This window comes from Rhamphochromis longiceps, linkage group LG7 (genome assembly GCF_057381845.1).
Source record: "Rhamphochromis longiceps isolate RC_006_pf linkage group LG7, R_longiceps_female_GT1.1, whole genome shotgun sequence".
Taxonomy (NCBI): domain Eukaryota; kingdom Metazoa; phylum Chordata; class Actinopteri; order Cichliformes; family Cichlidae; genus Rhamphochromis; species Rhamphochromis longiceps.
In genome coordinates, this window is record NC_140563.1 from 60570771 (window position 1) to 60705183 (window position 134413).

At 41.1% G+C, this 134413-nt stretch overlaps 4 protein-coding genes and 1 long non-coding RNA gene across 6 annotated transcripts; 3 read left to right on the forward strand and 2 right to left on the reverse strand.

The window, feature by feature from the left end:
- Positions 1–12862: 12862 nt before the first annotated feature.
- Positions 12863–23484, forward strand: klhdc4 (kelch domain containing 4). Its single transcript, XM_085414670.1, has 14 exons — positions 12863–13077; positions 13259–13350; positions 14396–14474; positions 15179–15277; positions 15658–15794; positions 15920–16012; positions 17429–17591; positions 17678–17756; positions 17855–18063; positions 20346–20565; positions 20675–20863; positions 21124–21240; positions 23004–23190; positions 23257–23484. The coding sequence occupies exons 1-13, from the start codon at positions 12979–12981 to the stop codon at positions 23174–23176; spliced, it is 1749 nt and encodes a 582-aa protein (XP_085270796.1). The 5' UTR covers positions 12863–12978; the 3' UTR covers positions 23177–23190; positions 23257–23484.
- Positions 23485–24771: 1287 nt separating this feature from the next.
- On the reverse strand, positions 24772–32936 carry LOC146666555 (uncharacterized). The gene is made up of 2 exons (XR_014912782.1): positions 25544–32936; positions 24772–25447 (listed from the first exon to the last, which is right to left on the reverse strand). It is a non-coding gene; the product is annotated as an uncharacterized LOC146666555 (long non-coding RNA).
- A 1302-nt stretch (positions 32937–34238) lies between these two features.
- jph3b (junctophilin 3b) lies at positions 34239–90253 on the forward strand. The gene is made up of 6 exons (XM_085414671.1): positions 34239–36235; positions 54122–54608; positions 55786–56151; positions 71232–71356; positions 73616–74592; positions 88026–90253. The coding sequence occupies exons 1-6, from the start codon at positions 35854–35856 to the stop codon at positions 88104–88106; spliced, it is 2418 nt and encodes an 805-aa protein (XP_085270797.1). The 5' UTR covers positions 34239–35853; the 3' UTR covers positions 88107–90253.
- A 1674-nt stretch (positions 90254–91927) lies between these two features.
- On the forward strand, positions 91928–119944 carry zcchc14 (zinc finger, CCHC domain containing 14). Of its 2 annotated transcripts, XM_085414672.1 has the most exons (14): positions 91928–93320; positions 95451–95675; positions 103823–104051; positions 108412–108482; positions 108624–108695; positions 109133–109197; positions 110956–111128; positions 112709–112745; positions 112855–113368; positions 113509–113606; positions 115013–115110; positions 115423–115575; positions 115809–117053; positions 117680–119944. In XM_085414672.1, exons 1-14 carry the CDS (start codon positions 92826–92828, stop codon positions 117733–117735), a joined length of 3531 nt encoding a protein of 1176 aa, XP_085270798.1. In that variant the 5' UTR covers positions 91928–92825; the 3' UTR covers positions 117736–119944. The 2 variants fall into 2 exon arrangements, with proteins under 2 accessions (XP_085270798.1, XP_085270799.1); XM_085414673.1 differs by lacking the exon at positions 115423–115575.
- Positions 119945–121543: 1599 nt separating this feature from the next.
- On the reverse strand, positions 121544–131733 carry map1lc3b (microtubule-associated protein 1 light chain 3 beta). The gene is made up of 4 exons (XM_085414674.1): positions 131474–131733; positions 128207–128262; positions 123534–123640; positions 121544–122892 (listed from the first exon to the last, which is right to left on the reverse strand). Exons 1-4 carry the CDS (start codon positions 131511–131513, stop codon positions 122715–122717), a joined length of 381 nt encoding a protein of 126 aa, XP_085270800.1. The 5' UTR covers positions 131514–131733; the 3' UTR covers positions 121544–122714.
- Positions 131734–134413: the final 2680 nt, after the last annotated feature.

Sequence of the window (134413 nt, forward strand, 5' to 3'; positions counted from 1 at the left end):
TTGGTAAAACCAAACAACTGGGGTACTTGGCACCACTCCGTTGTGATCATTCCCTTCGTTGACCAGCCTAGATGTTGTAGCCAACATAAGATGACATTTCTAGTTCTTTTGTGAGTCCAGCTCACTGTGTTTAACTGCTGTTTATGTATTTACTGAATGCTGTACTGCATGTGTGTGTTGTTGAGTGATATGAACCTTTTGATGATGAAAATATTTGGTATTATGAAGAAATTTGAATAAATGAAGGTTCTGCGTTGAAGTTGCCACGACAGCTGTGTAGTAACCTTTATTTTCACAGTTGCTTTTGATAAACAAATGTACAGTACATTGTGTAAAGCAACACACTTTTATTTAGAACTACAACAGTACATCAAGTCCACGGCGTCTGATAAAGGGTGTGAGAGGAAACCCAATAGAGCAGTGACTGCAGTTCAACAAACAGTCTGAGTCCACACAACAGGGGAACACTCACAGGTGTAAGCTCTGATTTTCAATTCCCCATATAAACAGTCACACACAAGCTGAAATGTCCGCAGACAGTGGATTACACACAGACACACCCACTGGGTGGAACACTGGGATCAAATACTCACTTGTGTTTGTCTTTCTCTATTGTTTCTGAAGTTTAAAGGAACAGAGGTGCAAGTGCAGAGTAAATGTATTTTTGACTACAGAATTCTTTTAACAAAAAAAAAAAATGTGGAAATGTAGATGAAATATAAAATTCCAAAGTTTTTGGTAGAAAAATGTGATTAAGATCAGCAGATGGGGAAAGATGTCAAATTAAAGCTGTTTATATAAAATGAGAAAAATATGTTTTATGTTGTAGAGAAAGACAGGAAGAAAGGCAGGGAAAGAGGAAATAAGCAGAGTAACATGTAAGACATATCAGTCATGTCAGGTTTTACATCTCACTAACTTGTCTGAAGGTACAATTTGGTCCTCAGAGAGCTCGATAATTTAAGGAATACATTGATAAATGGCACGAGACAGTGTGAAGCCACCGTACTTCTCACACCACTGATTAAACTTAAATATGTAACTGTACATTTCCTCATAAAAAAAAAAATTACAGAAAGTTACATAGTCACAAATAACTGAACACAACACATAGATACTTAAAACAACGGAGGAAATCTAGTGGGAAGGACAAAATTGGCACAAAGGGATATAAAATGACAGAAAAGAGCAAAATGGTTCAAGAATAGCTCAAACCAGTCTCTTTCATTCTGAGAATCCTGCCTCTACACCAGGGGTGTCCAACTCCAGGCCTCAAGGACAGGTGTCCTGCAGGTTTTAGATCTCACCCTGGGCCAACACACCTGAATCAAATGATTAGTTCATCACCATGTTGAGGAGGTAATTTAGCCATTTAAATCAGCTTGTTGGCTCAAGGACCAATATGTTCTCACTCTCCAAGTGTAACATATTAGGCTATGGGACAAATAGTCGGTATGTTACGCGTTCGGAAAAAGGAAGCAACATGAGAACTGTTTGGACTGAATCTACACATGTACATTTATTTTACTTTCTCATCATGAATTGCTTTGGAAAACACTATCTAACATGATTAAGGTTGTGGTTAAGGTTAGGGATAAGGTTACGGTTACGGTTAGGGTTAAGATTAAGGTTAGGGCTGGAATACACAGCTGAAATGTGTGTTACCGCCGGGAGCGTCATTCTACTGGATTTCATTCACAATCCAGCGCGTATCATAGGGATTCCTCGGGACGTGACAAATCGTCGGTATATTACGCATTGGGAATGAGAATGGCCTCCAAGGACACATCTAAAACCTGCAGGACGACGGCCCTTGAGGCGTAGAGTTGCACACCCCTGCTCTACGCAGAGGCAGACATCCTGCTATCAGCTGCTCTTCAGTCCTTGTATTCAAAGTGGCCACACTACATTATTTAAATCTATTTAAATCTTTCTTAGAGGAAAAAAAGAAAACAAACAAGATTAACAAAAATTAACAGCTGTGAGAATATTATTTCCACAGGTGAAGTTGAGGAATTTAAAATATGGACGTTGATGGAACCAACCTCAACTGGTCATTAGAGGAACTGCAGTTTAAAAAAAACAGCAACTATTGTTTAGTGTGCAGTTTGCTGCTTTCAGTTAAATTAGTCAAATCTAGTGTTGTGCTTGGTTTAAATGTTAACACCTGAACTGAGGCGTGAAACAACAACAACAAAGGAGACGATTTTTTTGCCGTCTCCAGTCGTGGAGCAATTCAGAGGTGCTGTCGGGTTAAAATAGCAAGTGAACAAATGTTTCATAGGGCAAACTGTGACAAACAGCCAGAACAAGGGGCTCAGAATAAAACTTGATTCTATTTGTGATTAGGTTAGGGTTAGAAACTGAGATATATGAGATGAATGCTTTGTTTGATTCGTTTTGTTTCAGGAGAATGATATCAGTTTTCCATGACGCGTCGTAAATCATGTTCGTGTGCGCGGCAGCGTCTATTTGAAGCCTCCTTTATAATCACAGCAGGGGTCATTTCCTATCTTTTCAGCTGTCAACATTTTGGATCATCTCATCACAGCTCTCCTTTATTACCTCCCTGCAGCTTCAGTCACGGCCAGACTCTCAGATTAACAGGCAAACAGTTCCATGCCGCTGGCAGTATTGACGCAATGATTCTGAGCCACAGCGGTGTTTGTTTGTTTGTGCATGTGTGTGCGAGGGACACAGGTGCAACCCAGCCATCTGTTCTTATCTGTTCATCAAAGAGAAGATGTCCATGTTCCCATGTGACTCATCGCCCAGAGCCTGGGCGATGAGTCACATGGGAACATGGACATGTGTTAAGAAGTTATGTTAAATCATCCCGAATCAAGCAGAATTAGATCCAGTGATTCTCAGAAAGGATGTGCCAATATATTAAATTAAATGAGTTTAAGAAGAAGGGTAAAAGTTCACAGTTGATGAAGTCCTATTGTGAAGTCTGTGCTCGCCATCTCGGTGTAGACGTGAATAAAGACTTAATGCTCTGATCAACATTATTTACTTATCCTGCAGCATTCTTGTCTTTATCTTTTTTGTTTGTTTGTTTGTTTTTTACTCTAATTGGAATCATAATTTACAAAATGAAGATTATGTTGTTTTAAACAAGGTGTGAAACTGGAGACTGAGACCATAAACCTCTCAGAAAAATTGTTTAATGATGTCACAGATCGAGTGAGGAGTAGGATCGTTTTCTCAGACAGTTCAATTTCGTTTTGCAACCAGAGGAGTCGCCCCCTGCTGGCCTTTTGAAAAAAGAATGCTGGTTTAAGGCATTTCCGATTGTCCATCTTTTCGATACAGTCTATGCCCAAGATCCGCTAAGACAGTCAGTGTTAGCTCAAATAAAACAAATTCAAACCGTGATAAGTCAAGTCAATGTATGTAAACTTGACCCAACAATAAAACATTACTTTTTCTGAATTGCTAAACCACTGTAAAACCTAAACTGTCAACTATGAGAACTCTTTCATCAAATCAATCCCACAGTTGCCAAAATCTTAAACACTATTCATCTGGTTAGCACACCATTTGCAAATCTGAATCGCTCATTTACCAAAACTCTAAACATATTTCTAACACAAAACACATTTAGCAGTGTGCTGCACTTGTACCCAGAATGTTGCACTGAGGATTATCCTCATCATCCTGATCACACCACCACTTATAGACCTCTAAGGCACATCTTTGGCTGCTGGGTGCTGAAATGCATCCTGCCTACAAAGGTCTGGAAGCCAGTACTGCTCAGAGGCCCAGTCTCGTGGAGCCTCACATGACTCCTGTGAAATGTTTCAGTAGTGAGTGTGTAGCGAGTGTGACGTAAAAACATCTTGAGTTTATGTTAATTAGCTGGTTGGAAACTGTGTGATATTATGTGTGATGCTCTCCTGCGATGGCCCGAGGTGGAGATAATTACAGTTTTTTCTGATTGCTTAAGCACATTTTTTGTAACTATTGGCTAATTTTGCAAAACTCTACACACAAATAAGAAAACCTGTCACCCAATAATCAAAACATTGTAGTTCTCTTGCAAAAGCAAACACAGCTAGATTAACTCTTCACACCTTCGTAAAAATGGTGTTTCCGTATCAAACAGTACACACAAGCCATCATCTACTAAGCACACAATGCGCCAACTGCACACTGATGGTATGAATACAAAACACATCTGGCTTTTGCTTTCTCTGTGCACAAGGTAGGCTATGTCAGTGTGAGCTCATACTTCTGTCATAGATCCATAAGCATAGAGGGATCCAAACTTCAAGTACTGGTGTACTTGAAACACATCAAAACAAACACAAGTGTTTATTTCCAAGTATAGGATTATTTGCAATCGCCATAATGACTATATGGGTTACTTGGTCTGCAGTGAACATGCTTCCTCTGCCCCCAGCATCTGGTCATCTAGCAATTCTGTAAAGTAACAATTTCAGAATTTTTACATCAATGGTATTGGTGTGTTTCTCATTGGCATATGGCAGTGTTACAAATCTTTGTGCAAAGTGACTGTACTAACCGATTCTCATTTCAAGATGTCCTTATGGTACTTGCTACAGTGTAGCGGCTCGAGTTAGGCTGGACCCGTTGGCCAGCTACCCTCAGGGTCATTCCACGGTTGATGACATGGTCCACTATTGTAGCTCTGATGTCATCAGCAATTCTATTTCTTACTCTTCCTACCCTTCCTCTCCCCCCTCCTTATGTTCCTCTCCCCCCTCCTCGTCTTCCTCTTGCTCCTCCTTGTCCTTGTCGTCCTCTTCATCCTACTTCTTCACCTCTACGTCCTCTTCCTCGGCCTCCTCTACTTCTCACTCTTTCTGCTCCCTCCATTGTACTCCGCACACACAGCTTACCTGTATTATAGTGCTTAGGCTGACTGCAAAGTGAACTAATTATCTAAAAAAGTTTTCACATGTGAAAGTGTGCCAGACAGTTGGCAAATTAGTGTTAATGATAGCCATACATGTGTATACTTTTGCTAGGAGTGTGTTGGAAATTTGGTAATTGAGTGTTGTGCAGTGAATTGTGCCTACAGTTTTGCAAAGTGTGTGTTACAAAATTGCAAACTGAGTGCAAAGCAGTTTTTGTGCTTTTAGTTTTGCAAACTCAGTGAGTGGTTTTGCTATAAGTCTGAATAGTTTTAGAGATTGTGCTACAGGAATCACAGTTAGGGTTTAAGCATTCAGAAAAAACTGTAAGCACATTTTTTGTAACTATTGGCTAATTTTGCAAAACTCTTCACACAAATAAGAAAACCTGTCACCCAATAATCAAAACATTGTAGTTCTCTTGCAAAAGCAAACACAGCTGGATTAACTCTTCACATCTTTGTAAAAATGGTGTTTCCGTATCAAACAGTACACACAAGCCATCATCTACTAACCACACAATGCGCCAACTGCACACTGATGGTATGAATACAAAACACATCTGACTTTTGCTTTCTCCGTGCACAAGGTAGGCTATGTCAGTGTGAGCTCATACTTCTGTCATAGATCCATAAGCATAGAGGGATCCAAACTTCAAGTACTGGTGTACTTGAAACACATCAAAACAAACACAAGTGTTTATTTCCAAGTATAGGATTATTTGCAATCGCCATAATGACTATATGGGTTACTTGGTCTGCAGTGAACATGCTTCCTCTGCCCCCAGCATCTGGTCATCTAGCAATTCTGTAAAGTAACAATTTCAGTATTTTTACATCAATGGTATTGGTGTGTTTCTCATTGGCATATGGCAGTGCTACAAATCTTTGTGCGAAGTGACTGTACTAACCGATTCTCATTTCAAGATGTCCTTATGGTACTTGCTACAGTGTAGCGGCTCGAGTTAGGCTGGACCCGTTAGCCAGCTACCCTCAGGGTCATTCCACGGTTGATTACACGGTCCACCATTGTAGCTCTGATGTCATCAGCAATTCTATTTCTTACTCTTCCTACCCTTCCTCTCCCCCCTCCTCATCCTCCTCTCCCCCCTCCTCATCTTCCTCTCCCCCCTCCTCGTCTTCCTCTCGCTCCTCCTTGTCCTTGTCGTCCTCTTCATCCTACTTCTTCACCTCTACGTCCTCTTCCTCGGCCTCCTCTACTTCTCACTCTTTCTGCTCCCTCCATTGTACTCCGCACACACAGCTTACCTGTATTATAGTGCTTAGGCTGATTGCAAAGTGAACTGATTATCTAAAAGAGTTTTCACATGTGAAAGTGTGCAAGACAGTTGGCAAATTAGTGTTAATGATAGCCGTACATGTGTATACTTTTGCTAGGAGTGTGTTGGAAATTTGGTAATTGAGTGTTGTGCAGTGAATTGTGCCTACAGTTTTGCAAAGTGTGTGTTACAAAATTGCAAACTGAGTGCAAAGCAGTTTTTGTGCTTTTAGTTTTGCAAACTCAGTGAGTGGTTTTGCTATAAGTCTGAATAGTTTTAGAGATTGTGCTACAGGAATCACAGTTAGGGTTTAAGCATTCAGAAAAAACTGTAAGACGTGGTCCCTCAGGTTGCCTACTAACCTTTCCTTATGAACAGACTGCTCTCTGTGTCTTTTACTATTTACAACAACGGCACACAAGAGAGATTGTATCCAGTGTTCCTGTTAGTGGCATCGTTTGTTCACATTTGAACCCCAGTAAAACACACACCCCGGCTGCTCACAAAAGTAACAAAGACTATCAGTCAGAGCGAGTGGTGGGCAGAGAAGTCATGTGCTGCGTCTTTGTAGTCAGCTGATACTAGTGAGTATATGTGTGTGTATGTGTGTGTCTAGGTGTGGGTGCAAATGAGCTTTTGTGAGTATAGATGCTGGGAAGGAAAATGAATATCATAATATGCCGGCAGATGGTTGGAAAGTGCTGATAGCTGCAGCAGAAACTGGCCTTGATAAATAAATATGTCGCTTCTATCAGTCGTGTCTTCTATGTTTAATCACAGTGAACGGATAGGAAATTATTAGAAGGGATGGAGATGAGAGATAAAACTTCCATTTAATCAGTGGTTGTGGAAGGTATACGTGGGAGCAAAGAAACACACAGCTGTCCCCTTCTGACAGTTTGCAGTGCTTTCCATTTTTAAATTGTCTCTGTCACAGTGTGATTTTTTTTAAAAAAATTACCTAATAAAAAATTATTATTTTTTACTTAAAATAGAAAAGTATTTACTTTTACTTTTTATGAAAAAAAAATCAATACGAATTTGGTTTTACATCTCTGTAATATTAAATAACGTTAAACTTGCCCCCCGCCCTTCCTACAGCTTTTGTTTTATATTACAGTTTTTTTCAGTCGCTAACAAGCGTTTGTCCAAACAGTTGTCACATTTGCAAAACTCTAAACACAATTAGCACAGCATTGGTCTGTTGTGGCCATACCATTCACACATTTCATGTCGTGTTCACCCAATATGCAGTCAGTGAACACATTTCCACAATGCTTACATTTTCTTAACAGACAAGCTATACCTCCCAACAAAATTATGGACTGTTTCTGTAGTATCTACGAATGTTAACACACAACATCCCACAATAGCAAAAACAATATTCCAAACCTTAGATACAGTATAAAAACCTCTGCTTCTGCAATGATATCAGTACAAAAACAATATCAATATCAAAAATAGATCTCAGCTGATAATAAACAAACAATTGAATAATTGACACACAGCTGATTTATGTTGGGTAAATTGGGCCAACCACAGCTTCTTCCATTCTGGCTTAGAGTCAGTGGGGTTTATAAGGCAAGACCTTGAGGAGTGATGTTTTTGGAAACAAAAAAAAGACAAACACTGTATTGTCTGGTCGAGGAAGAGTAGGAGCAAGGGGCCCAGGGAGAAGAGCAGGCCCAAGGAGAGGGCAAGGTAGAGGTGTAAGAATGCGTGGTGGTGGCATTCCAAGGGCTGCAAGAACAGTAGTCAGTGATGAAATTCGTGCCACTATCGTTGACCATGTAATCAACCATGGTCTTTCACTAAGAGAGGCTGGTGAAAGAGTGCAGCCCAATTTGAGGCGGTCAACGGTTGCCTCCATTATACGCATCTTTCAACAAACCAACAGGTAAGTATTGCATTTTACATGGATTGTTTCTATTCTCACTTGACATGTCAATATGGTCATACAGTAATGCATATGTTGAATTTTTTGTCTTTCTAAAGAATGCAACATCTTCCACCCTCTGGGGGAAGAGGAAAGCTCCTCAGTAATGATCAGGAGCTTGCCATTGTAGAAATGGTTACTGCAAATAATGCAATAAAACTGCGTGAAATTCAAACTAGAATTGTGGCGGACCATGAGATATTTGACAATATCGATAGAATCAGCCTCACAACCATTACGCGGACATTGTCCAAACACAGAGTGCGGATGAAGCAGCTCTACACTGTTCCCTTTGAGAGGAACAGTGAGAGGGTCAAGGAGCTACGACGACAATATGTCCAGGTATAGTGTATATTCAATCCAATGTCCAGTTCTATAAGCTTTGCACTTTGCAAGTAGGTAACCTACACAATACTAGGTTACAGTACAGTATGGTATACAGTAATAACATGACTTACATAAACTTTGTTTCAGAGAGTTATGGAATTGGAGGCCAACCATGCCCCTCATGAATTCATATACATCGATGAGGCAGGATTCAATCTGGCCAAAAGGCGTCGACGTGGACGAAATGTAATTGGAAAAAGGGCCACAGTTGATGTGCCAGGACAGAGAGGGGCAAACATCACCATGTGTGCAGCAATTGCAAATGCAGGATTACTCCTTCACAGATGTCAGGTTGGACCCTATAATACAGAGCGCTTGCTTGCCTTTCTCAATGATCTCCACCAGTGCCTGGTTCCAGAGCAGGGTCAGGAGGGTGAAAACATGAGGACCTTTGTAATTACCTGGGACAATGTGGCTTTCCATCACTCGCAAGCAATAACAACATGGTTTGAAGTCCACCCAAGACTGGTAAGTCTCTTCCTTCCACCCTATTCACCTTTCCTCAACCCCATAGAGGAGTTCTTTTCTGCATGGAGGTGGAAGGTTTATGACCATCAGCCATATGACCAGATGTCCCTCCTTGAAGCCATGGATGCTGGCTCCAGGGACATCACAGTTGACGATTGCCAAGGGTGGATCCGACATACCATGCGGTTTTATCCCAGGTGCATCGACTTGGATAACATCAGATGTGATGTTGATGAAAACATGTGGCCTAACCCTGAAGATCGCAGGGATTAGATGCAAATTTTTTGCCTTTTTTTAGCCCCCCTCCCCCTCCCCCCCTTTTTATCTTGGCTTTTTGCTGTTGTTTTTTTGTTCAGAATGCGCTTGTGTGTTTCATGGATATTTTGTTCACTGTAAGCAATACTGTAGAACTTTCTCTGTCCTATCATACCGTGTTTCTACTGTACCTCCTGTAGTAAACAGTAAAGAAACAGAAACTTGTTTGCTTTTTACTGGAATGCTTTTGAATGTGAACATTACTGTACATGTGGACATACAGTTACCAACCAAGACATTTCTGGTGTCAAAATGGTGGATTGCATGTTTCGCATGCAAATACCTGTAAAACTGAATCATAAGGTCAGTGGTTGCTGGAGTACTTTTCTATGCTGTGGTGTGCTGGGGGAGCAGCACAGCAAAGAGGGACTCATCCAGGCTGGAGAAACTGATCAGGAGGGCTAGCTCTGTGGTCGGCATGAAGCTGGACACTCTGGTGACAGTGGCAGAGAAAAGGACATTAAAGAAACTGATGGACATTATGGACAATGCTGGGCATCCTCTGCACACGGCCATAAACAACCAGAAGAGTCTGTTCAGTGACAGGTTGCTTCTCCCCAAGACAAGAACTAACAGACTTAAAAACTCCTTTGTCCCACACGCCATCAGACTGTTTAACTCCTCTCTGGAGGGGAGAGGGAGGGGAAACAGGAGGACAAAGGAGGGGGGAACAACTAAGCTGTAGTGCCTCTGCACCTCACTGTACAATACCTTGTGCAATACTTTTTGTAAATAGTCAACAGTGCAATAGACTCAATACTTGAAATGTGCAATTCACTTGTATTTTTATTTTTTATTCCTATTTATTCTATTTATCCCCTTTGTATATTTTATTTATATTTGTCTCTGTATTTATATATGTGTGTGTGTGTGTGTGTGTGTGTGTGTGTGTGTGTGTGTGTGTGTGTGTGTGTGTGTGTGTGTGTGTGTGTGTGTATATATATATATAACAGTTCTGTAACTGTAACTTCGGTCGTTGCTGTGCTTTTTTTGGAAGTCGAATTTCCCAGAGGAACCCACCCGAGGGATTAATAAAGTTCTATCTTATCTTATCTTATCTTATAAAGGTCTATGCAGTTTTTGTAATGTCAATAATAGCCAGTATTTTGAAACCTGGTGTACTTTGATTGACTGCATGTACCTTGTGAAGTGAAAACAAGTGTTATTCTTTGACAGACTAATTTCATTTTGAGTCAGATTTATAGTGTTTTTGTACAGTTAGTGTGTGCAGAGAAAGATGTGTTCTATTTTGAAATGAAGAGGTAGTATATATTTAACAAAATGTATTTTTGAGAAGAAAATTATCCATTTGGCCAATTGTGTTTTGTAGGTGTGAGTCTGTGTTAAGAGTTTAGAAAAAGTATCTGAAGTATGGGTAGGCGCTTGTTAGCGATTGAAAAAAACTGTAAATGAATAAATATCACATTAGAAACTGCAGCCAACATGTTGTTTCACTGCTGCCTGAGTCAAAGGCAGGTCAGAGGTGTTTAACTGACAAATAACTGGCCATTAGTTTCTCTCTGTGAGATTCCACACAAAGTAAAGACAAACAGACACGTGATGTTAAACAGGTGACTGTCTACACGTGTCCCTCAAAAGCTTTCTGCCACTGGTGCACATTTACTCTTAGTTTATTTTATATTTTATCTTTATCTAAACGTTTCTGAAGACTAACAGGACTGCGCAGGACAGTAAGGAGCATACAAGGAGTCCACAAAGGCATCAACCAAACCTACCTCAGGACTCCATGAGCGGTGCCCTGTCCAGACTTTGATGAAGACCTACACAATATTAGCCAGTAGAGCTTGGAGTAGAGAAGCTATCTGTCTTGAACCATCCATCGTATTAATTTACTTTGCTTCCAAGGAGCCAGACTTTTGAGGTGGTTTTGAATAATAGTTCTCCAGACTTTCTGATGATCTTTTAAAGTTTATATCTTTACATGATCATTTTCAGAAGTTTTTTTTGTTTCAAGCATAAAAAGACACCTGGCTAAAGGGATGAAGCAGTGTTGTGTCTACACATAACAGACAACTTTCCAAAGAAACAATTTTAAAGTGCATCTTCAGATGCTTTACTTTGTGCATATCACAAAAATGGGGCGACCGTGGCTCAGGGGGTTGGGAAGCGTATCTGTAACCGGAAGGTCGCCGGTTCGATCCCCGGGCTCTCTGTCCTGGTTGTTGTGTCCCCATGCCACTTTACCCTACCGCCTACTGGTGTTGGCCAGAAGGGCCGATGGCGTGATATGGCAGCCTCGCTTCTGTCAGTCTGCCCCAGGGCAGCTGTGGCTACAACTGTAGCTGCCTCCACCAGTGTGTGAATGTGAGAGTAAATGAATAGTGGCATTGTAAAGCGCTTTGGGTGCCTTGAAAAGCGCTATATAAATCCAATCCATTATAAATGCAAATTTCCATGTCTTTAGTTACACAAATTGTCAAAAATACCACAGTTTGACAAGCATTAAATAGTATTCCTGCACCAACTACATGATTCAGCTCTTAGCGAAACAAATTTGGCATACCTCAGCAATGTGTGTATTGTTTTATTTATTTATTTTGAGGAAACTAGATATTTGGAGAATAAAAGTAGTAACATGTCACTTAAAAAAATAGGAAAAGAAATCCGCAAAGACTGATCCAGGGCTTGAGACCTTTCGCTGAACAGTGACGGTCTCAGTGGAAGTGAAGTCATTCTTAAGAAAAGAAAACAGGGAGAAAGCTGAAGTATGTCAAACTGCACAAGAACTGGACTGAAAATGAATGGCACTTAGTCTTATGGAGTATGAATACAACTTTGAAATACAATGAGTGTCTACACTCACTGTAGAACATGATAGAGGGTCTGTCGTGGTTTTGGGCTTCATTTGGCAGTTCAGTCCTTTCAAAATTGATGGAGTAATAAATGCAGAAAAGTCAAAGGAGCTTGCAAAGAAAAGCGTCTGGACTTCTTTAAGTTGCTTGAAGACGTTTCACCTCTCATCCGAGAAGCTTCTTCAGTTCTAAGGTCAAATGGTGGAGAGTCCCAGATATAAACCTAGTGGGAGTATCCCCCCACAGAGGGACAAAAGGACCCCCTGATGATCCTCTAATCGCCTGAGCCAAGGTGTGAAGAAGCTTCTCGGATGAGAGGTGAAACGTCTTCAAGCAACTTAAAGAAGTCCAGACGCTTTTCTTTGCAAGCTCCTTTGACTACGATGACCTGGATGACTGAGAACCTTCACAGACAAAATGCAGAAAAGGATTTCTGGAGCTTTCTGGTGTAGTAAATAAATTAAATGTATACATCATTAAATAATTAATTAAATGTGTCTTTCATTCATTAAAATGGAGATAATTAATTAAATATACAAATAATTAATAAAATGTCAATTAATTTCATTGTAAGCGTTTGATATGTTACTTATTAATGACTTAATTAAACATTTAATAAATTAATTAGTGTCACATTTCATTATTTATTTAAGGACGCGTTTATTTGATTCATTTTGGCAGGGAATGAGCGCCTTATCGGTTATGTAGTCCTCCTCCGCGACTGAGGGCGCTGTTACATCCCAACAGCGTGCTGACGTCAGGTTTGTTGCCGGAAGTACCTCTCAGTTGTCAGAGGAAAAGCATCGAAATCCGGCGTGAGAGGCTGTTTTGGCTTCCATGTGGCACTGAAGTCAAAAGAACTGAAGATTTTACGAGTAACTGTCCGCTTATAGAGCAGCCATGGGGAAAAAAGGCAAGAAGGAGAAGAAGGTTAAGGGAGCCGAGAAGACAGCTGCCAAAATGGAGAAAAAGGTTTCAAAAAGGTCCAAACGAGAAGAGGTAACAATTAAATCAAAGTAAAATAGGATGAATCGGAAAGCCCTATCCTGTTGCAAACCTTTTACGTTTCGCAGATTATTTATTTATTCTATTTATTTATTGAATCAAATTATCTTTAATATGAGGTGAGCACATAAAGGCGTTTTTGATTTCTTCTCCGTTTAACCTTTTCTGCCTGCAGGATGATTTGGAGGCTCTGATCGCTGAGTTTCAGAGTCTGGACGCAAAGAAAACCCAGGTTGTCGAGACGACGTGTCCGCCTCCATCACCGAGGTGAAAAACATAGAGTCAGGCTCAATATTTGGAAAATATAAATAAAATTCAGTGTCATAAGCAACATCACAGTGACCCACAAACAAAGATGCAAAACAAGAGATGTAAATTAACATAAATTGCACATAAAAATCACCAAAATAAGGCAAAAAAAAAAAACAAAACAAACAAAAAACGTGCGTAAAGAGATGAATGAATCAAAGATACAGAGTGACTAAAGAGAGAAGCAAAACATCAACAAGGAATGCACAGTGACAGAAATTCACAAGAAATCACCAAAATAATGCAAAAGAAAGTGTGTAAGAGGGATAGAAAACAACCACAGATCCCAACCTTTGATTTTTTTAAAAGATATAATTTTCTATAATTTTGTATTTTTTATCGTGGTTTTGACGTAGTTTTGTGGTCAAAATTACAAAAAAACTTAGAGTTTTGGATTTTATATTATTCACTCAAATGACTTACAGTGTAGACAAGAGAAATGCCAACTCAATTTTTTGCTAGTCCCTGTCATGAATGAACAAATCCATTATTTATTAAATTAAATGCACTGAAATTAAAAGATTTAGTACATTATAACATTATTCCAATGTTATAAAAAGTACAGTTTGGGGGATTTGCTCCTGTTTAGCACCAGTGAGGACATTTTTCTGCCTCTTTCCACTTGTTTTCATTATTACCAGTGTTTTCTACACCATCACAAGTCTTCTGCACAGTACAAAGGATGTGCTAGTTAGCTGTGCACGTAGTCTGCAGTAAAAACACAAAAAGTTTAATTCATTCATTCATTCATTCATTCATTTTGATGCCGGTCCAAAAGTAGAACTTCAGGGATCAATAAAAAAGGATGTGAATCATCCTTTGACGGAGTCGTTAATGAGTGCACTGAGTGCAATTTCACCAGAGTCCATCCAGTATAAGTTCAGAGATTGTATTCAAAACAACACATTTCAGCCAGACTGTGGTGCTAAAGAAAAGACTCGGGGACTATTGAAGTGAACAGGAAGAAGAATCGCTTGATGATTTACCTCTTCATGCTTTTTAGATTGAATGGATCCCTCTCTGCACATCCTGAGAAAGATGAACTCATCCTGTTTGGAGGAGAATTCTTCAATGGAAAGAAGGTAGCAGATTAGTCCAATAAATGATATTGTGCATTAGTGCTCAGTCGTGTGTACCAACCTTCAGTATATGTCTCCTAGTGTGAATGAGCAGCTAATTACACAGCGAAACAGTTCATCTAACACTCTTTTCACTGATATTTGTTTTTCTTGCAGTGTTGGTTTGTTATTTATTTGGTATTTTTGGTAGTCCACTTTTGCACCTTTTTCTATGTATTTTTCTCCCTGTTGCATGGGCTGCACCTTATTATTTTTATTACAACAACATCAAATGTCATCACACCGACCTGTGTCACTAAAGAACGAGTATGGGCCATCTTGTGTTCAAAGGCTGCTGCACCTGTCAGGACAGCCAATGCTAGTTTGAACCTGCTGTGTGTTTCAACTGACCCTAGCAACCAATCAGAGTAGAGACTAAACATTTTCAACAGAAGTTACCAAGGTGATTTTCGCAGGTTAAGAGAGAGTGTCTTTGTGATGCTCAAAGACCTCACTCACCGGTTATTTTTACTTCATAGTACAACCCTCCGCTTTCTGATTGGATTTTTTTCACAGTGTGTTGATTTCGAATTAAAAATTTTATAATTATTTGCAAGCATCACATGCTTAAATCTCTCCAGCCTATGGTTAATATGAGCCTAAGGCTTCCGTGGCTGATTTTGTGTGGACAGTTTTAAAACCCCTGCTGTGGTTTTCTGTTTTTGCAGACGTATCTGTACAACGATCTGTTCTTCTACAACATCAGGAAGAATACCTGGGTTAAATCAGAAATCCCCAACCCTCCTCCACCACGCTGTTCTCATCAGGTACACAACATCCCAGATGAAGAGTCTTAAGTGTCTTTTGGTACACAGTTTACAACTAAACATCTCAGGGGTTTCTTAGCATTTGATAAACCAGCAAACACCACACTTTTTCACCACACAGCCAGTACCTGGGTCAAATTTGTGCTGTCATAGTGTTGTGATTTATCATTTCAGCCACAAGGGGGCAGTCTGCTGTAGCACAGATCAGAGGGCAACTTTAAAACTTATCAGCAATCGCACATCATCACAGCAAGACAGCCTTTTACAAGGGAACCAGTTAAATCTGAGGACATCAAACTGTCTTATCTCGTGCTGTTTTTGCAGCCGTCTTCTTCCCCCCCGCCTCACTCCTCCCCCTCTCCTTTCTTTCCTCCACTCAGGCGGTGGTAGTTCCTCAGGGCGGGGGACAGCTCTGGGTGTTTGGTGGAGAGTTTGCCTCTCCAAATGGGGAACAGTTCTATCACTACAAGGACCTTTGGGTACTGCACCTTGCTACACACACCTGGGAGAACATCAAGTGCGTACAAAGGCTGCTAAGCATAGATGCAGTAATTGGAAGTTGTTGCTGATAGATGGATTGTGTAAATACAGAGTCTCAAGTCCAGCTGCTGTACAGATGTTATGTTAGTTTTTACTTTTCAGGGCACCGGGCGGTCCATCGGGCCGCAGTGGACATCGGATGGTCCTCAGCAAGAAGCAGCTGCTGGTGTTTGGAGGTTTCCACGAGAGCACCAGGTAAACAGGCTCACTGAACAGGTGTCATGGTGGTCACGGTCTGCTTGATATCAGCAACGGATGAAGTGACAAAGAAACTGAATCCACTGAAAATCAATCATTTATTATTTGAAATTAAATGCAAAAAATCTAATTAATTTGTGAAGACGTGTGTAAGAGATTGCGTATATACCATTCACAGCAATCTGAGGACATCAAGCCTCCTTATCTCACTCTGTTTATGCAGACATCTTCCTTCCCCTGCTTATAATGGAAGTTTAATCAGGCTGCGAAATGTTGGCCGGCTCAAAACTGTGTCAGAATTTGACTCGTCGATCGTGGGGACTGGTAAATGAAAATCACTTCAAGCATGAATACAACTCAGAATATATTGCTCCTAAAGTTCTACTGCGTTCCTTTACTGTTAAATAAATAGATAAGGAGCATGACAGTAAATTAGAAGATTGCGTCGGCATTTGGACATTGCTCGGTGTTTGTTTCAGACTCTTCTTGTAACATATTAACACTTTTTGTGGACAGAAATTTTATGTTTTGGACATACAATCTTGTGAAAAACTAAGTACACCTTTACTCCTTCCAGTCAAATGCCTTTGATTAACTGATAATCAGCACCTCTATAAAAGCACAGGTTTTGTAGGTCTGGAGAATTCAGGTGTTTAACACATTGTCAAACTCTTCCCAGCAACTTAACCCCAATTTCAGTCTGCAATGACATGACAATAAGAATGGGAATGTACAAGAGTGGTTTGTTTGGAAGGGTTAGCAGGAGAAAGCTTCTTCTCCCCAAAAAGGGCATGACAGCAAATTGCATCTAAACAAATCACGAGATTTCTGGAATAATGTACTTTTGACCGACAAGACCAAAGTATAGAGCTATTTAGACTATGCTTAGCACCTTTTGGAGAAAACTAAAGATAGCATACCTGCGCAATTCGACCATGAACTACTCTGTGTACTAAAGTATTCTAGATTCAGATGTCAGGCCATCAGTCCGACAGCGAAAGCTTAGATGAAACTGGGTTGTGCAAAAGGACACTGATCCTGAGCACTGCAGCAAATCTGCTACTGAATAACTTCAATAGAAAAGAATCTAGGTGCTGCAATGACCCAGTCAAAGATGGGCATTAAGAGAGGACCTCTATCTATAAACACATTCCCACAAACCTCAAACTGAAGCAATGTTGCAGAGACGAGTGGGCCAGAATTCCTCCACAGTGATGTGAGAGATCGATAAAGTCATACAGAAAATAGTTCAAATTGTTGCTGCCCAGGGTGGCTCCACAAGCTATTTCATTAAACATCCACCGCTGCTGACGACAGTAGTGACACTAGCTGATGCATCTGTGGATCCCTACAGTTTTTCAGTGTAAAAGCCCAGTGTCCTTATGCTCCCGCCTCTGCCTCCTCACCCTGCAGGGATTTTATCTACTACAATGATGTCTACTCTTTCTCCCTGGACACCTTTTCTTGGTCACGCCTCTCTCCATCAGGCTCCGCCCCCTCCCCGCGCTCTGCCTGTCAGATGACCTCCACTCCAGACGGCATGGGCGTCATCATCTATGGGGGATACTCCAAAGTGGTGCGTGTGTCGTCTGACAGCCTCCCCCGTATTGTTGTCATTTTTTTGTTGTACAGCCTGATTAAACTGCGTGTGCGTTCATGCAGAGGGTCAAGAAGGATGTCGAGAAGGGGACCATCCACTCTGACATGTTCCTTTTGAAACGAGAGGGTAAAGATGGTCAAGGTACACAACACTCAGTTGTTAACGACAAAATCATTCAAGTCTAACGATGTTGCTCCTGTCCTCGTGGTATATGTTGTGACTTTTCCTCTGTCCTGCAGAGAAGTGGTCGTGGTCCAGACTGAACCCTTCTGGCAGTAAGCCCCCTCCTCGCTCTGGTTTCTCCTTGGCGGTGGGCCCAGCTGGGCGGGCGGTGCTGTTTGGTGGGGTTTGTGACGAGGAAGAGGAAGAGTCGCTGGAGGGCGACTTCTACAATGACCTGTACTTGTATGACACAGTGAAAAACCGCTGGTTCCCCGGTGTGCTCAGGGTAAGCTACGATCTATGTCTGTCCTGATGAGAGTGGTCCTTTCCAGGATGAAATTACCTCCACCTATAGATCTGAGTGGTTTGAGTGTGGAAACTGATACACTGTGGTGTCATTCATAATTGCTGTGTGTGCATAAAAGAAGGAGTAGTAAATTGAGATCTATAAAAGCAAAGGCTCTGAATTATAGCTCAGCATAAGCAATACGTCGAGCCACAGTTTCATACTTTCCTTCTAGATCCACTTTATCACAAACATTCAGCAGCTTTGAGCTCATCTGGTCCATAGTTTGTATCGCATATATGTAGCCCAGTGCAGAGGAGGGGGTCTGATGGCATGCTGCTGTGTGTTCAGTAGGGCTGCCACGATTAGTCGACTAGTCACGATTATGTCGACTATTAAAATCGTCGACGACTAATTTAATAGTCGACGCATCGTTTGAAGCTTTGTAAGATCACAAAGGACGCAGGAATGAGTAGTAGGATTTAAGAGTGTAATAACGGACTGAAACAGAAGATGGCAGCACTGCATGTACAAGGATGCCAGCTGCCGTTAAACCCCGAAGAAGAAGAAGCTGTGTCCCAGAATTCATAGCGCAGCCCAGCGCAGTTGTCAACAATGGCGGCAGCTAGTTAGTTTTAACTTTACTCTTATTATTCTTTCTGGGTCACAAAATAAACGTTTAACATATTTTCAGGCGAGAATGTAGCTGTGTAAACCTCAAATATCTGCTCAGTTTATCAAGACACCGCATATTTTCAAAAGCGCTCCGACGTTTTCGGAGACGTCTGTTACCCACTAGCTCGTTAGCTAGGCGGGGGCAAGGCTAACTAGAGCCGTGAGAACACCGGACTCCCGGCAAATCGTTTTCAAACCCACCGCCGTCTTTCGCTAGTCAGGTTAAACATATATATAAGTCACTTAGATAACTTAAAAATGTTATTGTTTGGCTTTCTTTAGTATTTTATTTGTTCCTGAGTAAATCGGTTTGGCTGAGATTAAAGTTATAGTTTTTGCACAGCTAAAACTGTCAAGCAGACAGCTGATCATCAGAAGTGTGAGACGCTGGAGAATATACTCCGGTGTCCTGTTATATTTTAGAAAGCAAGGAGTTTATTAAACTTCACCGAAACAATCTGCAAATTTCATTAAAAATTAATAAACTACCATCTTGTCTTTATTTTTAGTTAGCACAAACACTTAAAGCTGTAAGCTAATGATAGTTATATAAGAGCAGATGCTGCTGGTGCAATAAGCTGTACGCTGTACGTCCAATGGATGATGATCTGATTAGTCGACTAATCGCAAAAATAATCGGTGACTAGTCGACTATCAAAATAATCATTTGTGGCAGCCCTAGTGTTCAGTTATAAAGCATCGCTGCTGATGCAATGCAGAATTCAGAAGGTAGGAAAAAAGACAACATCAAAGAGGAATAAAGAAATGCAGACTGTATCGGGGCAGGATGACGGTGCAGTGTTCAGCTGTCACAGCAGGAAGCTCCTGAGTTCAAACCTGCCAGCCAGCTGCGATCTTTCTGTGTGGAGTTTGCATGTTCTCCCTCTCTGTGTGGGTTCTCTGTGGGTACTCTGTCTTCCTCCCACAGTCCACATGCATTCTTTACATGGCCATCAATTTAATTTAGTTTTATATATGTAGCTCAAAATCACAACAACATTTGCCTCAAGGCGGCCATCCACCGCAACCAGTTGGGGCTGAGGGGGGTGGAAGACGGGAGAAAAAGCAGCCTGTGGAAGAGAGCAGAGATTAGTAATAACTAATGACTCCCTGTGCATTGTTAGATCCAAACCCAACCCAACTCGGTGGATGAATTTGGCCTGATGTGTTAGTGTTCTTATCACTTCACCAGCTGTAGTACAGCATCTGTCTTCAATGGACATTTGGAGATTTTACAGGATTTACGTCACATCTGACACTTGCTGCTCTGATATACGTTATTTTGCACATCTCCATGAAACAGAAGTTTAAAACAAAGAGCATTGATATGATCAGAAGGTTGGTGGTTCGATCCCTGGCTCCTCCAGTCTCGATGTTGCTCTCCGATGCATCCATCGGAGTCTGATTGTCGTCAGGAAAAAGCACTCAGTTTAGAGACAGCGCTTGTGAGAATGGGTGTGATTGGGTGAATGTGGCATGTTGTATACAGCGCTTTGAGTACTCTGGGAGAGTAGAAAAACGCTGTATAAGAATCTGTCCATTTATCATTACCATTTACTTTCTGTGTGCTCAGTTTTATTTGATTTCTTCTTTGTGTGTCTGTCCAGGGAAACAAGACAGAGAAGAAGAAACGGCGGAGGGTGAAAAAGGATATGGCAGAGGGGGAGGAAGCGGAGAGGGAGGAAGAGGAGGCAGCGGCACCTCAAGGACCCACTGAGATCATCAAAGAGATCGTCACTGAGGACGGAACAGTGATGACCATTAAGGAAGTGATTCCTGGTCCTCAGGTGCAGGAGGAGGAGGAGGAGGAAGAGGAGGAAGAAGATGGCAAGATTACACACACTCGTGCTAAACTAAAGGAAAGAAGTTCTCAGCATCTTTGTCTACCTAACTTCAGGGTCTTTTTTTTGTTTTGTTTTGTTTTTATCGTCATTAGGCTCGGCCACGGCCCCGCTCATCGAGCCTTGCCCGAGGTCCAGCGCCATGGCAACAGTGCGACAAGGCAAGCTCTACCTGTACGGGGGGATGTTTGAGGTGGGCGACCGCCAGTTCACTCTGAACGACTTCTACTGTCTGGACCTGCACAAAATGGACCAGTGGGAGGTTCTGGTCGAAATGGACCCAAGTGAGTCAGCCGGACAATAAAAGTCCAAAAGCGACAACAAAGAGGCCTTAAACGAAATCCGTCAGCTCAGCGCACATAATTAAAGCAGCCAGTGTGTGCGTGTGTGTGTGTGTGTGTGTGTGTGTGTGTGTGCATGCGTGCGTGTGTGCGTGCGTGTGTGCGCTAACGTCTGAATATCCTCTGACGCAGGAGAGAGGTGCTGTTAAGATGGGAGTCAGGGGCGTGAGGTTTCATTTGGATTTATGATGGTCTCTCCACAGAGACACAGGAGTGGCTGGAAGAGTCTGAGTCAGAGGACGATGAAGAGGAAGAGGAGGAGGCGAAGGGAGCAGAGGGGGAGGAAGAGGAGTCCGAAGAGGAAAGCGAGGACGAGGAAGGCAAGAGATTATTCAGGTTCTTCGATGGCCGACACTTATGTGCTCTCTTTATTTATAATGAGCAACAAGTGCAGAGTCCCATTCAGGATGTGCATGACATCTGTTTATATTGTACACTGCCTGTTGCAGTCTAATACAGCAGCTTCATAAAGGTATTAATACTTCAGTGAAATGTTTTAATATTTTTCCCTGCTCATGTTTTCAAATGAGCATCGAGATCATGTTTCTTCATCTTGAACTTTACTTTGCATACGTTTGTTTTTTTCCTCATTTGTTTTAAGGACACACTGCACGCCGTGCTGAGAGATACCTCGTTTTCAGCTAATAGCTTTTTGTAAATCATGTTGTTGCGAAACTGTCAAACTGTTTTACAGACACAACTTGTGTGTTGTTTTTGAAAGGCCACGAGAACTGTTGCTTAAAAAATGACAAGAAAGTTCCTCCTGAGACATTTACACAATACCGTATTGTACGTTATTTCATAATCGAGTTTCTCACCCACCACATCTGTTTTTAATCTCATCATTCTTGGTCTGTCGCACACACACAGCAGCGTGTCACGACATTCATACTAACAGTGCAGTATCAGGCAGTTTAGAAAGTTTTTTGAACGTTTAAAATTCTCATGTGCATTTTTACTGGCCTAGGAAAAACAATGTCTGTTACTTTATATACTGTTAATCATATTGATTTATATGTATATTAATAATCTTAATCTATAAAATAATGAGCAGTGACCATTGTAGGATAAATATAGCGCAAAGAACAATAATTGCCTTAAAAATAAAATGTAGGTAGGAGCAGGAAGTAGGTATGGTTTCAGTGTTTGAGTCAATGGACATGTTTATATTCCATTATTGGTCCTACCTCTGCTCCCACGTGTGGGGCATTGAGAGCACACAAAGCCGATGGCGCTGGGCTGGAGTGTGTTCGTCACAATCTGAGAAGTTAACCTGCAGCCACGTTTACAGCAATGTCCCAGATTTGAAGAACCATGACTAGAGTCTCTAGTGTGCACGCCAGTTTTTAATTACTCACACGACTGCTGTTACGTTTTCAGCCTTGATGCTGAGATAATGTAACAGAAGCTGTTGGGCTGAATTTAATTGAAATGAGTTCAGAAGCCCAACTTCCCACATTCCCACGTTTGAATCAGGATTTCTGAGCTGATGCGGTGATTCCAGGAAGTTAGAGAGCTGTGTTTTAACCTCTGCTTCTTGCCATTTTTCGGTCTTTCCACAGCTATACTCAGCACGAAGATATTAACTCTGAGAGAGAGCATCTGAACACATGCAGCGTTAGTGTCTCCCTCTCTCTCTGTTATGGACAGGTTTCTTTTGCTTTGCTTTTGCAGTTGGCTGTTCTAAACAACTCAACAATGCAAGCATATGCATGTGTGCAAATGGGATATTTATTTTGGCACCCAGGTGTAAATAACTCTGGATTAGTTCAGATTTCAGCTTTGTCCCTACACCTGTTTAATTTTTAAATTCTCGAGTTATCAGTCTCACAGATTTGGCTTTGGTGGAGCAATAATCCTTGTACTACTCCCTAGCTCCAAAGACATCAGCTCTGACATTTCTGGTAATGCTACCAATGTTGTATTTACAGATGCTAAAGAGATTTTTGTTAATAAACTACAGCTCTGGCTACTTAAGAGGAGATGCAACTGTGTTGTGGCTGCATCTGCTCAGTAACGTTAGTGTCTCTATTATGCAGGGCGCTCCCTCGTCTAACATCTGCACCTGACTGTGTGTTTCCAGATGAAGAAAAGCACCCCGCAGTGCAGGAGGGGGAGACGGTAACGGATTACCAGAACCGTACAGAGCAGTACTGGATAGGACTGGCACGTGCCAACATGGGCTCCGACGCCAAGGACAAGAAAGTTGCCAAGGTCGCCCTCGCCATGGCTAAAGTCTTCTATGAAGACCAGTAGCAGGATACGCAGAAGTGTGTGTGTGTGTGTGTGTGTGTGTGTGTGTGTGTGTGTGTGTGTGTGTGTGTGTGTGTGTGTGTGTGTGTGTGTGTGTGTGTGTGTGTGTGTGTGTGTAAAACTTTTTTGTAATGGGTAAACTTTTATATAACATTCAAAAATGCCTTTTGAACAGTCTGGGGGAAAATAATTCAGTCATGAATCGATTACATTCACTTTTCACAACGAAAACAGTAACAAATACAAATGACTGATGGTTTGTAAAGGTCAAAATGTTCATTCATTTGAAATAAAATCACTTAATTCATTAATTTCACCAAAACATATTTAATGCTGACATGTTTCACACACTGCTGCCGACATGTTATCGTGTCTTTGAGTGTAGCTGAGCAAGTGAGCAAATGCAACCCACCTCCAACTCAGTTGTACTTGGAATTAGAATAACTTTATTTTCCACAGTAGAAAAGAAATTGTCTTTGGTTCACAAATCAATTCACAATAAAGATGCTGATAATAATCAGCGCACATTCATACATGCACACACATAAAGCCTCAATAAAACTATAGAAATATAACAAAGCATCTTGTTACTTGGTATGCTAATTACATTTGGCACAAATTACCCCTTTTACGCCTTTTTAGTAGCTAGAGGCATCCTATGACATCATCCTCAGGGTGTTAGTTCAGTATCAGAATAAAGATGGTGTTCTTGGTCAACAATGATAGACAGAGTTTTCCCTAAAACGGCAGTGTGATCCGACTCATCTAATGTGGTTTGTTGTTTACCAATGATTCTTCCAGCAGCTCCGACAATCCTGTCCATGTTGTTTCTATTTGCCAGAGTCAGGAAAATAGGAACAAACATAATCAGTGTCATAGCTGTTACTGATGACTTGTGTTTTCTGTGCTGGGTCTCTTTCCGCCTTACTGGCCATGCATGCGTGGAAAGGCAGGGAGGATGCAGAATAAAGCCACGCTGCAAAAATATGAAAATCAATATTCTGACTACACTCTAAAAACTATTGTTTAAGCTCAACAAAAAAAATTAACGCAACAGTTTCCATTAGTCTTTTTGAGTTATGATAACTTATGTTGAAATTAGATTGAACCAACAAACTATATTGAGTTACGGGAATTAAATTATCCTCCATAATCAAAGGTGATTTGAATTACCATTTACGTAATATTTGGTAGCTTAAAAACATATTTTTAAGTTGTTTACTCATAAAAATTATGTTCCTCCAATTACTTTTTCCACATTATTTGAAATGATTTTTAAGTGTTATGTAATTAATTACAGCAATTACAAAAACAATTTTTTAAAGTTCATTATTTAAAATATTAAGTTGCTGATTTTCATCATTATTATCATCATTTTAGCTTTCTCTTTTTTTTTTTTTTATTGTAATAGCTTTTAAGAAAGGAATTCATTCAACATTTTTTTTTATCAAATAACTTTTTTATTTTTTTAACAGTAGGCATTTCAACACTTTGTATTTAAAAAGTGAAAATAAACCAGAAATTTAGATTTATACCATCACAGCCAAGTTATAGAATATGCCTTTATGTATTTAACACCACAGAAACAAATGTGTTCAATTGGTAAAAAATCTACTTAGAAAACATTTTGTTGCAGTAATACTTCCATGCAAGTGTTCAGTAAATGTTAACTTTCAATGCCTACCAAACTTTACAAGATCTTGCATCTTTCTATTACACAATGTAGCAAACACCTTTAAGATCAATTTTACACATACAGGATTCAAAACAGTTAACAATTTTTGAAACAGAGTCAACATCTTTAACATAATGATGGTTCCATCAAGGTCAAGGAACAGCTTCTGAACAACTTCAAAAGTATATTTGCATTAGCTCAGATTGAGAGCATATATTATGCCCATGAGCAAAACACAGCACCTTGGGAAATTCTGGCCCTCCATTATTTTTGTTTCCTCCACCACAATGGTTGCAGTCTTATGGTTAGATCCAGGGGTGTACCGGTCACTGATGATGGCAGTTTTCATCACCTGCCTTAAGTTCTTTGGTGTCCCTGTAAAGCAAATTTTAAAAAATAGGTTAGTGAATTATAGATTAGACTTTTATACTTACTGAATCTTAATGAATTCAGATGATCAATGGAACACACACACACACACACACACACACTGCTGAATTACTTACACCAAACTCCATGAAAAGGTCCTCGTCCTTCTCTCCAAGGAAAGTGATAAGGCAGCAGATGGCTACTTCTCTGCGTGTTTCAATTGTATTGTGCTATTTAAGAAAAAATAAAGTGTGAGTATAAAATACATGGGTGACTGACAACAAAGTGCATTTCAAAGCTACCCAAAGTCTAAATAGTTGTCCTACCTCAAGAAGCATGTCCTTGATCTGCCTGATTCTCACTCCCTTAGCTCCTCCCCTTGATAAAATGACATCCATCAGTTTTGGGGTGCAATGGTCAAGTGTAGCCATTCAAGGCTTACAGTGGTTATTCTCTTGAACTCCTCCTTTATCTGTAGACCACACAAACAGAAGAATTAAACCTTGCAGACTATTAGCTATACTGCATTAATGAATGCTGTAATACATTATTTAAAGAGGATAGAAGTGATCTAAGGCTACCCCAAGTTTTGAGGGAACAAAAACAATCTTGGTGAAGACAAGGGAGACTTCCCCACCATAACCGTGGTGTAATCTCTAATGTTTTAGCAACCCTGTTTTTGCAGAGGTTTCGAATTTACACATTGTTCACTCCCAGCCCATTTTGTAAAAAATGTGTCCCAACTTAACAAAGCACTAATGACCCTAGATTATCACACTATACTAACTGCTTACATAAAGTCTTAATATTAAGTAGATTCACATTGTTAATGCCAGAATAATGCTATTTGAATGACATTAACAATATTTCACACAATCTGATTAAAAAAAAAAAAAAAAACCAAAAAAACAAAACAAAGATAGCTACAGCTCTTAAGATCAAGAACAATACTTACTTTAAGCTGTATCACAATACTAACCAAAATCATTTACAATGTAATATTACGTATAGGTCATGCAAGTTTTATAAAGACATAAAATAGGTGAGCCAGATGGAAAAAAGAAGCCTCTAGGTTATCCCTCTGACAAAACTATTCACAGTTTAAGGCTTCCAATTTTGGTAAAAAGAAAAACAAAATCAGCCTAAGATCGAAATTAGATTGCACTGTGTAGCAAAACTTTAACCACGCTTTTCCTAGCCACAGTTGCACTCTCTAGCTGAAGACTTTTGTCAAATGAAATTGTTTAGGTTTTTTTATTTAAGAAAAACAAAACCTAGAACATCAGGCTTGAGATATAAAGAGGCTTTTTGTGCCATTTCCATGGACTTTCACGCAGCATCATTCATTCCTTTTATTCCAAAGTCATAATTGGGTTGGTGTGCCCTCTGCAGATGGCTGTTGGCAACAAATTTTCTTTCTCTCGCTTTGACTGGGAAAAGCAAACAAGCTCAGCTGAGCCGGGGAATGACTGCATTTGAGGAGGAGGAGCAGAAGAGCAGGGAAAGGTGGAGAGAAAGCCGGAGTGTTTTACAGGAAGATGGCAAAAGGAAAGAGGAGTGAGGCATGCAGGGAAGGATGAGAGGGCAAGTGCACGATGTCAGGAAAGACATCAGTCACCGTGTGAGCACCAGCCTATCCCTGGGTGACCTATTTTATCCTCCGTCAGCATAGCAAACAAGGGATGAGAAGAGACTGATGAATAATAGAGGAGGAGATGGCTGCCTTCCTCTCGTTCACCCTCTCCCCTAGTGCGACCCCACCCGCCACCCACCCCTCTTTTTTTTTAATTTCAACTGCGGTACAAAAAAAGATTTTATAAATAACTTAAGAGATTTTTTTGGGGTGTGCTGCTGACGTGGGGGGCACGTAGCGTGCAGTCGTCAGAGATACGTCAGCCGTGAGTGTGCGCGAGAAAGACAGAAACTTGTAGAATGTGAGTGCATCAGTTCGAGGCAGAGGGATATTTCTGGATATTTCTGTTCTCGCTGTACATTAAATTGCAAAAATAGACGTGCAGGGTTTTCATTCAGTCGTTTCAAAAATGCACACTTGTGTAATGATTGACCACGCAGAGGAGCACTCTTATTGATTGCTTGGAGATATCACCCACTGTATGTACCGAGCAGATTGTGAGCAAACAGTGAGCTGCTGGATGAGGTTGCCTAACAGCGAGGAGAAACGGGTTTAGAGACAGATGTGGGTTTCTTTACTTTACCATCAATGTCTGAGCCAGTATGGAGGAACTGGCCTCTGACATTCCTAATGGCTGAAATTTATATCCCCGGAGCATTTAAGGAGTCATAATTCTCACTATAACGCTGACACACATGAGTGAAACCATGCTCGCCAAAGCCGTTTTCATACAGGCGCTGCAACTGCACACTGACTGCAATAGAAAGACTAAAATAGATTTTTTTAAAAACTGTAATTTGTTGTGCTTTGCTTCTTTTGAAGCTACAGATATCAGATATCCCTAATATGGCCATCTGAGCACAGAAGCTCCACCTACCTGCTATTAAACCCTTCTGATTGTGAGGAGCAGCCAATCACAACAAAGCTGGCTTAAATCTGGGGCGTTACGAGTCTTGCTAAGCTAGAATAAAAATAATGAGTTGGAAATAAATAAAATGAGAACTTTAAATGTGGCTGGAGCTAGAGTGACCAGATGTCCTCCTTTGTGTGGGACTCCACACCATTTGTGTTCCTTCTCCTCTGTCCCACATTATCCTGAGGTAATGTCCCACATTATGAATGGTTACGCAGCACAAGCTCTTTTCTAAAATCTGGCTTTTACCCAGTGAGTATGGAAGGAAGGCATTTATTATTAGGAAGAGGAAGGTTAACCTGTCTAATCACTAAACAAAGGTGTGACAGTCTGTGATACATTCCTGGATAAACTATTATTTAACATAAAAATTTAAGATTACCGCTCAGCATTGCTGACATTTCCCACTTTGTCCCACATTTTTTTAAATGAGTGAATTAGCTGGTGGGGCCTTGTGGACTTAGCTAAATTATCCTTACATCAACCTGCATATAAAGATAACAAAATATGAATATCTGCTGTCTTGCTTTGACTAATTAATTTGCAGTTAATGTGAACCCTGTTTGTACTCCAAGTTTGGAGTTGAAGTGGCCAATCTCCACCCCTCACCGTCTGAGTGCCACTTTTATTCAGGGCTCCTCTTCATTCACTCAGTCTTCCTCCTCTCCTCACCCCATGACATTATCCGTGATTAAGCCAGTGCTGTAATTGAATCTGTTCAAATGATGTCAAGGATTTGTGAACCTTCGTTACTCTTTTGCTTCCAACTTCTCTAAATCCTAATCCATTTGTTGTGGTCAGGAAATCACACCAACCCAGTCTCACTCTGTTGCCCGCTCACCTGCTCACCTTCAGCCTTCCCCCACCTTTGTCTCTCTGTCTGCTGTGTTTAGAGGTCTAAGCCTTAATCCCTACCCTCAGTGATTTTATTACCATAATCTGGGTCAGAATTGGCTTAGCTCTCATAGACACTGCCATGCGGAAGGACAAAGACAACAGCAAAAGGACAGCAGTGTGAAGAAAGTGAATGGGAAAGGAGGACGCGATAAGTCTTGTAGGAGAAAGTGAGAGACACAGGTGTGAATGTATTATGTTTTACATCACACATTGAAAATGAGCCACACTGGCATTAAACATTACATCCACTTGGAGGTGTTAAGTTCGCTGAGGTACACTTGAGGCAGAAATCACACAGAGAAGAAAGAACAGCGCTTCGAACCCCGGCCAGCATAGTGGACGAGTCAGCAAAAAGGTCAGCAAAGAACAATTTTGGTTTGTTAGAACTGAATCTAAAGTAGAAAAGGCTCTGTAGTGTCTGCCAGTGTTTTATGGTTTTCAAAGTTTTCGGGAGCAGCTCCTCTACCTGCAGCCTTTCAGATGTCAGCAGGTTCAGTGGTTCATACCTCTTGCCTCGTGAGCTGCTTATGCTCCATTGAAATCGCTTTCCTCACCCTGAGTGTGATGTTATGTAACAAGTGACACAAAGACATGGCCAAGTGGAGCGTAGCCCCAGCTGTCTTGGCTGCAATATCACAGAGAAGAAGTTGAATCCCGCTGGAACCAAACTCGGAGACGCAACTCTATGGCGTTATTTTTGTGACACTATTCTGAGCGCACGTAAAAAAAAAAAAAAATTGAGCGCATGTAAAAAGAAAATTTGCAGGTGCAAGTGTTGCATTTTGAGGAGAAATTTGTTTTGAGCTAAGAAAAGCTCAATTTGAGTGAACAAAATTCATTGCTGCGTGCAAAAAATGTATTTCAGTGTTTGCTATTATCCATACATACAATAGCACAATAGGATATTGCGTTTCGTCATTTCGAGCTGGTTGGAGACCAAAACAGCCAATCAGATTTTTTTGCAAGTCTGTGATTAGCTGGTTTTGTGGCACAAATATAATGGTGTACAGGAAGAGTTGAGCGCGCACAGGCAGAAATGTTGAGAGCGCAAGCAACACATAGCGAGCGAGCGCAAATGCAAAAACTGAGCGAGAGGGGCTGCTATTGTGTGTGTGTGTTTGTGGATAATAGCAAACACGGAAATACATTTTTTGCATGCAGCAATGAATTTTGTTCACTCAAATTTAGCTTTTCTTAGCTCAAAATAAATGCAACACTTGCACCTGCAAATTCCTTTTACGTGCGCTCATTTTTTTTTTACGTGCGCTCAGAATAGTGGCACAAAAATAACGCCATACAACTCTTTGGAGTGGCCAAAGTTGGTACAGCACTTCATACAAGGCACCCATAAATATTACAGCAAAGCAAAAAGGAATGCTTTTCTTGGTACTTTACATGCCATTGCACACAAACATCTAATATTTTTAGCATTTAATATACCCCCATCCAAAAACACAAGAAAGAAAACAAACAAAAGGTAAAACCACATCTCTAGTCCATTCTGCAGCAGTTAGCTTAGCCTCAGTGAAGACCACGAGAAAACCACAGGAACTGAGGAAATTAAGCCAAAAATGAAATAACCCAAAGTGTATTCCTCTAGTTTTATTTATAGCTCATCCACCTGGATATTGGGTCTTAGTTATGGGTATCCCAATAGTGAGAGCTGTAGTCAATCTGCTCTGCTATTTAGCTAGCCACCAATCTGCCTTTATGCTGTGCTTGTGCTACTGTTGTCTTTTGGAGGATTTCTAACGGCCTGTTGTGTGGTCCAGTCTGTCCAAGGGACATTGTGCTTCAGTTTTAGTGAGTAAAATTAAACTATTTCATTAGTTTTTTGAGTATCAATAATTAGCAGATATGAGTGTCTGTGTGTTTGCTAACTGAGCTAACTAGTATTAGTGTATAACTTAGCGCTCCAGCCTTTGAACAATACATATGGTTACTTCTGACTCCAGGAAATTAACAGCTATAATGATGTTGAAAGCTTATGGCTCCAAAACCAATCAATGGCCACATCCACGTTTTATATATGCAAGCAGTACATTGAAGTTCTTCAGAAGCTCCAGCTTCAGCTGCAGGTCCACACACGTTTGCATATCAGAGACTAAGAAAAGCACTCTAGCTAAGCACACAATGCACTTAAATGAAATAATTAAATGACACTGTGTTTCACATTAATTAGTCTGTGTCTCCCTCCTGCTACAGAGTAAACCGGATTCTTCTGAACCCAGCATGAAGCCTCTGTAGGTGCTAGTGAGCATTACTGATATTATTATGGGTAGATTAATCGAATTTCATCATTAAATTGGAATCCTTTTTTAAGAAAAAAGTTATAACTGTAATGCATCACCGAGTTATTCATTACTTCAAGAGATTGCATTATGACAGATTTGATTAGATGTTGCTTTATGATGATAAACATATGAGAAAAATGAGAGCCTGAAATTGATTACTCCTCTGCAGATTTCCAGATTTCTTAAGGCATTATTAATTTGAGCTGTTTATGTTAACATCTGCAACAGAAATGGAGCAGAAACTGAAATCGATTATAGAATACATACACATCCCTGGCTTTTTTTTTTCTATGCCTAGGTACTTTTTAACCTAACCTTCACACACTCACACTCTGATGGATGCATCCAGGGCATCTCAGGGTTTGGCATCTTTAGAGATACTTCAACATCTAGATTGAAGGAGCCAGAGCTTGGACCACCCTCTTTCTTAACAGTAGACACCCACCCTCTTCCTCCTGAGCCACAACCGCCTTTAAAGGAACATAGAAGACAGGATATGCAGCATATTGCAAGTTTGGCACACGGCTCAGGCAGCATCGAGAGATTACTGACGACCTGTCTGTAAAAATAAAGAAAAGGCAGGAAATTAAAATGACAAAAATGAAAAATGCTAATAATAGAAAACAATAATGGGATGCTCCCAGCGCTCCCATTGAAACAGATTACCTTCCAGCTTAGTGACAGATCCGACACCAAGGCAATATACAAAGGGCTGAACATAATCATGCAGTATACAGAAGCATCACAGAAGACGTGGTGGACATGTAAGGAATAAAAAGAGTCTGCCGATTTATTCAAACATGGAACAAGACAGCTTTAATGGAGCACTGTAACAAAAAATAATTTCCCCCAGGGATCAATAAAGTATTCTGATTCTGATTCTGATTAATTTCTCATTAAGCCCACAGAGAAACACTTTTCCTGGGTGAAATCCCCAGTGATGGCACCATCATCTTAACGCTTCACACCTGTGCATCTTTATGCCAACAACCACACAACACATCTAAATCCACCTGGTTGTGTTCTTACAGTTAACTTGTGACAGTCCATGTGACAGCATTTGTATTGGTCGTGACGACAAATTTACTTGAAATCTGTTTTCAAATCTCTAGCGCATTTCTTAGTAGCGCAACTTGTTGCTGGTACGCTAGCTACCTCTCACAGTCCAAAGGTTTGCGGTTTAAGTTAAATGACAAATTGGCTGCATGTGTAAGCCTGAGAGTGTGGAGTCGTATGTCTTTGTGTTAGCCCAGCTACGGATCATAACCTGTACAGGATGTACACCAACCTTAGCCCTATGATAGGTGGGAATTACCATTGATAATTGTGAGTAGTTGAAAGTTGATTAAAACTGTGAACCAAAACATGTGGCTCAATATTTAAGGTCTGACTCTCATTATCCACTGGAGCACTAATTATGTGTCATTAAAAAAACTGCAACACTGAGCAAACACTGTCCCCAAAGACACAGTTGCCAAGGAAGCAGAAGAACACCATATCAAAGATGATCTGGGTAAATTTGGTTATCCCAGCTGAGCATTTGTCAAAGTAGAGAAGACACCTAAAGAAAGCTCCAGGCGATTCAAGACAGAAGAAAAAGGAAAAAAACTGCCTGAGTGAAAACCATATCTGTGATCCTGTGTCTGTCAGCTGGGTGTATTTTTAAAAGGCTCGATCTCTGTGGTTTATAAGCCCCAAAACATGCTACACAAGAAATTAGTCCACCCCAGGGCAAGCCGGCCGTTTATGTAATAAGCAAACAATCATCTTTGAATTGAAGAGTGGACCTAAGAGTACATCTTTGAACATCTAACTATGCTTTGATTGCAGCCATTCATCAATTCTCTTTGTATAGCGCACATGGCCAGTGATTAATGGCAATGACAACTTTGCATATCAGTGATCTTGAATCTGATCTCATGACTTATTGCTATGTAGGGGTGCTGGTGTTGATCATTAGGGAGCTATGCGTTTTTATAGGGTTGTGGAATCTGCTGTCAAGTGAGACTGAACTCGTGTCCAGATGAACTGAATGAAACTCCTAGGATTAGCTGTGATAGGCTCCAGCCCACGTAACTATATGTCCAATAAGGAGAGATCCTTAAAAGAAGCTGAAAGTTTATTGATATACAGACAATGCTATTTGGCTATAAGCCTCTGATGGCCCATCACAGCAGAACACAATCGCAGCAGTGATCGGAATTAGGGAAGGATAATCAGAGTCTAGGCACCGGTGGGGAAGAAGATAAGATGGAGGCTTGGATGGAGCACTGAGTGACTTGTGTTTAGGCGGAGGTGGGTTGCGCCACAAGTGAGAATCAAAGATGAGCAGTATGATTTAAAGTATGCAGAGTGGAGGCTGATTGGCTTGAAGAACCAGGGCAGAAAGATGGCTGGGCTAGAGCGATAATGTCAGAATTGAGTTCTGCTGTGTAAATGGTCTGTATTTGTATAGTGCTTAACTAGTCCCTAAGGACCCCAAAGTGCTTTACACATTCAGTCATCCACCCATTCACACACTGGTGATGGCAAGCTACATTGTAGCCACATCCACCCTGGGGTGCACTGACAGAGACAAGGCTGCCAGGCCCTCTGACCACCACCAGAAGGCAATGGGTGAAGTGTCTTGCCCAAGAACACAAAGACCAAGACTGTCCAAGCCGGCGCTCGAACTGGCAACCGTCCGATTACAAGGCAAACACCCAACTCTTGAGCCACGAGCCCTGTAGGTCTTTGATCCACTGCGTCCATAAGTGGTTTATCCTCTGCGTGGGCTGCCTTCAGATTGCCTGTTTGATGAAATACTATCCATCTCTACAGTGTATAGAAGTGGAAGTGATGTAAAGAACAGACTAGCAACCAAACACCCTAAAAAGCAGACAGATTAGTAAATACAAAACTTCCTTATTGCACTTAAGCATAAGCTTCATTTGGATAAATAGTTAAGAAAATCGATGGATTAATGATTATTTCTTCAAGGCTATATTCTACAGAGCCTGCAGTGTCAGAGAGAAAACCCCAACAATCTAATCCTCTTTGAGCGATTACTTGGCAACAGTGGGAAGGAAGAGCTCCCATTTAACAGGAAGAGCACTGAGATCAGGGAGGGGGATTAATTTTGGCATGAATCTTTGGGGGATGAAAGAGAGACCACAAAGGACAAACAAGGCAAACAGAAACTACCCAGTAGACAAAAAGTTAATGACATGGAATAAACCATCCTCAGGACTTTTAGAATCAGTATCATCATTCAGGCCAATAAAATTAGAGATAAGCCGAGATAATGATAAACAGTCTAAAAAATAAAGCTACAGATGAGGGTGGCAATAGAAAGTTGTGTGTGGCGTTTCTATCTCTTTAAGAACTGGATTGTGCTATTGAGCAGGGAAGGAGGGGGGTTGTGGCTGCATTGGAACAGTCCTCTCTAATGAGCAGATTTTCTGAGAGAGAGAGAGAGAGAGCTACAGAGATCCAGCCGTAGGAGGAGAAGAGATTGTAAGACCAAGGCAGCAGGCAGGCTGTGCGTCAGCCGGCACTCCATAGGGAAACATGGAGACGAGCAGGCGATGCTGAAGAGGACAGAGCGCACCTTAACAGGATCATATAGATGGATGGTATTTAATCAAACAGGCAATCTGAAGGCAGCCCACGCAGAGGATAAACCACTTATGGACGCAGTGGATTAAAGACCTACAGTCAGACTGAGAGAGAGAGAGGAAGACGGGGAATAGAAGAAGAGAAATTAATCAGTTCAGTTATTTATTTTCATTGTCTGTGTGTGCGCACTTTCTGTCAGAAGGAGTGTGTGTGCATATGTGTGTGTGCCTGCATATAGTGTATGCGTGCATAAGGCAGGAGACTGCATTGCTGCTCTCCGGCACCACAGGACAGACGAAACAGGCAGCCAAGCAGATTACATTCTGTGTTTTTCCCATTATTTCTGTCTCTCTCCCTCTCTCTATGCATGTGTGCGATCCCTGGCTGTGCAGCAAAGCGCAGTATATGTGTGTGTGTTAAAGCTGAGAATGAAGTCTGGTGTGAGCCACAGAGTCTCACTTTAAATATTTTTGTCTGATCGTCAACAACAGACTTGGAGAAAAAGAAAAATCTGAGGAGGAGAATCTTTTTTTTCCTTTTTGTTTTTTTTTTTTTTCTTCTTTTGTCAAATATCATGTCACCGCTCCAGCTGAAGCCTCTGTGCTGATCAGGGTGGCGTCTATGCTGGAGGCTCGGAGGTTTGAAGGGCTGCCACCGGGAAAACTTCTCGGCTCTACACCCCAGAGAGGTGGAGGCATCATCAGGTAGGAGGTGGCAGATTGAGTGGGCCTGAGCGGAAGGCAGGCGAGAGAGTAGGAGGAAGAGTTCTGCGTTTGTGTCGTAGACTGTGTAGGCAGGCCGATGGCAGGCCGGCGGAGCTGCCTCATGGATTAAACTTCTGCTGAGGGAGAATAATGGCAGCTCTGGCCCTACTCTCCTCCTCTCTCACCTGGAAAGGCCACAGAGAAGCTGGAAAGTGCTAGCCAAAGCTACAAAGAGCCCACGAAGAGGATGGAGTGAACAGCAACCTGCTACCTTTCCCCAACAGGCCGGGAGAGCCCTGACACAGCTGTGAGGGGCCACGTTTTTTTGTTTGTTTGTTTTTTTTTTAGTCCACCTCATTTCCAATTCTTCCACACCAAGCTAGTGGGAAACTGAAAGTGGCCTATCTTGATTCGTGTGGGAGTTCACTCCCTCCCACTCCCTCCTTCACCTCCTTACCCCTACCCTCACCAACCTCCAAACTCCGCTCCATGGATTGGTTCTAGCACCAACCTGTCCTTTTTCCTTCCTTCTTTTTTCTTTTCTTTTCTTTTTCTTTTTGTCGAGGCTTCAGGGGAATTGCCAAGACCTGTTTCATGCATGTCCACTGGCGGCAGGTTCAACTTTGACGATGGGGGGTCATACTGCGGAGGGTGGGAGGAGGGCAAGGCGCACGGTCACGGGATCTGCACTGGACCCAAAGGCCAGGGCGAGTACTGCGGCTCCTGGGCCCATGGGTTTGAACTGCTGGGTGTCTACACTTGGCCCAGCGGGAACACCTACCAGGGCACCTGGGCTCAGGGCAAGAGACACGGTGTGGGCGTTGAGAATAAAGGCCGCTGGGTGTACAAAGGCGAGTGGACGAATGGCTTTAAAGGACGCTATGGCGTGCGGGAGAGCACGGGGACAAGCGGGAAGTACGAAGGGACGTGGAACAACGGCCTGCAGGACGGATACGGAACAGAGACGTACTCGGATGGAGGTAAGAACTATAGGAGATACAGAAGGACAGATGCATTGTGGGTGTTTTGGGAGTTGGTTTGCGTGTGGCAGAAGGCACACCACTCAGTTCCTGTCAATGAGCGATATTTGACAACTGTCCTCTGTGAAAACAGCCTCTTACTGGTTGATGATTGACAGGCCGAGAGCAGATGCACAGTAGGAGGAACTTTTCTAAAGGTTTTCTAGGGTCATCCTTTCTTCTATCACGCCTTGTTAACACACACACATGCTCATGCTGAGGCAAGAGGTCGCGCCAGGACAGCTTTTGAAAATGTACTTGCTCTCATTTTCTGTCTCTGATTCCTCCTTTCTCTGTCTTTCTCCTCCTCTTCCTCGTGTCCTCCCAACCCTCAACTTTCAATTCAGCTGCTGAGGACACTCTGTGTATTTAGAGTCCTTCAATTCAGGCCACGCAGTCTTAAGGGATGAGTGAAAGGTTAGAGGGATGGAAGAGGACATCAGCTCCCAAGTAACAAGCCCCAAAAACATTGCTGAACAGAGGACAGACATTGCATTTGTGCACTTTTTCATAATTTCCTAGTTACCTAAAATTTGAACTAGTTTGTATAGGACAGAAGTTTTTAATCCATCTTGCACTTGACCTGGCTGCAGTATTTGCTTTTATAGGGAGGGATATTTTCTCTACTTGTATTAATGGGCTTGAATTGCTGGAGGAAAGTGCTATCAGAAAAGATAGATTGCTAATGCATGTTTTTCTGTTATACCAGATGCACCAAAACTACTCGTAAGTCTTATATTTTTGGTGTTTCTTTTCAGGAGATTAAGCAAGCTTTTAAAGGGTCTTATTTTCAGACGTTTGAAGGCTTAATTTTACCCCTGAAGCCAGAAAAAAGTCCCAAAAAAATACATGAAATCTTTCCCACTGTTCTTTTTTTTCCTGTTTCAGGACCACGGACAGTGAATAATGTTTATCCAGGAAAAGTAACAATCAGAAAGTAAATTAAAAGTTGGGAACCGGTTGGAGGTCAGTCTTGTGATTTCCAAATGGTGTGCAGTTACCACACAGCCTTGGTGGCAGCAGCGTTCCAGATTGAGAATTGCTGGTTAGCACAAAAATAAACCGACTGTTCATCAGTGTACACATTATTAGTATTCCAGTCCCGCTGGTGCTTTTCCCCCTCCACTTTAAGCCATTACAGTAATTTCCCCTGCTTATTAAAACTGGCCCTACGCATCTACAGTCATGTTAGTCAGTCACATGCTGCAATAAATACGAAAGTCAGCATCCTGATATCTTTATGACAAGGGAAATGTAACGTTTATATTGTTTATCATTCTTTATTAGCATGTTAACATGCTATAATTTACTGATTAGCAATAAACCCAGTGGCATATGGCTTATCTCCCCCCAGTTTGACCAGAATAACTATATTAAAATACTTTTTAATTGGAATTTTGATCCAAGGAATAAAAACTATCATTGTAAATCTGTGGAGCCCATAAATACATTCACAGTTTGATGCTATTCCATCCAATAGGTGTCAAAATATTTAATTTTATGATGAAATGATAATCATAAGAGCCACTAGCATGACTACAAACACAGCCAATATCAGCACACTATTTGTGCCGAACACCCAAAAGCATCCATCAGTCTGCTAGGGACACCAGATGAAATGTTGGTCGCTTAAATGCATGAAATATGTCTGTGTTTGAAAAAGCAAAACATGTAATTATACATTTGATTCTTCTTCTTTCATTTGTAAAGTCTTCCAAATCTGCATCACAATTGCCTAGAAAATGAAATCAGTTGCATGTTGAGTCTCTTAGGTTGTGACTTAGTTCAGTCGCTGTGGGTGTGACTGCACATGCATACACTACATTGCATGCATGTGCAAAAACTGCACAGCCATGAAATCTGGTAGTATGTGTGTAAGTATGGAGCTGACAGTAGCATACGTGCCGCTAAAGCCTCGTTACATAACTCTACAACTACCAGGCCGCATTACACTGCTCTTCACGACACACAAACACACACAGTCCTGAGCAGCCCGATAAAATCCGCAGACCAGACTGGTTTTAGGGGTTGATTCGGTACAAAGGAGAATAATTCGGCTTGATAGATGACCAGACAGATGGACGGACTGACAGAGGGAGGCATAGATGATTCAACAGATGTACAGATTAATGGATGAATAGATCACTTATATGATGAACTGAAAACTGAGAGATGGCTCACTCGGTGGATAGATGATTATCGTGATTGTTATGAGAGATACTCTCTAATCAGGAGGCGAGTGAGATCATTAAAGAAAGAAAGAGAAAGACAAAAATGGGCCTTTCAGAGAGGGATATGTTGGAGCGTAACTGTATCATTTGAACCCACATACAGTAAATGCAGCAGAGATTGGCCTAGTTACGCGTGGTTATCTAGCTCCAACAGTACACAGTGTCCTTATTATAACAGCATGCATCTGTTCTTTTTATAGATCTGTGAGGTAATAAAACTAATATGTTTTAATAGAGGAAGTAACCATTGATGCTGGTGCAGAATTTAAGAAACAGAAAACAATAACCAGAAAAAGATAAATAGTTCAGTAACCAAAGAAGAAATGCGAACATGAATCTTGCCTTCCTGCGGCCGAATGTGTTCCTGACTTTACTTGTAATTATAAACCTGCATCAGCGCCTCCATAGTGTAGTGATGAACACATTTGCCTCACACACAAAAAAGATGCCCAGTTCAAAACTGGGAGGAAACAAAATCCCAGCCTCAGTGGGTAACACGCTAGTATGACTCCTAGGGTTCCTCCCAAGCCTGGATAAATGTGAATGTCAACTAAGAAGAAGCTGGTGGAGCCCAAAAGTTGTTTGCACCAAAAAAACGATATTTTCTAGCTGTCCGGTCTGTGTGTAAAGAGAATGTGAGCTTTTCCTACTTGCGTTCTATCCTTTTCCTATTTTCTAATCTGTGCTAATGCAAACTTATATTGACATGTGTAAATTGCTTCTTCGAATGCAAATGCTGCATAAATAATGTGTAAAAATTACTTGTTTTAACATCACTTTGGAAGAAGACATGCAGCACAGTTCAGTCCGTTTTTTTCCATTATCCAAGTTGTACAATCACTTGGATAAGTGACTGTACAACAGGTATTTTCTCGGCAAATGAAAGATACAGTAGAGGCTATTCAGAGAACATGAAAGCTATCAGAAAATAAAGTGCAGCTCAATATACAGACAGTATTCACAGAAGCAGCAAAGTTAATCTGTCCATCAGGTTTTTCTACTTTCATTCGAGCGGCAGTCGAAGGCTACATCCTGAACTGACATCACAGTGTCCATGTCATGAATAGGGAGAGTAGTCAAAAAACTTTTATTTTGAAAGTAAATCTCCAAGGAAATTACTAGCAATCACGATATATATAATCTGCTATGTATCAAATAAGGTTTATCCTTACACTTAACACTTATCCTGAGAACCCGGTGGTTGACGAGGCATCACTGCTTTCAGGGCTGAGTGAAAGGGGCCTGAATGACTTGACCCTACACTGTCACAATTATTGTGACATGTCTAAAATATCGGACAAGTTAACGTCACATAGTTAGTTGTCATGTGACTGCAAAACTTTAATAAAGTCTAAAAAAGAACATGAATCTTATACAGTGTCAGAAAACCTGGGACTTGTCAGTCCTTTTTGCCCCTCAGCCATAAAAGGGTTATTGGTGTCACGTGGACACCCAAGTTTGTGAAGAAGATATAGGAGTTTAAAATTAATACCATAGCTGTTAATTTCCATGAAAAAAACACGAGCTTAAACTATGCCAGGTCTAACTGTTGTTGCTTATTAAGACAGCTTAAATGTGATTTTAAATGTTTAGCTTAAAGCTGAAATAATCATTTTCCTTCATTGGTTTTGTGATACGGTCCAGTGCAGAGCGCTTCACAGTAAAATCTGCCTTACAGACTCACAGCTCAGTCATCTCCAGAGCAATATGAGCCAGAAGCCACAGCATTCAAAGATGCTCTGCTGCCTACATACTTTTGAAACACGCTGTGCAATTTGAGTCAGCTACACTTCCCCTCCAACTCCACCTGATGCCAAATTTCTAGGAAACACTCCTCCTCCGTCTCTACCGCTGCTGTTTAGTTTTTCTCTTCGTTACTCTCCCACGTCTGCCAGCATCCCTCTCTCCTCTCCTCCCACCTCTCTCCTCCCTCCCTCAATTTGCTGCATTTCCACTGAGCTGCGCTGTACAGTAGGGTTTCCATAGCAATGCTCACTGACATGCAGCAGGTCACTGTGTCACGAGGGACTTGATGTTCCTCGCTGCTATTGGCCGCCCAGCCGGCTCTGCCGAGCCTGGATTGGCTGGTTTGGCCTTCCGGGCTAATGTTGTTTACTGAGAAGAAGAGCTAAGCTGACTGATTACCAACCACATAGAGAGAGAAGGAGAGAGGGAGTGGAGTAGAAAAATGAAAAGAGAGCAGTAGACGGATTCAGTAATCACTTTAGTGAGAGTTGAAGTCACAAAGAGAGATTACAGCTGTCACTGTGTACAACAATGCTAACTGCTAGAGATTACAGCAGTAGTGGTGAATATGCTATTGTCAGAGATGTACAAACTGACCTAAAAATTCCCCTTTCCAACTTATGTGAATATGAAATGTCAAAAAGACAAGAAAAAGCACGAGAGCATTCATATCATGGCAGATGCTCAATCACACGAGGTGTGCGGCCGCTCACAAGTATCTCTGAACCTCCCTCATGTCCTCCAGCTGTTGGTAAATATGCTAAATCTGATTTATAATTGTTCTAAATTAACACACCCTGCTAGCCTGCTAAAAGCCGCTATCACTGCTGTAATTATTCTCGCTCTGGCCGTGTTATGTAAGCATAATAAATCCGCATAATAAATAATAAATCCACTTATCTTGTTTTAAACTCACCCTGCAACGGTAGGTGGGCCAAATGAGATCAAAAACCTGTTTCCTTTGGCTCGCTGATTAGTGAGACATGCATTTTACAGGAAAAATAACAAGCATGTGTAAAAGAATATATTTGAGAGAATATATTTTCAGTGTGTGTGGGAGGAATCACTTCGGTCAGAAGTGCCACTCTGCTTTCTTTCACCCAGTCGGCCATGTAGTTAGCTCATGCCCTATAGCAACTCATGTAACCAGCATATAATGGACTTATTACACAGAATTATCTTAGACATGGCCAAGATAATGCTCGAGGTCTCAGACAACCCTAACAGGCTTACAACCGTGAGCACGGCTGAAGTCTTCTGAGCGTTGTCTCAGTCCCCGTCAGCTTCAGGATTGCTGTTTGCAGGAAAACCTTCACTTCTCGCCTCTGTGTGGAAGAGAGGAAGGGAAAAGCAATTCACAAACAGTTTGAACTCTTATTTGTGACTATGACAAGTCACAAGTAGGAATTGCATATTCAGACAGCCCTTTCCTCTCATTTGACTCAACTTAGTTTCATGTATTCTGTCCTTCTACTGTCTATTTTTATGATTAGTTTATTTTTAAGATTTTTTTGCTTTGTAAAATCTCATCAAAAAGAGAAATATTGAAATTTCCCAAATTCTGAGGCTTATCCTGTTGATTATTTTAGCCTTGAAAGAAAGTAAATTCAAAGGAAGTGTCATGCAAGTCAGGTGAATCCAGTATTTTACCTGCAATTCTTAGACTGTCCATTCGGATGAAGAAACATTTGAAACCAGCAGATGTTATGCATTTTGGTTTAAAACATTATAAGCAACGATTAAAGCTGTTTACAGATAAATAAATATTTCAATCATGTTATTTTGATGTCATTATCAAGGTAGGTTTGCTGTTAGCAAAGTTGCTGATGTTGGTTTGCTAGTGGTAGTTTTTAATAGCATTAGTTAACTTGTTAACTGAATGCTATTGAATGTGATTGGCCATCTCCTTTCATTTCTGCCTTCAGCATTTCTAGCAGCTATAGATTGTTTTTGACATGCTCACCTTTATTTGTGTAAACTGTATTTCTGTAAAAGCAGGAAGTCCTCAAGATAAATTCCTGGGAGGTCTGCAATATGATAGAAGGTTATAAGTCAAATCAAAGCATGTTATTTTCAAAATAAAAGCCCTAAAGTTGTGAGATACCTTTCTTATTTATTTATTTTTCAGTTGTTCTTTTGCAGTGCACAGTATTGATATCCTTTGTTATTTTATTTCCTCTTTTTAGAGAGAACACCTAAAAAATCCAAACAAGGTCACTAGAGGGTTAGTGATGATGTATGCTTTGTCCCATGGGATTTTTAGAATGTTGAGTTTTGTTTCAAGATGTTGTGTGGCACCATTGTTGTTTCCTTTTATTTTTTACTTTCATATTCACACACTCTTTGATTAGTTCTGGGTACCAAAACTACTTGGTTAGATTAGAAAAAACATTATATAAGTCACAAAGCTCAATTGTCCATCTGGCAAAGCTGTTAAAAGGATTAATCCTGGCTCTACAATGGAACTAAAAAACATGTAGGTATCTCACCATTTTACAGCCTTTACTGTAATATTACTACATTTATGGCTGAGGCCAAATGTAAAGTTAGGTCCATAGGGTTTTTTCACAGGGAAACTTTGTTTGGTTTTGTTATTTTGTTGTAATTGTGGTCTTTTTTAATGTGGATTTTAAATAAAACAATCAAGTGAATGAATTACTGACTTTAATTTCTTTAATTTAATTTCAGCTCCTGGGCATAGTCCCTATTTCCAGAAGTTAAAAAAGTTAAAAAAGTAATTGGACAAACTAACACAATTAAAAATTATGTTATGCAAGTCTAGAAGTCACAGACGTCAGCAAATGCTGAATTTCTTCCATTGTGATGCCAGGCCTTTACTTGCTGCTTGTTCGTGGGTCTCTCCTTCCAGTTTTGTCTTCAGTAACTGTAAAGCGTGCTGTATTGGTTTGAGATTATGTGACTGTCTTGGCCATTGAGGAATATCCAATTTCTTTGTCTTGAGAAACTCTTGGGTTGCTGTAGCAGTATTCCTTGAGTCAGGAAGTCACCCTCAACCAACTGCTAAAAGCATTCAAATGTCTAATATTGCTGTATTTGCTAAAGGGCGACCCAAGTACTGCTAAACTGGATATGTTGACTGTGTTGGCAGTAACCTTATTACTAATAATCTGTATTAGTTATAGTTAGCTCCATACATCTTTGGGAAATATTAGCTTTTTTGTATTTTTAAATCCAACAAGATGTGATTATGATTAAGGGAATTAACTAAAGTATTACATTAACTAATCAGGAATTGTTTAGCAGAAACTAATGCCACTTTAAGTATAAAGATTGTTTTCAACGCTTGGATGAAAATATTTTGCTGTAGTGCCTGTTTGAAATTTAGAACTCATCAACAAATGCTGTGTTTCATCCCTTGAGATGCTCTACCAGGCATTTACTGCAGCCGGCTTCAGCGTCTGCTTGTTTGTCTGCATCCAGTTTTATCTCCAGTGTTGGCTTGAGAACAAGTGACTGTGAAAGATCTCATATCTTCGCCTTAGGAAACTCTCGGATTGCTCTCGCGGTATACTTTGGGTCATTAATCATTTGCTCTGTGGAGCACTGTCTGATCAGTTTTGCAGTATTTGGCTGAATCTGAGCAGAGTATATAGCACAGTCACATCATCAATAAACACTGCTGACCCGCTTCCACTGGTAGCCATAGATGCCCATGCCATAACAATACTTACCCCCATATTTGACAGATAATATGATATGCACTGGATCGTGAGCTGTTGCTCTCCCTCTCCATATTTTTGTCTTTCTATTTTTTGAGTACAAGTTAATCTTGGTTGTGCAGCTATTTTAGATGTTTTCTGGTAATGTCTAATCTGGCCTTGCTGTTGAGTGTCACCAGTAATTTTCACCTTGTTGTAAACTCTCTATGTTTACATTCATGAAAGTGTGTACCTTGGAAAAGAGATGCCTGCCTCCTAAAACGTGTCCCTGACTTGGTTATCTGATTTGAAGTTGTTTTTCTTAAATCATTCTGTGCTGTCATTCTGATAGTCTTATATCTAACTGTAGCTATTAAAGAAAGGGATCTCACCATGTTTAGTTAAGGTTTGCAACGCGTCATTTCCAGGAAGTATTTATATTTGTACTGATTAATGGTTTTCAATACCTGCCATCTTCTTGTATGGACCAGTTGACAGGGAAAACTTAGGAGGAAAAACGAAAGAGAACATGAAATTACTATATTCTCATCCATCTGTTGATAGGTATTGTACTGTAATGCCAGGTCACCTTAATAGTACTGGCTGACAAATCCAAATGTCCAAATCCTAAGTTGCTGCTAGCAAGGTAAAAATTGACAGCGTCTTCTTTGGACACGTTTTTGAGCTGCCTTTCGTGATGAATACTTTAAATTGTACAGCAGAAAGCTGTCGTCCATTGTTGCTCGGTGGTCACACAGTATCTCGGTTAGTACAGGATCTATTCTCTGTGAAGCCCAGTGGAGCTGAATGATGACTAATTCCTTTATTCTGTGCAAGATGATCCTGTTAAGCACTTTGCCTGGTATGGATAGGATTGTAATCCCACGGTAGTTTGCACAGTTGATGAGGTCACCGATTTGCTGTATTGACGTAAAAGGAAAAGCATCTTCCCCGTGTTGCTGCCAGGTCATGATCCCTTTCCAGATTCCTTGTTTGAGTTATTTATGATCTTTGCTGCTTATCCCCTTCAGTATTTCATCTTCCACTGGTTTTCAGGAATCTTTTACTTGTCTGGTAAGAGCGCCGTCATGCTGCTGGTTTATTTATGAATGCCAGGCCACTGTGCTTTTCTTTTTCATGCTCTTTCTCATTGAGCCGTTGACATCATGCATTTTCTTCTTTACCATTTCTTTCTGAAAGTAAAGCGTGTTCTGTTGGTAAGAAAGATGCACATACGTATACGACATTGAAAACTTAGCACAGGATTGTGGAACTCCATTTGATTAAGGGTTGCACAAGAAAATGGGAAGTAATTTATACACATGCATTTATAAAAAAAAATATGTAGCCAATTTGATCCACATGAAGGTCTCAACGAATGAATAAATGCATCAAAAAAGCAAAGTGATCCTGAAGTCTTACAAAATCCCACCGACTGTTTCACAGCCCAGAACATCCAACTCAGTGACTGTGAAGCAAATCATGCAAGCCTGAAATGGGGAACAAAAGAACACCAGTTGACGAACATGGATGCAAACAATGAGAATGTTAAACAGACTAAATGTTTTATGGGGAACAAAGAAATCTGACTGACTGAGGTTAAGGACACATGACAGTATTTGTTTTTTGCCAAACCATTCATAGTTGGATAAACTATTATCACCAAAACACTGGTTACAAGATGACAGAAAATTGTAGGCATTTTTTCAATGTGCAGGTCATCAGAATGTCATCGCGTTATCGCGAGCCTTTTTTATGAAATTTCTGAGCAGATGAATAATCCTCAAATTGCAATCTGAAAGACTCAGACAGAAAAAAGGGGCCCAAGCAAAATCCCTTAAACGGATAATAGTCCCACACAGCGATTTAGGCAGGAAGAGGTTTAGCTTTGAACAGACTTTCCTTGCTTTCAGTGTTCAGTGATTTGACCAGTTTAGTGGGTTTGTCTGCATGCCTGCACAGCCTGACTTTACTGCCCTTTTTCTTGGCTTGTTGCCTGTCGGTTTTCTTGTCTACCTGTCTTTAGTTACCATCTGTCTTTCCTTCTGTTTGTGTAGTTGCTGTTTTTCTCCCTCAGCCGATGTGTCCGTGCACCGTCCCCAGGGCTCTCTCTCCCTTTGCCTCTCTTCAGTAGTTTTTCTCACTACAGACTGCTCCACTGTATAGCATAATAATAAGAAGAATAAGAATAATATAATCAAAAATTATTAAGGAGGATTGATGCATAAGATTTAATTCTCCCTGTTAAACTAAAACTTTTTTTTAGTGAAAAACGCCCATAAAAAACAAGTTTTCAGTAACTTGTTGTTTATCTTTTTTTTCCTAGGGTCATTACTATTATGTGCCTTCTATAAAGCCAAAACAACAACCCATCTGCAGGCTTTAGCTTATGTAACGGGAGAAGTTTTATGTTTGCAGTGAGGATTAATGGTGCTGACTAAATCATGAAACTCTAAATATCTGTCTTGGAAGTCTGCCCCGCACTGTTGTTGATGTGTTACTAACTGCGTAGATGGAGTTTGCCCGAGAAGCACTTGGGATGGTGTAGTGTTATATGAACAGCAACTGCCTGGGCTGGAAGCATCATGATCCTCCTTCATGATATATAAGCTATAAGGGGTTGAACCGTTACAGTACTGACCCATGTAAGTTTCATTAAAGCTTATACGTATGCATTATTAGGGGAATAGCCAGCACAGGGGGCTGTTAGCCACTGTCTGCTAGACTTCAGCTAGTTTGAATAAAACTTCAGTCACACAGATCTAGAGACATGTTGGAGACCACTTGGCAAACTCCATGGTTGTCTGTAGTTTCGAAGATGCCAATGTGTCTGAAAACACTCTCCAGTTCATTATCCAAGTTGTAGTGAAACTTGAAAAAGTGCATCGCGAGTGGAGAAAGATCACCTTCAATGTAAAACATCCTGATTTTATCATGTTTACTTTATTTCACCTGTTCTGTTCAGGTATAGCAACTCAGGATTGTAGTTCTCACAAACTCTCTCAGTTTGTCTCTGAAAGATTTAAATCCATACTCAATATCTTAGAAAACAATCCACCTCGTCAAATAGCCGTTTCCAGCCTCTCCCACACTGTAGCCAAACTGAGGGAAAGCTCGTTGCTGTGCACAGAGGATTCTTTACCTAACTTGGAGGACCACTGCTGAGCAGGACCTCAAATCTTGTATGGTCAGACATATTGAGTTATCTTGTGAAGATGTTTGATGAGAGGGTTTCAAGTGCTATGGAAGGCCTAAATATATTGAAAAAACTTTTCATGTATGACATATCGGGTCTATTACCAGAGTCAGACTTGTCATTTTCTTTTCTTAAGTGGTAAAAATGTGGTGCACGCTGTCATGTCCTGTAGCTTGACAGCTTCATGTGATCCTTAACCTACTGACTAGTGCAGTCTAAGGGATCTGCTGGAGGGGAGAGGTTTGCACTCATGCGTCCCCCTTCTGTTTGGCTTGCTACAGCCTCATAGATGTTGACTTCAGCGAGGGCTGCCTCTGCATCACATTGCTGATGAAGCGCTTCTAACGTGTTTCTTCCTTGCTTAGCTCTCATTTCCATTCATTTCCTTCTGAGTGAATTCTGCTCTTGTTTTTGCAGTTTCTGCCTTTATGCAACCACTGACTGCAGCCAGCTTGCTGATGGCTTACTGGAAGTCTTCGATGATTTAGAAATGCGTATCCATATAGATGTAGTTTATCTGTAGCGTATCTGTCCACCTGAGATTTATTACTGTAGACGCAATTTCCCTTTTTATTGTTCTGCCATTACTGACCTAAGCAGATTGAGAGGTTTTCAAAAAGCCACAGGTGTAATGTCTTTTTTTAAGACGTTCCCTTCAGCATGCTAAACAGAAACAACGTGTTAATTTCTTTCAGAAATTAACAATAATATTTTTAAAATGGGTGTATAACCAGCATCAAACACACATACAGTAAATTATGTAAAAGAAAGCCTGCTAAATAATTGCTGCCAAGCTATGCATTAGACATGAAGAGTGTTATATAACTTCACAAAACAAGTGTAGATGAGCAGTTTTCACAAGCACAGTATAGCTGCACATCTGAAACACTCACAGAAAACACAGCAGATAGAACATAATAAAACTTACAGCTGCATAGCCATATACAGGGTGTTTGTTCATATAAAACACCTTCAATAATAAATCCAAAACATACTAAAGCCCCCAAAATGATGACTGAAATTATTTTAACAACTTTGCAAGCAACAGAGAGGCTAAACGACAAGGACTTCAAGCTCTTCAACTTTCCACTATGAGAGCACATGTGAGTTGCTGCCTGTTTCTCGCTTTGCTAAGTCCAGATTTACTCCTGCAACACATAAAATATGAAGACAGAAAACAACGTCCCCACCGGCTGGTGAGATTTAATCTCTGCTACCACAGCTTACATTCTGCACGTTTTGCTGTTTTACCCTGCAAAATAGTTTGCAAGTGTTCGCCGACAAGTCAGCATCTTCCAAACTGCTGGTCACCACGGCAACCTACTAGATCCCAAAGCAATCGGTTTTTGGTGCAGTCGTAAAGCTCTTTGTGACCAGTTTCACTCCAACGACCACAAGCAACAACCAGCCATTTGTACCGAGTGTCTGCAACATAAAGGAGAAAAAGTGTTTGATAAACTCGGCCTTGTCTTGTCTTATGTTTTTCTCCCTCCCCATCTCTCTCATATGCACAAGGGCAAGTGCTGACATGGTAAAACAACACATTTATAATTCATATAATAACCAGTTTGAGCTCCTTCCAGCTTGTCTTGCTCCATGTTTTGTTCTTTGCAAGTGCTGTGCATCACAAATCAATACTTTGAGTTGTAAAGTAGTCTGCTATGCAATAATGTGGACACACAAGAACCACAGACTAAGAATCACAGACACCTAGCCGTGTAATCACATTTTTTTTGTGTGTGTGTACAGCCCAGTAATACTTTAAAGATTTCTGTTTGCTGTGAATGAAATACAGACCCTATAATGCAGAGGGTTTTTAACCTAGAAACAGAGGACAGACACGCGCATTTGTTAAAGAGACAATTATGAATTCAGCCTGGGGGTTGGCGCGTGATCAGATCGCTGTGACTCTGTGATGTTTCCGCAGCTTTGATCTCGCCGTGTTAACTCTTTCCGCGCAGCTGCCTTGTCCTTGCTGCAGTAGTTGCAATGAGAGTCCACTTTGCTTGTGCCTCCCGTTGGCTTCCAGGCAGAATCAGTGAAATTTTGTCGGCGTGGGAGCTGTGGAGCAGATTCTCCTTGCGACTGTACTCCTGAGGTTGAGGCGTTGACATCCCAACAGTGTTTGTTTTGTCAGTGCAGCCACGGCAGGATAATCCAATCCAGTGTATCTTCTGTCAGAAAACTCCTGTACAGTTACCCCACTGCACTTGCTTTCAGTTAAGACTCTGTAAGGTGTGATATTGCAGTAAATCACTGCCAGCTGCCTTACGCTGTATTTTTCAGCACCATGGAGAGCGACAGGCAGACTGAGGGTGGTATACGCTTCCAAGAAGTCATGAAAAAGCTCAAACCCACATACTGCTTCACATATATTTATTCATTTACACACTCACTTGCCATTTTCTTTGGTGCACCCAGCTGCAGTTAACACAGCCTTCAATAACTCCTACATGCTTGAAGGTTTCAATGTTTCAGTGTGTTAGTGCTATAGAGAGGTGCTGATTCAATGTAGCAGGCATTTTTAAAGCTGCTGATATCTTGTATTGTGCTATACTGCTTTTTTCAGTATTTACAGAAATATTAGTGTATTTAAGTCTATGAATCACAGAGTTAAGTAATAACCTAGATGTAATTTAGCTAATAATAATCCAGTAGTTTAGAAATGTGGGATAAATACAGGTTCATAAATGTGTAGGGCATACAGGACAATGTAAAACATTTACACGTTCTTCTGGGTTCCTGTGCTCATCGTACACACTGAGCTTAGCAGGACGGTGCCGAAGCGGTTACTTCTTGGTTCAATTATTATGTCACAGTTTAGCTTGTTGTTAGCTATTTTAAATATTTATCTGTTATAATAACTGGACTGTAAACAGCAGCGCTGTAAACAATGATCTGCACACAGAGACACTAGTACACTAGTAGCTCAGAAACAAGCTGTCCAGCACAGTGAATGGGCCCTCAGAGTGTACTACATACTACCTATAGTACACTGTATATAGCATAAGAAATCCTCATATTTGGAGGTTTTACTGTAACAGAAAATGAAACAACACTTGTCCCATTTTTCACATTTTACTCATACCGTTAATTTAAAGGGATAGTTCATTATTTTGGGAAGTGTACTCATTTATTGTCATATTTGTATGGTTGATGCAAAACTACAGTCAACTTTGCCAGACTATAAAAAATTCAGTAGTTCAAAAGCTGACAATTGAAGTACGAAACATTAAATTGTTGCCTTCTATCTGAAGGGTTATTAGCAAAAGGCTTGGCCCTGATTTTTTCTTTTTCTTTTAGAAATATCTTCAAGTGGATTGGTAATAAATGAAAGTGTTGGTATAATGAGTTTTTAAGTACCTGTGGGTGAAGCCGACAGCTTCATATTCTAATTTTATTTTTAACCGTGAGCAGTTACTCCTTTACATTTTGTACATTTGTGTACAGGAGCAGCATTATGAAAAATCAGTGTAATAGTCGTACTTTTAAAAAATTTATTTTGTATGTTTTTTCCTTTTTGGATGCGGCTGGTGCTTCTTTTTTAAAAATAATTTACACAACTGCCTTTTTAAATGAACGTGACCTGTTGTAGCAGCGGGTTATTTCCACACTCGCAGGTGATGCTCGCTCTTCTTGCGCCGGCCTTGGAGCATTCTGGCGGCCATTTAATGAAATGCTGATCTCGTCAAGCTGCTGCACAGGTGCTCGTTTGTGCATGTGTGTGCGAGTGTTCTTTGATCCGCCTTTCATATGGTCGTACAGCTGTGTGCTGATGTGATTACAAAGGCCTTGCCAGATGTGCTCGCCAGCTGTCTGTGACACAGCCTCTGTTTGTTTTTGTGTGTGTGGGGGGGTGAGTGGTGGTATGAGGCAGCACTTCGTGGGGGCAGGTTCAGATTTAACACCACCGCTCACACGGGCTTTTTTGAAAGCGGCGTCTGGGTGCTTGTTGTGCCCGTGTGATCATGTTCTCATGTGTCCTGGAATACGATTGGCTTATAATATTGTCTTCATTCAGCACTTCCCATTTCACCGACACTTTAGCCCACTAGGGAAACATTTGTGTGTGTTTGTGATGGAGACAGAGAATGTGGTTGCAGTCCTTATATGGTCATGTAGTTTGGTTTTGAGCGAGTGCGTTCGCTACAGAATGAATCAGAGTGCTGTTACATCAGAGGTATGGGCAGGCGGGATGGATTACTTGGCCTCCTATTGGAACACACACTTCCATGGAGAGTGAGAGAGAGAAAGAGGAATGACGGCACATACATGCATATGCATACTCAGATGCCCTACTTTTCTGCAACACAGAGATATAGGGACTGTTATGTAGCAAGGGATGCGGACAGTGCAGATTCATGGTGTGAATGAATGGGAGTGACAAAAGGAAGCCACTCCCCTGTACTGCTTCCCAACACCTTAGCACAGAGAACACAAAAAAGAGGAACTAGTGAAATCTACAAATGCTTGGCAATGAATGAAATGCAGAATGAATTACACCAAACTGCAGGTTGCTAGGGGGCTGGAGCCTATCCCAGCCTCCACTGGACACCGTGGACAGGTCGCCAATCTGACGCAGGGCCAACACGGAGAGACAATCGTTCGCACTCACAGTCAATTAGTTAAATTAAATACCAGAGAGTACAAAAAATCAGTACTTTGCAGCAAGTGGTGTAAGTGTTCATTACTCACAGATGAACTAAACATCACTGGATTAAATCTGTTCTCCAGTAAATTTTCATTATCATCTGTATAACGATTAATTGAGTCATTCAGGAACTCCTCATTAATGATGCTTTAATGGTCATGTCTGTATTGCCTTTATTGAGAAATAAAACCAGAAGCAGATGCCTTCATTTTCAAATGTTGCCGGGAAACTATTGTAGTTTTGGTGTTTTTATATTGTTATTTCAGGTCTTTAGTTTGACTTTGAAATGTGGATTTTTGGGTTAAATGAACTAAGTAGTCCAGAGACCATAGAATAGAGGGTTTTATAGATAAATACTAATATTTGGTATGAGTAAGTCAAGCTGAGCTATGGAGCTAAGGAGTTTTTTTTACTGACCTCAGGAAACCTTTTTGGCTCCAAAACCGACGTCCCTCTCTCTTCAGTAATCTTCTGCTAAATCAAATGGTTCTTTCGGGGTCACAGTAGCCGTAGGTTAGTGCACCTTACCACATAACTGCAGCACCCACTGTGTTAATGTCACAAACCCCTCACTGCTCTTTACGCCTCCTCTCCTTCAATATCAAAAACAAGAGTGCGCGATGGTGAAGATACCAGCAGAGCAAAGCAGAAAGAAAACAGAGAGAAGCTAGCCCAGCCAGACAGCTAGCAGGATGAAAGCTGTGATGTTGTGCATGCTGATAGCTACTATTTACTGGTAAAAAAAAAAAAACCCTTCCCACCTATGGGTGGTTTTTGCCAGGCTTGCAGTGTTTTTTCAAATTCTTCATTTCGTATTTGGTGGTGAGTCTAAAACATATATATGTATATATATATATATATATATATATATATATATAATCTTAAACATATGGATATTCATAATTGCTCTATGTGTGACGGTGTTAAAGTTTCATTCCTACAATTTCTTAAGGAGACAAAATTGGTAAATACAGGCAAATATAAATGAGAAATTATTAATACATTTGAGTCTACATGTAGTATATGCTGTAGGTTTTGGAAATATTTCACACTGTATACAAAAGATGGCCTCTCCTGGGAGAGCATGCTGTGGCTTTTTGGATTGTTTCATTGAAACCTCCATCGCCATCTCGTTTTCATTTGTTTGTTTATATTTGTTTGTTAACGTATTTGTAAAGGGGGTACACCTGCTAATTTGATCACTGGCTTGCCAGCAATTAATTGACAGCAATGTTAAGTTACAGTCCATTATTTACTAATTGACTTTAGTTGAGTTCCACTGTTATCAGCAGATATATTAACATTAGAGACCAAAACCTAAACATGTTTCTTTCTGCTGATGGGTATTGTTAGATCCCAGTTACCCCTGTACACAAAGTCTGGACCTGCTCTTCTTGTAAAGAGTCTGAGTGGCTGATCCTGTGGGCATTACTTATCTTCCTGTATATTGTGACCGTTTTACAGAAAGACTTCCTGTTCATGCACGTCTGTCATTCAGACTCATTACAGAATAATTATTTTCACTTATTTTGTTCAATTTATAATGCTGCATTTCAAGTTAAATTACCATTAGTGCAATCACATCCGTATATATCTCTGAACTCCATATTTAGGGACAGATATTAACCTTTAAAGCCTGAATTGTGAAATTGTTGCCAGAAAATTTAAAGTTAAATTTAAAGTTTTTGAAAATTAAGCATTTATTCAGGCAATTAAAAACAATCAATTAAATATTAATGTGCTTAAATTCGTTTTAATCTTTTTATCATATTTGCTACATCCCACATTTTTTGCAATGTATTGATTAAAATTTATCGTTTATGTAAGTTTTGACAAAAATTAGGCGTTAAGGGGTTAAATCCCTTATTTAGACAGTCTCAGGTGGATGAGGCCTCGGGGATCTCAGTCTCAGACATTATGTTAACAACAAACTCTATGGGGATTTAACTTGAGCTGCCCTACACCCGTATAACAACTGCAGTTTAACACTTTTGTGTTGACGACAGGTATTTCTAGGCAGCACCTTTTGGCACATTTTAATTAATGCGACTGTAAGTATTTTGCATAACAGCTGACTGAAATGATCACTTGTGAAATCCCTCATTTAACCCATAAAGAAATCCATTTTCTTCCCGTTTTTGAATTCATTATGTATCTGACTCTGTAGCTGTGGGAACTATAGTGTCAGTCGACACAGTAAAGGTGTACAAATTAATCATTATGTGCGAATTATTATCACTTCATGACTTTCATTAATGCCATAAAGCACTGATTGTTGTCAGTGGTTGGGATTTTGTTGTTTGTTTATGCATCTCCATGTGATCTTGATCAGGTCTAATCAGTGTTTTCTTCTTTCCCCCTCAGGAACATTTCAGGGTCAGTGGGTTGGCGGGATGCGTCATGGCTACGGAGTTCGTCAGAGCGTCCCTTACGGTATGGCAGCCGTTATCCGCTCCCCGCTTCGTACCTCCATAAACTCTCTCCGCTCCGGTTCAGAGCACAGCAATGGGACAGCTCTGCTGGACCGGACTGGGGCAATGGTTCCTGGACCTCCCCCCCTTCCCGGCACGCTGACCACCAGCGTCTCCATGTGCAGCACAGGCAGCAGCGGCAGCAGCCCCGCGGTGTCTCGGGGAGGTTTTGTGCTGACAGCGCACAGCGAGGCTGAGCTGCTGAAGGGGAAAAGGAAGGGCGGGCTTTTTCGAAGATCCATCCTGTCAGGTCTCAAGCTGAGGAAGTCAGAGTCCAGGAGCTCTTTGGCCTCCCAGAGGTCTAAACAGAGCTCATTCAGGAGTGAAGCTGGCATGAGTACCGTGTCCTCTGCTGCATCTGATATCAACTCTACCATCAGGTAATGGCACGTGGACAATAGAGGTGGTAGGTTTGGGCTGCTGCAGGATACCAGATATAAAAGACCCACAAAGACCTTTTTGCACATATAGTTTTCATCCAAATTTGGGGCAATCTGCCAAACCTTTTGTTCTCAAACATAATTTTTCATTAGTTTGAAGCCTGTTTCACGCTGTATACTAGGGCACCAGTTTAGCTCACTGGCTGAGCAGGTATGCATATGCCTTATGACTAAAACGCAGCAGACTGGGTTCAAGTCTAACCTGCAGCCCTTTCCTGTCTACTCCACACTGTTTAACTATCAAATGAAGGCAAAAAGCCCCAAAATAAACCTTAGAAATCCAGCATACTGTGTTGGTTAACTAAAACTGATCCTTCCTTGACCAGTTCCACAGTAATCATACTGATACCCATCATCGTTGTCATGTTTTAGTTATGCAATCTAATATATTTATCCCTGAAAAGTTCAAATTTACTGTAAAAGTCAGACATTTAACACTCTAAGAAATTCTGGCAGGATTTTAACTCAACAGCAATGTTTACTTGAAAAGTATGTCAATCAAACATGAGTCTATCCACCAAAAATCATACAAATAACACCACCTACTGTGGTCTCCTTTCTTGATTCACGCAAGAGGAAGTCTAGCTTTGAAAGATTGTGACTGGAATGACTTTGGAACGTGGTTAGTCCAACGTGGTGAGTCAGATATCAACTCTGTGGCAGGGTAGTGGAATGACGTACTATGAAGTGACCTGTCCTTCATTTGGAGGACAGGGATTCAAGGAAAAAACAAACACCCATTCTTCTTAAGTGCCTTTAAATGGATTGGCATGCATTCCAAAGGAGACTATAGGTCAAAGGACAGTATGTTGGTCCACTGGACCGGTGCCTGAGGAGAAGTTTAATGCCAGTTTCATTCATTGTGTGAACTTCAGCTTCTTAATCTGGCTTAGATGTTACATGGAAGTGCTTGGCGTCAAACTCCAGGTATGCTGGATTGAGCCGGCTTATTTTGACTTGAGTCGCCACCTCGTAACCTAATGGCTGGCAGTAGTAGATATTCTTAATATAGTCACCGTGGCACAGAAGTCTGGCTCTGGCTGTTTCATTTCAACATTTTATGATCCTTCCATGATTGATTATTTACTATTTTAATGTAACCTTTCACCCTTTCCAGCCTTGGAGATGCAGACACAGAGCTGACAGTCGCTGAAGACGATGTGGACGCCACAGCAACAGAGACCTACTGCGGGGAGTGGAAGAACGACAAGCGGACCGGATTCGGCGTGAGTCGGCGGTCCGATGGGCTGCAGTACGAAGGGGAGTGGCTCAGCAACAAGCGGCACGGCTATGGCTGCACCACGTTTCCTGATGGCACAAAAGAGGAAGGGAAGTACAAGCAGAACATCCTGGTGAGCGGCAAGAGGAAGAACCTGATCCCCCTCCGAGCCAGTAAGATCAGGGAGAAGGTGGACCGAGCCGTGGAGGGAGCGCAGAAGGCAGCAGATATCGCCCGGCAAAAGGCTGAGATTGCTCTTTCCAGGTAGGGAATTATAGGCGCGATACCTTTTAATGAAGTCATGTTCTAGGTCCTGGTTAATTTAAAATTCAAGTTGTTTGAAGCTGGCACAGTTCATCTGAAAAAAAGTGCTTTTAAAGTCATTTTTTATGTTATACACCAATCAGAATTTAGTGATACTTAAATCAACAGATGATGCCAGGTGTGGGGTTGCTTTAAGGCCACTGCTAATCAAATCTCACCCACACAGCCCTGATCAGGCAATTTCTCTAAGTGTTAATAAAAAAACGATAAATAAATAGTCATTAAGGGAAATTCCCCCCTAACTTCATAATTTGTCGTTTTTTTATGTTATAGAGCAAATCCAAGAGCCTGAGATTGTAATTTGCTTTGCTTTTCTGACCTTCCTCATATTTACAGCTCTGCAGTAATCATCAGCAATAAGGCTAATAGCATATTTCTTGAAGTGTTAGCATATTTACTAAAAATGTTGTTGTGAATTTTTTCTCATCTAAAGGCAAAAAAAAACTATTATCTGTTATACTATGCTGCATTTCTGTTAGCAGAGGATGCTAACCAAAAATCAGAGAATTTCGTCCCACTCTTCTTCACAATGTTGCTTTAAATTTGTTGCTGTTCGTTTATGCACAGCTCTCCTGAAATCCTGCCAGAGCCTTTAATAAGGTTGAGGTCTGGACATTGACTGGGTCATTACAGCGACTTGATTCTTTTTTCCTTTTCAGTCATTGTGTTGTAGATTTGCTGCTGTGCTTGGATGTTGCGTGATGCAGTTTTGGCCAACATAGATTAACAACAGATTAGAATACTTTGAAGACAGAGGAGTTGGTGGCTGCAAGACGAAGTCCAAATCATCAGCCCTCCACCACCGTGCTGACAGCTGGTGTGAGGAGTTTGTTCAGATAAGCTGTGTTGGGTTTTTGCCAAATGTCGTGCTGTGCATTATGGTCAGACGTCTCCACAGAAGTCTTGATGCAACTTTGCAAGCCTGAGCTGTGCTGCCGTGTTCTTTTCAGAGAGAAGAGGCTTTCTTCTGGGAGCTCTTCCAAACAAGCCGTATTTGTTCAGTCTTTTTCTTATTTTCCTGTCACAAATTTCACATGGCCTGTAAGATGTAGCTCTTGGGTTTTTCGTCGTTTATCTGAATGTTGCACGGTCTGAAGTTGTTGTGATGACCATAACTGGAAAGATTTTGTAATTGTGTTAATACACACCTGAACTGAATGCTCGGGACCAGCAAACTGCCAAAATTTCTGCTTTTACAGAGTTGCTCACACTTTCTGATAATCAGTTATTTAAATGAATCTGATTAGCAGCACCTGGCTGCTACTTACTCTCTCTTGAATCCTTTAGAAGCAGTAAACTCGCACCTCACAGGACGTGTAATGTTTAAAACGATTAATATGATACTATTATAAAATGGTTCCCATAGTTTAAACAACTTGTCCATTATATTGCCTCAATGCTTTTATCCTCTTTATTAAGTCAGCTTACTAGGTACATCAATTTAAACATGTTCATAGCAAAACTGTGTTTCCAGGTTCTGGCACGTCTTTAATAAATGAACAAGTTTTACCTGGGGTGAGTCAGAACCCCCAAGGAAGATGGCAGTGCCAGGGCTGCATCTCAAAAGCCCAGGCATCAACATGTTTATATCCACGGGGTGCTGTTATGTGTTAATCCATCTTAAAACAGCTGTTTTTCCGTCTTTCACCTGTCCATCCTCTGCTTAAAAACAATTGCTGATGGCTTTGTTTTACCATGTAATTGAGATCAGTGACATATTAAAAATAATATTCAGGTTAAGGTGAAATTAGGGTTACAGAATGATTGAAATTGGCAAGCCAAACAAGCCCATCTGGAGCTGTTAAGACTCTGATAAAGCTGTTCTGCTGAATGGAGATGAGAGCTGATTCTCATTAAAACTGAGTTCATTCAGCTAAAACAATGAGAGCAGTCTGTCTGATGATGTTAATGGGCTTGCCCTGACCTTCTTTACAGCTGCAAGAAACTTTTGGACAGCAATATAGAACAATTTTTGTTTTTTTATTTGTTTTGTTTTGTTTTTTTACAGCTAAGGACTCAAAACAGAAAGTAATTAGCTGTCCTGGGACCTGAAGCCACAGATACACATTGATACTCTTGTCAAGTGGGGACTCATCAGAAGTAGGCCCATGGCCTAGTTTGTGTCCAGACCTTGTTGTTTCGAGGATCCAGGGTATGGCTACAGTACCTCTGGTGGTGACAAAGCTGCTGCTTTTAAACTCTTTCTGTAGAGCTTAGACAGGAAGGAAATAACAGGTACCAAGGAAAAAACTGGAATACAAATGAAAAAAAAAAAAAAAAGCCATTACGAGATGAAACTCTTTAAATTCTTTTAAAAAACATGAAGTTGTTAAATTCCTGATCAGGCAACTCAAACTCAAACATCTCCATGTAGATCTCTTGCCACCTGTAGCATCTATGTTATGAAAAGTCCTGCTGTGATTTTGGAGATTTAGCATCGACTTGGTACCAAAGTGTGACATCCCATGTAAAGAGAGAGAGGGGTTCTGCATCTGTGCATTTATGCACATATATCTAAGTGACATAAATTTTGTCAGCTGGCTAAGTATGTGCTGTCTTTCATGAACTCCACATGCAGAATTTGACACTGCACGGACGGCCTGCACAGCAGAGGCGCCGTTATTTGTGTAACAGATTTCACACCCTTCGTACTGTTTCTGATTTGTTCACACTGTTTTCTTTTTGATTTTTTTTTCATGTCATTGAGCCAAACACAGAAAAGCAAACTAGCTCTTGTTCTTGCAGCCAGAAGTTGCCTTCATGCTTTCTGGAGCACATGGTCGAAACGCTTGAACGTATTAGAGAGGAGCGGACCCAAAGATGGCACCTGCTCGCTTAAATAAACACATGAGTCCCTATATTAATGTGTCTGATCTTCTGGCCCCACTCACATTAACCTGCCTAACATTGTGATGACTTAAGAAATTTAAGGCTCAGTTTGTAGGTTTTGTGTTTGTTTGTTTATTATAAAATGGAATGCATTAAAGTGCTTTGGAGGACTACTGGTAAAACTTAAAGCTTCGATTTAAAGGCTTAGCCAGATTCTGCTCTATATCTGTGAGATAAGTGTTTAGTGTGTGCAAGTTGACTATTTTGAGTTAAGATATTTTTCCCAACACAAGAACACAGGAGCAGTGAATTGGCTAATAAAAATGTCTGAATCTTCCTGGATTTTAAACCTAGTAATCAGTTATAACATCCTCCAACTTCTGTTTCTAATCTTAAAGGTTTGAATGTGGGTCATAAAATAATTTATATATAATCCATACATTTTTTGGGGCTGTGGATCATTGTCCTCTCTCAGTTTTGGTTGTGCTTCACCCAAATATGAAGATCTGAACTTTGGCTCTGTCTGTGACTTTGTGTTTACATGCTTTGTTGTCATGTTAGTATTGTATAGCTACAGATCACGCCTTTTCTTCTGTACAACAGATACTGAAGAGTGTGATTAGAAACAGCTGGCTGCAGAGTGACAACAGTGTCAGTCAGCGTGTGAAGCAGCTGTCTGAGCTGTTTTTTTTCTGATTAGCAGTTGACCTTGGAGCAGATCAATAATGCAGTAATGTTTTGCACTCTGTTAATGATGTACAGCATATACGTTTAGGAGCAGATCGCCAATTTTCCGCAAGATGTCAAGTTGCTTTCTGAGATGGATGAGCTCGTTAAAATGGAAATATTGAAAACACCAGAGGGTGTCAAAGAAATGATGTGAGGTGGGACGAAGAGAAAAAGGCATAATAAAGTGAGAGAAAAAACCCATTAGAAGTGAGGGCAGATTTCCGCATTATGCCAACAACACTGGCAGAGCGCCTGAAAGAGCAGAGAGGCTGAATTACTCTCTCACAGACTAACCTGCTCTTGCTTATAAGCTTACCTGTGTAGATCGTGAATGAAGCTGCTGAACATGTCTGTGTTTGTAGAGTGCATGCATGAGGAGCTGAATAAGTAAAGATCCAATCCTATTAGTCCTGCTGACGGTCTTCCGCTGAGGGCAGTGTGACCACAGCGAGCTACAGCTGCTCAACTAATTCCTCTCACACTGTTGAGAAGTCACGTACATAGAAGAAAGAAAAACAAATTAAAGGTAGCAAACACATCAGCCGCTCGGTTTCTTATATTATGATGACAATATATTTGCATTCGTAGTGACTTGTAGGCTTTTTACAGCACAGGCCAAAACATCATACTGTAGGTTGGCTCACATAGTTTCCATGGTTTCATCTTTCTTGTGAGAACTACTTTATGAATTTAACTGTGCTTAAATGCTCAACTTGACAGAGACCATTTTTTAAAATAAAAAATAAAAAAGTGCATTAGTTTGCTGTAGTAGCTAGTTGAGTTATGGGTGAGTAACTTTTGCTTCCAGTTTACCTGTCGATGCTAAATTAGGCTTCAGATTGTGGACCTTTCTCTGGACACAGACTGATACATCTGGGTCACTCTGTAAAACACTGAAAGTGCTGACTTTTGGTTTTAAAGGCATAAAAATCCCTTCAGTTCACTAAATAGTCATATTAGTTATTGGTGTTCAAATAAACAAAGTTTATTCATCTAATATTCAGTGTTTATCTCAGTCACCGTATTTAAAATATATCTAGAATATATTTATTTAAAACTTTATTTTAAATTTCATAAAATATCTGCCACACAGAATGACGTCAGTGGTGCGACTTTTACTTTGAAATAATGAAGTTTTTCTCGCTTTCAGAGGTCATTACATTCCAATTTTAAGCCTAGTGTCTTCCTTCATTTTTAATAAAATGCTGACTTATTTAACAATTTAACTTAAATTTCATTATTGGTATAATTCATTTCATACTCGCAGGGTTTCCTGGTTTATATCTGTTCTTTCCTCGTCACCATTTAATTCTGTGTTTTGCACCAGTTTCATTTTTACTCTTTCTGAACTCTTTTTAAAAATATATATATATTCTAGGTCGCATATTCTGTTCTTTGTTGCAGTCATACCTCAGTTTTTATATGTTTATCCAAAATACAACCTAAAATCTTATCCTAAGTCTCTAACATAACATGAAATGTAGCTGTGTGGTTGGAAACGGTGCTTTGCAGCTTGATCTTGCAGGTCTAAGACACAAAATATGGAATAAAGACTAATGCCGTAAAAGTTAAGCTAATGAATGCTGAGTTAAATTGTGCTTGAATATTTGGAAGGCAAGAGCTCATGCACAAGTGGGTAGGCCTGAATTATTTTTGAGGAGGGACGGAGTGTCCTTGTTTAAAGTAGGGTGCCACTTTATGCATGCTTAAAGCAGATAAACCCAGATCTTGACACAAACAATATTTAAATGAAATTTTTGCATGATAGCAGTTGGAACAAAACCGAAACTAGGCATCCGTATCAATATAAATAGTTTTGCAATGTGTGCTGGGATTTTGAGTTAAATGCAAACTACGGTATTGCAGGCGTTTGGGCATATCTTTACTTAAAATTAGATTAATGGTAGTGGCCAGTCTGTAGCTTGTGTCATGGTTGTGTTTAAGAAACAAACTGGTAGAGTGTTTTCCTTCTGAGCTGCAACTGTCTTCTTAGACACATCTTCATGTAGCTTTAATCTGTGCTGTGTTGTGTTTATTGAAGCCCAAGTGTGACCACAAAACTAGCAATCTAGGTGGTGCCCGTGGACAACTGCTTTGTTTTTCCAACATTCTGCAGGTTTTTGCTGTCTCTTGCTGTTGAGTTTCATCTATTAAAACGGCTACGTAGGACACCTGTGTGTGAACTTAAATATGTCATGGTCCTGGGCCATGTTGGCCCAGTATTCTTAGTTTCTTGTATTTTTGTATTTCGTTCCTTATTTAGGCCATGTTTCCTGAGTTGTCCTGTTGTGTTGTTCCCTAAGTGTTTTCCCTTCGTGACTCTTACCCCCTGTGTGCCCGTCTGTGTATTTATGAGCCCTCGTCTCTCTTTGTGTTTATTCCATGTTTCCCCTGCCCGTTATGGCTGTGTTCTTCCTGTGCTCTCTCTCTCCCCTCCTGTCTGAACCCCCATGTACTTCCTGTTTTACTTTGTGATTCCCGCACCTGTATTTGTTTGTTTCAACTATCTGAAAAAACTCATGTAAGGTCTTCTGAATGGGTTTCATCAGATAGGGCATCTGGCATAAAACAATCACAAATGCGGAGTTACCTGCTGTGGTGACCCCCAGCTGAAAGTAGCTTTACTACCGCATTAGCAAAAATAATGTCTGTAGACTGTGGGACGATTGGCGATCCCATTGCCTTTGAAATGGTTGCTTCAAAGGAACCAGGTCTGTGACCTCTTGCAGTCAATTGCTGCCTTCAAAATGACTTTGATGTATCAAGATAGCAATAACAAGTCAAGAAGAAGGAAAACGTCTGCTAACAGTTTGGGATTGAATGGACTGAAGTTGGCAAAAAACTGATAAATTTGTGAAAATCATAAATCGGTTGCTTCTAGACTCTGCTTACAATCAGAGTCCAGTCTGAGCTGTAACAATACAATTTTATTTATATAGCACATTTAAAACCAAAGGAATACCTAAGTGCTTCACAATAATGCAATAAGAACGGCTCCATAATTTAGTGATTTACGCATTGACATGGCTTTTAAAGGGTTCCTTGTTTAAGTTCAGCTGGAGATGATCTCGGGGTTGCATCACCGTGGCAGCCCCTTAGAACCTCATAGATGTTATACGGGGATTCAAAGATTCCTCCACAAAATGGGACGTAGTTTCATCAGGATGACAATGTAACTGCAAAATGGCACTGGCACTTAATATTCAATTTAATTCATTTTAATTTATGTATCTGCCACCAAATCACAACAGGAGTAACCTCTACAGCTACAATAGCAGAGAGAAAACTCCAACAATCAAACCACCCCCTTTGAGCAAGCACTTGGCAACAGTGGGAAGGAAAAACTCCCTTTTAACAGAAAGAAACCGCTGGCAGAACCAAGCTCAGCTATGTGCTATGACCAGATAAGGATTGTGGGGGAAAGTATATATAAATGAATATAGGAGTATAATGAGAGTACAATCAGTTGAATCAAGCAGTCATTCTGAGTCGAAGAACTGTTTGACTGCCTTGAGATCAAAAACAGTTGATGCAAATACTTGTAATTGGACTGCAAAATAAATCCAATGCAATCACTGGGCAACAACCGATTTTTCCTAGTCATAAGGAGGTTGTTGTTCTATTTTTACTCTAGCGTGATTGAGTGTTTCCACTGTTACAAAGCCCACAGTCCACAATAGGAAGGGCAGTGTTGGCACAAACACACCTGAAATCCCAGACTCATCTGGAACCAGTTTTTTACCTTTAGGTTTTACTTTCTGATTACTTTCATTCTTACTCACAGTTTGGTTATGTTTGGCCCAGGAAATTACACAGAGAGGTAAACATGTGTATGAAAGAACCATTTTCTAGTAAACATGTAGAAGCTTATACAAGTAAGGCATTTTAAAATCGCTTATTCACACATAACTGGCACATAGGTGCAAAACTGTGGGGGGGTTCTTTGGTTTGCTGATTTGTTGTCAAAGCTGTGGGCAAGATGTGCCAGCTCAAGGGCAGTAAGGGGCAACAATATGACAATAAACCCCTCTGAAAGCATGGATTTGTAAACATATCATCCTGAGTTGGGTCATTAAAAGATCATGATGTCAATTGATTGCGTTGTTAGTGAATGCTCCAACCTAATTCAGGATGTATTAAGCATTTAATGTTGTTTCCACAGAAGCATAAATATATATATATTTATGCTTCTGTGGAAACAAAATGGTAAAGTCCAATTTATTAGTATAGTACGTTTATTTTGGCCTGTTTTTCATCATTTAACATCAGGGTTCTGAGACTGGAGCATGAAGTTGTCGGCATATTGCTGAGGTAACATGCAGATTTTACTAATTTGATGAGTAACAAAGTGGTGATGCTTTAAATATTTGCTCAGAGCAGGTTGCTGATTTAGGATAACGGCACAACTTTACTTGCCCAGAATAACCTAACTGTACATACAGTTTTAGCCTGGCCTAGCTCTCCGCTCTCCTACACACACACACACACACACACACACACACACACACACACACACACACACACACACACACACACACACACACACACAGAAATGTCTAACCCAGATTCGGGCAGCAATGTAGCACAGCACAGAACAGCCTCTCTGTATGTGTGTGTGTGTGCGTCCCAGAACAGAACAGCAGGGTATTTCCTTGTGGAACACCAGGAGAAACCCTGAGAGGTGAAACAGTCACAGGATAATTGCTTCAGTTCTCTTTGAGCAAAATGAAAGCACAATGTGTGAGGATTTGTGGCCCTTTTTCGTCGATTTCTTGCTGTGTGTATGTGCGTCTAAAATTGTCCATAGGCTGAGTTTGAATGTACATCCTACTTGTTCCTAAAGGCAGGGCAGCAAGCAGTGAGGTCAGGGGTCGGGTTTATCTCCTGAAGAGAATCCAACAGCTGGTAGAAATTCAGGGTCAGCTGTCCACGTGCCTGATGTTACAGTAAATCCCAGATTTGTTTATATGTGTGAGTGTGTGTGTGTGTGTGTGTGCGATACCAAGCTCATGTGCCCTGATTACTGCTGTCACATGTGCTGATGTAACTGATTTCTCATCAGGCTACCTGTGATTAGTCAGTACCAGATAAACACACCAGTGACTCACTGTGTCACAGGACTCCAGTCGCTGAAGTTCTGTGACCTCGTTTCATTGGTAAGCCTAAAGTTCAGCACAGAGACACACACACACACACACACATTGAGTTTCCATCACTTCACAGGGCGTTACACTGACTTACATTCATTTGCCGGTGATTTATTCTAACTTTAATCCAAAACTGTATTTCATACTGTGTACTCCAGTATTTACACTTACTATTGTGAGCATGATTATATGAAGTACTGGGGCTTTGCAGTCACACGACAGCTTAACCGCATGAGTTTAGCCTCTCTCTACCAATTTGGATGTGTGACAATATAGAGTCAAATAAATAAGGCCTAGACACTGCCTGTGACTACTCGGCAAGCACCAGTCACAAGGGAATAATGCGCATTTCCTGGCAAGTCGTTGCTAAAGGCTGATAAGAGCTGCTTTGAAACGGTCACACAGGCCTAGAGACGAGTGACCTCCTGGAAACCACTGGTCTCTGTTTCTGGTTGGCGTGTTTTAAGGCTTTTAAAGCTGTTTTACTCCAGCTCAGCTAGTAGCTAGCAAGCATTTGCAGACAAGTTGACATCTTCTGTGCAAAGTGTGGAAATCCCAATGCCGTAAAAGCATGCCTGGATAGAAAAAACCCACAGTGGAACACTAAAAGTTATGGATTGGCCTCCATACGTGGAAGTTTAGGAACAGAAATATCCCAACTGAGACACAGCGGAAGTGTCCATGCTGAAATTGACAGATTTACCTTATGGGGGCTTGTTTTTGTTGGAGTCCCGGCACTGTTTAGACAGATTTATATCCCCACAACATGAGTAATACAGACACACACACTATTAGCAGTGATGCAAACCGGAAAGCTTTGTGAGATATGAATCATCCTCATCATCATCAACTGGTTCAGAGCGATGACAGAGATGATGGAGGAGCTTAGAGCGTGAGCCCCGGATTAGACTTTCTCTTCCTGTCTCTTTCCTAACCTCATCTCATTGCACTTTGTTGTCTTCCTCCGTATCTCCTGCATCGCTCTGTTTTCATTCTCCTCATGTCCCCTGTCCTATTATTTCGCCTGTCCTTTTGGCCTTGATATCCCTGCTCATTTAGTGTCCTCTGAATGTGTCACGTTTTAAGCATCAATGCGGCTTTCTCAAAGTGTGCCGTCAGTTAAGGAACATTTAGAAGGTGTCTCCGAGATGTAAGTTAGATGTGGGGGTGGGGATTGTATGAATATACAATATTTTATTAAGCCTTATTTCTTTCTTTTAGGGATCTATTTTAGCACTACTGTGCACAGCAGGTGCTCTACACAACCTCTGTGGTGCAGATACTGTATCTGTAGTAGCCATCATACGTTTTGAGAAACTTGCTTTATTGTTCCCTAGCAACAGCCCCAAACCCAAAGATTTGCTGTCTGGCATTAAGTCAGGCCACCGGTTTGTTTCAGATCATAGACTGTATACAAATGATGAATGTAGACAGGTTTAGACAGGTCCACGTTTACAAAGTGAAGCCGATGCTGAAATGGCTTTAAAATTTGTTCTTTTTTAACACCAGCAGGGGGCGACTCCTCTGGCTGCAACAAGAAGTTTATTTATATAGACGTGTATTAGGAAATATATCTACTTCTCATGCAATATGTGACCTCAGTAAAAACTTTCTTGATTAATTTATTGTCTCAAATGCTAATTTGAAGTCTTACAGTATGATGTTAAATAGGTGATATATGAGGATAAGCTTTCAGGCTGGCCTCTGTTGTGATTGTCACTAACACGTGAGCACAGTTTTCCTTGCTTTCTCAGCAGAGTTATTGTCAGTTTTGTTGTTGCTGTGTTTTATTAACACATTGTTTGTTCATCCATTTTCTTCCACTTATCCAATTCAGGCCTACAGGGTGGAGTGCTGGAACCTATCGCCACTTTCAAAAGCTGAAAGGCAGAGTACACCCTGAACAGATCACCAGTCTATTGTAGGGTTAACACACAGAGGCAGACAGCCATTCACACTCACATTTACACATACTTCAAGTTTATGGCAAGCTGCCCCTAATTATTTTTCATTGTATTTATTTTTTTATGTGGTGTTTGCATGTTGTCCCTGTTCTTGTGCAGACTGCTTCCACCTACAGTCCAAAGACATGCATGGATTGGGTTAACTGACAATTCTGAATGGGCCACAGGTATGAATGGGAGTGTGAATGATTGTCCGACTTGCTCATTTTGGTCATCCTTTTATTTTGATATCTCAAATTTTACTTTGAAATCTGGAACTGCGGTCAGCTACGTTTCCCAACAGCACAACAAAACCTTTGGAATCCTATTTATTTTTATTTTCTTAACTGAGCTTTGAATATGATAAGACTATGATAGTACTAAAATCCAGGTCTGCATAAAAATATAGCAGCAACAGTGCTAGCTTGTTTCCTCCTGTCCACTCCTGCCATGACTAGGATACCACTGGTTATCCTCCTTCCCACAATTAACCCGACAGTGATTTGGTAACGTCGAATATGTAACATCTTTTAACTCAATCTTTCTTTCAGTCTCACACCAATCTTCTTCACTCTCCATCCTCACACTGTACCTGTCCTTTGTCCTCCTTCCCTCCTCCTCATCACCTCCCTCCAGCTCTGCTTCCTTTCCTCTCCTCTTCCTGCCCTCCATCTGTAGCTCTTTTTTTTCGTCTTCTCTTGGACAGGATGCTGTGTTGTATAATCAAGCCCTCTTTGAACAGGCAGCTCCTTTCTCTCCAGGCAGTTGATTCATCCAGAAACAGGTTGTTCCCTGGGAAGACGGGAGCAGGACAGGAAGTTGTGGAGGAAAGGATGACACAGAATTAGACAGAGAGACTTTTTTAAGAGTGGGCTTGTGTGTTCGTGACATTTAAACCACATGAAGATTTTTTTATTTATTAAAAAAGCACTATCCTTGATTATGCTGTGTAAATTAAGGAAACAGTCTTTTCCCTTTCTTTATACCTCACCTCCCTTACAACCAGGAGGCGTGCACTCACATGGTGGTGTTGTGTATGCTGTGAGCCTGACACAGTGGATGCTGGCAGAGAGTCCACAGAGGGGAAAAGAGAAACAGAGAGGCCGAGAAGAAAAAATCAATAGCCATCGACATGCAACACTGCATCAAGACTGTTACTGCCCAGAGAGGGAAAAGGGATGGATGGAGACGCTTTTGTAGACGAGTGGAGAGCCCTTGGATAGACAGAGGAAGATAGGTGAATGGAAATATAGAGATGATGGGGAGAGGAGGGTTGTAATTGAGAGAAAAGATCTATTTGATATTACCAGAGAGAAAGAAAAGAGGGTGGGACAAGAGGTACATGAAAAGGGGTTTGTTATAAAGAAGGCAGGGGCAATTAGAGAGAGGCAAAAAGAAAAATGAGGAATAACAGAAAGAGTGAGAGAGTGGTTTTAAAAAGGAGACTGAAAAAGAGGCTGTTAGTGAGATGAATGGGATGTGAAAAGCCTGACAGCCTGAGAGGCAGTGAGATGAATTATTTTGTGATAGTAAACACATTTTCAAGCAGAAGATTACAGCGCCTGTAAACAGATGAATGCATGCTATCTCATCATATTGTGGCTCTGTAGTAATTGTCCCTCCGCAGCTTCTGTTTGAGGTATCATGTAATATGCTGATGCCTGCGCGTGTTTGTCACCTTCTGGCTCAGGTGTCTTTTATGAAAGAGATTCCATATAAACACAAAATGAATAATGCCGGTTCTGTTAATAAGAATACCCCAGAATAAATGCTTTATATGGGCACAGCAGTGATGTGATTGATGTAGGTGTGTTAGTCAAGCTTCCATAATGACAGGAAAAATGTTATTATACAACCAAAGCATTATGACCTTTTCTCCAGTTGTGTTTTTTTTTGGCATTCATAAATTTTCTCCTACTTAGACGTAATTTCTGCACAGAGTAAAAATGACAAAAATCACCTGCTTGGCTCTGAGACGCTCTATTATGCTCATTTACACCTCAGTTTATTTATTTATTTATTCAATTCTTGGACTTTACTAGAGGTGCTGTGCATGATTCACATCTCAAAAAGTAATCATTGATTGTCTTATACTGCAGCACTTCAGTTCATTCACTCTCTAAAATTAATCGTTTAGCTTCTCTTCTTTAAAGCACAGCCTTTAAGCCTGCTTTCTTCTGAGCAAAGCAAAATGTTTTAATAGCAGGTGGGTGGAGCTTCTGTGGTTATAGCTGATGCCAACAGTAGGAAAATAAACTGCCTGGAACTGAATATTTGGCTCAGAGAGATACTTAAGATAAGATAAGATAAAACTTTATTAATCCCTCAGGTGGGTTCCTCTGGGAAATTGTACATACACTGACCTCACTTTCTAAACTTTATCCATGTTTAATATGAACATTTGTTGCCTTGGAAACCCAGATAACCCACCTTCTCTGGGGGAAAATACCCATACAGCCAAGGTATGCAGAATAGCATTTCTTTTAATGCAAGATATGTCAAAGTAGCAGAAGCAAAGTAACTACAGAGGGCAAGGCCTTACTGAATGGTTTGTTGAATATGAAAAACATATCAGTCTTATGTTGTGACTTTCTTGGTTATCAGATTTCAAACCACTCAAATAGTTATAGTAGGTTTTGGACATGCGTGTCAGACAGCACTTTCTGCCATTTAAAGCACTAAATGAAGTTCTTTTTTTTTTTTAAGAGTGGTGTAAATCCCTCCATTGGATTTCCAGGAAGGTACAGAATCAGTAAAAATGTGCCGTGATGCTGTGATGCCCAATATGACTGCTGTTGGCTTTTTCTGCTAGTTTGAGAAACAGTCAGCCAAAAAGGTTGCTCACAGTGTCTTCGCTTTTTATATAATGAGCTAGATACTTAGCAATGTTTATTTAAAAAAAATCTATTAAAGGGAGTCCCTGTTTAGAATAACTGTGACAATAAACAGATTTTAACCTTCCTTTTAACTATGCAAGTGTTCAAGCTACTACAGTGCGACATCACCCTTTGGGCTACAAACACCGGGATCTAATTAATGGAGCAAAGTTGGTGTGTTCTGTAGGTGCTGTGTGAATAAGCCGGGGCTCAGCCACAAATACCCCTGTATCAGTGAAAAACTGAAACACTGTGGAGCATTGTTGGCACTTTTATTGTTCGAAAGGTCAGTTTCTAATGACTTTTTTAAAATTACAGTATTTTTGGACAGTGGTTTTTCTTTTATTCTATTCTTTTCCTTATCTCCCTCTAATGTACTGCACTGTTTTATATTCCCTATTTTTAGACATGTATAGCTAAAAACTCCTACTTAACACTGTTCTACAAACTTTTTATAAAAATAAAAGAATTATAGCCTCAACTGTGTCTATTTGTACGCACAGTTGAAGCCATAAGTGCAAAAGCCCCACCCACTCTCTGGTCAAACCTTCTTCTTGCAATGGTCTGCCAATCATAATATGGTTGATTGAAGGAAGGGGAAAGGAGACACAATTGATTATTCCAGCTAGTGGATGAGCTGAGGAGATGCACCAGAGGATCAAGGATTATTTTTGTGGCTCGATTTCCTCAGTGTGTGGTTTTTTTGGGGTTTTTTTGTCCTGTCTCTCTCCCCTAACCCCCAACCGGTTGTGGCAGATGGCCATTCCTCCCTGAGCCTGGTTCTGTTTGAGCTTTCTTCCTGTTGAAAGGGAGTTTTTCCTTCCCGCTGTCACCAAGTGCTTGTTCAAAGGAGGTGGTTTGATTGTTGGGGTTTCACTGTATTGTTGTAGAGTCTTTACTGTCCAAAATAAAGTACCTTGAGGTGACTGCTGTTGTGATTTGGTGCTATATAAAAATAGAACTGAATTAAATTGAAATTTTGAGCTGTAGTTCATGCAAATGTGCTCTAGTATAGTCCAAGCATGAAAACGTGAAACTGGAAATGAGCAGAATAGGTCCCCCTTAAAGATTAAAGATTAAAGTTGGCCTTTTGTGCTGTATTCATTTATGTTAAACTGGTATGTTTTAAAATAGATTTTAAGATTTTATTGACTGACTTTAAAGGGTTTTCATGAACCATATACACCAGAATGTAGTGAAGGGAACAATGGTTACAGTCAGGGCTGAGTGGGCTGAGTCAGTTACTATATTTAAGTTTCATATTTCAATATATTTTTAGGGGAAAAACATTCCTGATTTTTTTTAAATACATTTCCCAAACCGTTTCTCTCTCTTTTACTTTTACTATGGTTTAGCTGTCCTCATATGCGTTTTTTTCAAATGTTTGCTTCATTTAGTTGCTGCTGTCAAAATGCTCAGCAACAGAAAATTTGCTCAGAAAATTTGTAATATGCTATATAAATTAAAGTTATTATTTTTACTATTCTGTGTTTCAGGACGGCTCACGCACAGGGTAAAGCTGAGGCGGCGGTAGCAGCAGCTCAGAAGGCCCAGGAAGAGAGTCGCATCGCGAGGGTCACTGCCAAGCAGTTCTCCCCTTCTTTCCAGCACCCAGGAAATGGTGGGCAACCATACATGCACTGATTAAAAATTTTATATATAGCACATGTTCATATCCGTCTCTATAGAGATCCAGAAACCAAGCCAAGCAGGCAGCAATATGTAAGCATACACCCCGAACACACAAAACACATCAAGAGCTGTGTGTGTGGTAAAGGTCAACGCCAACCACCCTCCAGCTTTGCGGTTCTGCAACTGTCACTCATACCTGTAGAACGCTGCAGGTAGCCTACACAGTCCAACATGCAGCGTGACACACACGCACACAGTGACTTCATGCTGTGCACTGTACACACACACGGAGCTGAGATGACAGTGATTGTTCTTTTGCCGTCAATTCTGCTCGTCTGCTTCTTCGCACAGCTAAAAAAAAACCTCACACACACAGAGTTGTGAGAGCATCTTTGTCAACAAGCATCAGCGCTGACATTTTGCAGGATGTTTGTTTTGATAACCTGTTTTGATAATCATCATCTACCTTACTGTTGCCGCCTCTTCTGCTTTCTGACAAAAAATAAAGGACTGTATAGAAAGATGTAAAGGTGGAATGGATGAGAAGATCGATTATGGAAGGATCTTTACACTTCTTCTCCTCCCAGTTTAATTTTTGTAAATGTTTTTTTAAACAGGCTTATAAAAAATCAGTGAGATGGCTTGTGTTTTTATACTTGACATATTTTTTTTTTATTTGGAAGGCATTGCCAGGCAACTTTGGCGCCATGTAGCTGATTTGTTAATGTTAATCAAGTGGACTTTGAGTGGAGGGAAACTGCTGCAGTGCACAAGTCCTTCAGCAGACACAGAACTCCCTACTGTGCTTTGTTCACTGTTTACGTAACAGTTTCAGAAAAACATGGAGAGTAGCTAGAATATTCACAATTTACCGTGTGATATTTTTTTAAGTTTATTTATTTATTTATTTTTGTAAAAGTCTCAAAAACTCACAAAAACTGTATGTATCAAATGTGATACACTAGCCATAAACCCGGCATGCTTGTGCGTGGCTTGTCCGTAGTTGCTGTGCCCATGTTGTAGCTATTTACTGTCAGAAGGGGGCAGTGTCCTGGTTGGCCTGTCACTTAGGGGCTGCTATGGAGAAAAGTCATAATTTACAAAAAATACTTATCAAATACTGCAACCATTGTTTGCAATTTACACAAATGCTTTTTGAAAAATGTTTTGTACAGTCTTTACTGCTCGCAGAGATCTTGACATCAACTCTTTTCTGTTCAAGCCAGCTTTTTAATCAGTCAGCATTTGACCTATATAGTCATCAAAAAGGAACCTGACAAACCAGTGGGTGACATCTACCTACAACCATCTCTTATACTGTGTGATTGGGCTACACACTGCAAGCTTTTTGGTGTTTTTGTGTTGTTAAATTCCCACAATCCCAAAGATCTGCACAAACAGAGACTTACTTAATAATGCTTTTTTACTACAAGCCAAAGTTTCACATTTTACACAAACATTTATTCATTTATTCTGGGCTTTTGAGCACTTATCCTCTGTCACATATACACTGAAACTCTAATGAATACACTGAATCGGGGGAATTTGGGGTTCAGTATTTTGCCCAACAATACTTCAACATGCTGACTGGAGCAGCTGGAGGTTGCTGTACCATAAATGCTACAGTCGTCTGATGACTTCCCTTCTCTTCTTCTTCTGTCTCCTCTCCTATGTGCTCTGTGCTCTGTCTACCCCACATTGCACATGCACAAATTAATTAAATCAAATGAATTATTTTTGCTTTGATCATTATGTTTTCCTCTTTGGCTTCTTGGTGATGTGGGAGAAATGAGAGTTCTGTTGGCCCAGTGGCTTTAATCCTGTAAGCAGATGGAGTAGGGAAAACACTGCAAACATAATGTCTAAAGAAAATTGTATTGTTTTCTTGACAGTGTTAAATTCAGCCCCCACTCTAACCCAGTCATTTTTACACATGTAACGAGATTTTATGCAGTGTTGTGCAACTTGTGGGATTATTTTCTGTGGGTGTTGTCACACTTACTCACCAGCCTAAAACAGTTGCATGTGATAATTGGAATTGCAATGATATATTTTATGTAATTGTAAGATTTAACCCCATCATGTTTTTACAACAGGCCCTTACTTTTTATTTATATAAGTTTTATGTTATTTTTTTCTACAGTGATACTGGTGTATCATTTAGAAACCCAGATTGGGTAATTCCAACAAGTAAAACTCCTTCATCTCCTCCTTCTCATCCTGAATGCCTTTCTGATGTCTTCTGCAGGTATGGAAGTGCAGCGTCCCAAACGTCAAGTGTCCAGTGAAGTGGAGGGCGAGGGTTTGTCGAGTAGCGCTGGTACGGCCGACAGTCCTGACCTGTATGTGAAGAGCGCAGCCTCTGACGACCCCTCTAACGACGCTGCAACCCCTGATCTCAGCCCGCCTTCGTCTTCGCCACCCCACACTCCGCCGCCACCTGCCCGGCCGTCGCAACGCACCAAGAGTGCCCGTTTCCACCGGCAGAGCGCAGTGGACCATGGGGACAGGGGAAGGGAGGGGGGAGAAAGAGGTGAGAAAGGTATGGGGGTGGTGCAGACAGAAATTCAGGTGTTGATGGAGGGAGGCAGTGTGGGAGGCGAAGGTGTTGGAGGTGGAGGAGGGAAGGGGGAGTATCCACGGGCCAACAGCTGGAGTGAAGACAAAAGACGGGGAATGTTGTCAAAAGGAGGTGGGGTCAGTGGGCGAGGCACTAGCCGGACCAACGGACACAAACACAGCTCCTCTAATCACAAGTCGCGGGAGCACAGCTCTTCCAATCACAGACAGGCCAGGTGGACAGAGTCATCCTCATCTGCCTCTTGGACGTCCAGCCACAGGGGCGTGCACGGCAGGGGAGGCCGGCTGCTGGAGCAGGACGAGGAGAAAATTAGCAACTACGAGATGGAGATGAAGCCTTTACAGCCCAGAGACTCAACCACCCACAAGCCCCATGGGCACGGGGAGGAGAGGCACGGTCACGGAGAGGGGCGTTCACACGCCGTACAGCGACAGAGGCATAAGAACCGAGATGGGAGGGAGGGAAGGGAAGGGAAAGAGGGGAGGGAAGGGGGAAAGGACTCAGCGCACAAGCTGGACAGACAGGGGGAGAAGCTGGACTCACGGCCTCTGCGCCGGGACCTCACCCTCTCCCCCCCTCTGAAATCCTCCCCCATCACACCGATGCAGCAGGACCACAGCCTCACACAGAGCAAAGGCAATTCGGTAAGACCGTCTTATTCTCTTACACGCCGACACTTTACCAGCTCTAAAAGACGAGGTCAAAACGGCACAAGGGATTTTTTCCCCACAGAGCTGTTGATTTCTGGCACTTAACGTCTAAATCATCACTTGCGCTTCACTAGCCACTGGAATATAACAGCTGACTGCTATAATGTTAGATTAATGATTCTTCAGACCATTTTTTTCAGCTTTAAATCTTAAGGTTGCAATCAGACCTGAAAGTTAAACTGTTACAACACAAATACCTCTGATGGCACAAAACTCAGCTCTTATGTTCCTTGCCTTGAAAACAACAATAAGTAGTTTTCTTGGGGTAATGTGTGTGTGGTTGCATTGCATGAGAGAGGACACAAGCAGCTATATGCAATATCCATCCATCCATCCATCCATCCATCCATCCATCCATCCATCCATCCATCCATCCGGGGGAGGGGAAGGGGGGACTGGAACCATTCCCAGGCACAGGGGATAAGAGGAAGGGTACACCCTGGACAGGTCACCAGTCTGTCACAGGGCTTTTATGCAAGAGTTTTATAAATTTGTATGATTTGGGCTTCAGTTAAGATTAGTTAAACCTCTTAGCTCCCAGAAATCCTGCCTATGCCAAACTTGCTCAATAGTACACCACTCTGGTTTCTGTGCATTTTGTGGCCATATGCTGTGCCTGATGCACATTGACCGTGATGAGCTCTCTCATTTATTATCACGCTTTGTGCTGATAAATTTGTGCTGAAAGCATTTTTATTATTCTCAGGAACAAACAGCTGCAGAGCAGATTGGCAGAGTCAGCAATTTCTTTAATTAGTTTGATTTGTTTTACTGAACAGTAACACAAACCTTTCCTCTGGTTTGAATCCGGTCGTCTTAATAAATACTGTCGTATTCCTGTGGATGTGGCCATGTGAAAGAAACATACAGACCTGTTTCAGTAATTATATATGTGTGGAAGCAGTTCCTCCACTAAGTCTGTTTGGGAGAATTGCCTTAATGTGCTTAAGCTTAACTTCATATAATACTGTGTTTAAACCTGTCGGAAGGATTCTGCAGCCCTGTCTCAATAAAGTCATGACATAAATCATGACTTAAACAAGCCCATTTAAAAAAACACAACATCTGGAAAGGCTGCACTCAAAAAAATAATTCATTGGATGAACGTAATTTTATCTTGCCTCTTATATTCCATCTAAACAAATCATGTTATATTAATCCATCTTGGTTGTGTTGTGTCAACACGATATATGTGTGTAGGTTTAACATAATATTAACATTAACATTCAATTAATTTGATTTTTGTTCAATCAACATGTTTGTACCACGTTAGTCTAATTAGATTTATTTAAATTCATCTTATATTGTTTAAACACTTTGGCACATCAAAAGTCTTGTTACAGGAACTAAAATATTTGTTTGTTACACCAACGATAATCTTGTTGAATGAATGAAATGTGACTTATGTCTGTAGTACATGTTGTATTCATATTACATAATGTTCAACAAAAGAATTCAACGGATTTACAGCAACTTCCAATCCACCCATCTCCTTATCTTTATCTGGGCTGCGGAAGTGATAGGGTAACAAGGGCAGGGTACACACTAGGTCGCTAGTCTATCATACAGAGACAAACAACCATTTGCACTTCAACACCTTTGGGTAATTTAGAATAACCAGTTACCCTTTAACTGTGGAGGAAACCAGAGTACGCAGAGAGAACCCACTGCAAACTTTGCCACATTGTGGATTTGAACCCAGGATCTTCTTGCTCTGAGGCAACAGCACGAATCACCATGGCATTAATCTGTCAATACAGACTTAACAAAAGTAGGAAAGCTATGCTTGATGATGCTTTATGTTGTTGTCCCTGACAAGTTAAACCATAAGAAATAGTAACAGCATACACGCGGTGTGGTTGTCTGCCTCTTGTAACCCCAGTGATTTTCCAGTGGTTTGACATCTAACGTGATCTTGTGAATTTCGTGAGTCAACTCAAAAAATGAAATTGGGTGGTTGTTACATGCACAAGATCCAAACTTGTAATTTGAACTAAATAATTCCATGTTTCTATGGTGAACGTAATTAAATCATGTAGCATCTGCATGAAATTCAGCAAATTAATTTGTTCTTGTTGAGATGACATGATACAATCCAGTAAGAGTGGCTGGATCCAGGCAACTAACCTTTAAGGGTGACATCACCCTTAAAGGTGTTTGTGTCACCCGTTATCTGCAGTATTGTACGCCACAGTACTCTTCTTTCATTTATCACTCAACTATTTGTGCCACTTTTTGTGTGTACTAGCCAAAAAAGCACCATGAGTGTGTCCCCAGTGAGACTTTCTGAAAATGTGTGCTAAATGCCATCACATCCCCATCAGTGCTTTAATGACAACCACCTTTTCACGCTGCCTTCCAGTGTGGCTGTTCAGATCAAGTGGAGACCTCCCCCAAAAAAGAGTAAATGTGAGGGACCAAAATGCCCATCTTAACCACACCAATTAAGATTATGGAGAGGTTAATGTCCACCTGTTTAGTAGCATTACCAGTTTTTCTGGTCATTTTGGAGCAATGAATGTATATAAATAATATACAGTGGGGCAAAAAAGTATTTAGTCAGCCACCGATTGTGCAAGTTCCCCCACCTAAAATGATGACAGAGGTCAGTAATTTGCACCAGAGGTACACTTCAACTGTGAGAGACAGAATGTGAAAAAAAAATCCATGAATCCACATGGTAGGATTTGTAAAGAATTTATTCGTAAATCAGGGTGGAAAATAAGTATTTGGTCAATAACAAAAATACAACTCAATACTTTGTAACATAACCTTTGTTGGCAATAACAGAGGTCAAACGTTTACTATAGGTCTTTACCAGGTTTGCACACACAGTAGCTGGTATTTTGGCCCATTCCTCCATGCAGATCTTCTCGAGAGCAGTGATGTTTTGGGGCTGTCGCCGAGCAACACGGACTTTCAACTCCCGCCACAGATTTTCTATGGGGTTGAGGTCTGGAGACTGGCTAGGCCACTCCAGGACTTTCAAATGCTTCTTACGGAGCCACTCCTTTGTTGCCCGGGCGGTGTGTTTTGGATCATTGTCATGTTGGAAGACCTAGCCTCGTTTCATCTTCAAAGTTCTCACTGATGGAAGGAGGTTTTGGCTCAAAATCTCATGATACATGGCCCCATTCATTCTGTCCTTAACACGGATCAGTCGTCCTGTCCCCTTGGCAGAAAAACAGCCCCATAGCATGATGTTTCCACCCCCATGCTTCACAGTAGGTATGGTGTTCTTGGGATGCAACTCAGTATTCTTCTTCCTCCAAACACGACGAGTTGAGTTTATACCAAAAAGTTCTACTTTGGTTTCATCTGACCACATGACATTCTCCCAATCCTCTGCTGTATCATCCATGTGCTCTCTGGCAAACTTCAGACGGGCCTGGACATGCACTGGCTTCAGCAGCGGAACACGTCTGGCACTGCGGGATTTGATTCCCTGCCGTTGTAGTGTGTTACTGATGGTGACCTTTGTTACTTTGGTCCCAGCTCTCTGCAGGTCATTCACCAGGTCCCCCCGTGTGGTTCTGGGATCTTTGCTCACCGTTCTCATGATCATTTTGACCCCACGGGATGAAATCTTGCGTGGAGCCCCAGATCGAGGGAGATTATCAGTGGTCTTGTATGTCTTCCATTTTCTGATGATTGCTCCCACAGTTGATTTTTTCACACCAAGCTGCTTGCCTATTGTAGATTCACTCTTCCCAGTCTGGTGCAGGTCTACAATACTTTTCCTGGTGTCCTTCGAAAGCTCTTTGGTCATGGCCATGGCGGAGTTTGGAGTCTGACTGTTTGAGGCTGTGGACAGGTGTCTTTTATACAGATGATGAGTTCAAACAGGTGCCATTCATACAGGTAACGAGTGGGGGACAGAAAAGCTTCTTACTAAAGACGTTACAGGTCTGTGAGAGCCAGAGATTTTCCTTGTTTGAGGTGACCAAATACTTATTTTCCACCCTGATTTACGAATAAATTTTTTACAAATCCTACCATGTGAATTCATGGATTTTTTTTTCACATTCTGTCTCTCACAGTTGAAGTGTACCTCTGGTGCAAATTACTGACCTCTGTCATCATTTTAAGTGGGGGAACTTGCACAATCGGTGGCTGACTAAATACTTTTTTGCCCCACTGTATGTAGTGTGTGATTAAAACAATGGTTAAAGTCTCTGCAGATAATTTTTCCTTTACTGTATGGGGTTGAATTTTTCTAAGAACACATGCATGTAAACCTATTAAAGTTAAAGGTTGCTGAAATTAGATTATTTTTATGTTATGCTACTGAGATACACATCATTGGCGTTTTGAAACTTTAATCAATATAATATATGTCTAACACTATGGCTGAAATTTTCCTGGCAAAATTTTTTTGAGGTGTTTTATTCAGAGATGCATTAAAGCGTGTTTCTGTCTATTTAGCTCAAAATTAAATGTGCGCTCAAAGATGTTTGAGGTACTGAGTATTTTTGTAGCCACCCACCATGCTCAAATTAAATTTTCCCTTATATCAGTTTTCGATCACTTTCATATCTTGATTAAATCTTTCCCCACGCTCATCGCTGTCATCTAGATTTAGTGGGAAAAAGTCAACAAGAGAATGTAAAAACTGCTTCTTCAGTGACAGTCTGGCACTCATTAGCTGATATGATTTCAGCATGTTATCCACAAGCTCAGCATAATTCTCTGCTCTGTGATTGCCAAGAAAATTCTGGACAACCTGCACGGATCCGTCCTATGCTGCTGATGTAGTTGGCTTCAGTTTTTTTTGAACTCACGCATCAGTTCATGAATTTCAGAATCCACAAAGACCAAACCTGGAGACCAAATGTAACTCTTAAATGCTAAAATGCATCAGCATTCCCACCTGGTCATCCTAGTTATCCAATTACTAGAAGATCATAACAACAACAAAAAGAAAAAATGTTTTTTTTTGTTGATGCTAGATAAAAAATAGTTGTCAGTTTTGGGGTCACCAAGTAAAATTTGTAAAAGCACAAGTAGAAAAATGCTTGTTGACCAGTGTAGCATTTGCTGATAATGTAGCACTTCACCTTCTTGTGGAAACACTCCGACTGCTAGCTGCATAAAAGCCAAGATGATGTTCTCCATAAGAGCAGCTTTAAGTGATGCCACAGTGGCCAAGTCCATATTTTATGTACAGTCTGTGGTTCAGGGCCTTTATGAACACATTCAGACAGCATGTCTTAATAACTCTGTAACGCTGTAACGAGATAAGCTCTGATATCGTCAGGAACACTCATTCTCTTACAGTTACAGGACTTGTAGTAAGTTAGTGACTCATGGACCTGCCATATTTACAAAAATAACCATTTCTTCTGGAAATTGTATCTGTCTTTTTCATAAAAAGCATGTAGAAAATAAACATTATTCTGGTTTTAGATTGTTTTGATACCTTATTTGTCTTTATAGCCTTTTAGCTCCCTTCACTTCTATTCACTGAGGACTATCTTCCAAGCGCCCTCTACTGTCCTCGAGTCTGAACTGAATCTAGTTTCTGAACCCTAAAGAAAGTGGAATGGTAGCTCTGAGTTCACCAGCTGTTCATTAACTTTGCCTGCAATTTAGTGCTGGGCAAGTAAAGAGAGATTTTATCAAACTTTTATTTCCTGGAAACACTCTGCTGCTCAAACACGTTTTATGCAAGTAAGTATGAAGCCAAAAGGCACTGAACAACTTTGGGTATAACATAAGTGACCCATTACACTTTACATTAAGCAATTTGACTTCATATAAAGTTGTTTACATAAAATATAAGTTATTACTCGGAATTTTAGCATGAAATTCTCCACTTGGCTTCAGTATCAGTGGACAGCAGCTGAATGGAGCGTTTTTCATATCTGTCATGTCACTGCCACACATTGATTTGACTAAAAGGATTTGTTGCCCACTGTCATGAGGATACATCCCATCCCCAGTGACATAACACAATGTTATCCCACATATTAAGATAATCCGGGTGGAGAGGCACAAGGTTTAACCTTATGAAATAAAGAAAGATTTTTTTGTACTGTGAGCGAGCGGGGAGGGATTATGCTGCTGTAATATAATTTTTTGGCTTCATCTTGACTTAGGCTGGTGGATGGCCCCATCCACGCTAATCCTGGGTGATAATATGGTCGCGGCATTAGCTAATGAAAGCAACAGGAAAATCACCAAGTGAAAACCACACATCGTACGCCGCAGACGTTCACTGAGCACATAAGGACGCACCCCATTTCTCCCTCTCGCACTCTCACTTTGCTTGTGTGTAAACTGCTAAATACAGTTCCTCGCTCCTCAAACAACTTGCTCACTTTAATCAGAATTTTTCTGCAGCAGTGTGATGGCTTTAGTGGCTGAGGCCGGTTGCTCATCAGTTCAGTGTGTGCTGCTACCTGCTACATGCAAACACAAAGCCTTAGACACATGGACACACACACTGATAGAGATACACAGAACCCCAGCAATCCTCTCTGCACCTTAGTAACAGCAGACTGGCAAACTAGCCCCATCCTCACAGACGGCCCCCTATTGGTTAACCAGCGCTCTGTTGCTAGGGAACAGCGTATGCCTTGCTCCAACGGCGCCAATCAGTGGGCGCGTGTCAGTGACAAAGGGGGGGGGGGGGTGGAGGTAGGGTGCTTGTGTGTGTGTTTGTGTGTTTGCAGCCGCAGAGAAACAAGTGAGATTTGTGTAAGACAGGTTCACAGCATGCACAGATACTATCACACTCAGATAAATACACAGCGAGAACGCCATGGGAATGGACACCGGGGCCCCTTCCGCATGCAGATGTGCAGCAGCACAAACACAGGCCCTCAAAATCAATCAGTCGATTGATCACTTACATCCGTCCATGAAGTGTTCGTACAAGTTTGCAACAGAAAGATGCATACAATAAAATTACTTTAAAAAAAGATGTGTTTTCTTTACCGTGTCTGCTCTAACATGAATACTCTGGACTGAAATAGTCACTCAAGAACATCAACTCAGCATCATGTAACACAGAAGCCAACCTCTGTGCATCCCATAGGCTCATATTTACATGAAGCTGCATCCCCATGGCCCATGTCCTACAACAACCATTAGTAACTCGATGACGAAGATATCTAAAAAGTAAACAACTAAAGTTACATTTAAAAATAAAAAGCATATTAGCGGATACATCTGAGACAAGCGATGAAAATATCTTTAAGATTAGCTGCCTCTGGAGGATCCCAGACTGTTTCTTTATTAGTCTTAGTTGCAGATTGTGGAGGAACAGGTGAAAAGCCCGAGACAGATGAAAGAAAAATTAGCAGGAATGTGTAATAAAAAGCATAAATAGACGTGTAATCAGTCACTAAAGTAAACTAGAAGCAGAAAAAGACAAATCTACTACAGAAAATAATCTGTCCTCTCCTGCTAATCCTGGTCAGCACACCTGCTGCATTTTGGCTTCTCTGCAGTTCATCCAAATCTTCCTTGGTATAGGCCACAAAAGAAACCATTACAGTACAGTTGTCAACCCCTGTAAGTGATAAAAGCACGAACAGGTCTCTCTGTATCTGCGTGGGAGAGATATGGCTGTGCTTTTGCAGCATTTCTTAAGATGATAAAAAGGCAGTTTTTGCGATATTTTGTCTGTGCACTTCAAAATTCAGATGAGGATCAAAACGCACACCAAGGTTACTAGCTTGGGGCGTATGTTGTGTGCTTGTGTTAAGGATTTTTTCAAAGTCACCTCAAAACTGAATCACTGCTTTAATTATCAGAACCTCTGTCTTTGATGCCGTGTAGGACTGTTTGACGGATAAAAACAGTCGTATTGTGACTTGTTGCGTCTACCAACAAGCGAGTGCCTTTAATGCAGACTTTTATAGCTATATGGATACTCTCTTAATTAAAAACATTACGGTAATTTAATTGTTGTGTCCTCCAGTGTTAATATTTCAGGTCTGAAAAACTAATTTTTTCAGGCTGGGCATCGTGATGGTGTAAATAACAAGACTTCAAACAAAAGTCCAGTTCTTTCTTTTTTTTTTTATTGAGGCTAAATTTGGAATGCACCATGCATACTGATGCTAAATTTTTACTACCAAAACATATTGTAATGTAGACACGCTAGCTGGTGTTTTCAGTGCACAGATAGTACAGCTGCATCAATCTTCTAACTCTCAGCATGATAGCAAGTAATTGTGTTTTCCACAAAGTGCAGCTATTCATTTGAGAGGCACACAGCATCCAGCTCAGTCCCAATTCACTTCAGTTTTATTTATACTGGACCAGTCCACAATAAAAGTCATGTCAATGTTCTTTATGTTGGAAGGAAAAACTCCCTTTGAACAGGAAGAAACTTCCAGGCAAACCAGGCTCTGGGAGCGAACAGGTTCAGGAGAGAAAACACGAACTATGGGAGAGCACAGGTAAAAGTTAAGTGGGATGTAAACATGCTAGGAGTCAGAGAGAAATGCTCAGTGCAGCATGAGAAGTCCCTCAGAAGTCTTAGCCCATAGTAGCATAATTAAGACATGGCTGATGGTCATCTGATCTAGTATTATTTTGAGCTTAGAGAGAGTTTCTCTCTCCTGAAACCCAACCGGGAGCTGGTTCCACAGAAGAGGGATCTAATAGCGGAAAACTCTGCCTCCCATTCTACTTAGAGTACAAAAAAGTCTGCAGTGTAAGAGCAAAGGCCTCTGTTGGGATAACATGATACTATGAGATCTTTAAGACATGATGGGACTAAATTTTTAAGACTTTCTTTGTTGGGAGAAGGATTTTAAATTTAACAGGGAGCCAATGAAGAGAACCCAATGTGGGATAAATATGCTCTGTCTCTTTTTGGTACCCGTTAGTCTTTTCACTGCAGCATTTTGGATCAGCTGAGGTTTGTGTAGGGAGCTGTTAGAGCAGCCTGATAATTAGAAACTAGAATAGTCCAGCCTTGGCGAAAACAGTGCATGAAATTTCTAATTTTAGCAATATTGTGCGGATGAAGATATATGTTTGTGGTGTGTGTTCCATATATTTTACTAATTGAAAATACTAGTTACAAATAAACGTTCTCCAGAACCAATGAAGGAATTAGACTTAAGGCCAATCTATTATATAATCAAGTACCCACTTTTTTAAAAGGGTGCTCTTAGAAGTTGGGTGTCAATATGGAAGTCATTAGTATCAAGTGGTGTGATAACACAAATAAGGACCTCATTTTTTAAATAAATTAGGTTAAATAAAACACACAAAAACAGGCCATCAGATGAATCATCCACTTGTGGTCTGGTAATAATTTATGACACGGATCTGTGATAAGCCTATCGCTGTGTTGATCAGCACAAACCTTGTTTGCAGCCTCTGGACGGATTCATTTACAACTGTGTTGCACTAATGCAGCTTAATAAGTGTGTGTAGAGGTTCACGGAGTCCTATTTTCCCTCTCCCACTGCAGCGATTGTTAAAATTATTTCAGAGGTAGACTTAATTAAAACCATAGGTCTTCTGCAGGTCCTCCTCTTTCGGTAAATCTTTTATTAAGAGTAAAAATCCGCTCTGTGTGTGCTAATGCCAGTGCAGTGCGTTATTTTGCAAAAGACAAAAAGTGGTCGTGTCAGTGGATATACTCGTTTTACTTGCACATAATTACCCACAGCGTACAGGTGGTCAGAAAGACTGGCCTTCACCCACATGACCCAGGTTGTCAGCAAGCATCTGCTGAAGTGTCACTGAGCAAGACACCACAGTGACACCAGCTCAAGGCTTCTGTAGTGCAGCCAAGCTTCACCTCTGACCTCACTCTCTCAGAGAATTTAGGCTTCCTTGTTCGATAAAGGCAGAAATGGAGTATTTATATTCACGTGCAGTTTTCGCCTTCGATCTTTTTCCTGTTTGTGTTTATTGAAAGTCTTTAACAAGAAGACAGGTAACACAATGCAAGGCAACAAAGAGATCACAAAAATTTCTGGTAGGCTTAAAACAGTTAACAGAAGCTATGTAAGTAAAACCCAATAGCTGTCTTTGGATTTTTACATGCATCACCACTCCTGCTGGTCTTTTCTCAAGTACTGCTGGTCAAAAAGGCAACTTGGCCCTTTCAAATTGTTTCTTTTCTGTGACATTTATTTTAGGTTACATATTTTACATGGACAGGGGTGCAATGGTTAGCACTGTTGCCTCAAAGCAAGAAGGTCTTGGGTTTAACTCCATCAACTCTAGCTTCCTCCCACAGTCCAAAGACATGCAGTTAGTGGCATTAGGTTAATTGGTGACTCTAAATTACCAATGAGTGTGAATGGTTGTCTGTCTGTGTGTATTAGCCCTGTAGCAGACTGGCGATCTGTCTGGGGTGTACTGGCCTCTTGCCCTATGACAGCAGTGTTGGGCAAGTTGCATTGAAAAAGTAATTAATTATAGTTACTAGTTACTTCTTCAAAAAAGTAACTGAGTTACTAACTGAGTTACAAGATTCTAAAAGTAATTAATTACTTAAAAAGTAACTATTACGTTACTTTAAAAAAAAAAAACTTTAACCATGGGGTCCAGGGTAGAATTGGCCATTTTTAACTACTTTTGATGTTTCCTCTACATTTCACCTTTAAAAACTATTTACTTTGCCTTGTTTGGTATCATCCTTTTAAGCACAACCTCACGTGTCTGAATTTACAGTTATTCTTTCATTTTGACATACTGTGTTAACACAATTGATCTAAAATCAGACAAAAAAACCCCATAAAATCCGAGTAGAAAAAGTTATATTTTTTACTGTAACAACCACAAACATGTTTAATGAATCATATTTCATAACTTTAAATGCAAATATAAATTGTCAGTTTTAAAAATCCTATGCACAAGTTTTGCAAACAACAAAGTTATTTGCATCCATTTACCTTTTACCTTGATTTTTTAAATAACCATTTCAAACTATTTACAGAACAATCAGCTGTTCTGCATTCAATAAGATGCAACACAAATTATTTGTGCCACTCCAAAAAAATAATTTCTGTCCACTATAAAGGAGAACATCATAGCCTGATACCTGCAGGTCTGACAGCAGGTGTATCACTCCTGTTTCTACCTGGAGACAGCAGTCGCCTCATTGTTCTGACACACAACACAAAACTATCCACAACACTACACACTAACTACACAAGACAACACATTAACTACACACTCCAAACATGCTAAACGTCGCAAATCTGTCACATCTCAAAACTCGCTCTCTCTCTTTTTCTGCTGTCTCTCTCTCTCTCTCTCTCTCGCCGTCACTCCTAAAACTTCCCCCTCTTCCTAAACAACCAAATGTCATGTTGCCATATCATTTTTGATTGGTCGACATGTTACATTTTTCCATCAACACGAACAGGCTGATTTTTGTTTTGTTTTTAGTTTTTTTGCTCATAAGCAGAGAGTGCTCGCTGCGCTGTCCTTAGACAGTAAACGTGACGAAACTATTGAGGAAAAAACGCCGCGTATATATTGTTTATCATGACTCTGGCTTTACGTGGCCTATTGACACAATTTAAAAACTGGTATATATCACCTTGTTGCTTTGTCATCTTGAAGTGGTCATGTGATTGGCTTACCACGACAACTTTAGTATTTCTCAGTCAAACAGCAGCACTCATGCGATTATTTTGCCCCCTCAGCTCCAGGTGTTGTGCCAAAAAGTAACTGCTGCCTGCGGGAGCGCGTGGAGCTGCTAATCACTGTAGCGCCCAGATTACTTACGTAGACAGCTACTTCAGTGGAACTGATATAAGACGCGATAAGCTGAACACAGCTTCAACCATCTGTTTGTTGAAAAATAGTAACGCGACCGCACCGCATTTTCTTGTTAGTAACGGTAACGGCGGTGTAACGATAGAAATAGCAATTAGTTTGATTACTCGTTACTGAAAAAAGTAACGCCGTTGCTTGTAACGCTGTTATTCCCGTCACTGATGACAGCTGAGATATACTCAGCCCCCCTGTGACCCTGATAACGACAGAAGAAAAGAAAGGATGGATATTTTAGATAACATATTATTTTGTGTGTCATGTTTTCCAGTATCACCTCCACTGCAAATCAAATAACAAGAATGAAAAGTAATAATATTGTATTAGTTGGTGTATGTGTGTGTATTATTCTTCTGTAAACAATATATTCTGAGCTTAGAGATGGATACAAAAAAGACCTTAAAATACTTTTTTTAAAGACTTTTATTACAACATCATAAAATAGCAAATTAACAGCAGTTTTTAAATATATTTTAGAGGAAAGCAGAATAGTATAAAAAACAAAATACTCACATTTGTTTAAAGAGTTCCATGATCTGATATTGAAATTTTGTCTTTGAGAGAAATGCTTAAATTAAGAAACCAACATGTATTGCATATTTTAAGTCAGTATCCTAAGCTCGCTTTAACTGGGAGTTGTTTACTGTGCCAGTCCAACATACCTTAATGAATATGGTAACTTACCATAACTAACTAGGGGCTTTTATTGTGAAAAGCAGAGATATTCCAAGTTCCTTCTGTTGTCCTGGAGAGATTTAGGACTAGGTCTTCAAAAATGTCACAACACTGTATTTAACTTGACACTTGTGTGTTCAAGATGATCTGTACTGAAAATCCCAGAACTACAGGATTTGTAAACTAGTAATATGCCTTGATGAAATACCAGAATTCATCTGACAGCGGCAGTTATGCAGTGAGCAGTGCAATAACACAGTTTCCAAAAAGAACAAGAATAAATTAGATAAGAAAATGAATGAATGGATAAACAGAAGAATAATGAATACTGTTTTGTTTAAGACAATCACGTGTGAGCACTAAAAATATGGCAATAATGAAAACAGGATCTCCACTATAGCCTCCAAAGGGTTTGCACTGTTAAGAAAAGGTTTTCCAGTTCAACCAAGCCTTAGAGTATTTTAGCTGATGCCAGGAATTCTCATTTTCTTGTTGACCAAAGTTACACTTTCTGTCATATTGGCTGAAGCTGAATTAAACCTGCCATATCCTGCTGGGGAGTGAGTTTAGGGCTTTAGAGATGGGTGAAAGTGCACCACTGTAAATTCAGCTCAATTGAGTTTTGTTTATATAACGTCAAATCACAACAACAATTACCTCAAGGTGATATACCTCAAGGCGTATGTGTGTGTGTATATATATGTATGTGTGTATATATATATATATATATATATATATATATATATATATATATATATATATATATATATATATATATATATATATATATCTGAGGAGATAAAAGGATGAATATAAATGTGAGTGGTTTTCAGGTTGAATGTACTGAAAACAGCCTCTATTGTGAGCTCTGTGTGTGTGTGTGTCTTTATTATTGACACTTTCTCTCTTTTCTCTCTTTCTCTCCCACGCAGGCATACAGCTCCATCCTGGTTGTCATGGTGATTCTGCTCAACATTGGAGTGGCTATTTTGTTTATCCACTTTTTTATTTAAAGACAGCACCGCTTTCAGAGTCAGCCCACCTATGCTACAACAACTATAAATTCATATGAGTATTACGGCGAATCTGCTGCCCCTTCGTGTTCCTGGTGAGATTACTGCAACCAGCTGGGACCAAGGAAGGCTCCACCCTCATTTGGGCTAAAGGTGGCTAACCCAAACTAAGCAGAGCTTGGTCCGGCCGTCCTGGAAGAAATGCTGAAGTGCAGAGCCCAAAGGGGTGGACAAAGGAGGGGTAAAGCAGTCCAGATGACTGGACTGCAGTGAGATAATATAGTCCAGAAACTGGACTTAAGTGAGCTTCAGAGGTTCACGTCAAGACTCGAGTGGGCTGCCTGATTCTCAGGCACGAAAGCTGCAGCTGGCATTTACAGCAAGTGCACAGACAGGACTGACCAGACAGACTTTTTCATCTTCAAATCATAGTTTTCAACAGATTTGTAACTTAAAATTTATTTATTAACATTTTCTCTCATGTACAATACATTGATGGATATGTTCTTTATTTTGTAACCTTCCTCCCCTTCTTTCTAAAACTCCTGCCTTTTGGTTCTTCCGCCTGCCCCGGTGTTGTTACTGATGGTTGTGTGCTTATGTTCCATTGTGTTGGCTGAGACACACTCAAGAGCTGCAGAGTGTGTATGCGCTGTCCACACAAACACACATGCACACACACACACACACACACACACACACACACACACACACACACACACACACACACACACACACACACACACACACACTCATTGCTTTTACCCCATCCTTCTTCTTCTTTATCTGGTTAATTTTTATCGCATACTGTGTGTGAGGAGCAGCATGTTTGGATATCATGTTCACAGTGAGATGCGAGTTTCTATCAAGCTTGGATGTTTTTGCCATCACAGTGTATGCCTGTGTGTGTAGGTGTGACGGTGTGTGTGTTTGTGTGTGTGGTCTCAAAATTGCACAGTGGCCTTTCATGCTGTTCATGAACTTTACAAGAGCATCTCACGAGGACAGAGTCGGCGCACAGCAACATCTAGCCGACTAGCATCAGCTGACAGCTGCACTCGCTCCATCTCTCTCCCTCCCACTCAACCCCACCTCCACACACACCGGTCAAAGGATGGAACTTCCTCTGAGTTGGTGGACATTCACAGCACAGCGTATTGGCAGAGCCCTGCGCCTGCTGTACCACCAGCTGAGGTATTTAAAGGAAAATACCGCTTCCATCGAAGCCTCACAAATACGGCTTTCTGACTGCTTCTGTTAAAACCTAACCTGAAGATAATGACACCATCTTTTATACTATACTTGCAAGATGTCTGAAAAAAATCCTAGTCGCCCAACTGCATTGCTTTTGTAGAGCAAATTGATCCAAGTACAACAATGCATGCATATGTGCTGTAATATCTTAGTTGTGCGTTGAATCTGGAAGCTTCAGAAGCTTCAGAAGCAACATGTTAGGTTTTGACAGGAGCACAGTTTGGAGAGCGGCCTCTTTCTCATTGATTTTACTCAACTAAGCGACACAGATTGAAGTCCCTAGTTGGAGCTAGGTGATGCAATGCTGTTGTAGTAAGCAGTAGCCAGCGCCAAGTGAGGATTTATCCTTTCCATTCCTTCACTTCTCCTCTGCTGAGCAAGACGCTTACTGACACGCAAGACTGTCGCAGACAGCTGTCGTGCTTTTTAATCAACTGGATTTCTCTCAAACCGCCCAGTACAATCCCTCTGTTTCTTTCCATGTGTGCACATGACTGCTCAGAGAGTACCGTATATGAACATCTGTGTGTGTGTGTGTGTGTGTGTGTGTGTGTGTGTGTGTGTGTGTGTGTGTGTGTGTGTGTGTGTGTGTGTGTGTGTGTGTGTGTGCGTGTCTGCTCGTCCTTCTCCTTCCTCATGATCGGATGGCAGGATGGCTGAAACCCTCACCATCAGTAACAACTTCCAGGAGGGGCAGAGAGGTTTGCTGTTGCTTTTCTGTCCGACAGCGTTTCTCAGGCTGTAGGCTCATTTCTGGCGTTTCCCCATGTTCTGACAACACCTCGGTCTAGAAGCTCTGCTGTATGTCATCAGCCTGGTGACGATGCCCTGCACCACCCCGTTAGTCTGCAGCATGCTACAGCATGCCAAGCTCTCTCTCTCTCTCTCTCTATAGTTTCACTCTCCTCTTTCTTTCTTTCTTTCTTTCTTTCTTTCTTTCTTTCTTTCTTTCTTTCTTTCCGTTTCTGGGAGTTACTCTGTTTTTCAGTTGTGTGGAGAAAAATAATGAAAGTGTTTGAAAGAAAACGACTTGGCTCCTGTATTTTTGGTTTCTCTCTCTCTTTCTTTGCGTTGCGTTGTGTTTTCATACTTTCTGTGTGTGCAGTTTTTGCAGCATCCCTGATGCAGAGAGGGAGTGGTACAGAACCTGCTTGGGAGGGAGGGGTATGGTTACTATAGCAACCTTAGACCTTTCCTCCGTCAGCAGAGGGCGGGGTCTTTATTTATGGGCGGGGCTTACCTATAGAGACTAATGTGCTGAAACAGTCGAGACGATGGAGCAAGGGAGAACTGCAGGTGGAGGAGAAAGAAGATTAGAACTACATTGTAGGGCGAGGTGAGGGGACACAGTGCACTAGAGTTAGCGCATTTTATTATTACGTAAATCAGAATTTAAGCAGCACTTTTAGGGTGTGTGTACATTTTTTATCATCTGTGAGGAGGCAAATATTACGCTGGACACAACACCACGTCCGTCGGCAATGTGCCGCTGCAGCAGGCATCAGCATAGCCATCTGCTGCCATCTTCTGGACCTATATATGAACTACACCAAAAAGGCTGTAAAGTTTAAATATATACACTGTTCCGCCACAACAGTTAAAAGGAAAAAAGGAACCCAGACATGAAGTGGAAAACCTGATTTATCCTATTATAAGTCTTAGGTCCTGACATTCACACTGAGACGACCAGATCCACTTAGCTAAGTTGGATAAGTAGTTAAGTGATAGTTATCCCAGCTAAAACTGGGCGAAAGTCAGGGGGGAAACGCTGGACACATTACCAGCTCAAAACAGCATGACCAGATTCTAATATACTAAAATAAATTTAAAAAAAATGTTTTTGTGGGACATGAATTTACGGACGGGTCACAAGGGATAAAAACATGGTGCATTCCCAAAGATTAATGCCAGTTCAACCGCCATACACTTAAATTGCACTCCCTGACGACTGCAGCCTCATTCAGAAGAACACCAAATCTTTAACTCAGGTCTTACTCCCAGCACACGACTTTAAAGGCACATGAAGTAGTATCAAACTCTGAACACACATCATTCTGCTCAGAGGTACTCAAAGATCAGTAACTATTAGCAAAACTCACCTCTAAGTGGAGGGGAAATGTAAAATACTGTGCCAGGACTTCCTCAAAAGTGACAGTTTATAAGTCATGATATGCATTTTTAAATACACTGATGATGCCATACTGAAATAAATAACTAAATAAACGACTAAAGGGAACTTTACCAAAAAAATCCCCGAATTTACCCCCAAAAAAAGTGAACCAGTACTGACAGGAAACTACTATTCTGCATATTCTCTTCCGTGGAGATTATTGATTCGATATTGGAATAAAGACAACTGTTGCAGTTCTCTTTATTCCATGAAGCTGAAACTGCCTTGGAAGCATCAGTTGAGTGTGTGTCTGGCACTTTAAATACCTAATAACTAAGCGCAGTATGAACGCATGAGAAAAAGATGTGGAATAAAAGGGCAACGGATATCGCTCTGAACCAATCGCAGGAGGAGCCTCGATTAAAGACAGCTCTCGCAGCCAATCAGAGCAGACCGTTCTCTGTGGTAGGTTTGTCTTGTTACCAGAGTTGGGATAATGTTATATACAGCTGTTTTTCTCGCTTCCAAGATTCATGGCAGAATTAGAAGAACCTAGAAGTAAAATGTGCACCAAATTCCTTCATGGCTTCTTTAAAAAACGCCTCCAGAGTCGTCAGTGAGATTTCTTTTTAATCCACAGCTGCTTTTGATGAGGTAATGTCTAAGAAATGTTCTCGTGGTATTTCCACTGGTAACCAGCAGTAGCTTCGGGATCTACTAGTTGTGTTTACAAACTTGAAATCCGGCAGTCTTTGGCTGGTGCCCGCGGCTCCTCGTACAAGTTTTGGGAAGCCATGAGGACGGTGGAGCAACTCTACAGGAAGGGCTTGTTGTTGTGCCTTTTGGCTTGGCGGCTCGGATCAAAAAGTCTCGGTGTGTTTGAGGGTATCATTGAATGGGGCGGTGTGTTTTGATCTCGCTTGCCTTTGTGCAACCACTGTTTCTGAGCCGTCAGGGGGTCCGCGGTCCGACCGGCGGAGGGGGACACGGCGGAGGGACTCTGGGCTGCCGTGCTCCGTGGTGAATGCAGACCAGTCCACTTTGGCTCCATGTGAGACGACTTTGGGGAGATTCTGGTTCGGGAAGGCCTGCTTAGGTGTCGTCTCTGCTCCGACAACAAAGGAAACGACTGTTGCTTGTTAAATTTCACTCCTGCGGCCGCTCTCAGACAAACACCGAGAACGTTGAAGTGGCAAACAGCCGCTTAAACCTAAGTTGGTAAATTAGGACTGAGTTTGCCAACGACGCCTGCGCAATTTGTGCGCACACCCGAGCGCGCTCCCTTCAAGTCGTTTTTAAAGTGAATTCTGTAGTTACTGTACCGGTCCACATACAGTGTGAGTGCGTGTGTGAGGATGGTGGAGAGCCAGAGCTGTGTTCACAGAGAGGGGGTGTACCGCTGGTTCTCCTCACTCAACTCAGCCCAGAGGGCAGAGTTCCTGTGCGGCCTGCTGGACCTTTGCGTCCCCATCGAGCTCCGTTTCCTCGGCTCGTGCTTGGAGGACTTGGCTCGCAAGGACTACCACTCTCTACGGGATGCGGAGATCAAAGCCAACAACCCCGTCGACCTGTCGGGCCTTACCAACATCACAGATGAGGTGGTGCGCAGCAAGCTGCTGGTGTCCCTCGCACTGCTCGGTTCAGACAACCGGGAGGCTGCGGGGGTCCTGTACCGGACCCTGACCCACATAGACACGGTGATCAATAACTACGGCCTGGCGCTGAACGATGGGAGGACAGAGGAGCAGTTTCTGCTGCTGTTCACCATGGCATCCAACCACCCCGCCTTCAGCTTCCACCAGAAGCAGGTGCTGAGGCAGCAGCTCAGCCAGATCCAGGACATCCTGCAGGTGAGAAAGTGCACCTATAACTCCTTCAGAGGGAGAGAAATTAGTTGGGGAGGGGGATTCACACTTTATTTGTTTACAAGAGCCGTATTTATTGGTAGAAGTGTCAGAGGAAGTTCTGGCTTGATTGGCAGATGGTGCATTAAAACAGCACAGAGTGTGATATGAAATCGTGTGCCAACTTTTTTGGCAGACTGAGAACTGTTTCAAGAAACGTTGGCAAAACATGCTGGGATCTAACTTCTGGAGGGAAAATGCACAATTATCAGACAGGAAATGAGGCTATTTCACTTGAATTCTCCCACTTAGGTGCTGACACAGCTGTTCAGGAGGTTCAGTTTATGTATCAGATGGAAAAAGCCTGCACAGAGGAAGAGACTTTCAGTGAGATTTTTCTGTGGTTCCTCAAAAAGAGGAAGTGAAAGGCACTTCAGAAAACAGTACCAAGTTTGAATGATATAACCCAAATACATAACGTAAGTCCAGTTGAGGGATTTACTAAGATCCTGTGATTATCCACTGCAAAAATAGTTAAACAAGATGAAAATGGAAATTCAGATCACCTCAGCTTCGCCATCCAGGGTTATTACTGGTGCGTGGCCAGAGGTGAGGGTTTCTCTTCTGGTCAGAAAAGAAAGTGTGATTACAGCAAGTGAAACACCAGCTGGTTACAGGTGTGCAGCACATTCATGTTACCTATGCAGCAAATTACAGGTGAGATACTGTAAATGACAGGCTGCCTGTGAATGCCACAGACCTTGGTCTGTGCTGTTCAGTACTGAACAAGGTAAATTACATGGTTGTAGGTGAAAGCAACAAGTGGTGGGTTATCAGTGCTGAATAGATTGAAGAGGAGCTACCTGTGCTTATTTCAAGCTCAATATTTTCTTTCTTTCTTTATTTCTTTCTTTCTTTCTTTCTTTCTTTCTTTCTTTCTGTTTTTTTTTTACTTTGCTTCATTTAAAATTGAAGATAATCTTTAATCATCTGAAATGAGCCGTTTAAAATCTCTTTAAGCTATCTCTGCTGGGATTGGCTGTCCTTTGCAAACTGAAGGTTTTGAGGAGCAGGAATTAGTTTATCGTTTTTAGTGATAACAATGTTATTCTCTGTCGCGAAATCAATCAATGTAGAGCAGTGTCACAAACCACGGAAGCCCCAGAAAAGTGCAATCAAACGATGAGTTTATTAACAGCCCGGAGAAAACATCAACATATGTCTTCTGACCAAAATACATGTTGTGGACACTTATAAAGCAGTGGGGTACACGCCCCCCCATGGCGTCAATGACAGATTAAAATAGGTTCCAGACATTAGTCACAGTTAATCGTACATCTTTAATAGCTATAAGCAGACATACAACTTCTCTTTTCTATAACACCTTCCATACAAGGTAATAAACTTCAAGCCCTCAGGGTCTCTGAGGCTAATTATTGACTCTGATTGTCTGTTACCAAGTAGAATAAAATATATTAAGACACCAAATGAGTTGAGACCTCAGGCCAGACACATTCCTAGATTATATGTATTATATGTACTATAAGCATGCATTGCAGTTATCCTTCTATGTTCTAGTTTCCCTCAGCATGTATCACCTGGACAGTCACGCCAGTGAAGCTTAAAACCCTTAATGAACTGAACATCAACTCAAAATAAGCACAGATATGCAATGTGTATAAAATACTTCTAACCGTACTTGTAATAAAAGTTAACATAATGGAAGGATCCTCAAATGGACATCTTCAATAAACAACTGTAATGCAGTATCAATACTGTGAGAAATATTATTAGATGAAATAATGCTGTAAAGAATGTTATTAATGCAATTATAATGATGCAGATTATATGGCAGCAATAAAAGAATTTCTGTATCTCCACATTCTCTCAGAAAAATCTCACAGTTAAACATCTCCTCCCAGAAAAACTCTTATATATGACTAAAATTTAATTTAATTACTTCCATTATGATGGAAAATCTCCTACAAATAAGCAGGAGGGTAGTTCCACATTTCTTTTTTGTGTCCTGTGCAGACCAGAGATGAATAGATAAATGGATCACGCTGTCACTCAGCATGTTGCAGGTAGTCATATTTGTGCTCTTCACCCTGGTACTGTGTGTGTTTGTTGTTCCAGGCAAGCAGTGGAGGAGGAGGAGGAGAAACTCAAGCTGCAGGGCCGAGCGGTGAACGAGCTGCCATCTGTTACGCTCAGCCGCATCACCACTATCACCGTCAGTCGGTGTCCCTGCCTCTGTCCCCCTTGTCTCCCACTGCCTGCTCCCTGCCTGATGCCAGCGCTGCCTACCTGCCTCTGTCTGCCTGCCAAGCTTGCCTCACACACTGCACCTGCTGGCACAAGGTAGGAATAGTTTAACACTACACCAAGCTTCAGTTCAAACACAAAATGTATTTGAGTTTGTTTTTGGGGGGAGGGGGGTTTTGCCTCCAAACGCGAACTTGTCCTTGTGAACGCCTACTTAACTATAACTTTCCATCCATTCACTTCCGGGTGAGGGATTTACGCCCTGGACAGGTCGCTAGCCTGTCGCTAACTAATTAATGATAAATGTTCTTTTTATAAGCACAATATCAATCAGATTTATATCAACTTGTTAAAGTGTAAACATTCAGCAAATATTTATTTATTAACTTCAGCAATTGGAAATAAATATAACAGTCTTATTAAATGCAGCTTCAGGGTTCATCATAGGAATGTTATTATTTTGACGCTCAAGGCATAAAATATATCTTTCATGTTGAGACCAGTCGAGCTAATCCTAGCTCGTTTTCTTTGGCTTGATGTGCCGGGCTGTACACATCAACCCTTATACACACTGTGAGCTGAACAAAGAGGGTGAAAGCTGTGAAAGAACACGTTACAATATACAGTTTCTTAATATTGTGCTAGAAAAATGGCAAATAGGTTCAGTGAAATACAGTATATAAGTCAAAAGCAGAGTTTGTATAATTTTAACAGGTTGTTTGATATGATCACATTTATTCTTTAACACAGACTGAAGTTGGCTGCCTTTATGTTGAATTCTCGATGATCCCACACTGCTTCATTAATGTTGTAGCCTGGGCTCTGGGGAGGCCAGTCTGACTGATAGTGTCCCGTTGTGTGTTTTTTGCACTTTTACTTTTTTGAAGCTGCAGATGCTTTCCACATGGCATTGCATGGTGGATCAAAATCTGACTGTCCTGTCTTCCTCCCCTCACCCCCAAACTGGTTGCAGCAGACGGTCGCCCCTCCTTAAGCCTGGTTTTGATGAAGGCTTCTTCCTGTTAAAAAGGAGTTTTTCCTTCCCACTGTCACCAAAGTGCTTGCTCATAGTGGGTCATTTCATTATTGGGGTTTTCTGTCTCTTTATCTTGCAATACACAGTATCTTGAGGGTACTGTTGTTGTGATTTGGCGATATATAAATTGAATTGAAGAATGGCTTTGTCACAGCCATCCTCCACTGAGAACATTTCTGATGCTTGTCAAACAGCTGAAGGGCCAGATGCATCTCTTAGGTCTTGTTTGAGGTCTTTGCTGGATCTTTTCTTTCAGTTTTTTAAGGACATGACTTTCAGATACTGTTCGTCTGGTGTAGATGGCTTTTTTAGGCCTGCTACTTATTTTGTCCTCCACCTGTCCAGGTTGCTCAGATTTTCTGAGGACACATAGCACACCATGCTGAGACATGTCATGTTTTCCACTAGTAGCTCTCACCTTGTTTGTGAAAAAATATTGTTTTATGCCCGTCAAACTCTGTTGTCTTTGGCATTTTTTTATAGAGTCAACTAAATAAATGGGAACAAATAACGTGAAAGCCTGGAGAAATACTGTTCAACATCACTTTAAAACATGACAAGACCGTCTAGCTCCTTGGAAGCAAAATATAAAGAGATGAGGGGGGTGGCTTGAGACTTTTGCATAGTAATTTAAGGAAATCAAGCACATGTGTTATCAATTTTCATGTCAGTTATATTCTAGTTTTCAAGTCAGCAGGACAAGGAGTTTGAACCGTCAACCTGGCTTTTGAGGATGGACCAAACCCCATCCAGTGACAAATGATTAGAAACTGGAAAAGTGCACTTTGTGTAAAACAAACAGTATCTCTTAACAACACTCATAAAGCCATAAATATTGTATATTGGTGCTAAAATGATTACAAGCATGTGGTCTGTCAGCTTGGATGTGTTGCAATGAAAGGTGGAGTCTGTTGGAGGAGATTTCCCAAAATGGTTCATTAACCAGCTGATACAGTAACAACTGAGATAGTGTTGCAGAGATTTGAGGGATTATTTTGAAATGAATCATAAATGTGTAGTTTGGGTACTTTGTTTCTTTCTTTCTCACACACACACACACACACACACACACACACACACACACACACACACACACACACACACACACACACACACACACACACACACACAGCATACGCTCTCTCAGAAGCAGGCAGACACTCCGTTTTAAACATGTGTAAGCACTGAAGGGAAAGTACCCAGCTCAGAGAGGAGCGTTTGTATTTAGTGTTTTGTTGCCCTTGGCTCTTGCTTAGTGCAGGTCAGCACATTTCTCTATGCTGAAATCAACCCTCTGTGGTGTGTGTGTGTGTGTGTGCTTCTCCAGTGAATCCCCAGGAAGTTATAAATGCTCTCTCCCTCTCTCTCTCCCTCCTCTTTTCTGTTTCTCTCTCTGTCTGTCTTTCCTTTTCTTGGCGCTCTGAAGGGAATGATGGCGTTTTATGTGCATTATCTACATTATAGCAGCTTTTCAGCTGAGCCTGCTGCTGCCTTGTGTGGATTGCCACGTGTGACACAATAGCTGAAAGCAGGGTTTATGCTAGCCACGATGCTAGGAGCACAAAAACACGTAACCACTACCAAATTTCCACATAATCAGTGGTATGGGAAAATGCACAAAACCTTAACTTAAAGCTCTGATCTGCACTAATATGAGTTTTCATTAAGAATTTATTAATATGTAAAGGTTATGGCTCTAATATACTTTGGTAACTCTTAAAAAGAAACAATAAAAACCCCCCAAACAGTACTGCCTATTAATACAGCTGCTGTACACTCATAATTAATACAACAAAACTATTAAAGCCAGTTCTGTACTTTCAGTTTTACAACTGCACAGCATAAGACTGCTGTTCTGTCTTTATATCTATACTAAACAGAGACTTAATGTGTTGTGTGTTCCACCTGGTGGGTGGTTTATTGATTGATGCAGTGTTAACATAGATGTTGCAGGTTATTGCTGCATAGGAAGACTAATATAGTGAATTAATGCTGTGCACAGATTAAATAAGAACTGCACTGTGTCTGCTGAGCTTTTGAAGCTAAGCCTGCCAGCATGCTCTTGGGGCTTTTGTTGTCACATGACCATTAGTCATGTGACGCTAACTTGTCAGCCATTTTTGTGCACCACAGTGTAGGGTTCAAGTGATTAAAGCCCCAGTAGCAAAGGGCTAGAGACCAACTGGCAACCGCTGGTTGCTAGGGAAAAATGTGCATTTTTCTGCAGACTGCATGGAAGATGCAGACTCTTCTGCAAACTACTCTCTAAATTGTGGCGAAACTGAAATGTGCGACACATATAAAGATGGAGATTGTTTGCCTTCAAGGTAAGAGTAGTGCCTTTTGAAGGCGACCTGTCTCCATTTTCAGTTTACATCACAACTTTTCAATTACTACTGCGCTGCTAGCAAACTAGCTAGTGCTAGTGGGTGTATTCCATTCAAACTGGAGGCAAATCGTGGCAGTCTGCTAGCAAGCACAAGGAAGCTTTTGGTGCAGCACCTTTATTCCAGTGATCGTGTGTTCCAAAACCTATTTTGTTTTTATTTATTCTTTTAGCTCTCATCAACTTTATTTCCAGAGGCAGAATTATTTGAAATAAAAAAGACATTTTAAACCAATGCATGCTACAGTTCTTTGGTGTGCTTGACATCAAACTTCAACTACATAATTAACCACTAGTTGGTGAACCTGAAAGTCCATACCATGATTATTTATTCATTTATTTATTGTTACACTGCATAGATTTTATCCTTGTAGTTTTAGTTCAAAGAGCTTATGTGAGCACACTGAAGGACTTTACATGACCTACCTCTGCTGCCATGGCTCATTTCTTTTCTTTTAGTGCTGATGACAGCCCCTTTTTCTTCTTCCTGTCATTGGTCCAAAATTCCAAACCATCCAAGAGTGTTTTGACACTGGAAACAAACTAAACCCTGGTTCAGTTTGATCCAGCTCTTTGTCAGTCTCAGGATTGGCTGTTTGGTGCCTGATGGTCTGTGGTAAGTTTCACACCTATAATTTTCAGTTCATGCCAAAGAAAATTCCACACTAAGCGAGTTAGGTGTGAAAAGGCCCAAAGTGCAGCTTTTATCATCTACAGAGAATAAAGCTAACATGACTCGGATTGTTTGCAATCATCAGGTAACTAACTTGTTGCTCTTTTGTTTACAACTTGATCTACTGCCCCCAAGTGGCCAAAAATGAATGAAGCTTTAAAAACAGGATTGAATTTAATGAATGTTTGTTGGGAAATTCACAGAATGCACAGAAAAACTGTTATTAGTGAGATTAACAGCATTTCTGCTTTTCTCAACTACACATAGGACAGACCTTAGTGCCACTCCAGTATTTTCCTCCTCCAGGATTTAAAGCCAACTTTCATGATCTCGTTTTAACACAAAGCAGCTGGATTCTGAGCAACTCCGGGGAGGGAGCAGTGGTCGGGAATTTGATTTTCTCTAGCAGGATCCAGCAATTGCTCATTGGTATAAACAGCAAATGCAGTATGCTGCCCACATCTGGTGGTCCTGCACAGACCTGAATAATTGCCTCATTATATGAGAGCTTTATACGTCTATAAAAACAAAGCTAGTGTCAGAATTAACAGCAGAGTCGAGCTGGTTTCTGAATGCAGGGGGAGGAGGGGCAGCTGTCAGCTCCCAGTCTGAGTTTTACAGTTTTCAGGAGGGTGGTTTTTTTTTTGTTTTTTTTTTGTGCTACTTGCAGCTTTTTTGAATTACTTGGAAGGTCTCTTTCCACACTCCTTGTTTTTCTGCTTTCCTGCCTCATAATCTTGCTTATTCTTGTTGTTCTCGTGAGTGCTGCTTTTGCTTCTTGTACCTCCAGTCTGAGTTTCCGTCCCCTCACTTGCAGTCTGCAGATGGAGCAGAAGTTGGCCGAGTAGCATGCGGATGTGGCAGTAGCACACTTAATTGTTTTCAGATCTACCGCCTGTTTGATTTTAGGCTATAGTATGTTTTGGCTTTTTCCCTTTGAAGAATCATCAGAGCATATCAGCTGAAGTCTCGTAACACTAATCTTTTTGTGTTTCATTTTATGACTCAGCATTATAAGGGGAATTTCCGAGGAACCGGGAGACATAACAGCAGTTAAAGAGCTGATGCTTCCCACTGTTTTTTTTTCTTTTCACATTACTGTACTTAAAATGAACTTCTCATGCTAATTTACAGTTTCACATTTTTATTCTGGGATTCTATCACAGTAGCTTTGCATGATTCACAGTTCAAAGTAATCCTTATTTACCTCATACTGGAACCTCAGTTTATCCTCCTTGTGAAACCAGAACACACCCTCCCTCTGATTGGTTTGAACAGGATGTGGGTAGGGCCCGAGATGACCATGTTGTAGATAGCCCATCTAACTGACATCATCCAGATCCAATACTAGAAAAAAACAGTTTAGGGAACTCAGAGGCCTGAACAGCGATTACTGATTGCCTGTAGTTTTTCATGTTTGTCTGCAAATATTCGCTAACTACTAGTCGGGCAATAATAAATCTGCAGCCAACATGTTTCATAAGGGACAGCTTTTACTTTGAAGGTGAAACGTCTTCATATCCAGTTTCACTGCAGCTTGCAGAGTAGCTGGACAGTGTTTGTGGACACGTCTGTAACTCCCAATCAAATTGCAACTGCAGCAATATGCTAGTGACCAAAGGAATCACAAGGAGGTTTCTGCCACCCATTTGGGGAATATGTCGTTTTCCTTAGCAACAGGTGGTTGCCAGATCATTAACTTGATCCTACATTGTCACTATGATTGTCACATGTCCAAAAATGGGGGTCAAGTTAATGTTGCATTGTTTGTGTCTGCAAAACCTCAAAATGACAATTCATGGGGAAGTTTTTTAATATAATTCTATACAAATGGATTGATTCTCTGATTCAATTCATTATCCATTAGCATTAGCTGCAGCTTATAGTAAACTAGGTAAACACTCTATGAAAGTATAGAACAATCACTGGGACCATTTTTCTTATGAGTACTTCTCATTTTAGTGCATTAATACATTTCCTGGTCATACTTAAGAAAAAACCTTTATTTGTAACCTTATTTACCAAATAGGACTTGACCTCAATAAGGGCTACAGTGTTATCCCATTAAATGGATTTGGATGGTTCTCAGGGCATTTTTATTGAATTAAGTTGGTTAAGTGAAAAGTCTGATGGGTGTTTGATCATCCCGTCAATTCAGACTTGAAAATACTCCTCCTTGGCCTTAAGTGCAGGACCTTAAAATAAAGGCGAGTGTGAGGGTGTTAACTGGTTTGTTACTACACAATAACTTATTTTACTGGGAAGAACGACTTAACAACAGCCTCAAGTCTGGTGATTGAACTTCTGTGACTCAGTTATCTTCAGCAGCTGTGAGTTCCCTGCTTTGTGTACACAAAAGAATAACGTAGTTCTCCAGCTAAACACGTAAACAGTGCATTATCCTGACAGACTGCAAAGCTGGTTTTGGGCTGGGGTAATATTTCATAACCGCGAGGGTTCTGCTGGGATTCACAAACTGTGTTGTTTGTGTTCGAGGCTGACAGTTTGTAGCGCAGGAATGGTGCATGTTAAAGTTCTGCTTTCACCAAAGCATGCGTTAACGTCACCTTATAAACAGCAGACTTGGTGAGGATCTGTTGTAATCATAGAAATGTTTTTCCTCTCTTTTTCCATAAACCTGTAGGCAACCTCCAAAGCTAAGCTGTAAACCCATCATTAATTTGTTATCACCTTATAACATTTTTACGACTAGCTTGTTAGCACAAATTCGCCCGTTTTCACGTCCAGCAGATGACATTAGCATGAGCATCAAAGGCCATGTGATGAAGGCATGTCTAATATTTATTCTGTAACTACATTGTGTTTTAAGCCTGTTTTTTCTTTTTTGGTAGCCTAAAATAGCATCCCCGCCCCCTTGGTTGCCAATGCTACCGTTAGCCAATAACCCTCCAACTCTATGGTCTCTTACAGATATTGTCACCTTAGACTTGAAAAGCAAATATGTTGATGGGCACAGACTAAACTCAAGGCTTGTAGTACACAGTGGCATCGGCCATTATTTATATACAGTCTTAATATATCTGAAGCAGCTCCTGAGGTGAACGTTACACTCTTTAACTTCTTTGTCCTCCCTGCTATTTGTTTGCAGATTCTTAGCTGAAAATGGCTTCCTGCCATCCCTGTAAACTACTTCAAAATACTTTAGAGTTGGGTATTAAGTCTCTTATGCTTTCCCACTTAAGATAAGCCCTTTGATGTCAGACACAATCACTTCATCTGTTGTTCATCTGAAGTATTTATCGTTGTTGATTAAAGTGGCTTTAACGAGTCTTAACTTAGTTGACAGTCTTGGCTTGCATTGTGGACTTTGTTCTGAGGCATTCAGGACATAAAGGTAACTAAACATAACTGAAATGACTTTTACCAGAAAAACTGTTTTCATAATAACTTAATAATCCATATGTGACCAACATGCAATAGTTTGCATGTTGCGGAGTAGCTTAGCAAGCTTTGTTTGGGCGTCTCTCGTCATAGCAGTCGTAGCAGCAGCTCAGCCAGCAGCTCCAGTTTAAGTAGATGTTTGGATGTCAGCTCTTCCTCCCTACTACTGCCCCTCGAGGGCATTGCTATAAATAAGAACTCCCTCTCATTCGACGGGCCTCGTTAAATATTGGTTTGCTTGGCGCTGCCAGATCTTTCTCCTCACTTGGTTTTAGCATCGTGCCAGCCGCTGGAGAGAGAGCATCGCTCAGAGTTTGTTTGCGCGGCGACAGCACAGAGTTTTAAGCGTTGCATCCATCTCGATGCTCGTCGAACGTCGTGTGTTTTGTGAGCCCGTGAAGGCGACAGTTCAAGGGAGGGGGCGTTGTGAGGAAGCTGATTCACTGTTTGCTTTTTCAAACTTCTAATTTGTCAGTTGAACTCTGTTTTATTTCGCTGTGTATCGTCTGAAAGAAAATATATAAAGAAAAAAAGCTACGAGCTTCATTAAATAAGACCGAAAATGTGTGGGTCATGGCAGTCATGTGACAGTGAGTCATGTACTTTCTTTGGTAGTAAATTATTGTCATGCTTCAGTGTGGTTACCAACCATGGCTAAAGCTGAGGAGTAAATATTTACCCGAACTGTAACTGCTTCTCTCTGATCTTCGCTCTGTGGTCGTGACCTCTCACCTCTGCCCCTCCAGAGCCAGACCAGAGAGACCGGCACAGTATTAGGAGCTGCTTTGGGACAAGGAGACCAAACAGTCAGCCAGGACCTGACTTCTCCCCACCAAGAACTCCGTCCTCCACCACCACCTCCTCCTCCCCCTCCTCCACCACCTCCTCTGCCGCCCCCTCATCTGCCTTCTTCTCCACCTGCTGGGCAAAGTCAGGATGCGGCAACTAAGAGCCAGCAGGGGAATTCTGGAAAAGGTGAGCCGGCATTAATAAAAAGTTGTGTTTTACATTTCTAAATTGCCCAATTTCTGACCCACTGCATGGATTTAAGAATATGTATGAATATATTGCCCCCTGGGTTTAACTGGGTGTCACGCTATACACCCAGTTAAACCCAGCCAAACAAGACGTGACATGCTGGCACATCTAAACACTTTGACTGCACTGAAAGAATGCTGCCCTAAGGCTCAGGTGTGTGTAGGCTGCAGTGGAGATGCACCTGGTTTCAGGCTCGGGTGGGCGGTACTATCGCCAAACGGGTAGAAAAAAACATTTATATTGTGGTAAAACCCAGCAATATATCCTTCTTGCGCATCCTCTTCCACAAATATGTTTATAAAGATGCGGAGCAGATATGATTAGGTGTAAGAGACTGTGCACGCTCACAGGTTAGCAGCTTGTCAGTCACGTTGGGCATGCCCTCCTTTATGGTGCTTTCTCCCTCTAGTGGGGACTTGAATTTAAAATGTTTATGTCATGTTGTCTTGAATAAGACCTTAAAATACCGACTGAGACCATAAAATAATCAGGAAAGTGTTTCACAGGAAGCTGGGGGAGCAAAGAGCTGTCGTACAGTTTTAAAGCCACATTGTCACCCAGTGAGCAGCTGGTGTGTTGGGGTGTACGGTACGGTTTAAGGTGGGATGAATCTCTACAGGGCGGGTGCTCGCCTCTGTCCGTAACACAATACTCAACTATCTCTCTACATCATGGTCACACCACATAGCTGTCACCAGCAGAAAACGTGCACGCACACACACCTAGCATACACATACTGTGTGTGTTCAGTATACTTGCAGAGAACTGTGCATATTTCCACACACACAGTGAAACCTTCCCTGTTATTTTCCCTCTGCATTTTTTCCACTTCTAGCCAGACGGAGTAGGCCACGTGTTGGTTTGCAGCATGTTTTCTGGCTCGCACAAAAAAATTTTTTGCAACTGTAAAGTAATAAAGACCGAGAGGCCACATGAAGGATATTTATCTGTGCCATGTCTCCTCAGTGGATAAATGAGACTCTTCATCGGGACGTTGACACTGCTGGGTTTCATGGTTCGTGTGTGTGTGTGTGTGTGTGTGTGTGTGTGTGGCAGCCCAGATTAGTTTGAATGGCAGGCCTTCCACAGCTGCTTGCCAACTCACTCCCGACAGAGTGATGAGAGATGCGCGACTCCTTTATCTCTCTGTATATTGCTCATGTCTCCTCCTTCCTCACTGCTTGTCTCCGCACGTAGGTGCAGTTTCAAATTGTCCTAAATCAATACCTGAAGGCCTGGCATGTAGAGACACACACACACACACACACACACACACACACACACACACACACACACACACATGCACCTCAATGTCTTTTTCAACTTTTTCAACCCAATTTCAACCCAAAAACAGCGGTGGAGCAGCTCTAACCTGCCACTGTGCCTGAGGCATGTATCCACAACAAAAAGAAGACCAAAAAAACCCAACATGTGTGCACATATGCAAATATTCAAAGCATTATCACAGAGTTTGCCACAATTTGAATTTGCTTGGAGAGAGATTCTTTTTTTCTTTACCCCTCAGCTGTAAAAGGTTGGTGGGGTATTGTTGTCACCCTCCTAGTCGGGAGGTCAGCGTGGACACCCAAGTTTGTGAATGCAATAAATCGTGAACAACGCAGCGTGAGAGTTTCAAATTGATAGCATGGGTGTATCTGCTAAAATATGTGTGTCTAATGTGTGTTTACTAGGAGCTCGCCAGTAATTTAACATTTTAATTTCACATGAGAAAATGACACCTAGCTAATCAGCTACCCTGAGGCCATTTCAGTGTTGTGTTCTCCTACTGGATATAGTCCTCGATATTATACAGCTTCCTCTCCAGAGATGTAAATATCATCATCAGATGGAGAGTTCAAGTGTGTGTGCAGATGTCCACATGTCTGCCAGTGTTTTTCAGGACCAAACAGACTCGTCTGCAGAGACTTTACATTACAATGAAGCAAGTCCCCAGGTGATGGGCTTCAAGTGGTCTTCAAAGAAGTATAACAGGAATAACTGCTTGGCTGTTTTATCTCCAGCTGGATGTATCCACAACAGAGTATAATCAGGTGGAGAACTGGTTCGTATGGTGCTGCATGAGCTCACCAAGCCTGCAAAGCACAACAAGGACTACTGTCGCCACCTGCAGTCCAACAGCATGGAGTTACAGTTCCTCTGCACGATGAAAAACTCACCGGAGAGTCAGCTGCTTATATTAATCTGTTATCTGTTATTTATTTGTCAAGTAGTTCATTATTAAAGCATTTGCGGGGGAAGCTCTTATAAACGGGGAGTTTTTCCTTCCCACTGTCGCCAAGTGATTGCTCAAAGGGGGTCGTATGATTGTTGGGGTTTTCTCTGTATTATTGTAAGGTCTTTACATTACAATATAAAGGACCTTGAGACCTTATTATGATTTGGCGCTTCATAAATTGAACTATATTATAAGACAGTATTCATAGTTTATATCTAATTTATGGATAAAATGAGTAGAGTTATATTTATTATTTGATTGGGCTCAGGAATGACCCCAATTTTCTGATAAAGAAAAGCAGGAATCAGCCTAAATCAGCCTTAATCAAAATTAAGCTCAATGCAGTATGACCCAAAACGAGTGAATGATTGAGACTCTAGTGACCCTTAAAAAGACGTTTACGTTTCAAAACCTGAAGTGACGTCCATCTTTTATACTCTCTATGATTAGTATTATCACTGAGGCCAGCTTTACTGTTTTTTGTGTCAGTGTTTTTTAATGCAGACAGCATGTGGTTAGCATTGTTGCCTCACAGCAAGAAGGTCCTGAGCTTGAATCCACCAACTGGCCTTTCTGTAAGGAGTTTGCATGTTCTCCCCACGGGTTCTCTCTGAGTACTCCGGCTTCCTCCCACAGTCAAAAGACATGCAGTTAGTGGGTTTAGATTAACCGGTGATTCTAAATTGCCCATAGGTGTGAATGGTCGTCTGTCTCTATGTGTTAGCCTTGCGATAGACTGGCAGCCTGTTCAAGGTGTACTTATGACTGCTGGGATAGGCTCAACCCTGATAAGGGGAAGAGGATGGATGGATGTTTTCAATGCTGATGTGAGGCAAAAAGATTTACTTACTGTTTAATTGCAGTATTTTTGTAAGCATTTATCTTGTTTATAGTAAAACCAGCATCATACTTGTGGTTTTACTTTAAAAGTCTTTATTGTCCACCTCTAACTGGGAGTTTGTTTAGCTTATGTGGAGTGAAAAATGGAGTTTGGATTTAATCCCCTGATTGAGGCATGAACAAGGTCTTAGAGTATTCACTGGATGTTAAATCAGAGCCCCAGATTCTAAAATCTCAGAACAAATCGGACCAAAACCGAAAACCAGTAAACAGTTCGTAGGACTCACCGTCAGAAAATTCAGGCCTGTTGTCTTATTCTCCTTTCTGTCTTTTAATAGGAAATAGTTTTTGGGTGCTAGTGTAATGAAAGCATTTTCTATTTATATAGAAAATGCTGCACAAATATGTAACACAGATGCTGGCACTGTGGAATATCAGAGGCTTTATAGCCTCTGATATTCCACAGTGCCAGCATTACATATTTGATTTGATGCTTGGACTCTGGTAGATTCAGTTATTCTTCACATAACGCTGCAAATATATTCATTTTCTAATTATACGAATTAAAAGAAAAAAGAAAGAAACTCTTCACATTTAGAAAGAGAAGAAATGTTTGCTGTTTTTGATTTAAATAAGCCTCGCTGACAATAACTGTTGATTAAATTCTTGTGAGATAGTCTTTCTCATTTCACCACTAACTTTCTGACTATTAGTTTCACTTTTTTAAACTTTCATAAACTGGACTAAAATCTAAAGTAGCTACAAACCTTCCTATAAAGAGATGATAACACTTATATAATGTTGTACAGCGTTTTACTTTGTTTTTAAGCATTTAAACGTTTCATTGTTGCAGGGGGATAATCTCTTTTACAACTTCATACAAAGAGAGCTAAAAAAAGAAAGTAGTCACAGAGATTTCTCAGCAATCTTATGCTAAACTTCTCGCTACAACATTCACCCCAACCCTTGACCTTTGACTTTTCTGCTGAGACAATGTAGTTAACAGGCCCAGTGACACCATAGTACTCGAAACTGCTTCACCTCTAGCTTGTCATTCTGTCCTTTTCTGATTCATCATGTTGCGAGAGTAAGCTCTGTTTAAATTCCTCTAGGCCATTGAAACCTACAGTATCAACCCCGAGTGAGTGATGTGTTGAAGCAGCTGTCTCAGATATGTGACATGTGGTTAATCATCTGCGGAACGATCTGTGCTTCTTTCAGCGGTGATTGAAAGGGTGGTGCTGAAAGGAGTTCCTCACAAGCCTGAAGATTCCAGCGAGTATAGTTTTGAGGTGGGTACCTTATAAATATGAGTACATGCCGGCATGTATTGTTTGACTCCTAACTTTTTTAGACTTTCTTTAAATATTTTTCCCCCTCATTTCCCTACTCCTTCACTGCCTTCTTCCCATTCCTTTCCTCTCCTCCTCCAGGTTAGCTGGACCAATGGGTTGGTAGTATCTGTTGTAAGAACTCAGCAGGAGGTAGCAGAGCTGCTGACTCAGGTCAGGACCAACATTTCAACACACGAATGAAAATGAGCCCGAGTTACATTCAGGCACTTTTTATTGCACAGTAAAACTAATATGTGTCTCAAAGTGAGTAGGAGATAGAGCTGCTTTGTTTGAAATCAAATCAAATCAATCATTACACGATTGGTGTAATTCTAGATTTTATGGTAAAAAATGTTTTATGTTTTCTCATAAAACATGATAAATATCGTATTTTATCATTACAAATCTTTTTGTGATGTTTTTGTGTTTTTGAGGTGCACATTAAACCTTATGAGCCTGACCTTTTCCAACTGTGCCTATAAATTAAGAAATCATCAGCTGCGATTGAACAGTCAGGCATTGCTTGGTATCATCAGCATAGCAGTGTAATGACACAAAGAGCTCTATTTACTTTGTTTTTATAAAAAAAAAAAATGTTTCTCACTTAGCTGTCACGAGCATTTCCTGATGGAGTGGAGAAGTTCCCGCCTCAGTCCATGGAACTGGATCCCAGGTTAGTCCCAGAACCCCCATCCTTTTGAGGTGGTGTTTTGTTTGTTTCAGGCCGTGTCCACACTAACACATTTTCGTTTGAACACCATTTTCGCGTCACAGTGTAGACTGTGTAAACGGAGGCTTTCGGAAACAGTGATGCATTTTAGTCATATGATGCAGTCATGTGACCAATCAAACAAAGATAGCGGAGGGCATTATACAACAGTTGTTTTGTTTGCTCTCAGTTTTGACAGCCCTATTAAAGATTAATATCAGTCTGTACATGCTCCAGATAGCTTTTCTTCAAATTCTTTAATTCTCACTCGCTTTTGCAACTTTGTACTTGCAAAGTTACTCGCAGCAACAACTCCACCTCATTGTCAGTCCATTTAAAGAACTCTGTGCTTTTCCTCGACATTTTGCGGCAGAGAGAAATGACACAGGTCGAATCGTCTTACGTTTCACGCATGCATAATACAGGAACGTAAGCGTTTTCAGTCGTGTCAGTGTGGATGAACAACTGTTCGAAAACGATAGTAAATGGCCTGTATTTATATAGCTCTTTACTAGTCCCTAAGGACCCCAAAGCGCTTTACATATCCAGTCATCCACCCATTCACGCACACATTCACACACTGGTGATGGCAAGCTACATTGTAGCCACAGCCACCCTGGGGCGCACTGACAGAGGCGAGGCTGCCGGACACTGGCGCCACCGGGCCCTCTGACCACCACCAGTAGGCAACGGGTGAAGTGTCTTGCCCAAGGACACAACGACCGAGACTGTCCGAGCCGGGGCTCAAACCGGCAACCTTCCGATTACAAGGCGAACTCCCAACTCTTGAGCCCCACGATAGTGTGGATGCGGAGCGTTTTTAGACAAGAACGCCGTTTTCAAATTTATCAGGATTAGTGTAGACGTAGCCTCAGCTTACAGTCTGTGAGAAAAAGTGTGATAATTCATATCAGCTTCAGAAGTTACAGTGAGAAATTTCACACTTTAGTGTAATCCAGCTGTTTAAAAGACCTTCAGAAGCCTGGAGAGCTATTGCCCAAGACTGCTTAAAATACAATTACAAGAAAGCTTGGCTCCTTGGAAGCAAGATATAAAGAAATGAGGGTTAGCTCAAGACTTTTGCACAGTATCTTACTTTGGTTAGCAAAGCTACTCGTGTTAAATTAACCTTAATGTATTAGAAGTACTCTTACAGTATAATCCATCACTATGCTAGCCTAAACAAGTCTTGTGTGAAGCATTGCTATGTAAACTCTAGTTTTCCCAATTCACATAAAATACTGGCAGCACTTCAGGATGTTAACATATTGTTAATAGATGATAAGTGAACGTCTAAACATATCAACTTGAAATCCTCGTACAGATCCAAATGTTTTGCATTCTGGCTTTTTATTGTCTACAAAAACATAAACAATCTCCTGACATGGCTCAGTGCCTTTTTAAAACTCAGTCTATTGTTGCACCTGCGCTTGAAAGGCCCATCAAGTTATAAAGTTTTGTCCTCTGCTTGTTCTTCGTCTCACTCTTTCCTGGCAAAACTGCTTTAAAGGCACCCTGTGGCTTTTTCTTATAAACAGACCAGAGATATGTTTAGATTAGAAATGTTAGGTCTGTCTGTACAAATATAGATTTTATGTTAAAGTTTCTTCCTATTGCAGTTAGATATATGCGTTTGTTTAAATCTGACAGCAGAGCATCTATTCCTTTAGCTTTTAATCTACTTCCCACTTCATTTCCTTTTCTTTCTGTTGTCCCACTCAGGTGTCTAACAGCCCTGCCCTGCCATGTCCTCCAGCACCAAAGTGTCCAGCTGTTCTTTACCTCCACCAGGCCTCTCTCACCCAACTGTCCCTCCTCACCCCTCTCCTCCCCACTTGCATCCTCACTACCAACCTCTCCTATAGCTCCATCCTGCCCGTTCACCTCCAGCTCCAGTAAGTCATTATTTCATTGCAAAAAAATTATAGCAAGCAACAGAGATATAAAGGAGGAGACATTCTTATTCATAGACGATGATGAAAGATCAAAGGCAAGAACAGCAAGATAAAAGATATTATGCCTGTGTTCGGTTTTTGGGGATGAGAAAGGAATGAGAGGTAATGGAAAGGACAAGGCTGCAAGTCTGAGCCCTGGTTGGTTGTAGTGAGGAGGTGAGACTGCAGGCAGGATTTTCAGTGTGTGCCTCTGAGGTGTTGGAGGGCGCGGACGCAGTCTATTTTAGTCCGGTGTGGGAATTCAGCATGGCATGTTTGTGTTGGGAAGCCTAGAGTGTGGTGACCTCATGTTGCTGTGTGTGTGAGTGCTCGATCTATTAGTGTGACTTCATCCCAGAGGGTATTTATAGCCACCAGTGCAGTGTGTTTCTATGTGTGGTTGTACTTTGTGCATGTGTTTATTCCTCTGTGAGTGGGTATCAGACTCACAGGAGAAGCAAGGCTAAAATGAATGTGTCCGGTTTTGCTCCACAAACACACCCATCAGTGAATTCTGCACAGACTGCAACAGTTGGAATTAGCTATAAGGACATGTTTTCACAGCATTTCTAACATTTTGCCTACATATATATATTTAGTCCATTCAGGTGCAATCAGAAATGTACCTACACTCGTCATGGGCATGAATGTTACGGTAATGTTGGGGCTTTTAATGATTCCTTTGAACTGTTCTGCTATGGTGGGATGATTGTACAGCATACATCTTTAAAAAAACTGTTTGAATTTATTCTGGATTTTTCTCTAATACACAGGCTCAAATATATACATACACTTGTATTTGCTTAAATATCCTTTGTCAAGTTGCACCTTGACCTTTGGTAGTCATCAGCAAGCTTCTGGTATTATTCTGGCTGGACATTTGAATATTTTCTTGGTAGAATTGGTTTGAGAGGTTTGATGTTCACCTGCTTGATCCATTCCAAAACCAGTCTCGGTGAGTGTTTGGGATTAGTGTCCTATTCGAACACCCACTTGTGTCCAAATTGCAGTTGTTTTGCTGTTGAGAATTTGGAGGAGGCGCTCCATTATTCCATCCACTTTGTCCCAGTATCACTGGCAAAACAGCCTCATAGCATGATGCTACCACCACCATGCTTTTAAATAATGTTCTTAGGTTTATAAGTCTTACTTTTACTCCTTTAAACATACTTCATCATTGTGAGATTTGCCATTTTTTTTACTAAATTCAGTGAGTCATTTTAACTCAGCTTTATCATTATGGCTGTTTGTGCATATAATACTGATTGTTCTCATCGTTCTCTAATTTTATTTTATTTTATTGACCTGCATATCCGCTAGCTCTTATTTAAGATATTTGTTGTATCTTATGCTTAATATTTTTTTCTGCTGTAACAAGTGAATATAACTATTTTGAGATAAATAAAATAAATCTTATATATTTACTACTTAAATGTTCGCCCAGTTGACTGACATTTCAGATTTTTGTGGACTGTTAGCCTCATGTTGTGTGACTATCGCCTGATGGTGATGATGGTGTGTATTGTGAATCTGTTGCACAGATCTTGGCTGTATGATGCAGTACAAAGGAGGTAACAGGTACGAGTTTTGCCCCTCTTTGACCTCGTTGCATTAAAACACATCTACATGTACAGTCTTAGAAGTGCACTTGTACCAACGTCGCTCATTGGCTCTTGCTGTCTCTCAGGGTGGTGTACAGAGTGGCCAGCGTCCAGCCCGTCATCAGCACCCACAACTCCATCTTGACTCGCTCCACTCCTCACTTGTCCTCCCTTTCCTCCCCTCCTCTTCCGACTCCGGCTCTCCTACCTTCCATTCCTCCTCCCCAGCACTCCCCACAGCTCTCCTCTCTCCCTCCCCCCGTGCCAGCCCTGCCAGCACGTGGCTCTGCAGGAAGCGGGGGCGACAGCTCCTCCCAACCGCATCCTCAGCATGGTCAGCTTCATTTATACCCACAGCCCTCCCAGCACCACCTTCATGCACAAACCAGCAGCCAGCCCAGTACGCAGCCTCAGACTCTGCACCTGTCCCATTCCCAACCATCGTCCCATTCACATTCACAGTCCCGCTCCCAGTCCCATAATCAATCGCTCTCCCAGTCTCAGCCTAATACGCCAGAGCAGAACGGCATCCTGGACTGGCTCCGCAGGCTCCGCCTCCATAAGTATTACCCCGTCTTCAAACAGCTCACCATGGAGGAGGTGGGTACATCTTTAGATTACATCACGTTGTGTGTATAAAACGTCGTACTCCTGTGCATGTATAATGTATTTGCATATTTCTTGATCAACGTTTTGATTCTTTGAAAGCTTCTGAATTTGTTCCTCTGTATAAATTGCAGTTTTTAGCTCTGACAGAGGAGGACCTGAACAAGTACGACCTCACCCAAGGAGCAAAGAAGAAACTGAAGACCCAACTAGAACTCCAAAAGTCTGCAGAGTAAGGGCAGATAACAAAAATTCAGTTTTTTTGTCTTTAAAAAAAAAAGAAAGAAAGAAAATATTTGAGAAGTCACTCAGATTTGTCACAAACTTGTCTCTCTACCATCTCCAATATTAGTATACAGACCGAAGTTGGTTTGTGTGCTTGTGGCACTGATAGTTTTGATTCTGCAGTTCAGTTGTTTTCCAAAATCACCTCTTTGACTTGACTGATGCCTTACCCTGTTTAACAACTGGCAAACAGACTGACCCGCTGCTGCTCTCCCCGGTAAACATCCTGCACCAATGGTCCATACAGCATCAATGGTTAACCAGCTGAGGATGGGCCGGAGAGATAAGATGTGTTTTACGTGCAGAAGCACAAAAACACAGGCTCTGATTTAAGTACACAAGCATCTGAACTTGCGCACCCCGGATGCACACGCACACCTGAGCGTGAACTTGTTTTCTCTCAGCTGTGTTTCCATTCCCAGAATCAACAGGTTCCCATTAGGCAGGCGATTTGTGTATTTGCGTGTGTACGTGCTTGAACAAGACTCAGAAAATGGAAAAGTTCCTGTGGTGATTTTCCAAAGAGATAGTTGTGTTTGTAGAGGTGCAGCTGAGACCCGAGGAGCACGTTAAGTGGGTAATGTCTCCCCCATGTGGTCAGTAAAAGACACTAGTTGTTTTTGTAGCACAGAAATTGCCTGCAGTTCAGCTGGGCACAGCAGGGGGCGCTTGTGAGATAGTCCTTAATAAATAGGAGTGAATGAAGATCTATGATTAAAATAAGTGCACCTGCTTCTAGACAAAAATATTCAGCTTTTATTTTTGTTTTGTCGAATAGAGCACAGATAACAGAATTTAAGCTGGAGTCCTTTATATTTTCTTTCAGTGAAGCTTAGTTAAACGACAGCTGAAACTTGTGTGTAAGAAGCAGCTAGCTGGGCTATCAGGAAGTTGCTGCTCTCTACTGTTCATGGCTGAAATACTGATTCAAGATGCACACAAGTGGCTCAAGTTGCTAGGATGTCCCTAATGCTCACAGAGAGAATATTACATTTTTGGTGTGGGAACATGATGGAAAGAATTTCTGGTCAAAAAGAGCTATCTAAAAGAAGTACACATGGGAAGCTGCATGTTTCCTTTGTTTAAGGATCTCAGAAAATACTTCACTTAGTCCACTTATGATGGCACAAAGCCAATGAGTCAGTCGGCTTTAGGTCTTGACCTCTCTGCTCATGGCTGCTGGTTTCCTCAACTGAGTCTTGTTAGACTGTTACCGCCTGGGTGTCTAGTTAGCCACCGTATGTGTCTGTTTCATTGACCTTTAATAAACACAGTATAGTACATACTTATCTTAAGTATTCGCTACACTTGATAAAGACTGTGTTTCTGACTCGAATGCTTGCGTGTTCCCAGCAGGGAGATGAAGATGGAGAAGCGGCCGTGCAGTGGCATTGCCAGGGTGACGCCTTCCAGTCACATGGGACCCTCAGCTCACTCCACCTCCAGTGCAGGTAAGAGAGCAGGGTTGTTTCCAAGTATGGCCAAATCACTCTCAGGCTTCAGATTGCTTTAAATGTTTCCCTTTTGCGTCTTTATGATGTCATAGTGAGGGAGTGTAATAATATGGTCATCACGAGCTGCCGACCTGCTCTTCTCTCCAAGAAAATTTGGTTTCAAATTCAAATCGGTTTCATAAACGTGCTCCAGAACTATGAGGTTCCATTAGACATGTACTAGATATAGATAATGAAGCAGACTCACTTCACTGGACCCAGGAAGGATTACAACAGTTCAGAACTGAACTGTATTCAAATGTTTTGCAGGAGAACTGCGAGTGGAGGTGGACGCCGTGCCGCACCACCACCCTGTCTCCACAGACAGCAGCTCGTCCTCGGGCTACTCCAGCTCTTCCTGCTCCCCTCGCACCCCACACAGTTGCGACTCCACCTTTGACAGGACCAGAGACATTCACAGACGTACGTTTTTATCTCACGACTGCAGAATTAATTCAAACCGCGTCAGCACGATTTACGAAGAACAATTCTTAAAGTCTAGATTGACGTTAAGGAGAAACAGGTCAACAAAATTAGAAATAGAAGTTTGTTAAAACGATAAGATCAATGACGCAAAACTAGAGACTTTTGCTTTTTCCATACCGTTTATATCCAAATATATATGCAAATGTTATATAAACACAAATCTCTTTCAGGTGTGTTGGCTCCAGATACAGCAGGAAGTGGTCCAGAGAAGGATCGGCCCTGCATGTTCATTCTGAACTCGACAGGCTCCAGTCGCCCCACAGCCCAGGTTCTGCCCGTCCAAACCGATCCAGCTCCTCCTCTTCCTCCCACATGCTCCTCCCACCTCCCCTTCGGCCTCCCGCAATCTGCTTATCACCCACAGGGCGGTTACCCACAGACGCTGCTCTCCCCGGTCTCAAACCCAGCACGCATCCTCACCTCCCCTCGCAAGCCAAGGCCCCCTCCGCTGGCCACAGAGGACCGGACTAAGCCGTTGGGCTCGAGCCTTCCTGTGGCCGGTGCAAGCTTCAGTTCAGGGCTCGGGGTGGGGGCTGGGGTGGGGGTAAGACGGGAAAACCTGTTCTCCAGGGTCAACATGGATGGCTCGTCTGGACTCCAGGACTCTGTGGTTTGTCGTGGTCTTGCGGGAGGTGGTGTTAGTCTGATGGTAGAAACCAGCTGCGCTCTGACCTCCACCTCCAACAGCCACCACCACGTTTCCCACCCCCCTGTCCACTTCCACCTCTCATCCTCTTCCTCCCCTTCTCCATCTGGATTTTACTCTTACCCCCCTGTATCCTCATCCTCCTTCGCGTCTTTCTCCGCTTCCTCCTCCTGCACCTCCTCAAAATCCGCCTCTCAGACTGGCAGCTCCAGTGGTGGAGGTAGCTATGTTCCCATGGCAACAGCAAGCACAGTTCCTGTGGCTGCAGTCCCGGGCAACACTTACTACCCACCCCAGCATACCTCCAGCCCCTCTCCTTCGCCCTCCTCTGCTTCTTCATTGGATCAAAGTTCTGGTCACAGTCCTTCCGTATGTGTTTGCAGTTCTTGCGGTTGTCGAGGGAACTGCGGCGCCTACGGGGCGTTCCCTGGATACGCCGCAGCCAGCTACCTGCAGCCGTTCTCAGCCGGGCCCTCACTCTTCACCCTGGGTCCTCTGCTCCATCTCAGCCCCCTGATAGCATCGTCCAGCAACGCCGGCACAGGCGCTGCACCATTCTCCTACCCAATGATGGTACCGCCGCCCCTCTACCGCCACAGCCCGCTGTCACATGACCAGCAGCAGGGGTTCGGCTTTTACCAGCCCCATGGCATCATGGGAAACAGTGGGCAAAAAAGGACAGCAGGGAACCTGTCATGTTATAACTGCGGTGCCCACGGACACAGAGCCGAGGACTGCAAACAGCCACCCATGGATGCGACACAGCAAGGTGAGTCAGTGAGTACGGAGTGTGAAAAATACCATATTTAAGGTGTGATATACATTTATAAATGCAATTGGCTTTAAGGACAGTACATTTGAGAATATAATAACTGATATTTCTACTTCATTTTGTATTTAAATATAAAATGTTTGTTTCTAACAAATTTTACTTCAGTTTTCAGTCGTTTTCTTCACACGATTTAGTTTGCAAACTGTGCCCAAATGCACAAAAGTATAACAATTATGCAGGAATTAAAATGGTGAATTTGTAAAATGAATTATAGGTATTACGAACTTTAATTTGAATGTGTAATTGGATTAACTGAAATGATGATGTGTAATATACAAAAGTAAAACTTGACCTGTTTAGTGAGATGGAGTTCTTTATTTCAGTATAATTTAATATTTCAAAACAGATTTTGATGTTACTAAAAATTAAAATCTGTTTTGAATAAATTTCTCATTCATTACTTAAAATTTTAAGTCTAAAAACATATTTGTGACTTCATTTACATATTTTACCCACTTCCTTCATAATGTCATGTGTCCATTATATAATTTTGAACCCTTTGGGATGCCATAGATTGGGACATCTCCAAGGCATCACTTTAACAACTCTGCTGTGTTTCTCAGGGACATTTCGCTTGAAGTACACACCTCACTCTGACAGCAAGGACTCAGGAGACTAAGCAGCAGAGGCGGCTTTGGATTTGAACTCCAGACTAAACTGTACCTCGTGGTCCTGCTGAAGCCAACAAAAACCCCCCAAAAGGGACAGGAGACAAACACAGACTGCATGAACTGGAAACCACCTTCAGCAACTGGAGATCTAAGAGGAAAACTGGTGTCTGTTGTGCATCTTCAGCCCGAGTCTGTATGTAAAGATGGAAAATCTGATGGTTGATGTAATGTGCAACCAAAGTAACAACCAGGGGATGAACATGTGGTATTGAGTGCATGCCTTTTTCTCAGCACTGCTGGCTAAACATTATCACACAGCACTTCATCCAAGACTACCAAAATAGTTTCTTTGAAGCGTATTGTATCACGGTGATGTTTGAGTGTTCATTTTTCCATTTGCTCAGTTTGTTTTGATTTTTTAATTAGTTTCTGAGCCACCTGTTGGCCACTGTTCAGGAAGTATACACAGGAACTTTCTGCACGAATCTTCTAACACATCTTGAGGGACTTTGGAATTTTTTTCAGGAAGTTAAGTTTGTGTTAAATGGGTGATTCGAATGGTAAGCAAACGACCCAACCAGTGTAGAAGACGGGCAGTTCAGATTCTGCTGCAGTAAAGTTGCACAATGGAGGTGGTGGTTGCTGGGCTACGTCAGAGCAGATCTAGAGGGAACAGCTTCACTTCCTGCAAACCCAGGGGAGCTAAATAGGTAAAATAATTATTTTCACCTGCTTCTATACAAAGAAGAACATGCTTTATTTTAGTTTTCACAAATGCAGCATTAATAATATGCCTGATTGAAGTAAACTGCCAGTTATGTCCTCTAGTTTTTTGTTTGTTTGTTTTTTACAACGCTGTTGTTTTTACCCATAAAATGCTAGGACTCTGCTAATGCATGCTGATTGGTTGACTGAGGACTCTCCTAAAAGAAAGTGTTGCTAAATAACTTCTTCTCCACTGCTGACTTGCCTTAAATCAAAATGATGAACGCCAAAAAGTGTCTCAAAGTGCCGAGACCTTCCTAATGGGGGAGAAAGGGATTTTACTAATAATTAAACCCATATATACAAAACAGAAAATGGAACGATATCTAAGGTTTCAAACTGTTTTATGAAAAACATGGTGGAAACATGTTTACCCCTCATATGTAACATTTTTGGGTCTGTAGGCTGCTGTGAATTCTGGACTGCCTGGAAAGCATCTTCTTTCTTCTGGTTGCTTGATGTTTAAGAGCACTGTGCTTAGACCTCAATACCATGTCTCCACCCCTGATGGGTACTGCACAGACTCTGGTTGCAGATAACATCACCATCACTCAAATTCCATGTTAGTTGGGCTTTTATGCAGTGGCATGCATTGGGGACCTGTCAGCCATTTTTATTCACTTCTTGGCAATCTGCAGCCTTTCTACCTCTGAGCATGCCAGAGGGCGAAATGACCCTCTGTGCACAAATGCAGCAACGACAATCAGAAAATATCATGTGGTTTACATCAGGACGAACATTCAAAGTGCCAATTTTCTCTTTTCATAATTGTGGTGTAAGCGGGAGTTGTTCTTTTGTACATTGTTTGTACAGGTCTAAGTATGTCGCGCATGTTGGAATTTTAAGAAAGCAATAGGAAGTGCTTCTGTGTTCGGGTCTTTGACCCGGTGGGGTTGGGCGGGTGGGAAGCTGCTGAGCTGGACCCAGAGCTGCACAGACACAAGGACAGCTGGTCCTTCAGATGAAACTCTCTTTGTACCCCTGGAGGGCACAGCACAGGGATGTGTGGGGTGTTTATTTAAAATAAGAAATCCGAACATTAAGTATGTACGCGTTTGTTTGAGGTATCGGCAATTCGCTTTCATAATGTAAAATAAATTGTTCTGTGTTTTATTCCATTAGTTACATAGATGAGGGAAATTTCTTTATATTGCTAGTTTATCCTGTCATTGTTTTATATAGATTATACCAAAGAACAGAGATGGTTTGTAGACAGAAAAAGTTCCACTTTTGTAGGTTTTACTTACTCTTTAAGGATGTTGGTAACTTGATGCATGCATGTTCCAAAATCTTTGTTTAAATATGCTTTTAAAATATTTGTGTGTTTTGAAAGTTTGGACTTAATTACCCAGGTCTTTGTTGGTAAGATTTTTTTATGGCTTAAAATTAAATAATTTTGGATTCTCCCTTTTATCACAGTGCCTGTGTGGCTTATTTATTATGGGACCGGCTGCTCCGAGAATCCTTAAAAGGTTGAAGGTGAATGTTTATGTACAATACAATGTGTAAAAAAACAAACAAAAAAACAAACAAAAGGCGGAGCCTCAAGCTGAAAGTTTTTGTTGCCGTCATTTTAGCTTTTCGAAACATGACGATGACACAGTGGACACGCTCCACGGTAATTGGCTAAGCGACTGTCAAAGACATGCATCGGCATTTATATGCAGTCAAAGGTATGAGTCACTTTCACATCTTTTTCCATTGTCCTCTGAATATCTGCACTGGCTGTTTTTTGTTTGTTTGGGTTTTTTTTTTTTTGGCAGTATTTAGTATTGTCTGTTCCTTGTTTTATCAGGAAGTACAAAATCTTGTTTTTCTAGTTATTTGAAGGATTTACCTAAGCTGAATAGCATGCTGTCTAACCAGATCCTAACTCTTCACTACTTCAGTAACACTGAGGAACATTGGGAGCCAGTTTTGACCAGAATATGTCCTTCAAGGCACATATTATACAAATATGCAGGACTGCTTTCTTCCATTTGTGGAATATCTGTAAAAATTGGAAACATCCCGTCTCAGAATGATGCTAAAAAGCTAGTTTATGCAGTTATTACTTCTAGGCTGAATTACTTTTATGCAGTTATTATCAGGATGTCCTAAAAACTCCCTGAAAGGCCTTCAGTTGATCCAAAATGCTGCAGCAAGAGTACTGACAGGGACTAGAAAGAGAGGGCATACTTCTTCATTGACTCCCCGTTAAATCCAAAATCAAATATAAAATGCCTCTCCTCACATACAAGGTCTTAAATAATCAGGCCCCATCTTATCTCGTAATATTGTATCACTATATTAGGGCACTTTACTCTAAGGCTTTAGGCTTATTTGTGGTTCCTATTTGTGGTATTTAAAAGTAGAATTCTCTAAGCTGCCTAACATTTGGCATTTTTGCTGTTACTGCTATGATCCTGTCTGCTCTGGTTCAATCTAATTGATTTTCAGTGTAAAGAACTCAGAAGAGGGTTGCCCTTCAGCATTAAAACAAGCAACAGACAAGGTGATTAGTCAGTCGGGCAATCACGTATTTTATGTGCATCTTTTATACAAATCGGTGATCAGCTGTTGGACATGTAAGCACAGACGTCATTATATGGCATTCTATTGTTTAAATTACAGCATCACCTTTTAATGCTGTCCTTTCACATATGTAGCAGTAATAAAGTCAATTTAGGGTTTAATGGTCAGGAAAACAAAACAAAATACAGGAACCTTTTTTCCCTCCTTTTATTGTTTACAAAATACCAACATAAATACATAAAGGAGGCTGTGTGATATTGCTGTATGTGGATGTGTGTGAAACAGAGGAGCAGGCGGAAAGGACAATGCACACACCCACACACACAAATGCTCCACCCCTCTGTTACAAACACACAGTAGCTTAAACTATTTGTACTGCAGACAGCGTACAGTCAAAAAAAACAAAGCCTATTAAATAAAGGAACCAAAAAGATAAAAATACTGTGATATAAAGCAGCTAAAACTCAAATCTGTGAAAGAGTGCCGCCCTTTAAAAACCTACTGGGCAGGTGTAAATTCCTAAATTCCCCTGTAGTGACAGTGCTTGTTGTAATTCAGTGAAGTGAAACTGAACAGCAGTGACAGCTCTGGGAAAAATCAGCCCTGTGGGTTAAAGGAAAAAAAAACAAAAACCCACAGCCAGACACGATGTTCGTGAACCTGCCTGTGTTTTGCTCTCTCCAATCATCGTTTCTGCAAAAAAAAAAAAAAATGAATTTAAAAAAAAAAAGAAAAAAAAAGGATGAGGACATGGCAAACTCCTCCCCTGTTCTGCATTTTTTTTTCCTTCCAGCAACACCATCAATCCTCCAGTCACTCGTGCAATCAGACCACGCTCCTTATAGTGTGTCCAAAAATCAACTTGGTTACACTCACATCGGAACCCCTTTTATATTCAAAGTCAACAATATCTGTACACCAACAAACGAGGCATCTTTTTTTTTTCTTTTTCTCTTTTCGGTGGACTACAATCATCTGTTTCAAGAGCAAAGCAGTTTCCTAACATCATACAGCGAGGATGCTTCAGACTACAAAATGCAGCAAGGTGTAAAAACGGCAAAGAAGGAAGACCGTGAAGGGAATGTGACGACACGTGACGCTTAAGGATCTTCTCTTCTTAATTTTCAAATCTCTCTGGCAAAAGAAATCCCCAAGCTTTATCTTCTAACTGCAACAGAAGGCTGGCTTTGTTCATTGTCTAATGTATATATAGACACAGATAAGTGGTGAGCCTCACCACCTTTTTATGTAACATCACTACCTGAAATTTATATATACATTAACATAAATACAGCCTAGGAGACGTTTAGCCACAACACTGGAAACTGAAAATGCCATCAACATGTAAATGCCAGAGGACAGGATTTATCCAGAGAGGAAAGACTCTTATTGGCCTGAGTCGGTTACATTTTAGGTGGGGTGGGGATCTCTCTACCTAAACTCTGCTGTTTCTGGTCACCCCTTGCGGCTTTATGCTACAGACTGAGAGTGGCGGCACACAGACAAATAACCAGGACCAAAATGAGCTGACAGACGATCAGATGCTGTGTTTAGATTTAGCAGTTTGTGTCTGTGTTTTAGTTCTTACAGTTAATACTCAAAAGAATGTGACAAGAGACATGAAAGGGGGGACGGGGAAACTAAAAACTACAACTGTCCAGTCGCCGGGTCCAGTGGAAGAAGAAACTGAGGGATGAAGGAAGGTTGTTCACTGGGCAGTCGTGGCAGCGCCGAAGGTTTCCTGGGAGGCGTATACCATATAGAGGAAGCCATCTTGGTCGCGCTCTCGCTCATACACCTCAGAGATGGCGGCCGACACAGACACCATACTGTGACCGTTAACCAGCAGGAAGAAAGCCTGGTTGGAGTTTAGCTGGAGGCGCCTCCTGGTGGGGAATGAAAGACATGACAAGAGTGAGAAAAAGGGGAGACAATAGAAGAAAGTGAGAGGGAAAAAATATCCTAAGTATAAACTATGGATAGGAGAGGAATAAAATCAAGAAGTGGAAAAGAACTTGTGAAAGGAAATGAAAGAAGGGGAAGGAGAGTGAATAAAATATGAGATTGAAAGAAAGAGAAAAGGAAATATATGGAAAAAATATGGCATCCATCTATTTATCCCTTCCTCCCTCAATCCATCCATCCATCCATATGTTTGCTAGCTCAGAAAAGTGCAACAAAGGTTTGGTATATTGAGGTCATTAAAAATACAGAACATGGAATGAGTAAGTAAGAAGAATATATATGCAAATATGTTTTGTATGTAACAAATATGCAAAACAGATGAAAGAAAGAAGAAAGGAAATTTGATGCCAGGAAAAGGGATGAAGACGTTTTTTTAAAAAAAAAGGAAAAGGGAAAGCCAAAGAAAGAGGAGATGAAAGGAAATTAAAAGAAGTGAAAGTGAAGGAAAAGACAGACAAAAGAGGAGTTGGAGATATTTAAGAAAAGCAAACAAAACTGAAGAGGAGAAAATGATGAATGTAAAGGAGAGATGGTGAGGAGGGGAGAAGAGGTCAGCGTCTACCTGATGATCTTGATGAGTTCACTCATGTTGACATGGTCTGGCACCAGGAACTTGGTCTTGTCCAGTACGGGGAGCTGCTTTTCTCCTTTATATCTCTCAATGATCACCTGCAGGAGGCAAAAACTTTATCAGCAATTCATTTCTCCTCTTTTTCTTCTTTTAGCTGGTCAGCTTCCATGAATGGTGCATTTCCTGTGCCCTTTGTGTGTCTGAGACCAGTGAGATGTAATAAGGAAGCTTGAGCTGCCAATATCAGATGGAGAGGTTAAATAAAAGAACACAGCTCTCTGCCTCACAGTCGGGTCCCTGTGAATCTAAATCCACATCTACTAGATCAAGATTTGCGTTAGACTTGAAAGGGAATGCCATTGTTTTACTAAGATATGTAAGATGGGTTTCAAACCCACAGGATTAGACTCCACTTCAGAAAGAATCACAATCAGACTCTGTATTAAAGGCTGGCAAAACCCAATTTAACTCACAGTGATGTGCTGATTAAACAAAGGCTGTCAGCCTCTACTTAACGCTCTGAAGCGGCCTATAAGTTCAACGAATCAAAGCTTCTCTTAACAAAAAACAACCAATCACTGTCACTCAGGCCGCACTCACAATCTTAGTTTCCGATCACATGTTTTGTCTTAATTAGCTGTTTTAACTGATGGAGCGCAACTACAAGGGAAAACAAGAATGCAAATCCAGCCAAGTTCGGGTGACAATGATGATGAATGACTGGATAGCTGTGGAGAACTAATATAGCAGTGGGGTTGTGTTTTTTTAGCACAACTTTCCTCGTTTGTTACGCAAATATTTAAGACACTTCTCTGTGTTTAACGTGTCTTATTCAAAATGTAGACACTGTTCTTTCTTTCTTTTTTTAGAGCCTGCCTAGCAGCAGGCATTACTCCCTCTTTCCACTTTAGGAAAGCTGCTAATTCTAACATGTCTCACTGTGAGCAGAACACAAACAATGTTCTGTTGTCGGCTGCAGGAGTGAACAAGATGTTTCATGCACTCGCGTTTCAGGAAATGAAAAACCAATATTATGGTGTTATTGTGTGTTATTGTTCAGTGTTGCTTAAATGTACCGAGGCAACACCGCACTGTCTGATGGTACATGGTTTAAAACCACAAATAGTCCAGTGCAAATCTTCTTGTGTCCTTTGTTGGATTCTGATTGAAACCTGGTTGAACTTCTGGTTTTTGTTACAAACCAACAGCTCTTACGAGGTTACGGCTATACTAGAGCTTATATAGTTAAGGTTATAGTACATAACCAACTTTGCCATATTTCTCCTGGGTCAGCTAACCAATCAGAGCGAATGTATTTGCGAAGGAAAACCCTTCAAAAAGTTATGGCATTTTGTAATGATCACATTGGTACTAATGAAGCCATGCACCACAGCACTGAAGGTTTGTAGACTCTACCCCGCGGAGGCCCCTGTGACAACGCAAACATCTGATGAACTGCGACCTGACGTTACACAACATTAGCGGACTGTGTGATAGAACAGGCGTCAGCTACACAAAATTCTTGCAACTGAGTGAGTGTCCTACATGCTTGACCCACCCAGTGCAACCCACAGAAGTCCATGAGTGTGTGAGAGGCTGCCTGGGTCTGAGTGACCTACATTTTATCATCACATGAACACAAATTGTGTGAATGCTTGCGTGCCCTTCGATAAGTTGTGAGTGTGCAGACGCTGCACTACAAGGGCACCAAGTGCAAACTGGAAAACAGTCTAATGAGTACAATTACTTGTCTGTATGCATGTCCAGAAGTGAGTATAATACCAGCATGATGATCACCTGTTGACAAAGGGAAACTTCAGATTTACAGTCCAGACCACAGCACTAAGGGGTTCTAGCACTAATCCAGTGAGACCTGCTGACCCAGAGCTTCCTCAGCTTTCGCTTGGCATGCTAATGCATTTCATCTGGGCAGAAAAGCAGCGGCCTCAGTAAACCTCTTCACCATTTCTGCTGAAAGTGCCACAAGACAATGACAAGGCTGCTTTCACAGGCCAGTGATGTGTAGACTGACTTTACTGTTTGAATTAAGTTAAAAGGTTAGAGCAGCTGTTTAGTTCAGAAATCCTAACTTTATATTTTATTAGTAAGTACAAGATAAAGACATTCTAATATTTAAGCCTCACAGATGAGAAAATGTACTGTTTTTCTTTCTCCAGACTTTCAATATTGTCATGTTAGGGGCTGTTTATCAAGCAATGCAAGTGAAAATGAAGCTGCAATCAGTTTTGGACATTGGAAATTGGTTTGCTGTTTTGTTTCAAAGTAATTGGTTCATATATTATTTCAGATAACAAAATACTATTTGTCTGCTTCCACACAGACCATGAATATTTGATAATTTTTTAAAGAGCATTTCATTATTATTTTTAGCCAATGTCATCCATGATTGATTTACTAGTGCACAACTTCTTCAGTCTTTAAAAGTTTACTGTGCAGCTGGCTGACTGGCCAGAGCTCATTCGGTTGCTTTCCCAGAGAGGATTTCATCCCACAGTTGAACCTGCTCCTGCTTGCACAAAGTACCTGGTAATTCAAATATTTGCACAGAAGAAACTTATAATTTAAAATTGTCTGCAGGCAGCATGTCTGTGTGGGCTCTCAATCACCCAGGTCGTGGCAGTTTCAAGTGCTTGAAAAGATAATAAGTGGGTTCTTTATGTTTATGAAGACATTTTACAATTTTTTAATTTAATTCAACTTTATTTATTTAGCGCCAAATCACAACAGCAGTTGCCTCAAGGCGCTTTATATTGCATGGTAAAGATCCTACAATAACACAGAGGAAACCTCAGCAATCAGATAAGCTCCTATAAGCAAGCAATTGATAGTGGAAAGTAAAAACTCCCTTTTAACAGGGCGAAACCTCAACATGCGCAGGGAGGAGCAAAGTCCAAAAAGCGCCTTCAGTTCTAAAACAACCAAACCCAACAATCACTCCACAAATGCATGACACAGAGCAGGTAGGAGGCCACCTCAACAGGACAGCACTCTGCTGTACACCTGCACCTGAAAGGACACTCTTTTGAGGATCCCAAAAGTCATATCTTGGCCTGAAAAGACAGATGGGACTCAGTAGAATTCTACACTCTGTTTTCCATTTACACATATGTTTGCACATTTCAATAAATCACTTAGGACTGCACGATTTTGCATAGAATGAGAATCACGATTTTTTGGCTTAGAATTGAGATCACGATTCTCTAACGATTTTCTTTTCCAATATAAATATTTATTGCACTTATTAACTGCACATCAACTTCGTAACAGTTGAAACTGAACATCAAAACAACAAATGTCTCACGTTTTGTGGTTGCCGCAAAATGTTGTACTGCTTGAAATTCCGTCTCCACCGTTGCTCGACGCTGCGTGTATAGAGCAGGTAGTGCAACAATAGAAAAATAGTTGCGGGACGGCACTGTGTAGCGTTTGTCTAGGGTGTTGATCATTTTCCTAAATCCCTGGTTTTGCACAGTGTTGATGGGAGCCATATCTTTGGTCAGGTGATAATAGCCTCCGTAATTTCTTTGTGCCTGCGGGAGTTCGGCGTGTATAGGGTATGAGGTTTCCGTTATTGATGTTTGGGTGGTTGACCGGGACGGATTTTCTCCTGTCACGTGCTCTCCGTTGTTTTTCCCTGCTAATTTTAGCATCACACGGCACAGCTTCTGTATCACGTGGTATAAGGCTCCGCCCTTGTCATTTGTTGAGCAGGAAGAGTGAGCGCTTGTTTTCATGCAGATTACGTCCCGGATCAAAATGCGGTACAATCGTCGTTGTCTTTTTTTTTTTTTTTTTTTTTTTTTTTTAAATCGTTGTCATTTGGAAATGAGATCGCACATAAGTATGAATCGAGATCGCGATTTTCTAATGATTAATCGTGCAGCCCTAAAATCACTGAACACATTTCCCTTTTCCCAGCAAAACATAAAGAAATGTGGCGAAAGAGTGATGCGAGACTACTATATCACCTGAAGTATTTAGACATGTGCTGACCCCTGTGTATTGTGAAAGCAGGACACTACTGAGTCTGACCCTAATGTGAAAGCTATTAGCAGTCTGCCTCTCCACCTCCTTCAGGCTCCACTGTGGCTGTCTGGGTGGAGTTACATTACAGTGACACAGCACATCTGCCTCTGGTCTCATACTTACTGTGACACGGCAGTTTATAACCCCGGGGAGCACACAGGAAGCGTGCACAAACACACAGACGAGAAGAGCCCTTACATGAAACGACAGGTGCAAAGCTGTGCTGATACTCTATCTCACTGATAAAATGAGCAGGTGAAACACGAGGTGTGCGTTTGTTTATTGGTGGTTGCTAAGAGGTGCTGGCCACTTACATGGTAATGCAGCTGCAACCACTTTTAACACAACATTCCAGAAAAAAAACAGCTGCTACATCACAACTGCTAAAATGATAAATGCATCTCCAACAGAGTCGACTGGAAAATCCCATCGAGGAACAGAAAGCTCTTTCAGACAAAAGACATTTAATCAGTCGCTGTGAGCTACAACCAGGAAATATGCGGTAACATTTTCTACTGCGGAAAGTTCCTGTGTGCTGCTTTGCACATCACACTTGTCCACAACCACACCAACATCACTGTCAGCTTCAGACATTTTAAACATGTACTTGAACTCACAGGTATCTTGTTGGGGTGCTGCTCCCGGATCAGTCTGACATCTTCTACTCGCTGTTCTGTGGAGCAGAAAAAAGGTCAGTGGGCATCAACCGGAATGAGCTGATAAAAGACAAACACGGTCAATGACAAATAAGGCAAAAAGAAGAAAAAAGCTGGCAGCAAATCCTATCCTATTTGCATGCTGTTTGTTTTACATATCCCTATCTGCACAATAATATCTTTGGTTCTCGTATCAGGTGACTGTGACTGTTTTTACAACCTGTGGTTCAACAGGTTTGCGAGGTGATGCACATCAGACCAAACAATGTCACAGCTGTAAGTGGCTGCCTACTAATTTCTGAAACAGATTATAAAAGCGTCCCGTTAAACATTCATAACACCGGTAAGCTTTATGTACTAGACAGATCTATAGTTTAGAATATGTCTTCTCTCATTTGGTACAAGCTGTTTTAGGAATCCTTACTGGCTGTCCTAAACAAAGAGGGCAGCAGGTGGGTGCTGTTGCTGAGCATATTATCTGATACCTGCTCTTACTGACATCATACATAGCCAAGAGCAGAAAAAAAATGTCTGAAACAGAGTGCGTTTTCAGAGCACAGGGTAAACTTGTACACACGTGCCTCAAAGTTGAAAGTTTAGTCACGTTCAGTATGAGCAACCACTATTTTAACAGTGCATACATGTAAGAACATAACGAAAACCATAATAGGTCCAATTCAATTAAAAAGAAAAAGTAGGATTAGAGACATGGAGCACAGAATCACACGGGAACAAACTGCTTACTGGGGTAAAGCGCTCGAGTGAAAACAAGATGGGCTTTTCTAAAATCCACTCATGGTGCAACAGCATTGTTCTGCAGTGATTAGCAGATCATTAGGCAAAAAATTATGATCCACTTATTATCTATTCAAAGTCTGCACTGATTACTGGGATTGCAAATCTTGTGTGCGTTTATCGGACATGTGCATTCTAGTTCCTTGGAAATCTTGGCTGAAAGCAGAACTAATAATTGGGTTTTTTCTTCACAGTGATAACCCAAAGACTGGATTGAAATTCTACTATTAATTGGTCTGTTTATTAGCAATGGTTAGCAGATATGCATGTCATTGCACTGCACCTGTACAGCTTATAGATACAGCTGCTAACCAAGCTTGTTGGCGTCAGCTGGTCATCTAATGCTTTTGACTCCAGAAAACAGGGATAAAAATTAGTCCAAAACCAACAGGTGGCAACATAATTTTTGTACACACAGTCTACAACCAGCACATATGACCAAAAATATCACCTTCTACTTGCAGCAGCACTACCTACTTGAACTAAACATCAGATTTTGGACCTTGAATTACCTGAATGGAGTCGAGTAGAGACAATTAAAAAAAAAACTGAAGCTTTGAGTCTCTGGTGTCCCTGTGACCCACCGCTGAAAGAAGTTGTTGTTCAGAAAACTGTGCGGCCACTGTAAGACTGTCTAACTAAATTAACTGATTAACATGCTGCGGCCAAAACACAAATGTTTATTTTCATGCTAAAACTGAAAAAAAAAAAATCTATTATTACATTTTTCCATAACTGCGTTTCAATCAGAAACAAGGAAGTTCTGCATGCGTCAGTCTCTCATGACCAGACCAAGAAGGGAGAGAGAAAAACCAACTAAATGGGAAGCAAATGACTTTGAGGTTAAAAGGATGTGCTTTTTAAATACATCTTTGTTATGTAATATTGGGAATTCGTCAGTTACCTCAAGGGGACACTGGGAAACTCCCTTTAAGTTCCTGAGTCATTCTATGACAAGCCTAGTAACTACGTAACGGATCATTTATGTTAAAAAACAAAACTAAACACATGGGGCTAGATTATTCTGTCCACAGAGGACAGTAACACAAAGATTAGATAAAAGGCAACATGACTACCAGCTAGTGACCCTTATCACTGAGTAAACATTCATGTATACACACAAAACTGTTTCTGAAATGGCAATATTACAAAAATTTTCACATGACCACGTTAACCAGTAGTTTTTGGACCAGACTTGTTGGACTGTCACAGCTTCATGCCAACTTTAACATCATCATATGTACACATAACACGTTTGTCAGAGCAGGCTGGAACGCACACGCTTTGTTTGTGTATATTTAGACCAATAACATGAAGCACATGCATGTTTAGTCATGCTGGGAAACATACTTCTAACGTTGAAGGCAGCAAGTACACATCTTTGTTTATTAGGTAGTAATTATGATACGGACATAAGTTAAAAAGTTATCTACTTTTATAACGTCACTCTTTGGTATCATTATTATTTTATTTAAATATTAAATACATTCATCCAAATTTCATCTTTTCATTGAGATAAAAATGCTATTTTTAAATCAAATTTGAATAATTCGTATGATTTGAAAAGATGTTCAAAATTCTAGCAGCAAAACTAACTACACCAAACAAAAACTAGAACGACAACACTAAAAAAAGTTCCATATTTTTAAGTTCTGGCCATCAAGTCTGTTGAACTTAGTTTATGATTTTCATTGTTTTGTTACAAGCAGCAAACCCAATAAACAGGATAAGAATGTTAAATAATCGTTGCGTTATGGAAACTCGGCAGTGAGTTTGCAGGCCTTACATTTAGCTCTGTTGGCTGGGAAACACAAGTGAAAGTATCCTCTGCATCGAGGCTATATGGCCTGTGCACCAAAACCAAAAACCAAAACAGAAAAAAGAAAAACAGGAAGAAAGAAAATAAAGAAGGACACGTAAACTCCACGTGTTCAGTTGCAGTTTTACATTTTCTCCTCTTTTAAACTCTTTTCTTTTCCTCCACAAACTGTCCCATCCCCCAATCCTGCAGCTCTCCTCTCTCTGCCCTGCGTTTCGACACCACTTTGTTTTCCTCGCACTGCTCTCGCACAAGTAAACATTACAGAGACACGAGCCAGCAGCTCACAGCCTCATCATATTCGTCTACATCTAAAGCTCAAAGTCCACGAGTGGAAGCAACTGTCTTTCATCTATAAGTTAAAAGGAGCACATGCCCAACGAGGAGGCTGATTCTGTTAATCAGCAGCAGCAGAAAGTAGAAGCAGCCTGACAAAATGTAGGCTGATACTCGGCACGGGGATAACAACTAACCCCCACCTGGCCTGTGCACGCCAACGCTGTGATTCACTTTTGGGCAGTTCAGAGGACAATTCGGGGCACAACCGAAAACCCACGACCCAAGGCGGAAAAGCAGAGCGAGACATGTTAAAATTAGGAAACTGTAAGACCTACCGAATGTCCTTCTTTGTTTGAAGGTTTTTTCTGAAGGCATGTTGCACCAAAGTCGGTCAGCTGGCAGTAGGTGAAGGCGGAGGTAGTGTCTGTTTCGAAGCAGCGATATAAAAGCTAAAAACAACGTATTAAACTATCCGTGTCCGCGGTGCTGGCAGCTTCTTGGCGACACACCAACGCATAGAGATGAGCTCCTAGCTGGTTTGATGTCGTCGCTTCCTTCCTCTGCCTCTGTTTTTGTCAGCGCGAGCTGGAGCAAGCAAAACAAACCAGTCACATGACCCATGACGTCACGCACCACCCCTCTCCTCTCCTCTGCCTCCTCTTTTTAATTTATTTTTTCTTCCCCCTAACGGCCACTGTCTCCACACGGACGATATTTAAAATTGAACCAACCTATTAAAAAATACGTATGATTTAATTAAAAAAAATACGCTTATTTTATCAAAAAATAAAATAAAATAAAATGTTTAAATGTTTATGGAAAGAAAACATTGTTAAAATGGCCACAAATTTAATTTGTATATCAACAGTTTATCTTCAGTTTCAGAAATCTGACCATTTTCGCTTTACAAAAAAATTAACATAATAATAATAATAATAATAAGATTTTTAACAGGGGGCAGCCCATCGGAAGAAAGCTGGATTAGGGGGCTAAAACAGCCCCATTCAGACAGTCGACGACCTTTCTTTTATATTGGGCCCTTGAGGCCAGTATAAAAGAAAAAGAATGCAAGTGTACGCTACTCCAATGGAGTATAGAGCAGGAAATGAGCAGAATAGGTCCTCTTTATCTGGTGTTAATGACCATACTTCTTGAACACTTCTGCTCTGTGAAGCATCCTTCACAATGATGCCATTCTAGTCCACACACCTCAGCAGGTCCAAATATTTACATACCAAAAGCTTGAAGTGCTGTAGAATTGACTTTTGAAGGACTTCATAGCATTGTACATAAAAGCCACTGAAGTTACTGAGAGTTGTGGGGACTTCTTAAGCATGGATCTTTTTCAGCCTCAGAGAGAGGTCAAAAACATGGAACTGTATAGGAAAGCTGGATTTGATGAGTATATGGCATATAGAGGAGCAGTCTATAAAAGGAACATAGGAGAAATGAGTGGAGGTGCCCTCCTGCTTCTGGGAAGTATTTCAGTGTTGTTGTTGAGGGACTGGGGGAGTGTTGGTGGGAGGAGACGGCCATTCATGGCCTTGTAGTGCTGGAGAAAGGTATTCTAAGGAGGGACACTAGAAACCACAAGGCTGGTTCAGTCTTTTAACAACCCTGTTGAAAAACTGGTTTACCTGCTCCTCCTCCTTTTTTTCTCATACCAGTAATGCTTTGTCTGATCTCTTTTAAGTAGTTGATCCATAGCATTTATTTAAAAGAATTAAGGGAGCACGTGCTGATTTATAAGTGAAGTAAAATCCACATAAATTATTCAGTAATCCACAGTAATTATACAGAACACATGCAGCAAACACGAGACAAGAAAGAAAAAGAATACCTCTTTAGAAAAATCACCATAACATTAACTGATGAATCGTATGTATCCCTGCCACACGCATGCAATGTTATCATCTCAGTCAGCAGCTGCACCTCTGCAGCCTTTTCTTTGGTACTGTACACTAACAAGCATGTTGTAACTGTGGAGGAGCCAAAATAGGAGAAAGTCAAACATTAGGAATTTTTCAGAAAGTGTTAAATTTTTTGGTTCCATGTTACACAAAAGGAACGAGTGCAAACAGATGTAATGGAGTTTTTACTTATTGTAAAGACTACAAATAGATTTTCCACCACTGCTTTAATAGCCACAACATTTAGTGCCATCTTGTGGTTAAAACACATCAAATCAGCCAAATCATATGAACAACAAAATTTCCAACACATATAATACTTTATTCAGTTGTTGTAGTGATGGTGTATTATTATGTATCTGTTGTGTTATAAACCCACAGCCCCTGTAAACAGTGTGTACTAAACTGACACCATACTACAGACTGAAGGGCGAGCATAACCATAAAAGATTTTGAAAACTAAATATAAGGAAGAGAAAATGTGATTGCTACAGGCAAAAAAAACAGATATGAAAAAAACAACAAAGAGACAAAACAAAATCATAAAAGCACAAAAATAATTCAGTCAATCACTTTTCAGTTGAAAACGTCCCTAAATATATTTGACTGATGGGTTTTCCTGATGAGGCCACATGTCTGTGCCCAGGCGCCAATTACCTGATTGTCACTGTTAGTATATATTGATGCCAAACCTAACCTGGATGAAGAAGCCATTATGTTAAGGTTACATTTTCAGCCTCTAGCAGTAGGATCGTGTTTAGCTGTTTTTGTGGGTTTTACAAAAGCTGCTGCCACAATTGTGAGACGAGGACATACATGAAGATGTCAGATCCACGAAGTAACAACAGGTCATTTTGCGTGCAGTGAAGTGATTTGATAGTTAATGTTAGGAGCGCCTATAAATGCAGTGCTTGGGTAAAAGTACCCGATTACTTACCGAGGAGATCAAGAAGAAGCTGCAGGTGTTATTTTTGTCCAGCAGGTGGAGAACTCTGATCACCTGTTGCTGATTGTAACGTGAAAGCGAACAGCGCTGGATTCACGGATATCGACGCTCTGTATTTCCAGCTGAATCTGAAGTGAATACACTCAGTTTTCCTTTTACTGTAATAATATAAATCTTATATCGGAAGAGCCCTCCGCTACTTTTTATGCCATATTATCACAAGCATGAAGGCGTACATATTAAGAGGTTGTTTCTTATCTTTCTTTCCCAGTTCAGAGGATTACAGCTTATCCACAAAGTACCTCCCAGTACTTTATATTTTTAGGTCGACCATACTGCGAAACCTTCCCTGCGGACTTCCACCTGAAACCCCCCAACCGTTGCTCAGTCAGGTGTGTTTGTGTTATAGGGATGAAGAC

What these genes read in the sequence shown, in the direction of transcription:
- klhdc4 (XM_085414670.1), top strand. Translation starts at nt 12,979, where the DNA reads ATGGGGAAAAAAGGCAAGAAGGAGAAGAAGGTTAAGGGAGCCGAGAAG. An exon ending in GGTTTCCACGAGAGCACCAG is followed by an intron (nt 16,013 to 17,428) that starts GTAAACAGGCTC and finishes CTCACCCTGCAG; the next exon opens with GGATTTTATCTACTACAATG. An exon ending in TCTGGTCGAAATGGACCCAA is followed by an intron (nt 20,864 to 21,123) that starts GTGAGTCAGCCG and finishes GTCTCTCCACAG; the next exon opens with AGACACAGGAGTGGCTGGAA.
- jph3b (XM_085414671.1), top strand. Translation starts at nt 35,854, where the DNA reads ATGTCCACTGGCGGCAGGTTCAACTTTGACGATGGGGGGTCATACTGC. An exon ending in GATATCAACTCTACCATCAG is followed by an intron (nt 54,609 to 55,785) that starts GTAATGGCACGT and finishes CACCCTTTCCAG; the next exon opens with CCTTGGAGATGCAGACACAG. An exon ending in GCTGAGATTGCTCTTTCCAG is followed by an intron (nt 56,152 to 71,231) that starts GTAGGGAATTAT and finishes TCTGTGTTTCAG; the next exon opens with GACGGCTCACGCACAGGGTA.
- zcchc14 (XM_085414672.1), top strand. Translation starts at nt 92,826, where the DNA reads ATGGTGGAGAGCCAGAGCTGTGTTCACAGAGAGGGGGTGTACCGCTGG. An exon ending in ACTGCACCTGCTGGCACAAG is followed by an intron (nt 95,676 to 103,822) that starts GTAGGAATAGTT and finishes CTGCCCCTCCAG; the next exon opens with AGCCAGACCAGAGAGACCGG. An exon ending in CATGGATGCGACACAGCAAG is followed by an intron (nt 117,054 to 117,679) that starts GTGAGTCAGTGA and finishes TGTGTTTCTCAG; the next exon opens with GGACATTTCGCTTGAAGTAC.
- map1lc3b (XM_085414674.1), bottom strand. Translation starts at nt 131,513, where the DNA reads ATGCCTTCAGAAAAAACCTTCAAACAAAGAAGGACATTCG. An exon ending in AGCACCCCAACAAGATACCT is followed by an intron (nt 123,641 to 128,206) that starts GTGAGTTCAAGT and finishes TGCCTCCTGCAG; the next exon opens with GTGATCATTGAGAGATATAA. An exon ending in GAACTCATCAAGATCATCAG is followed by an intron (nt 122,893 to 123,533) that starts GTAGACGCTGAC and finishes ATTCCCCACCAG; the next exon opens with GAGGCGCCTCCAGCTAAACT.